This window comes from Eleginops maclovinus, chromosome 20 (assembly GCF_036324505.1).
Source record: "Eleginops maclovinus isolate JMC-PN-2008 ecotype Puerto Natales chromosome 20, JC_Emac_rtc_rv5, whole genome shotgun sequence".
NCBI lineage: Eukaryota > Metazoa > Chordata > Actinopteri > Perciformes > Eleginopidae > Eleginops > Eleginops maclovinus.
Genome location: NC_086368.1, coordinates 4,614,387 through 4,758,565, shown reverse-complemented (window position 1 = coordinate 4,758,565; position 144,179 = coordinate 4,614,387). Strand labels below are relative to the sequence as shown.

The following is a 144,179-nucleotide window of genomic DNA, read 5'->3' as shown; positions in this document are numbered from 1 at the left end:
CTATATAAGTAATAATACTATCATTACAGCTGACCTATTTGTAGAACATTGGAACTGAAAAGTTGAAATTTCAACTAAGAGAAGATTGGTAGCAAAAGTAAATTAATTTGCTATTCAGATAGCAGCCCTGACACCGGTTTAAAAGCGCCACACTGTGAATGATTTACTAGCCATATACTGCCGTCTGGTGGTTACAACACAGCAATACAACATTGAGTTACACGCATTACTTGACCATTTCCTTTTCTTGCTGCTTTATAATTATGTTTCACTATATTTCAGAAGAATATTTTAATTTTTACTCTATTTATAGGTAAAGGCAATTTGATTTGGGGAGTTTAACTGCTTCCAGCTGGAGAGGAGAGATCGAAGTGAAGGGCAAAGGGAAGATGCCCACCTATTGGCTCCTGGGAGAGGGCGACAGCCAATGAAAAAACAGCTTTCAGGGGACAGAGTGGAGGAGGGAGTAGAGGACGGAGGGACTCCTCTGCTCCTTTATTTCTGATGGATTCAGGCTGGAGGAAAATACTGCTGCACTGAGGACGTACCTGCACGAAAAAAAAAAGTGCAAAAGCTAGAGCCTACGAAGCAGCGACAGAGGAAAACCGTCTGAAACCTGTGCAAATACAACAATGATAACTTTATATCGTGTTCTGCAGGTCGCATGTGTTATTTGTTCAAATTATTACATACACATTAAATTGGGTTTACGGTTGATTTGAATTGTACGTCAACAGTTAAAGATAATCCCTCCTTTAGAGCTCCAGGATCAGGTGTGTTTTGCCCTCCCTTTAACATTTTTACGTGTTACATAGCTTGCTGTTTTGCGTCATCAAACAGCTTCATTTTTGGCAATAGTATCACTTTCTTTACACCCCCAAAGTCATCGCACTCTTCAGAAAGTGTTTGTGTTCCTAATTGAAGACTTCTTAACCCTATGGAGGAGGATATCCCCGCTTTTTTTCTACATATTTTACCATTTTACTTTTAATGTGCCCCTCTCTTTTTGCCTTTTAATAATACAAAACAAACAAAACTTGCGATTGCATGCCTAGGTTCCAAAATCCCAAATCTTACCCAGAAGCAGTGGCGGCTGGTGGAGTTTTCTCCAGGGGGGGCTATAACTCCAAAATGTATAAAAAATTTAAAAAAGCATGCATACATGTACTAAGGTATCAAACGAGTGTATTTACATAAATGAAAACAACAAAAACAACATTATAGATAGATAGATAGAAGTGCAAAGAGAAACAAGTGCGATATAGAGTATGTACAGTATATGCAGTTAAGAGTGATTATGTAAAGATAAGGGCAGTATAAAGAGGTGGGAATAATTGGCATAGTATAAACAGATGTAGTATGAACAAATATACAGATGTGCTATATTACTATACAGATGGCCAATATACATATATAATAAATATATATCTGTCTCTCTATCTATCTCTAGATATATCTCTCTATCTATCTCTAGATATATCTCTATCTCTAGATATTTAAATAATATATATCATATATAACATGGACAATACACGTACTTTATGACAGAAGGCTATGACGTCAGCCCCGCCGCCAAATCCAGCTGCATTCAGCTCGGGGCGCAGGAGAGGTGCGCCCCAACATCGTCCTATCTCTTGTATTGAAGAGGAGCTACTGAGCATGTACAACCTTTAACGAGAGTCTATGGGCAAAGATTCCTGCGCCCCAGGGCGGAAATACGTCACCAATCAGACAATGTCAACGAACGAAACAACTTTACTCATCATTAACTATGAAATATTTATCTTGCACATCTAAAAAAATATATACATATATTTCGAAATATTTATATTTTATTATTTCATTTTTATTTAATTTTTTTTATGTCTTATTCAAGGAAATGTGGTGAGAGGTGAGTGGTGGGGCGGCGCCCTAGCGCCAGGGTTGGGTCAGATTACTTTAAAATGTAATCGATTACTGATTTCAAATTACATGGTAATTTTTGTAATCAGTTACGTAATCAGTTGGATTACCAAAAACATGTAACGTAATCTGATTACTTTTAGATTACTTCCACAAGTATGCACCTTTAAAAGACACCGCCACAGAATTGACCAAAGAATTTTCATTTTATTTTTCACTTGATAATTTCATTACATCTATTTTGCTCTTAGTAAAGCTGTCAGTTTGTTAATTAACTACACATTTTATTAACTAAACATATCTTAAAACAGTCAACACATGTTCAACCCATCTGCAAATGAGGGTCAGCAATGAACTGAAGAACTCCCCTTCCCACCCCCTCCCTTCCCACCCCCTCTAGAAACTTTCTGACCTCGTCAGCAACACCACTTCTGACACTGGGATGTTCTGGTCCATAACTGAAGAAATCCTCATCTGACTGCGCAGAATTCCCACTTTCGTTCGCCTCAGGAATTTCATTTGGATCTAGGCGGCTTGCTTCTGATACCAACAGCTGGCGCACATCCTCTCTCTCAGGTTCTGCCAGCCACCACAAACGGAACTGTGGCATTGTTGCTGTTGCAATTTTTGCATCCTGACTGGTGAATGTCTGTGCAAAGCGTTTGTTTTTTTTGCTCTTAGTAAAGCTGTCAGTTTGTTAATTAACTACACATTTTATTAACTAAACATATCTTAAAACAGTCAACACATTTTCAACACATCTGCATATGAATCTTTTTTTTATGAGGGTCAGCACTGAACTGAAGAACTCCCCTTCCCACCTCCTCTCTGCCCCAATCCCCCCTTCCCCAGCCCTCTTCATCCTCCCCCAACCCAAGCCCTCCCATCCCTTACCTCTCACACACAGAATAGATGGAAGAGAGAGAAAAAAAACATCTGCTCATTAATCAAAGGCCACAGAAACAAGTTTCCTATTGTATCTCATCAGTAGCACTTGTTCAAAATGTTCATCTGTCAAGCGGTTCCTCTGGGGTGTAAGGATGTTGCCGCCATGGCTGAAGAGCCGCTCCACAGGTGCACTCGAGGGTAAGATGGTGTTATATTTCAGAAACAGCCTCTTCACCTTTGGAAACTCATTAAGGCAGTCAAGGCTCTTGCTTGTTCCTTCTAGAAACTTTCTGACCTCGTCAGCAACACCACTTCTGACACTGGGATGTTCTGGTCCATAACTGAAGAAATCCTCATCTGACTGTGCAGAATTCCCACTTTCGTTCGCCTCAGGAATTTCATTTGGATCTAGGCGGCTTGCCTCTGATACCAACAGCTGGCGCACATCCTCTCTCTCAGGTTCTGCCAGCCACCACAAACGGAACTGTGGCATTGTTGCTGTTGCAATTTTTGCATCCTGATTGGTGAATGTCTGTGCAAAGCGTTTGTCGATTGCTGCCAGGATGGTGTGAATGGCAGCATTGAAAAAGCGTGTTGAAATTCTCTGTTCACGTAGCTTCTTCTTCAGAGTAAGAAGTGTGGGTATCAGCAGTCCAAAGAAACATTTATGTTCTCCTTGCAGAAGGTCAAGGGCGAAAGAGAGAGGCCTCAGGACCTCTGCATATTCTTTCAAGAAGGCAATCTCATGGGGCAATAACCTGGTAACCTCCAGGCGGTCACAAATTTCCCCTAGCTGTACCTCACTGAAAGACACAACTTTTTGCACTGCATTATATTCGGAGTTCCAGCGTGTGACACATGGAACAATGAATTTCATCTTGCCTATCTCTTCAACTGCTTCAGCAGCCAGTGATGACCTGTGGGTCTTATTCCATAATGCAGAGCATTTGGCCATTGCACTGTTGTAGACTCTACGTGTTGACCCCTGTTTCAAAGCAGTTGTGAGATCCTTTGTTGCGATTAGGTTAAGTGTGTGCGAAGCACACCTTTGATGCGGCGGAAGAAAAAGGTGTACATGCTCATCGGTTTCCTCTGACAGAATGGTGTTAACATCTTCAAAAGTGACTTCTTCTTCTTCTTTATCATCATCATCATTTGCAGAAAATTCTGTGAAGGCTTTAACGAAATTGCTTCCGTTGTCTGTCACTGTTGCTGCTACTTTATGTTCGATGTTGTATGTGGTGTGGATTTCATTTATCTTTGCAGCAATGACATCAAATGTGTGTCTGCCTTTCATTCTGACACAGGCAAGAGCTGCAGATTTCCTGTCCAGCTCACCTTCCTCGATCCAATGGCATGTCATCCCAAAAAAGCTCCTATTAGAAGCTGTCCATATATCAGCAGTTGTGCAGACTGACTGCACTTGTTGTAATTTTGTTTTAAGTTTGTCTTTCATGTTCATGTATTCACTTTGAAGTTTAGCCATCAGTGTCTTTCTGGTCATCACAGTTTTCCCCCCACTTAATCCCTCAATAAGTCCTTTAAATGCTGGTTCTTCCAGTATGCTAAAGGACTGGACATCATCCACGATGAAGGTTAACATAAGTGAGTTAACCTTGGATTGTGAAATGTTGCTCTGAAATTGTGTGAGCCTCGCCTGCTTTTCTTTAGGTGGTCCAGTCTGTTGTTGATCTGTTGTGTCCAGCTCAGGCCTCTTCTCATACTTTCCAGCATGCTTTCTCTGAAATAATCACACAAGGGAAAAAATATTACTATTCTCTATTTATTATTATTATTTTGATCACACAATTATTTTCATTCTTTCATCATGACTCATTAATGTTTGATCAACTTCTGTTTTATCTGAAATACATGTTCTAGTGTGCTGTTTACACAGGCTGTAATGCAAAAGTTGCTGATATGAAACTTGGTGAAATTAATTATGAAACTGTCCCCACCGATTGCATTGACTTCGGGTCAGCCCGCGCATCAATGCTGGCTACCACGTATACCTCAACGTTAGGTTTATAAAAATGATTCGGGACGCCTCTGCGACCATTGTCTTTCCTCGCGGCTAGCACTAACATTAACCAAAACCAGGATACAATTCAATGGCAACCCTCTGCACGCAAATTTTTTTCAGCACGGCTAAATGAATGTTCAGTTTAGCTTGCTAGTTTACTTAGATGGGTTGGAAATCAAATGAGTGGTGGTCACACAGCAAATGACTGAAAATTACACAGCATAACACTGCTATAATATTATCGTACATATCTAACTTCGATACACACTTGCTTGCGTTTCTTCACAAATGCGCCGTCTTAGTTTGAAATAAATATTAAGTGACACATAAGACACATACACGTAAGAGGGTGATAATAGTGTCGTTCCAAGCTAATAACTAGCTGCTAGTGTTAATAATAACGTTCAACTTACCTCGAGGTGTTTCTTCAGATTTGAAGTGGATGTCAACGCCGTTGACAGAACTTGTACTTTTGGTCTACACAACTTGCAAAGTACATATACATTGTTGTTCTCCACGGTCTTTAATTCAAAATTGTTCCGATATTGCCACGTATTAAACACATTTTTCCCAACGGGGGGTCTGTCTACAGATGTCGACGGCTCCTCCATCTTGAGTTTTGATTTGAACCGTTTTTTTGTCAAGAAACTACATAGGCAAATGGATGATGGTGCCATCTAGTGGATAAACGAATGAACTGCTTGTCAAATTAATAGATAGTTTGGCTGTCATAAAAAGTTTCATTGTTTGCAAGATAAAATGTAATCAGGTTATCCCCAACAATGTAACTGTAATCTAATTACGCATTTTTGTATTGTAATCTGGGCTGAATACAGTTACTTGATTTTTGTAATCTGATTACGTAATCCAGATTACATGTAATCAGTTACTACCCAACCCTGCCTAGCGCCCTCTATTGGCCAGCCGCCACTGCCCAGAAGTCAGTAGCAATCGGAAAAAGACGAACAAGCCCTTATAATGTCTTTTTATTTTTGGCTTATATGCATAACGTATTTATTGTAATAACGTAAACAAGTAAAAAAGATAAAGCCAAAGAAGGGCCAACCCAGCTAACAGTTAAGTCACTGCTACGTAACTTTATGACCAAACATGCGTTGCCGCCACGTAAGTTCACGTTGCCGATACGTGCGGGTGAAAGACGCGATAACGTTGCCGCAACATATCTTGGCGACGTTGCTCGTCCGTAACCGCCACGTACTAGCGACATCGCGGCAACCAAAAGACATACTGGCGACATTGTAACAACCTCCTTGAGAAATGTTGCCATAACGTCACCATTAGGGCGGATCTGCATGGTGCAGTCCTCATTTGCCCTAGAACCCCGAAAATCTAGTGTCACATTCATATTTTACCTGCGCTTGGCTGGTTGCTGTAGCTAATGTTCACCCCAAGCCTATTCAAAAGAAAAGACAGCTGTACACTAACAAATATCAAGTTATTATAGTTTTATTTCAAAATAATTAGGAATTTCAATGTTGGGGATCTTCCACCGGCCGTTCCATCCGACCCTGTGAAGACCAAAGAGAAGAGAACAGGTGAATGCATTTATATTCATTTTACATTCAGTCAAATGTGATTTTGCAAACTTAACTAAGAGTATGCAAATAGCTGAAGTTACGCCAGACTTTGTGTCTGGCCCGACATTCAATGCTGAGACAGCTGACAGCCTGCCTATTGAGTGCATCCAGGCTTGTTCTTCACTGTGACTGGCTTGCATCTTATTTATTAGTTGTAACCTATTTCTTATTCTTAGCCCATGAATTAGTTAAGTTTAACTTTTTAACGTTTGGATAGTTTATCAATTTATTAACTCGGCAGTATTTTTTGGCCGGCTGTCAACTACCTCTAGAATAGGCTACTTAGTTGCCAAGTAGACCTGTTCGGGATTTAATTGTTAAGCGAACCAAACAAAAACAGTTAATGTGATGTTAATTTCATCGGCCAAAAAACACTAAACCTGGATTAAACCAAACATAAAGCTATTGTATTGCAACGGAGATTTGTTAGCGATAGCTCTTGGTCTTTAACCACAAGAGAACAATAAGAACAAATCAATGTATAGGTACAGAGGTGTGGGGCAGAAGAGGTTTAGGATCTTGTTCAAGTACATAGTTTCAATTACTAAGTTGCCTCATAAACACGAGTTAAAACTACTTTTATGCATGCCCGCCGAGATATGTGACCCACTCTATCGAAATCAGTCGGAAGTTGCAACGGCTCATTTCAAAATAAACGTGGATTTGCGTAAAAAACTCGTTTTTCGGGGTTCCGGTGTTTTGTTTGATTTGAAATAAACAAAGTCTTGGCTTTCAGAATATGTAAGATGACAGGCACCCTTACTCGCACTGGGCTCTTCCGCAGCGCCGCACTCCCTCCCTCCCTCCCGCTGAAATATGAACGTAAGGCGTATAGTAATCATAGATAACACGGCAGGGTCCGTGACAGTTTGTTTTCATCTGATTTCAAATAAACAAAGTCTTGGCTTTCAGAATATTAAACTTGTTTCCGTAAATTCCGATGATAAATATAACTTTGAAGCTTGTAAAGGCATACTTACAAGCTGAGAATGGAGTAACGTCACAGTGGGCATAACAACAGCCAGTGTTTCTTGTGAGGGTTTCCCCGGGAAACAAACACAATACACACAAATGCAAAATACACTCACACTCGCGAGCTTCCCCCAGACCAGTAATCCAAACGAAAATATTTTCCCTCCTTACTACTTTCATCATATTAGCCGCTATTAACCAATCAAATCGATGGATTCCACAGAAGAGGAAACTTTGAAGGCCTTTTTCTCAAAATGATGACTCGGTGACAGTCATTATATAATGTGACATGTTTTGCTTAATATGTGGAGTATGTAGGAAATGTTCTTTTATTCGAAGCCCAGGAGTCGATTTAAAAGAAACGAAGCAAAGCTCCTCTTGTAAGTTTTAAAAGGAGTATTTAATAATGGATGCAGCAGTAGGTTTTACAAAAGTTTCACAGCTGTGGCCCAGTAGCTCAGAACACACTTGAGCAGGCCCAAAACATGAATAGAGTTCACGAGGTGTTCACTGTCAGAGGGTCCGAGCAAAAGAGATGATTCCTTAGTAGGCTACGTGCACGTAACTAAGGAGTTCTACTTCCGGCGCCTTGAGTGTACACGTACCCATTTCCGGTTCACTGCAGTTTTTGGTTTTGATCGTGAAAAGATGGCATATTTCGACCCGGTGTCTACAAGGTCTCCCAAAGATTGACGTGAATGACGTCCACAGGATTGTCGACCACTGTTCACCTGCACCCGGTTGTAAGCGTGAAAAGGGATTTAAACAGTACATATCAAGTTACATCCACAACTTTGAAGGTAAGTCAAGCTGTTTGCATTACCTAACGTCTCAGCTGTCAGCTCAGCTGTTAACGTGAGCGAGCTACATTGAATATCTAGCAGCTAAATACTTCTAAATCAAATCGTGTAAATGTACAAAATACTTTAAGTGTTATTCAATACGTTGTTATGTTGATACGATTAGCAACTGGTTGTGTGTATTTTAATTTCGGTGTTGTATTTCCCTTCAGTGCCCAGGAAAGATCCAGTGACAGGAGGAGTGTGTGTGAGGGCGTTATGTCATCCGTCAATGGACAAGTCAAAACCACCTCACAGTTTGAGTGTAGGATGAATGTAGCGTTAAGATAGTTACCCATGTTAACCAATTCACGTTATAATCTACCAGTGTATGCTGACGTTACTACTGTGTTTTCACTGATAGCAACCAGTGGTGTAGTGTAGTTTGCTTTCCCATGTATGCTGAACATCCCAGCTAGGTAAAATACATAAGATATGTCTAAAAGTTTATTTGAACCTGTGGAGTCTAGCTAGGTATACTGCAATTTTTAAGTGGGGATAATATGTGTACCTGTAAATCAAATAGACTGTATCACTGACAATATCAACACAGAACAAATCTAAAGAAAAAGATTATTAATCCCTTTTTTTTTTACATCTTGCTACAGGTGGGGCTGAAGGATTCAATTCCTGTAGAGCTGGTCCATCACAGCTGTACATGTGTAGCTGGATCAGTGTTGTGTAACCATTGTGTGGCTCTACTTTTCCAGTCTGCACATTATTCACAGCTTGACATTCCAGTTGTTCCACCCAGAGGTTGCGCTAGACTTTTTCATTGTCCGTCATTTTGACGGGCAGGGTCGTAAAAAATCCGTCATTGTCCATTATTATCTGTCATTGTATTTTAACTTTTAAATGGTTATATTAGGCCTAAGCCATAATGCTTATATTTAATAGCCTCAATTGTTTTTATTGACTTATTGTCATAAAAAAAATAATTCACAGAACAAGCGTGTTTTAATAATAATTATTTATTATGCATTTCTTTTCTGACGATCAGAACTTTTTCAGCTGTGAAAACATAGCGGCTGTGCCTTAGAACGATGGGCTATTTTAGCCGAACGAAGTCAATTATAGTGAAAATACAAACAGCTCAAGCAGCTCAAACTTTCCTTCTTGGCCGCATGGATTTGAACAGTGCGCTTGCCTGCGTGTAATCAAAAGTGTCAATGGATTCTGCTGCCGAGGCGATTGACATTAAATGCTGCGCCTTTGCCTCCGACAGACGACTTCTCGTGGCGGTTTTTATTTTATTTTGAAGGCTGAACCCCCGCTCAGCTGCAACACTAGACACTGGGATAACCAGCGCCACCTCAGCCAACGCTCTAAAATCGGGAAACATTTCCCCTAGCGAAGTGATGAGCAGCCGACAGGAGCCCCTGAACGAGGGATTTCCCGACCCTGCCAGCACTCTCTTCATCGGGAGAAAATCCCTCTGCATGCGGTACAGGAGACAGCGAAGTGACACAAACGACTCAATGCATCTCTTTTAAATAGCAAAATTACGCCCACATGCTTTCTGCAGATGATTGAGAAGGGGAAACAGCCCACTGAAACAGGTAGATAGCCTACACTACTGCAGCCATAGGCTACATCTCAGACTGTGCTAATGGCACAGACCGCTAATGGTTTTAAATCGGAGCATGGCTTTGAGTGCGATGGAGCTGAACTTGCGCAGCTGGCTACAATGTATCGACCCACTGAACACCAGAACAGCCGTAACGTCGGCTCAGATTGAAAGTTGGTGTCGGCAATGAAGCTTATGCAGAGTAAGAAAACTGTCACAACTTGCCTGGTATTTCAATTGTGATTTTTATTGTTGTGTTTATTATTGGTAATGATCATTGTAAAAATCTGTCAAAATGACGGACGGCCTTCAGATTTTTCCGTCATAGCTAAAAAATATCCGTCAATGACGGACATTTGTCGGTTAACGCGACCTCTGGTTCCACCAGTGCTGAGCTGTACGGAGAGTGAACAACAGTGGCACAAGCCAAGAGCCATGGCAAGTCTCGGAATAATGTAACTATAATTACAATACTACATCTACCCACCGACATCATAAGCTCATCCCTGCTATTTGTGACCTATATTCACAGGGTATTAAACCAGGTCCCATCGAAAAGATGGCTGTGATGTCTGCCAAACCAAAGCAGAGGACCATGGCCGAGGGAGTAAGGTGAGAATTTGTTTTCTAGTTAGTAGCCTTTTAAGTAATTTGTTAGGCCTACTTTTCTCAACCAATCAAGAAAACTGTAGTTGTGTTATGTTTAGTTATTACATGATGTATCTTACTGATGTTTATCCAATTTTCATATAGGTCCACACTGTACAAAGCCACCAGTGGAGAGTTGCTGGACCTGTCTGTTCTCAAAGTGTCAGAGATCTACAAAGAGTTCACCCCTGTTTCTGCACCAACCATTTGTACAATGGGTATCACCTGTGAGGTGCCACTGGTGAACTGTGCACTGGGTTTGGTACAAGTAGGTAGTCCTCTTTCATATCAACAACCCATGGCAAGAAGTCGCTCTGTTGCTCACCCTGATGCTCCACCACGTCCAGATTTGCCATTGGCTGGCTGCAGACTGGAAACATTGTGCTTTATGTCTGTTTTCTCTGAGCATCAACAGCTGCACTTCAAGTCACTTGAGGTTACCTGGGAAATGGCTAAGAACATAGAGGGTGCAACTAGGGGCCAAAGTGCATCTACAGACTGGCATAGACTGAGAAAACCTAGACTCACCTCATCACATTTTGGGGAAATATGCCATGCAAAACCTTGCACCTTAGAAAAGATGGCTGACCGGTTGCTCAAAGGGGTCCGTCAGACAGCAGCAATGAAGAGGGGTCTCGAAATGGAAGATGATGCCATCGAGGAGTATTGCCAGCTCAAGAGGGTGAACCACTACCCTTGTGGTTTTGTTATACACCCTGACACACCCTGGTTAGGCACATCCCCAGATGGGGTTGTCTTTGACCCAACAGAGTGTTCTGAATTCGGCCTTGTGGAAATAAAATGTCCACACATTAAAAGCTATGTGGATTATCCACATCTGAAAATGAAAGACAGCAACCTGGAATTGAAGCCAGGTCATGGCTACTACTGGCAGGTGCAGGGTCAGCTGCTCCTAACGGGGATGGAGTGGTGCGATTTTGTGGTGTTTGCGGAGGAAGACACCCTGATTCAAAGAATATACAGGGACAGTGATGTGATACAAAAAATAAGAGAGAGAGCAGACTTCTTTTTTTTCTACACATACCTACATAAATATCTGTTGTATGATCAGTAAACAATGAATTCTTAGAAATGTCTTGTTCTGGTTGATTTCTCATTATAATGTGAGGCCTTCAAGTGGGTTGTTTTAAGTTTATTTATGGAGTTGTAAAATGTTTAGGATTGACCACTTCACTTAAAGTGTACACACCAATGTATTGCTAGATTTTAAACCAATATTCAATATGTGTGAGGACCACTTGAGGGAAATGAAGGGAAATAAAGTTGATATAGATTTCAAATAAATAATTTAAGTAAAATACAAGTCAGTATATGTAAGGCAAAACAAAATTGTGGTGTGAATCAGTATATTGTTTGTCAAATAAATAAAAGAGGAGCAGACAGCCATGAAGCAAACAGTCAAATTTCTACCTGGCAATTATGTTTTCTCCATTCTTTAACCAGAGGTCCATTTTGGTAATTGCACAAGATGCAAGCTACGGTGAAAAGCTGGTTAATGCTCCCACAAATCGACAAAGGGATTACAGTATCAAAAAGTTTGTTTTCTTTGACCCGCCTTATTAGCCTCTCGACGTGAACTCGCAGCCATGCGATTGACTGTGTCTCCAGGACGTCCTGTGCTGCCATTTGCTCCTTGTTGGAGCGGAAGGCAGGCCTGTGCAGTTTTCCTGCCACAAGATTGTCCACCCTGAAGCCCTAGTCCACCATTACAGCCATGTCAGGGGAGAGGAGAGGTATGATGCCTGACAGTCTAAAGAGCTCACGATCACTGATAGAGCCCCCATAGAGCGCAGAAACAAATGTCAGAGGACCATGTGGTGCCATGCCAATCATGGCCTTGAAGGTACAGTGCGATTTGTAATGTGAATACACCTCACTCTGTAGCATAAGTGAGGATGGAGTTTGGCACCGCAGCTCTGTGCAGTCAACAATGACCTGAGTGTCTGCATATTCCTTGAACTCAGGAGGTAAGTTGGCTTTTATCTCCTCAGGGGTCATCCAGATACACACAGCTCCCAGTATGCAGTATAGAAAGTTGGCCCAGGTTGTGATGATCCTGCTGGCTGTTGTTCGATGGATGTGAAATTGGTGGCCAAGCTCTCTCTGTGTGCATTCAGTTGATAAATAATTTAGAAAAAGAAATAGCTCATCTATTGGCAGCAACTTGGTTGATTTATGGGATGTTTTCTTCTCTGCCACACAGACCGATGTTTCTTTGGCACTTGTCACACGGATCATCCTTGATGTTGCTGGCTCGATGAGCCTCCAGAATGCCATCAGGTGGTCATAAGAATGGAATCTTTCAAACAAAATACAAAAAAATAACATTGTTAGTCATGGTGGACTAATTTAGTTACACAAGGTCAATTATCTTACTTTTTACTACTACTAATTTACATGAAGAGAAGACTTAACGAATGGCTGTGCCTAAACATCTGACTGAGTGCTGTAGGTAGTACATTTTCGGGCCTAATCATATCATTAAACATAAATGACAGTAATTTTACTTTTGATATTTGACACTTGAAGAAAAATACTCTTGTGGCACTGTGGTTAAATTAAAATACTCTTGTAAGGTGGTCTTTTACCGGAGACATATTTAACCATGTGTAGCCCATCTTTACTTTCACTGAAGTATAGGACTTGTGTGATTTTTAGTCTATCAATGTTAAAATGTAGGCTACCATCTAGTAGCATCTACCAGTTACATGATTCAAAGAGTCTGGTATTAGCAGGCTAGTTAATATGGTACAAGACATGTATTTAAGTGCTGTGTCATATGACAATATACGACTTACCTGGTATAAAATCGGATGTCCTCGTCTGACCCGGCATATCGCCTCAATCCGAAACAACTCCGCAGCTGGAGAGCCTCAATTTGCAGCTCCATCTCCTTCATTTTCTGGTGAAGACTTTCATTCTCCTCGGCCAACTGATCCGCGATCATAGCTGTTGTTTGAGTTAAACAATAATCATGATCCGGTGCGAGGGGAGCCACCTCCATCTCTTCTTCTGGGTCGACAAGAGGAGGGCTCTCAGCTCTGGGTCTCCGCTCCCAGACGCTCGCCCTCGGTGTTGGTACTTGAAAGTTATTCCAAGCAAAAAGAGCAGGGACGGTCCCTTTCTTCAACCTCCTCAATTTCCCCGGATTGACAACAAAATCGTCCTTTATGAAATGCCTGCTGCAAACACGAGTAACCTTGCTTGGTATGAAGTCGTCCCGCTGTACCTTCACCATCCATTCGGCTCGCACAGACACATCAACCGGAAAGCTATGGAAGCTAATAGTACTATTGTACCGAGACGAATTTGTACAAAGGGGTACACAACAATGTAGGGCCGACTTTTTGACTCGTTGATACGACATCCTTCTCTCTTTTATCCAAAATCCGCTCATTGTACTACATTTTACTCTATTACTCACCAACTTGAAACTAGCATCTCCGGGAAATCACCACAACAACACGACCTACCGGAAGTTGTCGAGCGTACACGCAACACACGGAAGTTAGCCGGAAGTTCCATTGTGCTCGTAGCCTGTTGCATAGCCTCGTTGCACGGTAACCGTAAATTCTACTTCCGCTGTTACTTGTATGCGCGTCTAAACTTCCGGTCGAACACTTCCGTGTTATGATAGCGTTTGACAGCTGGATACCGGTAACCGGCTTTTACTATTTAGAAGTGTACAATGAGTGTGTTCACAATAAAAGAAAGACGACTGACCTTTCAAAGGGTGGGGACATCGGCACTGCACTGTTGTGTACCTCAGTGTACGAATTCTTCGAGGTACAATAAGCTACTTTCCTTTCATCCATTTCCCGTTGACCCGGCGGTACGGGCCGAGTGGCTGAGGAGAATCCGAAGGGATAATTTCAGTCCGACGAAACATTCAAAGGTCTGCAGTAGGCACTTTAAAAGCACAGATTTTGTCGTGACAGCCGGGGGACTAAGAAAACTCCAAAAGGGATCAGTCCCTGTTCTGTTTTCTTGGAACGGGTTTGAGCTATCGGCACCTAGACCGAGTGTTTGGGAGAGGCGCCCGCGGCCAGATGTGGAGAGTCCCGATGTCTCTGACAACGAGATGGAAATCGCGGCTGTAGCTACTGACCACGACTACTCGGTGTTGCCACAAACGGTGATACGAGCAAGTGACTTGGTTGAGGACAACGAAGCCTTGCGTCGGAGGATTTTGGAGCTGGAACAGCAGATCGAGGGGCTACACCTGCGGCAGAGGTTTGGGTTACATCGTCTGACAGCGTCGGATGACAGCATTCGGTTCTACACCAGATTTGCGTCCTACCAGCATTTCCAGGCATTTTGGAGACTTGTGGAGCCTGCCGTGAACAGCAAAATGGTGAGGATTACCAGCTCGAAAACCGCCTCAAACAGCAGCAGCAGTTCCCCTCAAACGGTAAGTGCTTAGTCTTTCTAACATTGAAAAGTCGAGCAAAGACCACGTTAAATTATAAAAGTAAGTAAAGCTATTACCACAGTAATATCACTATGTAAGCGCTAATGTTAGCTATGTAGCTACAATAATATTGTGCCATAGTTACAACTTACCTTCATAATTGTCGATATAACTGGATAGGTACATTTTGTATCCCTTATCACGTTTGCTCTTCGGTGTAGAACTGCCCATCCGAACAAGTCGGTGGACATCTGAGATGGAAATGTTTGGGAGATCCTGCAGGCATCTAGTGTAGAAACTCGCCATGTTTGACGTTCACCGATATCACACCGGAAGTTTAGAAGCGCATACAGTAACAGCGGAAGTAGAATTTACGGTTACCGTGCAACGAGGCTATTGCGCTTTGTCCAGAGGTCGCCTCTTCCTATTGGTCGCCTCCAGTCGTAACAGTACTTCCGGTCAGTTTAGTGTATACGTGGCATAGGGTCGTCTCCCTCCTTAGGGTATTACAGCGTCAATAAGGAGAATTAAACATTGTGTGTTTAATGTATAACACCACAAGTAATTCCCCTATTCACTCTTTATCCAGATTCTGTCCGCTAAGGAAACCAACGCTCAAACCCACAGTTTTCTTCCGTCCGGCATCAAGTGTCATCAGTGTTGTATACATCCGGTTACAATAATAAACCATTTCAAAATAAGATTGCAATTTAAAAATAAAACAGTGTTGTGGTTACTCGGAATATTGATTATCATTTCTTACAATTACAAAAGCTATGCTGATATCATTAGAACGCTAGGAATCCCCTCTTTCCAACAGTGTATATAACTCAAAATGGGTCTTCGGGTCAATGTGACTGATTTTGATGTGCTAACGTCAGTTAAATGTGAACAACACAGACTGACTGAATCACTAATGCTAACGTTAGCTACATTTGAAAAGTCGGTTTAGCCAGTAAAGCTGGCATGTTTGGTAACTTAGAATAACGCAAAACGATGTTCAGCTGCAACAGCAACGTGATTTAAAAAATGTGAGTTAATTAACAACAATAAGCAGGTCTTACCTTTGGTAACTTGGCAGTCACGAAGTGAAGTTTGGCAGACGCAGATGATGAACTGCCCGCGCAAAATGCCGTAAGGCAGTAGAACTGACGACCTCCAAATGAGTAGAATTTATCAATATTTTTGCATTTTTTACGCTACTAAAAATATACCATTAATTTCCACTCAGTAATCCACAGCTGATTTTATTCAAACAAAATTAAGTAAAATTAATAAATCATTCAAAATGGTTTGAATTTAGCTTAATGTGATTCCAAACTACACAAACTATTGTGTATGATTTACTTTGTATAATTTATTTAATAGTAATTGACCCCAATCCCAGTTTTTACAGTGTACTGTGAAACTAAATAATTATAGGCCTACTGTGTTGGTTTTTTTTCTCCTATGACCCTCCAGCAATTTTACTATTTTTACTTTCCAATTCTATATTAACAAAATAATAATTTTAAACTCCATCTATTTGGGAAATCTCACAATTAACAGTGTCTGCATTGAATTTTCATTGAGCCTATTCTGAAGCTTGACGTCACGGTAAGTAAATGACCACACCACTACGACTCGCCGCAACATTACTTGCGTTACCAAGTGGCAACGTTAGCAAGTGACTACACCACTATGTCGCGGTAACGATATTAACAGCACCATAGGGCAACGTCAGCAAATTACCACACCACTACGTCGCGGCAATGTTACTCCCGGTACCAAGTGGCAACGTCAGCAAATGAACATATCACTATGTTGCAGCAACGTATTTATTTTACTTGATGGCAACTTCCTATAGGCAACGTTGTGGCAACGTCACTCACGCTACCGCAACGTTAGCAAAATGACCAAGCCACTACATTGCGGCAATGTAATGTGGTTACTTAATGGCAACTTCCTGTAGGCAACGTCGTGGCGATGTTGCCACAAAGTTGCCAGAAGGTAATGTCGCCATGACCAAATGGCGACTTGTAGGCAACGTTGCCGTCTGGTCTAAGTTAGCTGGGAACACGGGTAGCTGCTCTCAGGAGGGAGTCCAAGGGAAAATAGAGAGGAAAAGGGGCTTTTATTCACAGGGAACACATAAACCAGGTGCTCTGAATCTGTCACCTTCAGGGACAAAGGGAAATATTTACAGGTAACAAAAAAACAGGACTAGACTTCAACACACGCCACAAGGTTTTGCTTTAGCTTCAGCTCGAGTTAAGTTCTCTGTAAAGATATGGGTCCAGCTCACGGAGAGCAGTGATCAGAACCCTGCAGGCTGCAACTCCTTTTTTTCGCACCGCGTCCACCACCTCTCGGGCTTTTTCTTGTATTTGGGGTTTTGTTCTGGCTGAGGTCATTTCAGATTCACTGATCACTTCAGACTCAAAGAGTTTATCCAGAAGGTCGTTCAGGACAGGTGGAGTCACTCCCCTAATAAACTGTGTCCTGACTGAGGACAGCCACTGGTCTGCTGGGATTCTGTCCTCTGCACGGACATTTCTCTGGGACATTTCCTGACTTGGACCTTAAAGATGAACAGGGGAAATAATGTTGTTTTATTACCAATAATCTCATTGAATAGAGCTCTTTAAAAGGAACTCAGCATTCCCACAGGTTGGTTGTTGTTCACTCAAAGTTTTAGAATGTAACATTTCCTCATTAGAATGTCTAAAAAATACTACACCTATTATCCCACATGCAGAATAATGGCTTTGAATCCACTTAAGCATGACAAGCTGTAGACTACAATTCCCACGATGCCACGCTGTTTCACCGCCACACCACACTGTCATTTTTACTACAGTTTTCATGCAGAACCCTCTAGTGGTAGAACATTACAGGTTGTGTGATTAATGTAGTAATGATGCTCTGCCAGGGAGCCTTAATAGTGAAGGCTATGAGATGGAGCTTTAGAGCTAAACTTGTCGATTGTACATCCAGGCTATCAATGGGATCTGAAATTGACATCAGGGGGAGTCTGTACCTTCCAGTCGCACACTTCGTTCCCAGACTACATTTCCATCTTGGTCCTGGACCTTCAAAATCACAGTCTTTGTGCGCGTCGTCAGGAACACTTCAAACGTTGGATGGTAATTTGGTCCAAACCATGATTCAAATTCTTGTCGCTGGAAACAAGAAGCAGAAGTTGAAATGTTTATCTACATCCAGTGGCGGTGCGTCAATAGTGGGCGCTTGGGCGCCGCCCACCCTGACTTTTTGAGTTAAAAAACGTTATATATACAACATAATTGAAATAAGAAATGTACCGTGTTTATGGGTTAAATGTGTATGGGAGACCACTGTCAAGAACCGCTAAAATGTGTCCGGACATAATATATTGCCATTCGCCTTTTCTGAGAATAGGCAGGTCGGCTACCGTCCGTGGGCGCCGATAACATGGGAGTCTATAGGAGAGCTTATACTTTTCTCAGTCATTTTAGCAAGGATAGCTTTTCATTGGGGGATGAAACTTAGATCTGTGGGCGCAAAGATTTGCGCCCACAGCCAATGGCATTGTTTCTTAGTTCAATGTGACATTCTTAGATACGCGATTGGACTATTTCGGCGAATCAGCATCGTTATCATTCCCTAACCACAAGCGTAAAGAGCAGCACCGTAGCTAGCTGAAACTTAGATTGAGTGAATATGGCGACATCGATGGCTGAGAACTCCGTGCAAGCTCTACTTAAAACACAGTTTCATCGACTATCAGATGTCGAAAAGAAGAAATTGAAAGACTTGGGACCCGAGCGTCCGGATTTAAACATTCAACAGACGACCACTGATCGCGGGAGAACCTACACTCGGACTTTCTCCTCAAACTTGTATGCTAAGCGGAATTGGTTAGCTGGTTGTACAGTGAGCAATGCCTTTTTTTGTTTCCCTTGTCTGTTATTTCAAAGTCCTGGGACTGAAACACTTTGGACTACAACCGGGATGAAGGATCTAAAGCCCTTCACACAAAAATGTAAGAAGCACGAATGTGGCCGCAGCCACCTAACCAACTGTCTTAAGCTAAACCTCTAAAAAAGTGCTATTTAAACCGTGCCGCCCAACTGCGCCCCCCCCAAAAAAATGTTCACCAGCCGCCACTGTCTACATCTTTCCTGATTGTGAATCCACATGCAGCTATGTGTGTGTTAATGATCATTGTGTTACATTGGAGGAGTAGCAAGACTCACCTCAGGCTGTATAAAGAAGCCCTCAGGTTCACAGTGCACACTGTAAGTGTGAAAAATGTCCAGCTTACAGTCGGAGGAGATTGTGATGTTCTCAGCACGTCTTTGTTGTTTAGCAACCTTAAGTAACAAGATATTTGTATCACTTTAGAACACATTAAAAACAACCTATGTTGACAGACCTACTCTGCAGAGTGATGAGAATTGCTATAAATTAAGAATGCAATTATGAGGCCATATACGCAGTCAATGCATTATAGTGTAGGATAAATATTTTTGGATGCAATTCCACACCTCCAATACCTTTCTTTATATATGTATTAGGGCTGTCAACGTGTCATTTCTCGATTAATCTGGAAACGTTGAGGCATTAAAAAAATGAATGCAAATTCATCACATTAACAATTCCTGCGCAGATGTTTACCATGAATTGCATGGCAGTGAAAAGGCTATAATAGTAGAAGAATCGTTTGCTGTGTTAACTATTTATGCCGTCAGTATCAGCAGACAGAAGCACATGCTGAGAAAGAAAAAGATCCTTCTAAAGATCCAGTTCAGATAGATCTGGTTCGCCTCAGAACTAAGACATTCTGAGAAGAGTAACAGTGTGTGTGGACTGTGGAAACAGCTGTAGTTCAAAACAAATGCTCAGGCTGATGTTGAGCACAAATGCGACTGACTTCACCTCTTTCACAGGGATGTTTTTATGCAGCAGAAATACATCCAGTATTTGCTCCTCTCTGACCAAGGGTCGTAGGAACAGCAGAATTTGGCACTTCTTTCGCAGACGCAGAAGCCTCTTAACGATATCCGAGACCAGGCCAAAGAGAGAGAGGTGAGGCACCTTCACCACCACGTGAGTCTCTGTAACCTCCAGCGGCTCCAGGATGCTCATGCCTTCATCAGTGATGTGGACGACAGACAACAGGCCATCAAGGAGCAGCGCTGTGAAGCATAGAGTGGTTCGTCTTTTGCATTGCTGCTATAACAGGTTTATCTCTGCACATTTAATGTCGACCCATTTAGTTCAGAGTTAATATTAACCTAATGTCATTGACTTTAGAGCTTCACTAGGATGTACCAGTTTACATACTTCAGCTTTTATTTTCAATGTGTAATTATTGTTCTTTTTTAGAGCTTTTAGGTTGTTGAAATTCTTACTTCTGTCAAAATAAGAATGAATCAAAGCCTTGCATCAACATGTGTGCAACTTCTTGTTTTAATGTCAAGTGCACAATGTGTTTCTTTTATCAGAGCTTTTCCTCAAACTTCACAACAGTAACAGAAGGTGAGCCTCGAGTTAGCATTGTTAGTAGCTGAACGTGCAGATGATAAATCACAGTTTAAATCTCTTTAATATTACACTGAGGAGACTGCAGCGGGCCCAAATAAAATCTAACTCAGTATTTAGAGCAGCATAGAACCATATGCTCCAATAATGATCAATTAATATCACTTTTTAAATAGATTCATTCTTGTTCTTTTGGGGACAAAACTAGTTTGAATGTAAATAATATATTTGGTGTCTGATTTATACTGCTACTTCATAACTTTTGAACGGGAGTGGATAGTAGATGGTGCTACACATTATACAAGAATATTTTTGAACACTGCATTTGTCTTTACCATCCTCTGTTTCACTGTGTGGCAGGTGGAGCTGACAGACGGCAGCATCATCAGAACTTTTCAGGTCAAACAGCGGCCCAGCTGCCTTCTTGCCAGCTGATTGGAGGTGGCTCTCCTCCCAAGGGACCGTCCTGTACAGCAGCTCCGCCTCCTGAGCCATAACAAACATCAGGCCAGTCAAAGCACACTGGAACACACCTGGGCCAGGACACCTGAACCTGTAGACACAGAAGGGACAAGTTACTATTGCAATCATTCATGTGTAGAAAACAACAAACAACAAAAACAAAGAGACTTGGATTAACTCTATCTTATTTTCTATTTTTCGCCAGGACTGGACTGTAAACTCAGGGAAAAGTAAGGGAGGAGTGTCTGTGTGTGTGTCCCTCCCTGAGGAACATAACTCTTTTTCTGCAAGCTTTGAGAACAGCCAGGCTTGCCAAGAGCCCTGCCCTTTTGTTTTAAAAAGGGCAGATGTGTGCAGCTCCTTTAAAAGGGTTAATCCACACAAGGCCCCTGGACCTGACTGTGTTCTCAGAGTGTGTGCAGTTCGGCTGGCGGAGGTGTTAATGGACAGCTTCAACAGTTCACTCCTGCGGTTTGTAGTCCCTGCATGTTTCAAACACTCCACCATCGTTCCTGTCCACAAAAAGACTAGAACCACCTGCCTCAATGACTACCGCCCAGTGGCACTCACTTCATCATGAAGTGCTTTGAGCGGTTAGTCATAAAATTCATCACCTCCTCCCTCCCTGACTCTCTGGACCCCCTGCAGTTTGCCTACAAACCAAACAGGTCCACAGTCGACGCCATAGCCCTCACCCTCACCCTCCAAACTGTCCTTTCACACCTGAATCAGATGAACACATATGTGAGAATGCTGTGCATCGACTACAGTTCAGCTTTCAACACCATTGTGCCCTCCAAGCTCATCATCAAGCTCCGGGATCTCTGGATCAACAGCGCCCTCTGTGATTGGATCCTGAACTTCATGACGGGCAGACCCCAGGCAGTGCGGGTGAGAAACATCACATCTTCCAATCTGATCCTCAACACCAGTGCCCCTCAAGGCTGCATGCTTATCCCTCTCTCTACTCCCTGTTCCCACAGGACTGTTTGGCCACACACAGCTCCAACACCATTGTGAAGTTTGTGAGAAAAACCACAGCATTATCAAAGACCCCCAACACCCCAGCAACAAACTGTTCTGTCTGCTGCCGTCTGGCAGGCGTTACTGTAGCGTCAGGACTAAAACCACCAGACTCAGTGACAGTTTCATCCCACAAGCCATAAGATTATTGAATGCCTGAGCTTTCACCATTTTTATTTGTATTGTTGTTTTTTTTAATCTATTGTGAATTGCACTGTTGCAACCTGCAATCCAAGTTTTTCATACATTACAAGATTACACAATAGTTTGGCATATGTCATGACAATAAACCTTTGAATCTCAAATCTTGAGAACATGGTGAAAAGCATGAAATGAATTTAATAGGATTACCTGTATGAAGAATCCGCTGTTTGATCAGGTGAGAAGGAAACTGGAACCTGCAAGTATGAAAGACACAGAGTTAGTTATTTAAGATATACTTAATTTATCCCAAATCTGGAAATTGGTTTGATGCAGCATCATGTTAAACAAGTATTGCACATAATGAGAAATAAAATATAGTAGAAAACAAACAATTATGTAATACAAACATCTAAAAATAAAAAATACAACTGAACTTATTGAGTGAAAAAAGTTGACTGTGAGAAAAACTATGTCAACTATCTGAAAAATAAAACACTATTGACGGGCAAAATCACAGCTAACTATATAAAGTGGGATATTATTTAGATTTAGTATTTTTAATGGCATATTAAATAAAATATATTGATGTAAAATGTATACTTCTAGTTAACAAAAGAGAAGCTATGGAGCAGTGAGTTGTTGGCCAGCCAGAGGGGATTTGTTGTCCAGTTTAATGGCAGTAGGCAGGAATGTTCTCCTGTATCTGTCCTTGTGACAGCGGAGCTGGAGCAGTCTGTTGGAGAAGGAGCTCCACTACCTGTCCAGCTGCAAGTGAAGAGTGGTTATCCATGATTGATACAGTTTGTTCAGAGTTCTCTTCACCACGGCTACAAAATTGTCCAGTTTGACGCCAAGGACTGTCTCCGGTCATATTGTCTGCTAAAAATATCTCCCTGAAAGCACATTTTGTAGTTTATTAAAATAGGCTGAATATATGAGTCAGCACAAGCTGCTCTCATTAATGCCACAGACGTGCAACCGTGTCCATTATCTCCCACTCCTGTGCAACTTCAAGAAACTGATGCATGCTTCCAAGTTTGAAACACCTGAAGAAAACATTAACTTGACAACCCTATTAATTATATTTTATTCAGTGGTGAAGCCACAATAAATAAACTTCACTCTGTTCAACTGCTCGTCTCTCACCTTTTTGTCTGTTTTCACAACCTGTTCAACATCGGAGTCAACGGAGAGGAGAACTGTGAATGAGAATAATACTAATGAAACATGAACAAAGAGAAATATTAGCAGGCAAAAGACATGTTCCTTTTAAGATCAGCTTTTGTTGTACAATAGTTTGATGGAGGATATGGTTTCAATACTCACATTTGTTCTGTATCTTGGCTATGATCTTATCGCCATAGACCCTGTATAGGAACAAAATCCATAAGTTTGGGATTAACTTTTAAATAATGATTTGTTCTTTTGAATAATTCAAAGTCCTGACTTCCTTTGACCCTTTAAACAGTGCCAGATTAAATTAAAGAACGACTTCTCCAACTGTAAACTCTTCTCCAGAGTGCAGTGGTTCCTTGTTTACAAATGTGGTTCAGCGGCATTTACTGACCATCACATAAGCAGCTGATGCATATCCCCATCCCCATAATTGAATGTGTTTCATTCTGAATGGACACGTTGTTAAAGCTTCTATGGTATTTGACGGGTGATGTTAGCATAGCAACCAAAGCTAATCCGACTCTCTTGACTACTTGTTGCTATCATTTTGTGGCATGATTTTATTTGTGATAGTATGACATGGCAACCTGTGTAGCGCATGCGTTGATTCCACCCGATAGCTGCTATAATACAAAAACAACAGGAAAACGTATGAAGCAGTGTGGTGCGCTTCACAATGGGAAATAATAGCGTAAGGACGGATGGTCATTTAAGTCAAATCAAAACTAATAGCATCACACCTTGCCTGGTTAGTGTGGCCTGACTTTATATAAGGTTTATAAAAATAAGTTGATATGTATATTGAGACAAGCCAAAAAAAAAGCATTATAATAAGAAGTTAAAAGAAAATACAAATGATATCAAAGGCACTTGGAAAATTCTAAACAATGTAATAAGAAATAAACCGGTGTCCACAGGTCTGCCCAGTTATTTCATTAACGACAATAATAAGGAAACAAAAAACATGAATGAAATGGCAAATTCATTTAATTCTTTTTTTGTAAATGTTGGGCCTAATCTCGTAATTCTATAAAAAAAACATGAGGATGAGCAAATACAGAGTGGCTGGAATGTGAGACATAAAGTGTTGCAGTCCATGTTTCTCGGAGAAGTGAGTGAAATTGAAATGAGATCAATTGTAGCAAAATCCCACAATAAGACATCATCTGATAGTGATGGGATCGACATGATTATAGTGAAAAAGACTATTGACTGTATGACCAAACCACTAAGCTATAGTTTCAATCTTTCTTTTAATACAGGTACTTTTCCAGACAGAATGAAAATAGCAAAGGCAATTCCACTTTTTAAAATGGGAGATAAACACAGCTTTACTCACTACAGAGCTGTGTCTCTACTTTCACAATTTTCCAGTGCTTGAAAAACTGTTTGTACAAAAATTAAATACACTTATTGAAAGGAATAATTTGTTGGATGAGAGTCAGTATGGCTTTTGGGCAAATCGATCTACAGCTTTGGCATTAATGAAGATAACAGAAAAAATTACAACAGCAATAGAAAGTGAGAAATACACAATAGGCGTATTTATTGATTTAAAAAAAGCATTTGATACTATAGATCATACCATCTTCATTTCTAAATTACATACATATGGTGTGCGAGGAATAGTTCTGAACTGGTTAAGTAGCTCTTTAGATAACAGACAACAATACGTATAGTTTGCTGGTAAAACATCTGAGAGTATGAACATTGAATGTGGAGTTCCACAGGGCTCGGTCTTGGGGCCTAAACTTTTTCTTTTCTTTTGTATATGTGAGATATCAAAGACACTGCAGTTTGTGTTGTTTGCAGATGACACCAATTTCTTTAGTTCAGGAGATGATTTAAAGGTTTTAGCAAGAAAGCATTGTAAATTAAATGGCCAAACTTAAAATATGGTTTGATGAAAATAAGTTATCTTTAAAAAGTTTCACTGTCAATAGATGGAGTTTGTATTGAAAGAGTGTCTGAATTTAGGCTCTTGGGTGTGACAATGGATGACAAATTGACATGGAAATCACATATAGCACATGTAAAAAAAAAGGTGTCAAAGAATATTTCTGTTTTGAATAAAGCAAAGTGTTAGATTACAAGGCAATGAGAATTCTGTACTGCTCACGGGTTTTGGCATACTTTAGCTTTTGTGTGGAATTGTGGGGCAACATGTGAGTAATATAAATCCATTGTTTATGTTACAGAAAAGAGCAGTAAGAATTATTCATAAAGTGGACTTCAGAGAACACACAAATAGTCTGTTTATTAAGTCAGGACTTTTGAAACTTAAGGATTTAGTTGAGTTCCAGACACAACTACCGTAGTTATATTCAGGACAAAAAGCAAAGTATTACGAGAACATTTACAACAATGGTTTGTTTTTAGTTCAGAGGATGAGGACCGAAGAAGGACATTTCATTTTAAGCATCAGTATGCACGGACTACTTTAAAGCAGATGTGTATTTCAGTGGTTGGAGTCAAACTGTGGAATTGTCTACAGAATGATTTAAAGGGTTGTATAAATATTTTTCAGTTCAAGAAGATGTATAAAAAAAGAGTAACTAAACTTTATGAAGTGGCAGGTAATCTGTTTCCTTAGTTGATTGTGAATTAGTGTGTATGTCGCTTGTTTCTTTTCTCACGTTACTGTAAGTATTTGTTGCAAGTAACTATAATTGATAGACCATCTATTTTGATTGTTTATTGATGCTTTGAGTAAGGGGCAGGCAAAATAAGATTTATTCTTCTCCCTGCTCCTTCTCGCTCATGGAATGCGTAAATACAGTTGTGTTTTGAAAGTGAATTATTATTATTATTATTTTTTTCTTATGTTGTGCACCATCATGAGCGGAACAAATAAAATGAAATGAAATGAAAAAAGTGCACTTTTTGTATATGAACGGTAGCGTTGTAGTCACTTTGCTTAGCACTACTGCTTGTACCAACTTTATTCTCTTCACAGTACTCTGTTATCTGACCCAGCCTCCGACGTAAGCCTGATGTATTGGTTCTTGGTTCTTGACGGGCAGTTGAGTGGTGCCTGCTAAGAACCAGTTTTCGGGGCCAAGAGTCGGCCACGCAGCAGTGGAAACAGGAAGAACCGGTTCTAAATTGAGCACTAGTATCTGGAACTGCTTTGGTTGTAAAGGGGTATTACTGACCTGAGAGTCTGCAGTCTGCAGTGTGGATTCTCCAGAACATCCCTCAGCAGCTTCACCCCTGAATCCTGCACATTGTTGGCACTCAGCTCCAGCCCTCTCAGATGGGAGGGGTTGGACTTCAGAGCTGAGGCCAGAGAAACACAACTCGTCTCTGACAAACTGCAACGCCTCAGTCTGAATAAAGAATACAAGAAAACATATTTGGAAACCATCATGTGCAGCCAGATTAATAAAAACCAACAGACACTGATTGATCTGAATATGGCTTTTAGGAATAGTGGAGTCATCAAATCAAAGCATCTTCAGTTCAAACTATTCACTCAGTGTAAGCATCATGTACTGTAGCTTCATAGAAATGGTGGAAAAAGCAAGTACTGAATGTGTTGTTAGTGTTGATAGTTTTAGTGAAGTATCTATGTATTTTCTATATTGCTCATTTTTGAAAAGCATTATGAAGAATATAAGATGAATTTCAGGTGTTTATCTGAAGCTCAACATTGCTCTGCCACAGTCAACAAACTAAACCACAGAAGAAGAAAATATACTTTAGCATTAAGATGCAGTGCATCCAGAAAGTATAAATACCCCTTCACTTCTTTCACATTTTGTTATGTTACAGCCTTATTCCAAAATGGATTACTTTTTTTTTTCTCAACATTCTACACACAATACCCCATTATGACATTATACCCCATAGATTTTTTCAACATTGAGCTCAGGTGCATCTCATTTTCCCTGATCATCCTTGAGATGTTTCTACAACTTGATTGGAGTCCACATGTGGTAAATCCAATTGATTTGACATGATTTGGAAAGGCAAATACCTGTCTATATAAGATCCCAAAGTTGACAGCAATGTAGAGAGAGATCTTTGATAACAACCTGCTCCAGAGCGCTCTGGACCTCAGACTGGGGCGAAGGTTCCCCTTTCAAAGGACAACGACCCTAAGCACACAGCCAAGAAAACAAAGGAGTGACTTCGGGACAAGTCTTTGAATTTGCTTGAGTGGCCCAGCCAGAGCCTAGACCTGAACCCGATTTAACATCTCAGGAGATATCTGACGCTCCCCATCCAACCTGATGAAACTTGAGACGATCTGCAAAGAAGAATGGGAGGAACGGCCCAAAGATAGCTATGCCAAGCTATTAGCATGATCATACTGAAGGGGACTTGAGGCTGTAATTTCTGCCAAAGGTGCTTCAACAAAGTTTAGAGTAAAGGGTGTGAATACTTGTGATATTTGAGTGTGTTATTTTTAATACATTTGCAAACATTTAAAAAAAAACTTGTTTCACTTTGTCATAATGTGATAATTGTTGGCAGAATGTTGAGAGAGTCAACACATCTCTCACATATTAATCTCAGCACAGAAGTAAAAGATGGAGAACTGACCTGAGAGTCTTCAGTCTGTAGTCTGGACTCTCCAGAAAATCACTCCTCAGCTTAACTCCTGAATCCTGCAGAGGGTTGAAACTCAGCTTCAGCTCTCTCAGATGGGAGGGGTTGGACCTCAGAGCTGAGGCCAGAGAAGTACAGCTGATCTCTGACAACCAGCAGCCACTCAGTCTGAAAAAAGAATACAAGAGGAGGATCAAAATCCATTTACACTCTAATTAGATGTGTTCAGGTCTGACAGTTCAACATTAATGTGTTCCCATGTGAGGCACCACTCTACATCTCCATCTACCAAACTCATTTTGAGCAGCCAGAAAAAATAAAACTGCACAAAAACTGATCCAACTCGATGACAAAGTTAACAAAGATGACGAATATGTCAGGATGGATTTTGAAGAAATGTGAACAAAACATCCAGAATATTAATTTTAGGAACAGTGGAGTCATCAAATCAAGCATCTTTAGTTTAACTATACAGTCAGTATAAGCACAGTCAGTATAAGCATCATGTGGCTTCATAAAATGTTGGAAAAAGAAAAATGTATGTATTTAAATATAAATGATATAATTTTTACATTTGTCAAAAAAAAATATCAAGATGAATTTCAGGTGTTTAAGAGTTAAGAATGAATTATGCAGTGTAGGATTGTTTTTGTTATATTTGAACTTAACAGCCACAGTCAGTTAACTAAACCGCAGGTGAAGGAAATACACTTTAGCAATAAGGCCCATCTTGTGACCTGGTGCAGGGACAACAAGCCTGGAGTTCAACGCTCCAAAGACACTGGAGATGGTTCTGGACTTCAGGAAGTACGCAGCCCCACCCGCATCCGTCACTCTGTGTCACTCCCAAGTCACTGCTGTGGAGCCCTTCTACTTCCTAGGCACCATCAGCAGCCAGGACCTCAAGTGGGAGCAGAACATCAGCTCCCTCAACAAAAAAGCCAAGCAGAGGATGTTCTTCCTGAAGCCGCTGAATAAATTCAGCCTCCCAAAGCCGACAATAGTGAACTCCTACTCCTCCATTATTGAGTCTATCCTCACAAATGTATGAAAGCTGAAAAACTGCTCACTTTCTCTGCCTTTTTGTTATTCTTCTAAATGTTTTGCCATTTGGTGAAAACAGAAAAAGTGTGCAAACAATGATTAAACTTCTGACTACAGTCAGTGAACTGACCTGAGAGCCTCCAGTCTGAAGTTTGGACTCTTTAGTCCAGAACACAGCAGCTTCACAACTGAATCCTGCAGCTTGTTGCCACTCAGGTCCAGATCTCTCAGATGGGAGGTGTTGGACCTCAGAGCTGAGGCCACAACTTCACGTTCAGTCTCTGAGAGTCCACAGTTAGTTAGTCTGTGATGACACATTAAAACATGTGTTATTACAAAAATGAGAAAAGATTCAATTAACTTCATGTATTTGATGCAAAGCATTTGACTCATGTTGTGATCAGTGATGGGCAAGTTTCTTCCAAAATGTAATACAGTACATATGTACAGATAGTAATAAGTAATATTACTTATTACTATCTTTTTAAAGTAATAAGTTACATTACATTATTACTGTGTCTGAACTGTAATGCGTTACACTACTTTTGCGTAACTTTCCTATCTATATATCTATCAGTACATGCTGAACATCAGGAAAAAAGCTAGAGATTAAAATCATGCTCCGTTTAAGTGGGCTGAATAATATGTGATACCGGTAACATGACGTCTCTGTGTGTTATTATTTACATGTTAGTGGAGCCTCTGCACGGCCCTGTAACCTGCTGTATATGAACGAGTCTCCATGGCAACGTTAGCTCACCTTGTCATTGGCAGGGCCAGCCCGAGGCATAAGTGAACTAAGCGGCTGCTTGGGGCCACCAGGGCCCAAAATCAAATTCTGCTTAGGGCCCCCTGAAGGCTCGGGCTGGCACTGGTCATTGGTGTGTTAACGGGGATTTGACTGACAAGTTTTCTAAAAGCCGGAGATTCCACAGAGGACAGAGGCTGCAGATCTTCAACACTCTGCCACGAGTCTCTGAACTTCTCGGGGTTCAAGAGGCAGACCCAGATAAAGTGACCTTCTGTTGCTTTGGCCTGCGTGCACTCCTGTGTCTCTCTGTTCTTTTCTCCGAGCCTGCAGCTCTCAATCGTGAATCTGTTTCTGCAGCCCTCTTAACCAATAGTAAACAGTCTCACTGAGTTACTATTCTATCTGCACAATTATTTCTCTGGTGTTGGAATGTGTCGCGATGTTTGTGAATCCTTAGAAACAAGACACCACATCATTTCAGTTTAAAATGTGTTGTAACTGCGTTACTGAGAATTGTAACGGGTATTATATTACTGCGTTACAGCTAAAAGTAATAAATTACTTCAACTCCGTTACTTTTGTAATGCGTTACACACAACACTGGTTGTGATTATTGGCACTGTTAGTCAATTCGATAAATTAGTGGCTGTTATTAATATATTAACTGAATCTTCACCATGTAACCTCCATCACCTAAAGGAATAATAGAGAAGAAAAATGTGTAAAATGTAACAACATTATTAATACCTGGCAAACAGCGTTGCTGGCGTTGGAAAAACCTTCTCAGTGCAGAAGTTCCCTCTGGAATGGGCCAAGCGTTTGGAAAACCAAGATGTCAGTCTGGTGATCCAGCTTTCCTTCAGGCAGCTGAACCTGATCAAAGATGAGCAATCTGGCAAATTCTAGTTTTTTTATTTGAAAAAGTCTGTATCTCTAGATGATACTTCATCAGGGTATAGAGGGTTAGTTATTCATAAAATGATGAAACTAAACAACTCTGTGTCTGGATTAATAACATCAGCTGAACTAATCTGGTTTGCTTTAGCATTATGAACACATTTACATAGAATTGAATGTGAATTCAGTGCAATAAACATGGAACAAGATGCTGAAAAAACAACTGGTATGTAAAAAGCCTGAGTTAAGGCGAGACACTATTCTTGAATAGGGTTTTTTTTTTAATCTTAAAGATCATGAAACTTCTCCAGTTAATTACTTACATTAAGACAATGGTTTTTTGTATTACAAATTTTCTGAAAAAGCTTGTTTAAATATGTAAATTATACATGATCTAGTTAAATATGCACATATTTTAATACATTTCGGGAACACAATTCTGAATATTGGATAAAGTCAGGTTCAAAATTCTTGTTTCATTTTGTAGTCATATTTGAATCCGAAGTTTTTACAGAAGAGATTTTGGATATCTCTTTTTATTACTACATAAATCAGAAAATGCTGTCAATAGCCGTAAATATCCAATTTTGCCATGTTTTTAGGTATAAAATGATATATAATTCAGGCTATGAATGAGATATGAACACATCCTTCTGTAAAAACCTTCAGAATATTGATAGGAATAACACTGGAAAGTTTGGTGTATGTAAGTGCTACTGAAGTGGAAATGTCTTGCTCCCAACATGAGAAAAAACTCATTTTGAGAAAAAGACCTTTAAGGATATGTATTGTCAAATTCCATTGTTTTTAATTGAAGACACTATTTACAGACACAATATCTAATCTACTCCTTGGCAACAACAATATAGAATTTATAAAACACATAACTACTGAAAACTGAGTAACAGAGCATAGGACCTGAACACATCAACCCACTGAGCTGTTCATTCAACGCGCTACATGAGTTATCAGCCACTGCTTCGTGGCGCTATCTAAACCCTCCTGTTGTTTGGATGACAGCTTGCGCATCCACGCACTCCGTGAAGCTATCTCATGTTCGGGTTCATTTGTTTTTAGTTTTACTTTGCTTCGTGCAAGTGACTATTGTTGTCTCCTTCTCTGTGAAACTTATGTCGCTGTTCTTTTACCATTTTGAGATTGAAATGTCACACGGAAAGCTAAACCAGGAAGCGTCACAACACACCACGTGACGCATCTGTACGATTCACGTTGTCAGAAATTGACACCAGCCAATGGGATTTCGTTTTCTGGTCTAAAGCCCCCTTTGTACTTTCCCGATTGGTTGCTGATACAAAGAAAATGACCATATTTGGATCCGATGACATTGCGCAGGAGAGACGGAGTTTTATAACGATACCAGGGATTACATGGTGCAAACAGCGGTCGCGGTATATATGTTGCGTTAGAATGCTAACTTCTGCTGAATTTAGAAGAAATCTACAAACGCAAATAGACAAACTATAGTAAAATAAACACCTAAATGTGTATTTTGTACGGATTCCTTCCAAAACACTGAAAGAAAACATGTTATGGAATCAAAATAGCACAAAATTTCAAAATCGATCAGTGCATGAAAAACTATGTTTTTGCCTGCCGTGTCTCTCCTTAATGCTTTGTCAGGTCTGTCTGCAACACAACAAGCAAACACATTTAAAAATGTTACAAACCTTACGCTCAAGTTGAAATTGTTCAAGTTGTGTGAATACACGGGAGATATGAATTTCACATCTTCATGTGTGTTGCCAGGCACAAACACCTGTTAAATCTGCTAATGATAAACACAACCAGCTAAGTTATTACTATTATTAATCAACATCCTAAAAAAAGATGCTTAGGTAGTCAACTCATTTTGTTGAAAGATTTATATTGATTAAAGTATTATTGTAATTCTAAAACATGTTATTACGCTGACACATTGATAATATAATGGCATATAGATATAGGCCTACCCTCAAATAACGTTAAGTGTCCTCTGTGTCCTTGTTCACTGTACAGAAGAGCATTTATTTGTGGGTGCTTATAAAAAGTCATTTGTAAAATGTTGTCACTCTTTATATAGACAGCTGGAGACTCTTCTCTCTGTCTGTGGAAACAACTAATGTTTTACACATATCATTAGTCATAACTTAGATAATTATAGCATAAAAACAGTATTCTCTTCAGGAGCCTCCTTGCGTAGGATTCACGTGAAACGTTTGCGTAAGGATAACACCTGGAAAGAGTTACACTCAAAAATGTTTTGATTTATAACGCGGATGTTTCCCTGCAAAAATAACAATCAACTTAAAATTGTGGCGCAGCTTTGTTGCGCTTCATGTAGCGTAATTTCACACTGCGTATGTCTCAGTGTGGTCACAGAGTGTCCGTACAACCGCACATTCTCCGCTAGAGTTAGCTTTTCATCAATTCCAAACTCTGCTTAGAAATTGGCATAGGTCATCGTTGGCGCCAACACAATGTTTATAAATGTGGCCCTGGTCACTTTACTGTAGAAACAGACTCTTACTCTGTGTCTGAGGGTCCAGGTGCATTACTGAAGAGAGGTTCCTCCTCCTCCTCTTTTGAATCACTCATCTTCTGAGTCACCAGTCTGAGAGATAGACCATGGAAACACACACACACACACACACACACACACACACACACACACACACACACACACACACACACACACACACACACACACACACACACACACTATAGCTAATAACACAATTATTTCAATCAAAACCATCATGATGATACACTTTGGTTTCAAAACAATATCAATCAGACTTCAGACAGGCGGTGCTGGGCGTTACATGTTTTGTAACTCTGAAGGCTCAGAAACCCAGAAATGGAAAAAAGCTCACAACATTTGAGGATGTCACCTTCAGGAAATATGTTTTTATGAACAAATTATTTTCTGACATACAGTTAAACAGAGTTAATAATGAATGTCATAAATACCCAGCAGAGCCTGGCGTTAACACTCACCCTGGTTTCTCCCCCCTGCTCTTTTGAGGTGTAAAATGGCTTCTGGCAGTCTTACTTCCTACTTTCACTTCCAATGCCCTCCCCTCTCTGCAGCTCCCTTTGATCATAACCATCAGGTACACATAAAGCGTATGTTGCATTTTATTGCTGTAACTCCTTTATATACTGTTGGCTTGTTTAATCTCCAGCAATGCAGGGTCAATGAGATCATTATGTTTGTAGCTTTTTCCTGTGAGAAACACACATTTCTAAAACGTCAACTTTTCATGACTTACTCAAAACAGCCCTGTTTTCAGCTTTGTGACGATGCATTTTCCTGCCGATTGGATTTTGGATTATTAAAAAATAATTTCTGTGGCAAACATTCCATAATGATACTTACAAGGTTTGTTCAGCAAGATAATCTACATATTGACACCACTTTATTATAATACCAACATACCAGCAGATTAATGGCATTTTCTTTATTTATACACTTATTCCTATACACAAATATATTTTTTGAAATATCATGATTTTATTTGAATAAAGGACTGTCATCAAATATATATATAATGACATACCACTTGAAATAGTATGCTATTGTTTCAACTAAATTACCGACGTTGGAATTGAAATAAAAGTGGAACATATGACATGAATCCCAATAGGAATGATTTTATGAAAATACAATGCAATGCATGCATCACTATATGACCATTCAGAAGTGTTTTTAAAACTTTCAGAAAACCCCACACAGCTCAGTGAACAATATGACCTTTTGACTGTATTTGATCACGCGCAAGATAAAAGACAATACAAATGGACATGGCCTACGGATGTTAACATGAAGTCACCCGATATGTTTTTTACTTAGGATCATACACCAGTGTCTAGTTTAGAAAAAGGTAGACTCATTTGATTGTAGAGTGTTGTATATTTGCATGGACTGTTGCAAAAACCACTTAGCTCATAAACATCAGATTTCAAAACATAGTATGTTTTATCTTAGTCATTATTTCTTTGTCCGAGAGGGTGATTTGTAACCGTTGTCACGGAAATGATCAACATAGTATTTGTAGTATCTACATTTGGTTCACGTTGTCAAATTACAATGCTTAAATGCTCTGACACTTATAAAAATAGGTCAGCCATACATTCTGACCCCTGACAGGTGAAGTGAAGAAGTGGTTATCTAGTTAGAATGTGCAATAAAGACACTTTTCTTGAAATACTGTTCAATAATCACCATCATCAATCATCATTTTTGTAATGTCTCCACACATTACATTACATGTCCTGAAGATGCTGATCATCAATTCATTTGCCATGTATGTGTACCTACTTATTTACTTTATTCTAGTGAAACTAATTTGTGCTTTTCTTCTTCTATAAGTTAACATGCTAGCTTATTCTGTATTATTGCATGCCTTTTTTTTTTTTACCAGCTATGCCACTTCTGCTGTAAATAATGTAAATGTCCCTGCTGTGGGACTAAAAAAGGATTTGTGATTCTGATTGTGAATGGCACCTGTCAGTGTCCACCCTGAAAGCGCCTACAATGGGCACGTCAGCATCAGAACTGGACCACGGAGCATTGCAAGAAGGTGGCCTGGTTTGATGGATCATGTTTTGTTTCACATAATGTGGATGGCCAGGCGTGTGTGCGTCGCTGACCTGGGGAAGACATGGCATCAGGACGCACTATGGGAAGAAGGCAAGCTTGCGGAGGCAGTGTGATGCTCTGGGTAATATTCTGCTGGGATACCTTCGGTCCTGCCATGAGGATGTTACTTTGACATGTACCACCTACCTATACGTGTCGCAGACCAAGTACACCCTTCATGGAGATGGTATTCCCTAATGGCAGTGGCCTCTTTCAGTAGGATAATGTGCCCTGCTACACAGCAGACGTGATTCAGGCATGGTTTGAGGAACACGACGAGTTCAAGGTTTTGACTTTGCCTCCAAATTCCCCAGATCTCAATCCATCGAGCATCTGTGGGATGAGCTGGATAAACAAATCCCTTGAGGCCCCACCTCGCAACTTACAGGTCTTAAAGGATCTGCAGCTAACGTCCTGGTGCCAGACACCCCAGCACACCTTCAGAGGTCTAGTGGAGTCCATGCCTCTACAGGTCAGGGCTGTTTTGTCCGCAAAAGAGGGAGCTACACAACATGAGGCAGGTGGTCGGAAAGTTGTTGCTGATTGGTGTAATAACGTTATAATACTGTGAAAACATCCATTCTGGATAAAGAATACTTTTACTTTTGATATTTGAAGTACATTTAGGTAGAAATGTGTGCTAATGAGTACTTCAACTTAAGTAAAGGATCTGATTGCTTCATCCTATGCTGAATAAATATAGAATACCTTGATATATTTCATCATTTATAGTTGAATGACTTTAGCAATTATTTAATTTAAGCTATGCAAGCAGTTTACCAGCTTTTCTTTGCTAATAAATTACAAAATTGGCTCCATACAATAAGACATTCTTTACCAGAACAAAACTGTATTTTAACAAAAGAAAACAATTCAGGTATTGCATAAATGATCACACCAAAAAGGTAACATTATTTTAACTAAACTGCAGAAAACTGCCTTAAATTGTTCAAAATAGTTCAGTCTGCATCATTGTGTTGACAAACAATAGACACCACCAGTCACGTCCAGAGGGGCAGATGCAGGACTGGGGGGAGGGACTAACACCGGCCTGCAGACCCTTGGTTACATTTTAAAGTGGTAAAAATAAAAAAAAATACAAAATTTGAAAGACATTTATTTTTTCAAATGACCTTTTTTATTAAAGTTACCAAAACCAAATGAAAACAAATGTTTACACATCTGAGCATGATGTCCTCTCAAGTCCCACAAACACTACAAAAATATATATAAAAAAATCATAAAATAAAACCGTCCCAGAGGAACGCAAACTTCCCAAATATTCACAGATAATGGGTTCGGGGTAACTTCACAAGAATTCTGCTGAGAACAAACAAAAAAGGTTCACTTGAGAAATGTAAAAAGTTACATAAAACCCCTCTGCTCAGTCTGCTGTGTGGCAATACTTTTTAAATACCCCCTACAAACACAAGTTAACACACACACGCACGTGAAGCAGTTCAAATTCCAAAAACCATGATGTTTGCAACCTAATATGGCACTTGTAGAGAATGGTAAAGGGGAACAACTCAAGGTGACAGAATATTGTATTTTTTCTGGCTTAACTAAAAACTGTTGGGATTGATTCATTTAAAATCAAATGACATATCCTGAGAATAAGAACTCAAATTGTGGCCTGAAATCAACTATAATCCCATAATAATTTGTCCAAATAAAAAACTAAATAGGCCCGAAGTCCTCTTTCTTTAAAATATTTGTTTTAATCATTGCGACCCCACAAACTAAAGTTGAGATTTTCTTATTAGAAATGATGATATCTTGTATTTTACTATTTGCTGAAATAATCCCCAAATCAATTTAATAATGATTTGCCCAAAAACCTCATTAATAAGCCCTCTTTGTCCAAGCCAAAATCACCTTTCTTTCTTTCTTAGTGAAAAGTGTTTTGAATCCTTGCAGCCCCACATAATAGTGTAGAGAGTTTGTGGTAGTATCTGATGATGGCTAAAGAAGGGGGTGGGGGGTACAGTAGAGTCTGACCAGAGGGGCGTGGATGTGTTTGAACGCAGCCATGTTTCAGCCTTTAATGACAGCACCACCCTCTCCTGCAGGTATAAGCTTCCCAGCTGCCTCAAACACTCCCTCACAAGCAGGAAGTGGTTAGGGTTAGCCCACCCTGAGGGGCGGAGCCACGAGGACAACACCGTCTCCTCTGACAAACAGCATGGGGATGTTCCTCTTGGTTGACTAAAAAAGACAGAAAAGGGAAATCATCTTTACATTGTTCTGATTATAACGAGTATTCTGCCCTCAAAGCGTCCGGCACAAACCCTTTTAAACCGTGCAATTCAGAATTAGTATTTTATTAATACTAACAATACATTTAAATATGCTCCATATTGTTGTACAATTTTACTTCAACAAATTAAGCTTTGTATAAATATTTGTATTCTTCTTTTATTGGACATTTTACTTTCACTTCTTACATTTACATACAAGATCCCATACTTTGAATTTCTTGCTCAACAAAATGCACTTGATGACCAGGCTCAGCTCTGAAGGAAGTCTGAGGGGTTTTCAGGCCGAGGCGTCAAAGCACACGCAGTGCACACCATTTTTTTTGTTCCTTTCCTTCGATTAATAGACTAATGAAAAATTAGTCGAAATACTTTTTTTCGCGGACTAACATTTCAAGCCTGAGAACAAAGAAACTGCGATCTCCACATTCCCATTGTTACAACAACAACAACAAAAAAACATGAATAAAAAGGAAAAGCATTCAAACACTAGCAAGACTTAAGTCAATCTTGTAGTATTATGGAAGTATATGTTGGCCACAGACACAGATTGCTAGCCATCCCTCATCACTCTTAAGAGAGACAGTTCAACTATGAACATGATTTTATATACAACCACTGAAAGTGCAAATACTGTTCTTCACAATCTTGGAGAGAACATCTTGTTTGCATTAGATTCTATCTTCAAATGTCAATGAAGTGAAATATTACCATTGTAGGGAATAACTATTTGAATATGCATTTTAAATGTTTCTATTGATATCGAATGTTTGAGTATAATAGCAGCATTGTTCTAGTGCTTCAGTAAGGCCCAGTATGTACGGACAGTTTTAGAAACCAGGACCAGCACAACAGTAGTTGTTCAGTAAGAGGACATGAGGATGTAACAAGGAGAAAGCTGTACCTTGTATAGTTCTTCATAGGTCTCCTCGTCGATCTCCACTGTCGTCACCGTCTCCTCCACATCTCCAAGGATCATGTTCAGGTGCTGATCGTAGGCCTGGGACAAACAAACATCAAGAAGCATGAAGTTAGGACACAAATATATCCGACCTGCGAGTTTTTAAAACATAGAAACCCACAACACACACTTGCAGGTATTTCATTGTTTTTTGAAGCAGATACTGGGTGTGTATCTTACATGCAGTCGACCGCGGAGCTCACGGTCATTCTCATCTTCACGTAGATCCTCTCATCTAGACTGAGTCTGATCAGATCCAGAGGCTCCTCTACCGTGTTGGTAGATGGGGGCTGCAGCACAAAAGTAAAGGACATTAATAACAAATATTACTTATATAGGCTTCAACAACTTTAGAAATAAATGCCAGTTCAGAGGATGCCCTCAGGACTTTTGTCAACCACATTCATAAATTTGTTCTTTAAAGAAATATAAAAACAAATAAATGTATGAGAAATGACAAATTAAGTAACAATAATATTAACAAACAACGCCTATAATTAGGATGGGGGTGTCATTTCTGACTACTGCCTTTTCGTATTAGGAAATAGGAGTGTCAAGGCATACTTTTTATTGTAATGAATCCAAGTGGTTGCAACAGGCATTGGAGATTTTAAAATGTCTTCTGGGTGTTTTTCAAGAGAGGGGCTGCAGAAAATGTGCACTGAGAAAACTGTTTGCTTTTTTGTTTTTGTGCTATTAGAATGCACACAAAGCTAGGTGAACACAGGTTATGGCGTGAACATCAACCTTCTACAAAACAAAGTCAAGAAATCTATGAATGGCAAATATAGGTTTGCAATTTCAGTGACTTTACAATGAAAGCATCTCAATTCTAGGGGAGCTACATCAGACCTAACTAATATCAACTAACACTTGGAAGATAGATTGAGAAGAAATGTAGCTGTGGAGAATATTAACCAAATTAAATCTATTTATTGGCTAAAAGTCCCACCATATGTTAAAGCATTTAGTTACACTTCTGTCCGGTTAAAGGCACAGCCCTAACATTTCCAAGATGTTTTTGAAGATAACAAGTCAGACACGTTTGAACTAGTGTATGCATTAGGTGTAATGCTACAAAATGAACACACAATGACAACTGATAGCGTTGTCCTGTAATATTTTTTATCCATTTTAGCTCTATCTGTTCAAACCAAACCGACATTGAAACACGTTTTGTCATTTTGAAGTTAGCATCAACGTGACGTGCTAACAGGGCTAATTTAGCTAGCTTGTTTAACAGGCCTCTCTGCGCTGTTAGAGGAGGAAAAATAAACGAATTGACACAATAACCCCACTGCAAGAACAGCACAAGTAAACACACCTTACAGCTTTCTTTTTTGATAATTATATACATGCAGTGTGAAAGAAAAACAACATAATTTGCCGCGGCTACACCAACCTGCTCAACTTCGTCCGCCATTGGTTTTGAGTGTGCGTGGTGTAGTTTGACCGGTACGGGTGTTGCCAGGTCTGTAAAAAAACGCGTTTGCAGTTAACGAGACAGGGGAAAGACGTGCAGTTTGGTACAGTTGGTCCAACACCTGGGTACATGTATAGAAAGGATTATGCAAAAGAATATTATACAGTGTGGAGAAAAGTATTGCAAATGATTTACTCAAAGAAACGTATCAATACCACAATGCAAACATATCCCATTACAATTGAAAATATTGCATTCAAAATGTTACTTAAGTGAACGTTCGGTAATTGGCAAGGTGTAGTTAAACTATGAAAAATAACTATGCAAAGTAAGCCTTGTCAGTAGATATCTAATTAATTGCGTCATGACATATTCAACCATACTTGCCATTTATCTGCTGAACAAGCACCTTAACGTTGACGAAATGTAGCAGATAAAACTGATTTACTTTTTCCTTCGTACATTTAGAACACAACTTTTACGTGTCCTCATAAATGGTACTCAAGGATCTGTGTTCCACTGATACGCACTTCAGATGCAGGATAGACGGCAAACCTGGCAACCCGCCACGTACAGCTAAGCAGTACCACTATCCTCTCTTTCCCTTTCCAGACCTTTCCATCCTCCATTGTCTCCTTGCTGCGACAAGAACAGCACCACTGTGCATTGGTAAGTTATAATTCAACCATCAATGTTAGTATATGTTACTTATTAGGACAAAGCTTCATCCATTTTTGACCTTATTTTCGGTTATTTATTGTGTTATTCAAGCTACTGTAAAACAAATACTGTCAAGTTCGCAGCGTCCATTTACAGACTATAGTGTTGCAAGATCGTTTTGAGTGCAGGTTAAAGTAGATGTTAGACCCTAAAATAAAACATTAAGGGTAATAAAACAACTAATAGGTAGGTTAGTTTGCTTTACACAACCCCTCTAATGGGGGGTTGCAAACTAACGTACCGATTAAACGCTAGCTTGTACATTTGAAAAGAAAAGTACATCGTTACAACATGTAAGTTATCATTTTTGTATTTTTGCTTTTATTGTTTTAACGTTATATCCATACATAATTACATAAAATCATACATTTATTAGTAGGTTTAGCTATAAGTCAAGTTACATTACTCCCACTGTGTGTATGCCACGTATGCATCACCACGTTGACAGGATGCACAGTAATATATTTTTTTTGCAGGTTTTCATTAACAAAACATTACAAGGATTTAATATCCTGTGGATATTTAATAACTTAGAATATGACTGTATAACAAATAACGAAAGGATTCATTTTTACTTATTGAATCATCATGTCATCATTTCGAATTATTTGGTTGTATGACCAGTTGTCAAAAAGCCAAAGTTGTTAGTGTCAGTGTAAGGTGAGACAGGTGATATCCACACGTTAGAAACAGTAACCCTCAAATATTTGGCATTTTCTGTTTGAAAATTGACTTAAAAGCTGATTAAGTTTTACATCTTTGCAGCTTTTTTGTGTTTACGTCATGTACTATACTTATTTGCATGTGTATTACATTCCTTTGTGTTTCTTTCTTTCTGTTTATATATGAATGTTTGTGCGCCTCATCTCCCAATTCAGCCCAGTGTTTCATACTGGGTGTGTGTGCAGGCTGAGAGGCAGAGCAGAGCAGTGTGTACCCATTCCACCCTCAGCTGCAGTATGGCTCCGTGGTGGAAGAGATCGCTGCTACAAAATGAACCAAACAGCTAACATGTGGCATAAAGATGCATTTGCTTACTTAAAATAAAAACTGTCATGAATCTTTGGTTGTAATAGAGTGGTGCAGGAATGAGTCCTTAAACCGTAAATGGAATAGCATTAGTAGTGTTCACATTTGGAGATTGTCCTGCTGAAGTAAACCTGTAAGTGTCATAATGTAGTGTTTGCATCAAATCTGATATCTGCAATATGAGGAAATCTCATTGCTTTTTGACGAGAAACCCCTTTCAGGCTAACTTAAGGGTCAGTTTCATAAAATACGTCATCACTGCACCACTCTACTCTCGACAGCAGATACTTTGCCCTTCTTTGCATGCTTGTTCTGCTACGAGGTGTTTTCGAAAACTGTGTACAGAGGTAGGGAAAGAGTCATTCCCCATTAATCATTAACTCACACAGTAGGGGTTGGTGTCCTAGAAACGAGAGATGATGCAATATTACTACAACTGAATGATTAATAACATTTATTTATTCTATTTTCCTATGTCTATCTCTCTCTGCTCCATCATCACATCCTGCAGAATCTGACGTGGGACAAACCAGCAACAAGATGGATCCCGACACAGGAAGACAAAAAAGCACATGTAGTAATAAAATACTTACTTTATACTAAACTATACTATTATACTAAACTGACTTCAATTCTATTGTACAACATTTTAAATACAGTGTATTTTGTATAGTATTATATTGTTAAGATATGCATCAAATATATGAATAGTGTATTGTGTATAAACTGTATTTCTTTAACACTTAAATTACAAGAAGCAAGAATATAAAGATATTCAAATGCACCCCATTATGCTAATTGAATGTGTTTGAACTGAGTATAATCACATTTGGATGTGACAGATATTATCTTGGATATAACTTAGCATTCAATTAATTTGTGTTTTACTTAACTAAACCTTGAAAACATTTTTTAAGGGACTCCTGTTCTAGATAACTGTCAACTCCTTGATATTGAAATGTCTTTGAATGTGATGAGACTGTAAACTTCATCTAATAAAGTCATATTGTATAACTTAAACGTATTGTCTGTTGAATGTGTCAGGGAATCATAGTGAAGTCACTTTGTTTCCAAGCAAGAATACTTGAAAAAACAACGCTTAAAAGAGAAAAGTACTAAACCCTAACTAAAGCTTGATTGTTATGTGTTGTAGGTGCTTTACAAGAATAAAGACAGACTTATTTTAAGCCTAAAACGTTATCCGCACTAGCTTCACAGTTACTAAGAACCATCCCTCCATAGAAACGCACCTGCCATCAGTGTTTCCATTCATTCATTCAGTTACAACAATCAGTTGTAAAATGGTTTTCACAAGTTGTTTACAAAATCATGCCAGCAATAAGGAAGTACATTTTTTACACAACATAGATAACGCTCATATAACACACTCTCTCTCTCTCTCTCTCTCCCTCCTCTCTCTCTCTCTCTCTCTTCTCTCTCTCTCTCTCTATAATTTTTTTCCAATCCTGAGAGCTTAATTTTCTCTTGAATTGCTACATTTTTCCAAAAGGCTAATATTTGTTTTTCTTTTTAAACAATTAAACATGGATATTAATTTCCATGCATTAGACAAGACTTAAACATATGCTATAAATTTAAAGTACCATATGCAGAAAACGATAAGGCAACAACGCCAACAAAACAATATCTGAAACACAAAAAACATTAGCATCCACAGTGTGTATAAGGACAAACCACCTGTGGTATGATTTCATACCTAAAGGCTAACTAGACTATTTACAGCGTACAGCTACAGTTTATTAGAAGGTGCCAGATTCAAAACAATCTTAGTGGAGCACATGAGAGTGCATCTAATGTTTCCAGCTTGATGTTTATCACATTTTTACCCAAAAGATTTGAAAATGAACGATCAGCCAAGCATTCATTTGAAATGCTGTATCTGTGAGGCTGATTTCCTGTAAAGATCAGGCTGCAGTGACATGCACGTCCACAGCAGGGCAGTGTTGGACTAAAGAAAACACACAGTTCCTCTAACTGATTTATAGATTCAGCTGACGGTAGATTTAGCTGGAAAATGTACTATAATAGGAAAAGAAAATCAGTGAAAAAGAAAACAAGTCATCATGGATTTACATTTGCTACTGCCAAGCCCCTAAAATTGACTCATAAAAGCCAATCAAAATGTTGAATTATTTTCCACAATGAATTACTACTGACTCAGCTCTGCATAACTGTGATCGTTTGTTTTTAAGTGCTTTTTTCATTAATCTACTTGGAAAAGGATGATCTATGAAGCTGCAGGACTCGCAGACTGACTCTGCATCAATGCTTCATCATGCACACGTGGGCGTGGTCAAATCTAAATTTGGTTGGGAAAACCATAAGAGGCATTCAGGCTGGTCATCCTGCTGCTGACACACAGTCACACAGTCACACACAGTCTCACACACACACACACACACACACACACACACACACACACACACACACACACACACACACACACACACACACACACACACACACACACAGGAGATTAACACCTCGTCAGCAGCAACCCTGTTAATCTGCATTGTTCCATGAAGTTTACTCATACTGATGCAATCCATGAATAACATCTTCTCCATCTGCAAGAGGACAGATGCAGAAGCAGGAAAATGCCACTAATCTGTCTGATTGGCTTTATATCTGTTCTATTTTTCATAGTCGATACTGCATTTCACCTTATTTCTGTAGAAGTCATTCTGAAGTGATCTGTAAGGTGTTCGACAGGTGCAAACACGCCGCTACCAATGTAAACACTTTCGGTAGGAGAAACACACTGCAGTTTCAGAATCGATGGGAATAATAAACACAGTGGCTTCAACACATCCAAATGAAGAAACAGCTTCACCAACTTGGCAACACATACGCAGCAACATTCACAAAGTCCTTGAAACATGTGCGGGGTGTACTAAAATAGCTGCATAAACACAGACACACACAGCTGGGACAGGAGCGCATGTTGACCCTCTGGGTTCATAAAGTTGGTGAATATTTTCAAAATGATGCACATATGTTGTCAATTTTGTGTATTTGTTTATTTATTTACATGGGTTTTGGCATTTCTGTGGTTTTTAACATTTTTGAAACAGCAGCGTTTAATATGTTCGATGCATTCCACCTAGAGTTTAAGGCCTTTGTAGCACGTTTTCACTTGTCGGCTACCATAGATCAGGCCTTTTTTTGAGTCAAATATTTCATGATACACCCAGTGAAAGAGTATTTACCCTTACTCAGTCAACTTAAATTCTTATTTTGATGTTCCTGGTTAATAAGTTTGACTGTGAAACTCTAAACTAAGGGGAGTGTGTCACTTTCCGTCATACTGCTGAGAGGTGGTATGAAAGCTTTTCTTCTGTAATGACATGCACACATTTATAAAAGGCACCTCATCTGACAAAATGATTTATGGGACCTAATTAAATATTATGACTTCTTTTTCAAAGGACATCAGGTCACATGCAGCTGCACTAGGCAACTTCTCCTCTTGGCAACTCAGAGGTGGAAATGATTAAATGCGATGTCAGTAAAGTGCACACTCATGTTCAGAAATGCGTTCAGTCTGTGAGGTCTTTCTTGCCAAGAAAAAACACAAAAAGACATTGTAAAGACAAAAAGTTGTGCAGCTTTCTTTGGAGTAACCGTTCACTACTGAGACAGCTGAGATTCAGCACTTCCTGTGAGTGAAGCTCTTCAATGCCAATGACATACTTAAATAGATCTGATCGGCCAAATCAACAGCGCCGCCAATAGTCGTGATGGATTTGTCCTCTTTACACTTTTTTTATTTAGCTTACAGACGGGTATTCATGTTTTAAATAAAATATCCATTGATGCCAAGTTAATAGCGTATATACAAAATCATACAATAGTGATGAAAAACTATTAGAACAAAATATAATAAAAACAACAGTAAAATAACATTATATACTATATGTATACAAACACGTTAATTTGTACCTCATCTACCCTTGTTATGTAAGTTTTACTTGATCTTACCTGACCAATAATTATGTTATTCTATAAACTACTGGCAACATTTCTCTGTGTTGAAATTCAACAGACACTGGAATGGAATGGCTGCCATACATGTAGAGATTGAGATTCAAGAAAAGTCTGGAATGGTCTCTCATTTTTTCAAAAGCTATATATTAAAAAATGTGTATCTTGGACCCTATTTTAAAGCTTTAAACATTGAATCAGTGTGTCCTGTTTTAACATTAAATTGCATTACATTTCATTTAGCTGACATACATTGAGCCCATAAACCATGAAGATACAAACTTAAGGTGTTGATACAGTATATTCACTTCAAATAAGCCAACACGGAAGAATAAAGAAGAGTGAAGTGCACATGCTGGAGTGTATGGTTCAACCAAATCCTGGATGTAGGAAAGATTGGATCCCTCTACAGCACGGTAGGCCAGCACCAGTGTCTTGAGGGAGATTCGGGCAGTCAATGGGAGCCAGTGAAGAGAGCGGAGGAGCATTGTGTTGTGGAAGAAAACCAGCAGAGCTGCTGCACTCTGAATTAGCGGCAGAGGTCTGATAGCACTTGCAGACTCACCAGCCAGGAAGGAAGTTGCTGTTTCAAGGCGTGAGATCACCAGAGCCTGGCCCAGAACCTTTGTCGTCTTCTGTTTCTTTAAAAAGTCTCCATTATGTCTTACAATTGTACTTGTATTTTAAACTTGTTGTTGATACAATTAATGAAATGTAATAACATGTGTGGAAAAGTAAAATGAAGTCTGTTCCCTTTTGCCTTTGTTGCATTTCTATTAACAAGCTCTGCAACACAGTTCACTTTCCTGCCCTGCCTGGATACTGAGGATGTTAAAGGACTGAAACGTTTTTCCACCAGGGGGCAGATCAGGGCTGAATTATCCCTGTGCCACACTTTGTACACCATTCCATTTAGCTTACACTCTTATCTAAAGCGACCAAGAGGAAACACATTCAGAACAGCGAGAGTCCTGCAAGTACACTAAGCTCAAACCATAAAAACACATTTTATGCACCATTTAAGTAAACAAGTTTGTGCTGACAAAACAAAGCGAAAGCAGGATACAAGGCAATATAGCAACAGGAAGACAAACCGAAGCGAGATAACAAATGAAGGTAAAATCAACCCATGAGGACAAATGACAGTGAGGACATAGTTAAAAGAAGACAAATGATGATAATAAATCAAACAGCACAAACATAAAATAAGGATATAAACAACAAAAGGCAACATTTGGATCACAGCACCAGCTCATAATGTCAGAAAGGGAGGCTGGTTTCAACGTTTTTGATACGTTTCAAAACAGATATGCACACTTCACATAGCTAGGTTTGGAAAATTGTAGGATTTGGACTACAGCCACGGAAACAATTAAGAGACCACTTCAGCATTGTCATTTTCTCTTGTTTGATTAATTATAGGTATTTCTTTGAGTTTACTGATACTTTTTTTTTTTGTATTCTATGAAATACTGAAAATGTTTCTCTCTGTTGGATTTCAACAGACACTGGAATGGCTGCCATACATGTAAAGATACAGATTTAAGAAAAATTTGGAGTGGTCTCTTAATTTTTTCGGGGGTTTTTTTATATCCAATCTTCCATCCTTTTTTGTCATTTGTCAATTTTCGCTAACAGATCGCTGCTAAGGAGAACAGACCTTTGCTATGGAGGATATAGGGACTGCAGTTACATCTATCCGAAGAGCCCAGTCCGGTCAGTTTAATTTCATCTGTGGGCAACAAACGTTAGTTTTCTCTATTTGTAAACAATGTGAAAAAAGCAGGATCTTCAGGGTAGCCATAATGTGAGATGCTTTGGATAAAAGAATAACACGTGATAATGTAATAATGTTCAGGCAAGCACATATTTAAATAATTAATGTCTTCACGTATTTATTCATATTGGGCAGCCCTCAGAACAGATGACTAACTACTGTATGTGAGAATAAAGTTAGGCATTTCTGAATAACACATTTTAATGTTGATCTATCTATCCACTGGTTCAGTATTCACAGAGCATCAGAGCCTGAATATCTTAGTCGTTGAGCACATGGTGGCTTTCAACCCATCATCCTGTTGGCAGGGTCCGGCTAATCTAAAAATACAGAGCCATAATGTCCATAATACACCAATCTACTACCACAAAAAACACAAATATATAGGATAATGTGATCATTATAAAAGTGTGAAGTGTAAAATGTGCACAGTGTTTCCTTTTTTATTTAAATGTAAATGCAGTGAGTTCGTGTGAATACAATATATGCAAATTGCTCAAAATAATTGAAAGGGAATGGTCATTTTAACTATTACAGTTCAGTGTTCAGCGTTTATGTCATCATCTGCTACATGAGAAAAGTCTCTGGATATATTATATTGATAATGACATGCGATCCACAGGATTTTGGCATTAAAAAGTATTTTCATAACTTCCATTGTGACTACATTTTCATGCACTCTTAATATGCAAATAAGATGTGTGATAAAAGACTTAAAGAGGCCCTATTATGCTTTTGGGGTTTCCCCTTTCCTGTAGTGTATTATATTGTTTTTTTTTGCTATGGCTAAAATCCCAAAGTCCATAACATAGTTACATCACTATGTAACATGACCACTTCTATTGGCAAGCGCTCCAACAAATATGTGATAGGCTAAGGTCCGGGACATGTTTAAGCGGTTGACCAATCGCAACAGAGCCGGCCAGCTAACCAATCAGAGCAGACTTGGCTCTGGTTTCAGACAGAGGGTGGAAAGAGGTGCGGCAGCACAGGCAGTATGAGAAAAATAGAGAGCTTTTTGAACATTAAAGCATGGAGACATGTCCCAGAAAAGACAATACATACTAATATGAACCTGAAAATTAGCATAGGGCTCCTTTAAAAACCAAACACACTGTGAAACTAGCAGAAAGCAGTGGAGCTAGGTGACCATTCGACTGGCTTGTAACTTGTCTGATATGTTGATAAAAGAAATGTGCCAATTCAAAGTTACTTCTTTAAATCAATTTATAGCTGCATTGATGTCATTCACCCTTGTGGCCTTCTTTGTGTCTGTGACACAGAAACATGACCTCCCCTATTTATAATCTCCCCCACAGAGCTCTGATTGGCTCACTTGTTTTTCCATCACTTGTTTTTCCATCAACAGAACTATTTTATGTGTTGAAGAAATAGGAAGAGGTTGGCAGTGATTCAGGAACAAGGGAAAAATGTAAGATACAAAGTGTTTTGGCTTTTAAAAAAAACACACTCTGTTCAACCAATTTCTATTTGAGGTACATATACAGAATTAATCATTTTATTCAGAAACGTATACAATACATACATCTTCATTTTAAATATTTCAATATACAGTTGTTTATTAGGCCATAATCACTTTAATGTGCAATACATGTGTTTTATAATATCTGAAGACCTTTCTATTTTCACCAAGCTTTTAAAATGCTGTTTTTGGAGAACATGGTTGTGTATTATTTGTCTTTATTTTTTTATTTCTAAGCTAATATGTGCTTGTCTCTATATTTAATATGACAACAGGGACTAATAATGATTCCGATTTTCTACTTTTTATTTATTTATTTTACACTTTATTTTATTGTCATTTTAAGAGGATGAACATGCAGAACATCCAAAAGTTAATGTATACATGTTTGGAGATTTATAGTAATTGCACAAACACAAATTGACACAATATACATGTTTACACCATTAATGACTTCCATATATTGAGTTCCCTTGTAAAATATCTCCCCATTTAACATGCAACAGTCTAAAAATACACTTTGACAGGAGTGGGGAGGGGGGGGCCTAGAAATAAAAGTAGAAAATGCAGTGAGAATAGAAGGAGAATAATGAATGGCTGAGTGTGAGTGATGAATACCTGTGCGGTCGGCCTGACCCCAGAATAGCCCTGAGGTCGTTAAAATGCCATCCAGCCCTTCACATTACAGCATGACTGACACACTGATTCATATGCATTTAATTATGGATGAAGCAGTCAATGGAGCAGGCCGAGACACAGATGAATTTACACATGCACATACTATTATGTATGGAAACACAAAAATACAGTCACACACACACACACACACACACACACACACACACACACACACACACACACACACACACACACACACACACACACACACACACACACACACACACACACACACACTTTGAGAGAGCTCATTTAAAGGAGTGTGCTATTTCTTCAGGATCTATTTAAAACAGGCGGAGGAGGAGATGAGGACTGCAGGGAAAACACGATCCATTAACATCTACTTATCATTATTCATTTCAAAATGGGGGGAAAAAAGCAATAAATAACCACGCCCTTTGATAATGAGCACCCAATACATGATGTATACAGAGGATTTAAGCTTCCCAAAGCGGCATGTTTGACATTTCTATAAATCATTTTTATTTATTGATTCATTCATTTCATATCTTATTTATTGCTCTGCTTTCCTTTCAAGAAGAGATTCCCAGTCTCATTTCAAGTGTCTTACAGCCAGATAAAATCACATGCACGTCAAAGTCTATGGAGCTACTGTATATCAGGGTCATGAGTTTTGATCATTCAAAAAAATACAATTTATTTGAGAGTTCAAGTTTTTTTCCTGAGCTTTGAAAAATACAATGATGTATTCAATCTCAAAATAAGTATTTTAAACATGTCATGTTGAATATTATTTTGATTCAATTCAGCTTTTTCTTTGAATAAAATATTTTCACTTTTATACATATTTGAATCCTTTTTTTTTTCCAGTTGCAGATTTTACGTTTCAGATTCAAAACAACTATTTTTTCAATTTCACATTTGTTTTGACACCTGGAAACAGGACTCACTTATGGATGTAGCTCCACAAAAGTCAATCCTTTACACTGCAGAATGTGCTGGTGATTCAACTAAAAACCCATAAATGGGCATTATCAGTTGCATCTATCCAAAAACCTGTCCTAATCCTAATCCATCTATACTGTTCTATGTGACCAGTTGAATTTTAAAAAGTGACAATGAAAATGAATAGAAAGTCCTAACACAATGTAAAACTGAATAAAACATAAAGTTTTAAACACAAACATAATAGTATATGTACTGTATGTTAAGGGGACAACACTTCTTGTTTAGGTTTAGAAAAAGATTGTGGTTTGGTTTGATATACCTATGTTTTAGAGTAACATTTATTTTTTCAGCTTGAAGTTTAGGTGACAAAACTACTTGGTTATGTTTAGGAAAATAAGTCGATGTTTGCTTAATATTCATAAAGTTTAGATGAAACTTGTAAAAAATAAAAAAAGCAAAAACTTCTTCGGGTTTAGGGAAAAATAATACTTGGAAAAGATTTTGTGCGGGTTATGTCACTGACGGTTTTACAGAAAACGTTGTAAAATTAAAGGTGACAACACGTTCTTGGTTTCCAATGGGAGATGAACACTGGTCTCCTGTTGAGGCTTTTGTTCTGTGTCCCATCCATCATCTCTGACCTCCAGCTTTTATGGTTTGTTTTTCTCTCTTTGTACTGTCAGCTGACCACCGCTTTCGCTCCAGATATTATTACCTTGGTTTTCTGTTTCGACTCCTTCTAAAGCATCGACAGTGTGAATGGATGATAAACCTATACTAGTTGGTGCAGCAGGCCCCTTCTGACTCACATCTATGAGGCTAATGACCACTGATAACACCTTTGGGCAGACAACATTTCACTGGGTGACCGGAAGATGTCCACTAACACCGTGACACAAGTCTGCTCTAAGTTGTTAGCATTAGCATTTTGTCTTGCCGTGTTATGCATAGTTTTCTGTGAGTTTGTATAGTTTGTCTAACTGAAGGTCAGAAATATTGAACAAAGTCATCATGAATTACAAGTGCACTATGAGCAATACAAACGTTTTGTTCATTCCTCCTAGGCCTCAATAGCTCATGTACTGATAAAGGATCAGATACCCTCTAACCCAGTGTTGGAATGTAACAAGTACAATTACTCAAGTACTGTTCACCTGATTATTTTTATTTTATATGACTTACGTTTGTCTATACATTTTGAACCCAATATTGTACATTTAACTCCACACAGTTTTAGTGAAACCTTGAAACCTTGAAACCTTGAAACCACACAGTTTTAGTTGCTTTAGTTATAATTGTTGGCTAAGACAACATATTATTTCATGAATAAATAAACCTTTATTTTTTTAAAAATATATCTGAAAATATTAAATGGTAGCCACAAATACACACACATTATCTTCCCCTTCATTAGCTGTGCTGAACACATTAATAGAGCATATCATAATTCAGATATTATATACATTATTTGAAATGGGAAATTATGGCACTAAGTATAAGTTGATGCCCTACTTCTGTACTTGTACTTAAGTAATATTGTAAAATACAGGACTTTTTACATTTAGTTTTGATTCTCTTAAGTAAAAGTGTACTTCATCCACTGATCTATACCATCTTTTTTAACCTACTACTGCTATCAACACATTTTTCTGTTTTTCTATACTTTGACACGCAGGATGACTTTACAGAATGATTAAAAAGATCAAATTTAGCTTAATATTTGTCTGATCCAAGCAAAACACATGAAGTTGTGTAGTGTAAACAGTTATATTTCTCCTTGAGAACTTTGATTGACTCCCTTTTATCTAGAGATTGAGTGAAAAGTTAAACTGAACAAACCTAATGTTCAGTCTTACTTTCTTTTATCCTATCTTTCAGTTTCTACAACTTTCATTTCTCCTAGACATTTCAGCAAAGTGATTTAGGCTGTGACCTACTGCTGGCTATTTGGAGCAATCTGAATTAGGGCAGACAGAAATGATAGCTATCTGTCATGGGGAGTCATCTCCTGTACTGCTGAGGATAGGGGAACGGAGAGGAAGATGAGAGGAGAGGGGGAAAGGGGAAATTTGTTAAACAGGACAAGCCAGGAAAGCTGAGGAAAATTAAGTTTATATTAGGTAAAAGGAAGAGAAGCCAGCATAGGAGACTATTTGGAAATGCAAGATGAGAACATGATTTATGTCTGGTGTCAGATATAATGTGTGTTGGTAAAAATTGAAATCTATTTATCAAGTTATATTTCTTCCAGACATGTGAAAGATGCTGATTAAACTCAAATACATTTTTTTGTTTTCTTTCCAAACTCAGTAGGCTTTTCCTCTTCTTTTCCCAAATGTATTATCAGATTCATTCTCCCATTTTCCCCAGGTGTCCAAAAACACCACTTCAAATGCTGGCTATGTAAATAAGCAACTGACAAACCAAAAATCAAAAGTGGTGGCACATCAGTCATTCAGTTTTGTAATAGTAACATGTAACAACTTATCTTTCTTTTCTCTCAGGCATTCAAATGTTATGCGTGAATACCAAAATGGTGAGAGTGCTTTCCTGAAGGGACTGTGTGGGAGTAAAAAGTTAAGTGTTACCTCCCAACACTGCAGGGTAATATAATGTGTGTGTTTGTGTGTGTGTGTGTGTGTGGAGGACTTGTCAGTGGGTCAGCAGCTCGTCTCTGAGCAGCAGCAGGACACTCTGACATTAAGTGGCTCTTTGTGATGCTAATGTGGTCGAGCAATGTCAAACCAAACATTTAGAGGTTTGAGCAGTTAATAACAGACAGAAAATTAAAACAGTCAGGAGGTCGTAACGAATAAAAATCAATATTGTGTGTAACTGCAACACTGTCTTATTTTGAAAACCGTCTTATTTTTAAACTGTTTATTTTTGTAACCGGATACTACACTTTTAGTGTTGGTTTCCTTAGCGGACAGAATGTAGAGAAAGAGTAAATAGGGGTGGTGACTTGTGGTGTTATACATAAAACACACAATGTCTGATTCTCCTTATTGACACTGTAATACCCTAAGGAGGGAGACAACCCAATGCCTTGTGATCACTAAACTCACCGGAAGTTCTGATTTGTGTCGAGGCGACCAATAGGAAAAAGGCGATTGCAGAATAAACGGATTATTGAACTGAAGAATCGATCTCTTTGTTCACTGACAGCCAGACAGATAATTGCTTTGAGTCTCTACTCTTACGTGGCCTGTGGAAGCGTGTTCCGAACTATTGAACCACAGCTGTGAAACTTCTGTAAAACCTACTAACGCATCATTTTATTAAATACTCCTTTTAAAACTTATATGAGGAGCTTCACTTTGTTTTCTTTTAAACTTACTCCTGGACTTCAAATAAAATAACACTTCTACAAGGTCAATACATTTTTAGAGAATGCACACACAGTTAGATAATTTTGCTAAGCAGGACCTTCCTTTACAGACTGATTCATTCATCAGAGTATTGGCCTCTGACGCTCTTCATAGCAGATACACAGTAGCCTATTTCCGTTTGGCTAGAAGGATGTCAAAGTGAAAACTAAAGGCACTAGCCTATTTGTCCAAGGGGAAAACATTTGCAAACCACAAAACCATAACTCAAACTACAATAATTAAACATTTCCAGTTGATGCTGCTTTTAAGGGTGTGAGAACAAATCAATAAATTGAAACGATTGTTTAAGTTATATAATTCACTGTTTCCGGACGGACCAGATTTTTGTTCTTCCGGTAGTACCGGATGTTATTGTTTTTAGCCTCACTTAGCATGTAGCTAATAGTATATCGTATATATGAGTGGAGGGAGAATGGCGCGTGGAGTTACATAATAAACACACCGCCTCTACCTCTCACTCATTGACTCTGCATTAATACTATTACTTGTTTAATAAAAAGATAAACCTCACAAGAATTGTACAATAGAATATCATAGGTGGAAGCGTCATGTCTACCCTAACAGATGGCGACGGTGACTTCATAAGACGGCTAAGCAGAACGTGCCATGGACCCGCCTCTGTCGACGTCAGCAATAGAAGAGACGGGGATATGCCCATCTGACGACAAGGGGCCAACAGAATCCGGCCCCCGCTGCCAACCAATGAGAGAAGACAAGACCGGAAGAACAGAGAGTAGAAATTTGTGTCGTAAACAGAAGATTGAGGCCTCTTCCATGCAGCTGTAGACAGATTTACTAGTATGGCAGTTGCACCGCCCTCAACCGTAAGACTCTACAGAGGGTGGTGAAAACTGCTCAGCACATCACCAGGACGGAGCTGCCATCCATGGAGGACCTCTACACCCAGCGGTGTAAGAAGAAGGCCGGTAGGATATTAAAGGACCCCCATCACCCCAGCAACAATCTGTTCTGTCTGCTGCCGTCTGGCAGACGGTACCGCAGCATCCGGACCAAGACCACCAGACTCAGAGACAGTTTTATACCACAGGCTATAAGACTACTGAACTCCTGAGCTGTGTGAATGTCTACTCACATCTGTTTATAGTACACACATACATATATATTATACACATCTGCCATACATATCTGTTTATAGTACACATATCTATATATTGTACACATATCTGCCATATACATCTGCTATACATAATATATGCATCTGTCCATACCTCCTCATTCAACAGTGTAAAGTATTTAAATACTTTCAATGTATTCCACATATGTATATATTTCACATCCTCAAATCTGTATTGTTAATATTGTAAATATTCTTCTCTCTTTTTGCACTATTTTATTTATCTTTTGCACCATGCATGTTGAGTTGTTGGAGGAGCACGCGACATAAGATTTTCATTGCCAACATATACGCTGTATCTGCTGTGCATATGACAAATAAAACCTTGAAACCTTGAAACCTTGAAACCTTGAAACCCTAGTTCAATGTGGACTGTGGTCAGTGACATGGGGAAGGACCACAGCTGTGTTTCCTTTGTAGACTTATCATATCCTTGTATTAATAAATGCTGTTAAATTTAGATGAGAAGCTTCTTGGATTATTTTTCGCATATTTCTACTATAGAATTTAGAACCCTACAAGTGCAAGTACAGTTTTATAATTATGCAAAAAGTAATAGGCTATAATAAAAATGTGCATGCAGCATCTTCAGGGTCCTAATTGAAGCATGTTTGTCATCTAGTGCATTTGTTTTGCTCTACCTTATTGTAGGAGTCAAAATGCTTGTTCTGACATTGCTTATCATTTCTATTATTATCTCCATTTCAGTTTACACCACGTTTAATTCTTATTGGTTATCACTCCCTGCAATTGTCTCATGGGTGTGGTTTATTGGTATTTAGGTTACCTGTTGGATGCCGGTTTTGGGTATGACAAAGAAGAGTGGGTGAATTTCTCTGACACACTCTGTTGATCGTGTGGTCCGAATGAGATCTTATCTTGGAATGCTTCATAGCGAAGAGCAAGTTTTGAGCCTCACAGTGGCATAACTGATAGGGAGTTTTGACGCTTCACTCATCATCCTGTTGCGATGGACCCTCATCCTACAGGGATAACGCTGTACAGTATCTTGATAAAAATGTTCTTGTATGCATTAAGTCCGTATCATGACCCCTGAGCATGACATTTTGGAATGTATTCATGCAGAGCCTTGAGCTAAATGCTAACACATGCTCACAATGACAATCTGACATTTAGCTGGGATAATTTTTACCATGTTAACCAGCTTTAGTTTAGTATGTGAGATTGGCAAAGCCCACCTCATGCCGATGAGAATTCATTACTTTTGCAAAACCAAAGTCCTGTGCAAAGTGACTATTTGGCTTGATTATGGTGCTCGATGATGGTTATTTTGTCACCAAAGATACAACAAGTTATCCTGACTGGTATATTTCCTGGTACTCCATCCAGAAACCGTTATATAACTCTAACCAAATTATGTTGAACTCATGGTGGCGCTGGTGAAAACGCCATCAAAGTCTTTAGGATTCATTATCTGGGATCCATGAATGTATGAACAGATTTTGCTGTGTCACGATCCATCCAATAGAGCGGCGCATTGATTACGTATTTTTTGTAGGCTCACCAGGAAGTTAGGATCACCAGGGCTCTCTGGACAAAATCCAATGTGATTTCCTCATTGGATTTTGGGATATGGCAAAAAAAGAACTTTGTGGACAACAAAGTTTAAGATTCTTAACAGGTTTTGATCAGCAGGATAAAATCCAGAAATGAAATCAGCAGTCATCAAGCAAAGGTAATCTGATAAACAAACTACATCACAGTCGCATGGCTGCGCATCACTACTGTGAAGCTAAATGTGGATTTTTTTCAGTGTTATTAAATCTCTTCAGCTTGTGTTCACAGACCTTAATTTAGGCTTCTAACCACAAAGACATTCAAAGAAACATTGACTTCAAGACCCAGGAACAACACTATAGTTGTTGACCAAATCCTGTGCACCGCCATTGCCATCCATAATGCCAAAGCTGTCTAGAACACACCTTTCCTTCTCATCTGACAGCGGCAATTTATCAAACAACCTATGATAGAAACAATACTTTTCTATTCATGTTTTTAAAAAAAGCATATTTTATCTCAGAGCTTGTTAAATGTAACACATTTTGCAACCAAACAATGAGGAGCCCTGATCCAGAAGACCTCATTTCTGACATGAGCTCCTCATTAAAACTGAGAGATGGGAACCAATAAGCGCCAACGAAGAAGAGGCGGCACATCACCGAGGTGGCTGCATATGATGAATATTAAAAACAGATTTGACAGCAGCAATATTTTTTTGCGCAGTGGAGCTTGTTGCATAATGAAGGGATAATTTATTACACAGTTGAGCAGTTTCTACTCTCTGCCATGCGTGTAATTTGCATATTTCTGGCAAAAGTTTTGTGTACTGTGAGCCCACTGCACACATTTTCCAGTGTTCAAATGTCCTGCATTATAGGCCAACACTTTTCAAATCAAGAGAAAGGTAGGACGCAGCTGTGGGAAGACGATGAGTCATCATTCTTTCTTGCTTTTTACTAATTTCTGTCAGCTTTTCAAAGAAAATGCAATGGTAAGATGTTTTGAAATGTACTAACGTTGAAATATAGTAAATGCTTTTGTGGTGCAGTGCCAGGGAAATGTATTCAATCCATATGTTCTACATTTTGTAAAGGAAGTGGAGCTAAGGAGGGCATTATCTGCTCCATCACCATATTAGCTCCATTATCTAATGGATCGGATATGACTGCACTGCTGCCATAACACTGTTTGTCATCAAAAATCTTCCACCATTACACACTCACTTATTGGGTTGATTATCGCAACGGAAGAAGGGAAGAAATAATAGGGAAGAGACTGGGGGGATGCTGAAAAATGATGAAAGTTGGCAACACTGTTTGTAATATCACTTATTAATCTCCATTATGAGAATGCAGACTCATTTAACTGTTTTGTACAAAAGCAACATGGGAAAAAAGTGGAGAGAGAAATGGACTGAAGAAGACAACAGAGGAAATTAAACGAAACATATTGTTTGGGTTTTTCTGTGTTTTCCTACCAGAATATGTTGAAACTGGGCTCTAAACTGTCAAAAGTTTCTTTGAACAAGGGAAGACTCGGTTGAAGAGCAGGAAGTGTTTCCTTTCTTTTACTGTTTCCATATTGTTTTGAATTTCACTATACTGACGAAATGATGCGACATCACACAGTGCAGTTGTCTTATTGTCCTGTGTTTGTTTGGGTGGGAAACACATTCACCAGACAAAAAGTTGAAGTCGGGCGATTCTATCTGTATGAAGTTAGATAGTCTACCACTTTGGTCCCGTAGGAGACATCCCCAAGGATCGAGAAGTTTGGCGAGCGTTAGATACATTGCTGTAGTGGCCAACAGTCAAGCTGTGATATCATTGGTTCCAAACATTTTTTCTCATTGACATTGGGAAAGAGACATCTTTAAATCAGCCTCATCACTCACCATTGAGCATCTTTTAAAGGAATAATTTGGCCCCACCTCCAACACTGTATCCAGTTGTGTTTATACATCAAATAACTATCATTTTCATCACCATAGTTATCCCTTGATTTTTCATTTAATGCCGACAAAGAATTATGCTTTTTAATATGTCATGTAAAATACATCAGCGTACATTTCTATAGCTAGCAAAAATGATAATTTACGACTGAAGTACATCCTGTCTGCAAAATGATGATTCCAAAAGCAACATGATCTCATTTCTTATGTGATATTTTTCCATGTGGGCAGAAACGCCACGCAGAAGGTTCACACCTCGTTAACATTTTCTTCAAGTTGTAACGTGTTCATCAGAGAATAGCATCACATGACATAATGTCGTTGTAACAGCTGGTTGGTGATGTGAACGGTCCGGCTCAGTTTAGGCCACCAAAAACTTGCCTGGGTTTAGAAGAGAAACTAGTTTGGGTTTCAGTTACTGCCTTTGTTACATAATTTAACATAATACACTTATCATAGATCATGAGAGGAGCAGGGGGGGAACCAAATGCAGGAGACTGTAGGCATCAGAAGCTATAACAGGGAAAACTTTAAGCCGACGGATAATTCACACAAACTTAAGACAAGACAAGACAAACAGAACAGAATTTCACATTTCACTACAGCGTCATATTTAAAGGTCATTGAAGAAGTTCTTGCTATTTTTAGAGTTGGGAGTGGGCTGCCATAGAAACCTCTGCAAAACTTCTTGGAACACTTGCTGCCCAACTAAACTTTGAGGGCAATACCAACGAGAACTATCTTATGCATCCAGTCAAGGTTTCAAGGTTTCAAGGTTTTATTTGTCATATGCACAGCAGATACAGCGTATATGTTGGCAATGAAAATCTTATGTCCCATGCTCCTCCAACAACTCAACATGCATAGTGCAAAAGATAAATAAAGTAGTGCAAAAAGAGAGAAGAATATTTACAATATTAACAATAAAGATTTGAGGATGTGAAATATATACATATGTGGAATACATTGAAAGTATTCAAATACTTTACACTGTTGAATGAGGAGGTATGGACAGATGCATATATTATGTATAGCAGATGTATATGGCAGATATGTACAATATATAGATATGTGTACTATAAACAGATATGTATGGCAGATGTGTATAATATATATGTATGTGTGTACTATAAACAGATGTGAGTAGACATTCACACAGCTCAGGAGTTCAGTAGTCTTATAGCCTGTGGTATAAAACTGTCTCTGAGTCTGGTGGTCTTGGTCCGGATGCTGCGGTACCGTCTGCCAGACGGCAGCAGACAGAACAGATTGTTGCTGGGGTGATGGGGGTCCTTTAATATCCTACCGGCCTTCTTCCTACACCGCTGGGTGTAGAGGTCCTCCATGGATGGCAGCTCCGTCCTGGTGATGTGCTGAGCAGTTTTCACCACCCTCTGTAGAGTCTTACGGTTGAGGGCGGTGCAACTGCCATACCAGGCGGTGATGCAGCCAGTCAGGATACTCTCGATGGTGCACCTGTAGAAGTTGCAGAGTATCCTGGAGTCCATGTTGAACTTCCGCAGCCTGCGGAGGAAGAAGAGCCGCTGTCGAGCCGTCTTGGATATGACCCTGGTGTGATGTGTCCATGTCAGGTCCTCACTGATGTTTACCCCGAGGAACCTGAAGCTGCTGACTCTCTCCACAGGAGTCCCGTCGATGGTGATGGGTGTGTGTGCCTCTCTCTGCCTCTTCCTGTAGTCCACAATCAGCTCCTTTGTTTTGCTGACGTTGAGATGGAGGTTGTTGTCCTGGCACCAAGATGTCAGGGCTCTGACCTCCTCTCTGTACGCCGTCTCATCGCCGTCTGTGATCAGGCCGATGACGGTCGTGTCGTCAGCAAACTTGATGATGGTGTTGGAGCTGTGTGTGGCCACGCAGTCGTGCGTGAACAGGGAGTAGAGGAGAGGGCTGAGCACACAACCCTGAGGGGCTCCGGTGTTGAGGGTCAAGGTGGAGGATGTGATGTTCCCCATCCGCACTGCCTGGGATCTGCCCGTCAGGAAGCTCATGATCCAATCCCAGTCAAGGGGAATGGTTCGTGTATCATATGCACGCAAAGTCCGACTTCTGCGTATCAATGCGTATCAATTGCACGATTTCCAAAGTGTACAGTCCTGGTATTTTTACGCAGACTTAAGAAAAGGTTGATCTTATGAGAGATTTAAAAAACAAGTGCAACCATTTAGATAATACATATGAGACAGGAGGGAAAGAGAAAGATTGGGAAACATTTCAACAGCTGGAAGTTTTGCGACTGCAGTACAAATAAATGGGCCGGATCATGGAGGTCCACTGGAGAGCAAACTGTGCAGAAATACTATAACATGTATATAGACAGCCCTGACAGTTTGAATTGTTTCACGTTGATAAGGGAACAGTTCTCTTTTAATATGTTGATCTATAAAAGAAAGATGTGAAGTTAATGAAAACATGTAAAAAAGGTATAAGTATGCTGTGCTGAAGCTGTGAGTGTAATGGAATACTCTGACAACATGTGAATAAACATCGAATTAAAGATGACAATGGATGAAGCGCTAAACCGCTTTAATCCGCTTTACTTAGCCAAGACAACCTGCTGGGTTTCAGATGCGCGCGCGCGCACACACACACACACACACACACACACACACACACACACACACACACACACACACACACACACACACACACACACACACACACACACACTTCAAAGAGAAGATGTATCTAGGTGGGTTGCTGTATTTTCGAGACGTAAGATTTAAGATTAATCCTTAAAGGTTATTCCGTTGATACACACGCGTGACACACACCTGAAAGACATTCACACACACAGTATCTTACCCTCTGCCACGAACACACCCGTCCCTCTGTGACTCAGCTGTGTCACATTCACAGTTGAGGGGGAACAGAGCGAGGAGTGCAGAACAGCACGGCTGTCAGGTTTATTTCTGTCTCAGACTCTCGCCCGGGCCACGCTGCAGCTTCATGCTCTGATCTGCTGCTGTCCCACTTCCTCTGGAAAACCTGCATAATGGCAAAAATAGAAATACAAAAAAAGTAAAAAACAACCCGCTGACAGCTGCAGTTTGTAGGTTAATCCACCAAACCCCTACAAAATGTAAAATAATACAAACAGTATTAACTATGTCAATCAATGAATCGAAAATGTATCCATGCTGCAACATACAATACAAACCCTGCAGAATCCATAGATAGAGCAACACATGATTAGGTTATAAAAATATGCATAATGAGCAGCTGGGCGGTCATAAATGAAAAAAAGACCACCGATGGTGATAAGGATCCTGATGCAAAGCTTATTACAAGACTAAATACTAAATAAACCAACAACTTGACGAACAATATTGATTTACATGAGTTTATTGATAAAACAATCGTATTGCTAACACTAAGAAAAAAGTACATTCCTCTGTGTACAAAGAGCTGGAACTGTGATAACGGCAGCGTAACTTCAAATAACACAGCACTGATCAAAGTTTTTTGTAACTGTCCAAGTCTGTTCACATTATCTGTTCCATGAACCAGTCTTTAAACACTGCCAGAGCCCATACCGTGTTCCTGTTAGTGTTTACTCCCTCTCTGTCTTCTTCTGCTGATTTCTCTGACATCCAGCGCTTAGTCTTTTAACCTCTTTCTTCTTTTTCTTTTCTTGATAGGGGACAGTTTAGCCATCATGAATCCAAATTGTTGTGCTCTCCGCAAATATAAAAATGAATATTGTTTTTTGATGGAGAAAACAAACGTTTTTGGTTCACAGCTGACTTTAAATTGACCGGACTTCTTTTTGCGGATTGATATGACTTTCCCTTGATCCTCCTTAGCAACGCTCTGTTCTCTTAGCAGCAGTCAGTTAGCACATTATAACAGACCTCTAGAATGTCTAAAGAATTATTATTAGAATTGAGTTTTCAACTAAGCCTTGTAACAATAATAAAAAGAGGCCTCACTATGGGACTTAACTTTTTTACTTTAGGCATAATGTAAAATGCCAGTATCAGAATAACTGAGGGTTTTTGAGAGTTCATAAATTAAATGCAAATCTGATAAATAGTTAGGATCATCAGGATCTTAAAACAATAAAAAGTATTTTACTTGTGTCACTGTGCATTGATAGACAAGAAGTCTTTTGCTTTTTGCACTGTTTTCATAAGTATATTTAGTCACTACTGAAACACTCAACAGACCTTGGAAATGACACCCACTCAGGAGTCCTTGTGGTGGGTGCATTAGGATTTCTCGTTGGCACGATGCAATGGCTGTTCCAGACTGATCTCACTTGGTCCACGTCTGGAGGAACTGCATCATTATTTTATCCCTTTAATGTGTTTTGGGAGCCAACAGGAAGTGGGCCAGCCACAGTCTGGGGTGTGTGTCGTTGAGGACTCTGCTCATGTGCCATTGTCCCTAAAACAAGAAGCCCGCAGAGGTTTCTTAGTCAAATTCACCTGAACACAGCCTGGTCTCCAAAGCATTACATTCCATAAAACAAAACTGAAAATTGTGCACATCATTTTTTTGTTTAACTTTTAGTCAAATATATAATGTATTTTGCTGTATTTCCATAGTACTTAGTACTTTTTTATGTATGTTCTTTTTGTAATAGATAATCTTTTGCTCCTTTCCTTACAACTCATTCTCTCATACTGTGTATACGTATGTACCACTATACAACACAGCAAAGTCCTTGTATGTGTAAACCTATTTCGCAATAACATTTAAAAAAAGGAGAAGAAACACACTCAAAATCCAAAAATCCTTCAAGCCCATTGGCTTTTAAGGTAATAAGCCAAACCATAGTGCTACGTACAGAAAAGAGAAGTGCTTTTTTTGTTTTTTATCAGTTAAGGTCCAATGGAAACTTGGGTTTTAAGTCTGAAACAAACAATGTGTAAACTTTCTGCTATCGTGACATTAATGGTTTTCTCATTTCAGCATTTTGGAGCTAGGAATAATTCGGATTCCATTTGTTTTTGACATTTATTTTTTATAATATGCTCAAATAACTTCAAATATAAAATAAGTTTTAGGTGTGTTTTTAACTGACTGTCACTGTGAGAGTTTCCTTTTCTGAGCTGAGCACATCAGATCTTTCACAGAGACGAATCATAACATGTTGCTCATCAGCACTGCAGCACGATGATGTCATCGTCATCATAGGCTGCCATCACAACGTTCTCCTCTCACACTGACTGCAATCTGTCTCCTCACAGTGTGTGTGTGTATGTGTGTGTGTGTATGTGTGTGTGTGTGTGTGTGTGTGTGTGTTTGTGTTTGAGCAGTGGTGTAATGTAACAAAGTATATTTACTCAGCTATGGTTCTTAAGAAATATTTTGTCATGCTTGTACTAGTATTTCCATTTTATGCTACCTCAACTTCTATATTTCAGAGGCAGAAATTGATAATAATATTTTACGGTACATGGCCCCCTCCATCATCCCCTCGATGCGGTGAACCGCCCTGTCCTCTTACCAGAGAAACCCCCAAAAGCATCATGTTTCCACCTCCATGCTTGACTCTGGGGATGGTGTTCTTGGGGTCATAGGCAGCATTTCTCTTCCTCCAAACTCAACATGTCGAGTTGATGCCAAAGATCTTGATGTTGGTCTCATCTGACCACAGCACCTTCTCATAAGCCTTCTCTGAATCATTCAGAGGATCACTGGCAGACTTCAGACGGCCTGTACATGTGCCTTCTTGAGCAGGAACGCTGCAGGATTTATTAGATCATTAACAAGTCCCTCCTGTGTAGTTTTTGGCTGATCCCTCACCTTTCTCATGATCATTGATGCCCCAAGAGGCGAGATCTTAGATGGTGGAGCCCCAGACCGAGGGCGATTGATGGTCATTTTGTGCTTCTTCCATCTTCTAATAATCAAACCAGTTGTCTCTTTCTCACCAAGCTGCTTGCTGGTGGTCTTGTTTTCTATTCCAGTCTTGTGCAGGTCAACAATCTTGTCCCTGATGTCCTTAGACATTAGTTCCACCATGATCACAAGACCTGTCTATGGTCTGGCCCTCGGTGGAGAGGTTGTTATCTGATGTATTGACTAATACAGGACAAGACAGGAGTCTTTTATCCAGGTAACATCAGAAGGACTTTAAAGCGAGAGGACTTATTTAACTGGTCCGTGGGAGCCAGAATTCTTGTTGGTTGCAAGGGGATCACATACTTATTTCCTCTACTGTATATATAATGCAGAGGGGGAAGAAGTACTCAGATCTTGTACTTGAGTAAAAGTAGAACAGTATTAGCATCAAAAGGTCCTTAAAGTACCAAAAGTAGTCATTATGCAGATTGGCCCATTTCAGAATAATAAATGATATATTTTGATTCTAATTATTGATGTATTGTTGTTTTTATCAAGCTGGTAAAACTAGAACTAATTTCAATGGCTTGATTTTCTGCTGGGTAGAATGTATTTACAGATCTTTAAAGTGTTGATCTTATCGTTTATTGTTAAGCTATATCTCAATCAAAGTTTATTTATATAGCCCAATATCACAACTTTTACATTTGTGTCAGTGGACTTTACAGTTTGTCTATAAAATGAATATGAATACGACACCCTCTGTCCTTGGACTCTCACATCGGACAAGGAAAAACTTCCTAAGAGAGTGACGTAAAGTATCTAGAGGTATAAATAAATGTAGTAGAGTAAAAGTACAATATTGACCTCTACAGTAAATTGTAGTGGAGTAGAAGTATAGTAAGTAACATAAAATGGAAATAAGCCAAGTAAAATTGCAGGTATAAGTACCTGTAACTCAGCTTGTATTAATCTCTCTCTCTCTCTCTCTCTCTCTCTCTCTCTCTCTCTCTCTCTCTCACACACACACACACACGCACGCGCACACACACGCGTCCTAAACCAATATTAAAAGTAAGAGAGTAGACAGAACAATTTGATATTTTAAAATAAACACTTTAAGAAAAAAACAATATAGAAAACAAAGAAAGAAGGTAAATAACAATAAAATAATATCAGTTGGATCTGGATATGAGGCTGTTGTGTTTAGCAGACCACCTTCTGTCCTTCTGCATGGACAGTTTTCCTTCAGATAAAAGAAGATTAAAGTTGACTTTGCTAATTAAAAATCAACAAAAGGCCACATTAGAGGAACACATAGGCTTGTGGAGTATTGGATAATATGTAACGGCACAACGTATTCAGGATACATTACACTTACATTAAAACAATAAGTAATCAGATTAGAGTTACATTTATAAAAAATAGAAATGACTAGAAGAATTACAGTGTTTCAATACATTTATAAAAAAGATTGAAATGTTGCATGTAGTGATGAGTGAAGAGTTTTCCATGGAGCTAAAGTTATACCATAAAAACAAGTCTATTTTTGAGATTCCAAATACAGCCTACATCTGATCCGCAGGATGAAAAATGTCAGATGTTTCATTATTTGAGAAAGATGCTCTTTTTCTTTGCTAATTAAGATATTGATACTGTGCAATTCTCCGTCATAGGCTTGTTTCCTGACTCCACAGTAACATGTAAAAAGGGTTATTTTTTCAGATGTATAATCACATTTTGGAATTGGAAACATTTCTTAAACATGAAACCAATGTCTGCACAGAGAGATTGCAGAGGGCTTCCACGTGCTTTTCAACAGCTCAAGTTTCTTAGTCCAGCTCATAAATCCTCTTTCTTCCTGATTCAATATTGATTACTTTACGTAGAGAAAGCTAATTAAATCTAATCAATCAATCAATCTCTTAAAACATCAAATCCAGTTTTCTTTGCAATAAATGTTGTTTTGTTTCTCCTTCATGTTCCTTCAGAGGCCTTACTCTGTGAGATTAGATCAACAGAAACACTTTGAATTCAACACAGATTTTAAATATTTATATATATTTTTTTTACCAAACCAACTATAATGTGATTTAATTTCTACAGACGGGAGCTCTGCAGACTGTGCATAAAGATGAACATGAAATAAAATGATGAATGAAAACAGAGGGAGAAATTGTGCTCAATTTTATTTTCTATATATATATTTCAGTAAGTATGTAGTAATATGTATCCTGTGACATATTATTTCAGATTTGTTTGTTTAACTTTATTACCAAAATGTAAAATTAATATAAAAAAGTGTTAATTTCGGTATGCTTACAATAGCAGGAATCCGCATTAGGATCCAGCCAGCAGCTCATGGCTTGCAAACCTAAAGTATAAGAAGTATTTCCTCTGATGAACTCAAGTATAAATACTTGTATCATTACTCACTGATCTGCGTACACCTTTATCACAGCTTTCAAGTGCCGCCAGTCTATTTCTGTGCAAGCCTGCCGTGCACAGCAAACTGTGGGAGCGTGCACGGCAGGCACCTGCTGGCATGAGGTCGGGAAACTTAAGCGCACACACACACACACACACACACACACACACACACACACACACACACACACACACACACACACACACACACACACACACACACACACACACACACACACACACACACACACACACACACACACAAACACCAGAAACTTGAGCTATGACTGCTTTGCCCCCAGCCGGTTATTTCAGTCCTCAGACAAGCAGAACACTCATTGGGCTTTGTCTATCTGCGACACAGATACAAATGTTTAAGGAAGGCTGGTAATTTCTTCTCATGAAGAGCATCATAAGCACCATTTTTTGTAATTATGCTTTGCTTTTTCAGATAAACCTAGAGGAACAGAAAGGATATTCTTTAGGTTGTATTTTGTTTCAGATGGTGATGCAAAACGGTCCAACTATGTCATAAGCAACACCAAACACTTTATGTTACTATCTTTTATTGTATGCTTTTATATTTGAATATGGCTTGAAACTCCTCAGTAGCATTGTACATGCAAGACTGAAGATTAAGTGTTATAACTATAACAAAATAAGTTCTCACATTGGGTGAAAGCATAAGTTTGACTACTTCTACCTTTTCTATTTGTATTGTCTTTAAAGTGGTTCTATTGTATAATCTTATGACTGTTGAAAATAAAAAGCATTTAAAAAAAGTTTGTTATGTGATTTGGCTTTTCATGAATATCAAAGTGTTTCAGCTTTATTTACTTTTAAGGAGGATGTGGAAGTATTACTTAGTATAATATCAAATTTTACTTAAGTAAAAGTTAAATTAGTATTGGTTATACAACATATCCAAAGTGGTACGATCATTCATTATGCACAATGAACCATTACCAAATAATATACATTACATGATTGTATTATAATTATTGGTGAATTATTGGGTTCATCACATGCATTTGCCAGAGAAAGACTTTATTTATTTGACAATATATCTCTTCATATAATGCATAGTTTTTTAATTTCACTAATGTGGCAGTAGTTGTATCTTACCTATGAAATACAAAATAAACTATGTGTTGAATTATATTTTGTATACATGAATGCGAATATTGAAATAAACTACAGCTGTCAGACAAATAGAGTAAGAGTACAACATTTGTGTGTGGTTGTAGTGAAGTATTTCAGGGTTTGGCAAGAAGTTGGACTCAAGTGCAAAAATAAATTAAATGGCAAACAGATTTAACAAAAAGCAAGCTTTAATTTACAAAAAAAAAGCTGATAAACAAAAAAATAACATGGAAACAAATAAGGACAAAATAAGGAACACAGGGAAAACTGACAGGGACGTTGAAGGGAAGGACGAACCGACAGAGAACGAAGGGAAGACAAGATTAAATACATACAGGACTAGTCAGGAGACAAGACACAGCTGGGGAGGGGAGATGAACCACATGGGCAGCAGGTGAACACAATGAGACAATCAGACAGGAGGGAAAACATAGGAAGTAAAAACAGGACAAGACACAAGGAGAAAATACATTTCAAAATAAAACTGGAAACTATAAAAACAAAAACTCATGACAAGTATAAAAGTGCATAACACATCTTAATTGTAAATGCACTTACTAACGTCCACCACTTAATATATGCATAATGAATACAGCAGAAATAACAAAGGCTTAAAGAGATCACAGCAAAGACACAACATAATACAATGAGATATAATGAACACTAATAACTGCATGCAGCTTATAAATCATTCATTTGTCGGTCAATCTGTCACTCAATCCGTATTAATGTTGCTGTTTTTAACACACATTCCCCAGTGGTCATTATAATGACTGCCACTAATGAGTTTTTCCAAGGAGAAACTTAGATCACAATTTACATACTATTTAACAAGCGGTGTGAGAGTGAATCTCTGGGGTATGTGCTGAAAAATAAAGCATGAGTTTATTAATTAGTAGTAAAATATAGCTTCTTTATTCATTACAAACGTAAACAAACTAATTTCACATTAACATAGAGATGCAGTCAGTATATTAAAATAACAGTAGAGATGTGTCATACTGATTATGTACTGTAAATAGACGTGCAATTGTTTTGAGATAGCTTGAACAAACATTACAAACTCTTTGTTGAACATGTGGAAAAATCTAAATATTCAGTTAATTAAAAAACTTCATTATTAAGAATAAACTGTCATTTTTTCAATTCGCCACATTCATGATTTAGATAATGGCGCTCAGAAAGTGTATTGTAAATATGGATGATGTAAAAAGTCTTGATTACTATTATTATAAGAAACATTTCATTTATCTAGTTCTTTAAACCTTTATGAGGATAAACTTAAGGCTGACAGCAGTCCTGTTTTTCCCCTGCTATTCATTGTACATATTTTTACCGTACAGTGGCCTACAATGGCCCAAAAACATTTCCATTACCGGAAACGCGTTGCAGTTTAAAAAACAATGCAAATATAAAAACACAAATGTGCCAAAACACATGCAAAAAAGGAAACATTTTCCTAACCTCCGAAACAAAAGCGCTGCACAAACAAAACGCTGCAAGAAGCTCAAAACACAACGGAAACGGGGACACTAAAAAGTGATGCATACAGCTGGTACTTGAGTGCTTGGTGATGCTCGGAGAATATGAAGTGGGCTAACTGTCGGTGATTGCAGAGTTAGGCTGTGTTGTATTATATTCATAGTATTCTTTCAGTTTATTTGAAATGACTAGGTTAGCTTTGTTACGTGTTTTAGGTCAATGCAACGCGTTTGCCTGTGAAGGCTACCATCATTATTTGATCTTAAGTTAAAAGTTACCATCAGATGCTTGTACCAAGACCCAAGCAAAAACTATATTCAGTGAAACCAGCAACAAAAACTAAATTCCTAAAAATAAATAAACTACGTCATATATATATCAGATAAGGGCTGAGAACTAATTAGTCATTTTGCATTTTAAGCCAAAATTGAGTCACTTTTTAATTGCGTCCATCACAGAGACGATACATGAGTCATGATCCATGTCTCACTCACATACTGACAGATAAACACAGCATGAACGCTTCACATGCACAGACACTGACACAGACACAGACACACACACACACACACACACACACACACACACACACACACACACACACACGCACACACACGCACAAACACACGCTCAGATGCTTTTCATCTGACCCGCAGTCTAGAAAGTCACACTGACACTGCCATCAACTTGATCAAAGTATAATGTGTCATACCATAAAGGAAAATTGCATATTTGGATGAAAACATCGCTATATATACACACAATGAACACACACACACACATACACACACACACACACACACTGACTCAGAGCAAAATCCTGTTTGTGTTTCAACCTATTTTGTGTGTGACAGAAACCCCAGTCGCTAAAAACACTACCACCTGTTCCCTGGGAGAAATTCCACTCCTCAGTGTGTGTGTTTGTGTGTGTGTGTGTGTGTGTGTGTGTGTGTGTGTGTGTGTGTGTGTGTGTGTGTGTGTGTGTGTGTGTGTGTGTGTGTGTGTGTGTGTGTGTGTGTGTGTGTGTGTGTGAACTTGTGTCAGTAACAAGAATGTTGACACTGGACTTTCCTGTCTCACGTGGCCACGGTGCAGCATCACTTCCTTTACGACCCTCACCCTATTTAAAGGCCGGTGTTGGGCTTCAGCGGGGATTAAAGTCAAAGTCTTCGCACTCTTCACACCAGCAACTCACCCACTGACCGATTGACGATCTGGAAAGGGTCCTGGAGCTTCAGTGAACCTCCACAACGGCTATAAAGGTTACGTTTTTTGTATGTGATCACCTGGAAGTTTCAAGCGTCGAGTTTCGAATATTCAAGTCTTAATTGGGAACCAATAACAACTGAGTATTTGCTCAGAGAAAACAAGATTTGCTTTTTTTCTTTGAACCCAAAAGAGATTCTAAAAGTTTAAGACAACTCCAGGAATTGCTACAACACTGCAATAATCTTCCAATCAGAAAAATACAAGGCAAGAGAAATACCAATTTCTGGAAGCTCTTTTGGTATCCTGTTACCATGAGCAGCGGTGGGACCAGCACAGTTTCTCCACAGGAGCCCCCGGCTTTCAAACGGGCGGTACGGAAGATAAAATGTGCTGCTATGGTGGCCAATTTGGCTAAGAGTTGGCAGGGCTGGGCCACCGAACACTCCGACACGCAGGACGCCATCCCCAGCGGCTGGATGCCTGACTCTGTGGAAGAGGTAGATGGAAAAGTGCGCAGCCGAGAGGTCAAACTCACCAACCCTCCACGAGTATTCACAGCCGATGCCGGCGACAGCAGCGGGATCAGGACCGGTTCTGTAGCCAAGTCTGTGCAACCAAAACGTAGCGAGTGTTCTAGCAGCTCCGTGGTCAACGCCATCCGGGGAAAGATGGAAGCAGGACCTGAAGAAAGCAAGCCTTTCCTGGGTAATGAGTCGCCGACAAGGAGGCGCCAGATGAGGGCACTACAGACCGCCGCTAACGGAGCGATCCAAGAGAAGAAGCTTCTGCAGCAGGACAAGAAGCTGGGGTCGAGGAGCAACAGTTTGGACACGGAGGACAGCGGTCTGGGAGAAGAGGCGGCGCTCAGCGACAACAGCGAATCAAAAACTGAGCGTGGCGACATCCTAAACAAGAAACAGACCAACAAGCCCAAGGTAGAGTGCTTAATCACAAAGATGGAAAGTGGATGTGAACAAATTTTAAAGCTAGCACATATATAGCTACCAAAATAATTCAACATTACGATGTAAAACTACACCAAGCATTGTTTTTTATGTTAACCATGGATCGTCTAATGTGAAGGGGACAAACCTCAAATAACTCACCTTCTACAGATCATTTGAGCCTCTATTATCGTATTGTTTTAGGTAAACAATCTCTGTAGTTTAAACCAAGTCTTCAGCAAGCCTTATACAAATGTTCCTGCCCAGTAAAAAGTTAGCCGAACATAATGAAAAGTTTAGCCACTAAAACCCAGGCATCAGTGCATAGTTCTTGTCCTCCTAAAAACATAAGAACAAATGTTATACTAAAATGTGTCAGGTAACAAAAACCCCAACTCCAAATAAATATTAATGTATGGTAGGTTCTTGGCAAAATAGGAAGTGGTTGGCCTACACATTACCAACTTTAAAGTGATGAATCATAAAATATATAAATATGGTTTTGTCAAAGCTGCTAGAAGGCCCTTTTTGAGGTTTGTATAGAACAATAATGATTGTGGAAAAGACCACACACTTCCACTTGGCCAACTCCTAAACCTATAATATTCTGATAGAGGTTGTGAGAGAATTGATCATTTGCACATTTTAGTGTTGTCTGTGACAGGCTTATACAAGGACAGATTACAGTTGTATTGCCCTTTAATGACTTGTTTTAAAGCTTAGGTCAGACCCTTATGAGTTTCTCCTCCCTGCTCTCTCTACAACAACAATAAAATGTTTCTCCTGTCCCTGAATAAAATACGCAGTGGAGGACCAATACCCTAAATTAGAGTGTAAATGTTCCCACACAAGTCCCACAGCGTGAATAAACAAGTTTAAGCAGAGATCCCATTGATGTCACCTCAAGAAATCCAACTCCCTCATGGACACCAAACTGAAAAACATTGCATAACTCTGATGCTAAAAATCTTTCCTATAAAGGGCAAAGGAGGCGGCCAGAGGCCCCCTCGACTTGTTGAGGGGGTCACCAGACAGCCCGGGCAACCCATAAAAACACAAGCTGGAACACTGCGCAGTGGAATATAGGAAAATAATTATAGTCATGCTCTGAAACGTGCTACCTGACCTTCAGGTCTGTAGAGCCGGGGAGGGGGGAATGAGGTGAAGGGACATGGAGAGAAATGAGAGGCACACAGTTAGAAAAACATCTAGAGAAAAAAAAGAAACTTTTGAAAGGAATGACAGAGCGAAAAGATTGGATTTCAATAACTTTATTGATCTTTATTTGGATTAGTTGGCAATCGTCATGTATGTAAATTGCATCTGAATTAAACTAGCTTGATATTTATTTTTATTTTTAATTACAGGAAAACTGATATGTTGGTTGAATGTTATGGCAGATGTACACTGAAAAAGCTGAAACATTGACTTTAATTCAATGTATTATGTGAACATCAGGTTAGTTGAAAGCAATAATATTAAGTTGAAATGTATATATTTTTTAAAACTTAATGCTATTGCTTTCAACTAACCTGATACAGTGTTGTGAAATCTTTTGACATAAAACAAAGTCAACGTTTTCAGTTTTTTTCAGTGTATTATTAATCTGGAGAACAGCCCCCAGATATATTGATCAAAAGCAGCAGAAAAAAATGTAGTGAATAAGGTGTTGATGTTTGTAAGTAGTACGTAAGCCATGAAAACATTTGATTTCCCCCGAAATACAATCAGGTTTACCCCTGACAAAAGAGATTATGACAGATTTTTCATTACCTTGAAATAAGAATGTTGCTTTTTTAAGAGGCCCATATCTCGTTATCTCTGGAGAGCAACAGTTACTGTTCTGAGATCGTGACTTTGTCATCAGGAGAACAGATTAAATCTACCTTTAAAAAAAAATAAAACAAAGGAAATACAATGTTAAAATTATGTGTTGCTTTTAAACTTCTGGTCAGATTAAAGTAGCATCCGTAGTAATTTGGTGGGGTAAAAAATAATAGAGAAAATAACTGTAATTTTATCAGGAGTATTATCACTTTAAGGGTTCACAGAGTTTTTTTAAAGGTCCCTGCGTGACACCTCTTCACTTTTCATAGTGCGAATACCAAAGAGATATGGTGACACTGATCTGAAGGCCTGGCAGGCTGAGAAAAATACCCAGGGAGGAGGAGGAGGGAGAATACTGGAGAAAGGAAAAGGGAAGTTGGGGAGGACAACAGATTAAAGAGTAGGGAAAAGATATGTTGATGACGAAAGGAAGAAAGTATAGAGAAGAAAAAGTATGACAACAGCAACAATTGATGTTATTTGTTAATAACATCAATTCTGTTCCACAAAAAAATATATCTTTATGCCCAAAATATTGCATATATTATACCATACCATGAAAAACCAGGATGTGTACCATAGAAGTAGTGAAAATGCAGGAAGAACACCTGGTGAACCTTTAATTTCCAAGAGAATAGGTGTTTAGAACCTTCACTTGATCCTCGTGGTTGTAAAATAAAATGTTTATGCATACCGGTTTATATGAGCATACACACAGTATTTCAATCAGTGCATATTTCTGGATGTCTAGCAAAGGCCAAGCAGCGGATCAATTACACCTTCTAGAGAAGAAGTTATTTAAAGACTAAGGGGCATTCGTTAACATTTATATATAGACACAGATGGGGTGTGATGAAAACATTTTAAGCAGGTCTAAAAGACAGGAAATGAAAAAAAATGAATTCAAAAGCTTAAGCACTAGCAACATTTATAAAAAAGATGGGAATAGCACAGCAGACTGAGATATCCTGACTGGAAGTCTCCAATATGGGTCAATGTTGGATCGTATTTCCCATAGTGTAGCTCAATAGCATCTTGCATTAGACCTGCCTGCCTTGTAAAAGCCTTTTTGTCCAACTCCACATATTTTATATTTAAGTCTTGGGGTTTAAGGCTGATTACATTTTCAAGTCATCAGGGTTTTTTTCCTGTCAGAAGAAGAGTTTACCTATAAAGAATATAAATCATAAATAAATAATGTGTAGTACTCTTCTCCCTAGGATTTTAATGGTCCGAGAAAAGAAAAAAAAATCCATAGAGAGGCGAGCAGAACAACGGAAAAATGTTAGAATATCAGTGTGAACAGACTTAAATGGAGGCTGACCAAGGCCTTGACCTAGTCTTAGACCTGGTCTTGACTTGTGATTATGCAAATCCTCAGAGGATAACACATACAAATAAAACTGTTTACAATGTGGTACTCCCATTCCTAAGCTTTCTAAGTGTATCAGTTAAAATAAATAAAAGTCTGCAGAAAATGCAGTAAAATGTGTCAAAACTTAAATTTCCTGATCCATTAACCAAGTGTTGCCTTCGATCATGCTTTTGGAAAACCAAACACTACTATTTTCGCTACCTTTGCTAGCTTTGTGAATGCACCAACACGCTTTCTTATTAGGATGATCCACTCTCCTAAAAAACATTTTGATAGAAAACTTTGTTTCTGGAACCATAGTGACGTTTAGAGACGTCCCAATCCAGAGACCTGTGTCAGGATCAATTTAACTGGTATTCTGATGGGTTGCTTCATTGAGATGTTGAGCCTGATCAATCTGGTGTTGTACATCAGCTGTAGTACATGTGTTTTTATTGTAATCCAGTTGGACTAACTTCGATTAGGAAACTTTTAAATTATTGACGTGCCTTTTTAATGGACAACCTCATTTATATAGAAGTTCTCTTGGTAGGAGTCTAAAGTTAACCTACCTGCCATCTTTCATCTCCAGATTAAAATCACTACTACAAATGACATCAAGAACCGCTGGCAGCAGTGGTCTCAGCAGCACATCGTGGGCCAGAAGCTCAACCCCTTCAGTGAGGAGTTCGACCCAGAGTACGCCATGGCTCAGCGAGTCCGCAAGGGCGAGTCCGGATACGGTCGACCCAAAGACGGATCCAAGACAGCGGAGAGGGGCGACCGGGCCCAGAAACACGTCCACAGGGAGATGGAGGAGATGGTGTGGATTATTAAAGACATGGGCATTAAGGACAAGGAGGGAAGGACCGTCATTACCTTTGGCCGCCTCTTTGACCGCTACGTGAAGATCTCAGATAAAGTGGTTGGCATCGCACTGCGCTGCCGCAAACACAAGATGCTAGACTTTGAAGGGGAGATGCTGTGGAAAGGACAGGACGATAATGTCATTATAACAGTGAGAGAATGAGGACAGACCCAGTGTTTTACAAACTTTCACACATATGCTAACACACCTACAAATGTCACAGCTCATCTAGAGAAATAGCGCTATCCATGCTAATGGCAGTGCTACATCATCGTCACAAAAGAAATTGAGGAACTTTTGGAACAGACCAAAGAGTACGATAATTTAGTGTGTGAATATTTCTGTATCTCACATTTTAATTTGATTTTGATATATAGGGTTACGATTCAATTAGATTTTTTTTTTGATTCAGGGTAAGGACTTAGGATTCAGTATAAAGAGGTGCACATTGTAGGTTTAGGAACTAATTAAGGAAGTGTATAAACACTTTTAACTAAAAAGTTTCAGCAATTTCTCAATCCAAAGTGACTTCAAGACTGACAAGTTCAAAGTAGTCAAACAATTGAATTACCTCCTGTTACATAAATATAATTTTTAAGCTTATGTTAGCTGTCTTTTTATTATCAGAAACTTGCCTGTTCCCAAATTAACAAAACAACATGGAAAATGTTTAATTTGCCTATTATTATTGCCTGGCAAAAGTTTGACTCCATGTGTTGGAAAACTATCCTTTTGTAGCATTATCTAGAAACGGTTGTAGTAAAAAAAACTTTTTTAAAAGAGAAACCCTTAACAGTTGTCATGTAAAAATGTTACACATGCACATTGGAATAAAATTATAGTTTCCGTGATCAGCAAAATAAATGAAAAGAGACAAAACTTTGAAACAAAGTCACATTTCTATTTTTGTATATGCTTACATAAATGATTAAAAGGTATCATTGTAAATGGAGGCCACACAGACACAGACACACACACACAGACACACACACACGCACACACACACACACACACACACACACACACACACACACACACACACACACACACACACACACACACACACACACACACACACACACACCAGACTCATGAGTTCTTCTCAGATACCTGACAGGTCGTCCGGTGAAGGGAAGCTATCTTTAGCCTGCTAACCATGCTCGCCTTGCTAACTATGCTGTTGCTACATACTGAGCAATCCAGCCATCGTCCACAATGCCAGGAAAACTAAAAAAACTACTGAAAGAAAAATAAACTTTGATTGATTTTAATTACCTACCCAAAGTCTTTGTTTTATCCTCCTCCGCCTCTTTAGTTTATTCGGTCAAAACAAAACATAATAAGGAAGACTAAAGTTAGCATTGTTGTAGAATATTTCTGACTGTTAGGTATATCATTGGAGACAAGAGTTACAAAGAAATCTTAACAAACATGTATTTTGTCTTATTCCTCTCTTGCTTTCAGGGGCTCAAAGTCAATGAAAAAATGGTGCTAAAATCTTTATTTTAGCACAGCAAAAGAAATGATTGGTGTGATAAACAAAAACTCAGTTAACATTAGATTTTTTTACCATGTCATTATTATTATACAATGTGGATTTTGTATGGTATTTAAATGTACAAGTTTACCAAGATTTAAAGATTTCACCTTTTACTGAAGGATTTTGTAAATGAATGTGGAGGAACCTTGAATTTTCTTGACCACACTTAATATCTGTGAACTGTAAACTGACAAACAGAAAATGTCCTTCATAATATTGAGATAGGCACTCACATGAACACAGAACACTCTTGATCCATTTCAGAACTCTTAACTTTTAATTTCTGTTTGAAAATCTATTTGACTGTACGTATGTTGAGTGTGTACGTAAAAATATTGTAAAATGAAATGTGTTTTACCTCATTTTAAAATTTAGTTGGAATTGTGTTTATAATCAGACGTCTTTGAAAATGTTGACCGTTTTCTTATTTCAAAGTGAAATCCTGTGAATCTTCTTTCAGAAGTACAACGACTGTGCAGTGTGGTGTATCACGGTCTTATTAAGAATATTGTAAATATACATACACCTTACATTAGAACACCAATTTAGTATTCAGACTGTGAAATGTTGAATGTTTGAAGTTGAGTTAGTTTAGGCCACATTGAAGTCAATAATGATTAAAATGTGAAAGCTGATTCCCCTCTTCCTATAATATACAGGATACTGTGCAATGAAATACCAGTCAGCTCTTTTTGAAGGATTCAGATTTATACTTTTCCAAAATTGAAGCTTAGGACAAAACTGCAATCTACTGACTGTTTACTTTAAGTGTAACAAAAACTACAGTTACACAAACTCCCCCATAAGGGTATAAAACATAACAGAAATGTGGCAGGATATATTTGGCAGCGGACGCCAATACATATGCAATGTCATTTTAAGTTATTTTCAGGTAAGAATATTACCTCGTCAAATAATCCTGCAGACAACGCCAGTTTGTGAAAGCCAATGAAATGGATGGATGAAGTTTTTCAAAGTTAATTTTAGAGTAAAACATTACCCCATCAAATAATCCACTATCCAGACAACGCCACCTTGGGAGTTTCACCAGAGGGGAAGTATTAAGGCACCCTGGTTCGTCATAGAGGCACAAGACATGGTTTCAATTAATGCAAATATTATATTTTATTACTAAATTTCAATAAAACAAAACTTTCACACAGGGCTTTGACAACGAAAGGCGGGCCTAAATCATGAGCTGAGGCTTATCAGTGCTGAATGGGTCGATAAAGGGGAGATCCCAAATCAAAAATAAGCCCCAGTCAGACGTGACCAACATGCACACAAACATACTTGGGAAGAAAATCAAGACCTGGGGGAGCACAGCACACTAAAAGAGGGAGAACACCCCCAGGACACCAGCACCACCATATTCAGCTATCAGTGACTGAAGGAGGACAAACAGGGAAATACCATTAGTGGGGTTCAATCCAAAAATAATCAACTAATGTTCAAATAATTTCAAGGAAAACAGAATCAGCCGCAGCGATTAACCATGCAGTGAAAACAACAAAAGTGCATTTATAAACTAACATAATGGAGGGAAATCCACCAAAACAGGCTTCAATTAACAAAACACAAATGTATCAATTACAAAAATACAAAAACACCTAATGTAACTGAACCAAAATAAACAAGAAAAGAATCACAAAAGATATCAATTCATTAAAATAAATACTAAAGAAAAACCAAATGAATTACTTAATGTGTTTTATTACATTTAAATCAATGGGTTTAAAACTGTCCAAGACCAAAAATATATATATATATATTTATGAAATAGATAAACAGTACATATTCAGTTGAAAAGACATCATTAGAGTATCTAAATATAACACAATATAGGAGATTAGGATACCCAAAGGGAGTTAACCCCACCCCGCTTCATCTAAGATTTGGCCCAAGCAAAAAAAAAGGGGCGGGGGAATGTCAGCTCTATCCAGTTTTATATGTATACCGGGTAGTCCTGATGTGCTCACATTTCTTGGAAACTTCCCCAGTTTTCTCATTTACAGATGACACTGTTGCTATGAATTATGGGCTATTCACTCTAAAAAGTCTACGGGGTTACAGACTTGCTAAAAATCCTTGGGGAAGTCTCCAGAAGTTCATGCCAGAGCCATTAAGCCCTTGCTGATACTGCAGTGAGACAGTCCTACGCCTTTGTGGACTGAGTCCAGGCCCTGTTAACAAGTCGCAGGGCTTTTATTCATCTTCCTCACCTTCCCCCATCCCTCCCTCTGCTGCTATAGCAGGGTGTCCTTTGGATGAGGCAATATAAGAAAATAAGTCCAGTAAAGGAGAGGTAGGGGAGAGGCCTTTTAAAGACAAGACACCTGGGTCTCACTTCAAGGCCGTCAAATACAGTCGCTTGGACATTTTGCATTTCTGTCTTGGGATCAACAAAACGTCCAATAAATACATTTTAAAAATCAAACTTTTGCTTGTCTTATATTGTACTTCTCAAATATATTCCCAATTTCAAATAAATTCAGTCATTTCAAATTTAAAACATTTTCTAATAAATCTTAGTTGATCAAAAAAACCCAATAAATTATTTCCATCACAAGCTTGAAATGTAACCTTCATATTTACTGTTAATATAATCAATCTGAGGCTTCTGTTTTAAGGAATGAGCTGCCAACACAATAAATGAAACCCTAAAGAGAGATGGGATGTAGGCTGTTCTTTTTTCTGAAAGTGCTTTCAAGTATTGCGCATTATTCACCTACATTTGATTTGTTTGCTAACTTATAACTTATGAGGCAATATCACCTCTATAAGTGGCCCAGCTCTCCGTGTATTTTTCTGTATGTGGCCCTCGGTGAAAAAAGTTTGGATCCCCCTGCTCTGGTCCATAGCAAGAAATAAGGCAAATTGATTGTTACCGAGTCGCGGAGTCACACTATAGTAAATAGGCTATAGTTCCGGAAAAAATTAAAAGACCGCTTCAGGATTATAACTTTCTCCGGTTTTACTATTTATAGGTTTGTCTTTGAGTTAAATGTTTTTGTTTTTTTATTATTGTATTCCATAAACTACTGACAACATTTCTCTGTGTTTGAATTCAACAGTGTGGTATCTTAAATTTTTCCGGAGCTGTACATGTTATTCTAAAATCCTGCCATTCGTACCTTGAGTTCATCCTTTCTTTCTGTAAACAAACCTCAAAATGTCACTCTAAAAAGCATCAGCACAGCAGGGGGCGCTACAGGGATAGGGTCAGAGTAAACTCCTCCCTACTGAACATGGTGTTTTATTGAGATGAAAAATGATGTATGTCTCAATATGCCTTTGAAACACTTAAGGACTTCCTGCTGGTTCAACCAATTTTCGTGGGCAAATGTATTCCTTTCTTTGTGCATGAGAGTCACGCTATGTCACTTGTGCGTGTGTGTGTGTGTGTGTGTGTGGGGGGGTGTGTGTGTGTGTGTGTGGGGGGGGGGGGTGTGCGTGTGCATGTGTGTGTGTGTGGGGGGGGTGCGTGTGCGTGTGTGTGTGTGTATGTGTGTGTGTGTGAGTGTGTGATGTGGTGTGGTGTATTCCCTGTCTGTCAGTCTGCGCATGTGCATGCAAGTCATGCCTTTGCCTCCCTGTGGTTGTGTGTGTGTGTGTGTGTGTGTGTGTGTGTGTGTGTGTGTGTGTGTGTGTGTGTGTGTGTGTGTGTGTGTGTGTGTGTGTGTGTGTGTCTGTGTCTGTGTGTGTGTGTGTGCGTGTTAGTCTGCCTAGTGTGACCTGCCTTGCTGTCACGCAATTGCGTTTTGTGTGTGTGTGTGTGTGTGAGAGAGAGAGAGAGAGAGAGAGAGAGAGAGAGAGAGAGAGAGAGAGAGAGAGAGAGAGAGCTTAATACAAGCTGATTGGTTTGTCAGCAGGCAGTCTGGACGTCTGCCAGATAGAGAGAGAGGGAGGGAGAAACAGTGAGTGATGTTGGGGGAAAGATTGAGAGGAGCACTGGAGATACTAAAAGAGAACATTGGCGATAGACAAACAGGTAGAACGGAGCGTAGTGTTGTGGAGAGTATTCCGTCTTCACAGGAAGGGTAAAGCTTTATCGTTGGCTGTCAGACAGAATGAATCCCTCGTCTTCACCGCTGCTCTCTCAGCTCCACATCTCGTTCTTATTCTTATTATAGTCTTATTATTGTTTTTTCCCTTCTCCTCCCCTATGTCTTTGTTTGCTCTCATCGGTTTGCACGAGAGGTTAGCAGGTTATTGAAGGTCAGGAATGTTTATGGGAAATGTAGCAATTTGTGAGCTCAAGTCTTCATTTGTGAAGTCGGACAGCTGATACTTGCTTTCCACTACACATTTGACAACAGAATGATAACAAAATTACTAGAGAGTTTGGAAAAATCCCCCAAAAAGCTATAATAATTTGATTAGTTGTAGCTTCAAAACATCTGCAGCTTTATGGATAATATACGAAACACACAGTATATTACATTGATAGTTAGTTTGAGCATTATAACATTACATTATATGCACATGACTCCACAATGTACATCAGCTCCCTCAGATTTATACAAAACAGGTCTCTGAAGTATTTTGTTCAAAATACCAAACAGATAATGACTTATAGCATCCCATAAACCCTCTGTTTCACCCTGTTCCAAAAGTGGTGATTCTGTGTCTGTAGCTTTAAATGCTAATGAGCTGCTGCTGGCCACGCTCCTTTGCAGTTGTGTTTTCTTCTGTGTATCTTCGTAGGGTCCCAACGGTGGAACTATAAATTCTGTTTCCAAAAATAATTGTTCCCATAGACGTTGGGAAGTGCGGTCGTAAATCAGCGGATACTGTTTTTTACTTACCTTCCCAGTATAAACACTTTTATAGACCTTATTTAAAGCTAGGGCAGCGGTTCCCAAACTTTTTTTGCGACGCACCCCCTTCTACGTCCCAACCGGGGTGAACGCACCCCCCAAAAAAACGCAAAAAACAACAAACGCAACAAAGCTTTGTTTTATCACCATATAAACAACTTTGTCATGAGACGTTCCACTTGACAGTTTCCCTGATTTCAGACAGTTAATCATATTTGAAAGAATGAATGAAACGAGTTGGCCCGCATATATCCTAGGCTACAGTGAAACGTAGAAGAAGACAGCGGCTGTCTTCTTCTACGTTTCTATCAAAAACTAATAAATTATAGTTTTTTTATTTAAAATAAAAGGGATTACAAAGGAAATGTTTATTGTTCCTGTTTTTTTATTGTAGCCTATGGAAAAATCCCAGTTAAAAAACAACACTGTGTAATATTTTTACACCAGACCACCATTACATGTTTCATCTCGCGCACCCCCTGGCGGCAGCTTGCTCGCACCACACTTTGGGAATCCCTGAGCTAGAGTGTCTAAAAGTTGTAAAATGCGCCAAAAGCCGAATCCAGAGTCATTTTGCCTCTCTATTCGTTTCGCTGAGCGTATGCCAGCTGAAAAAGTGCTGAGCTCTATTGGCACTAATACTATACTCTCGCTCTCAATTTTCATAAGAATTAATGGGGCCCGCCTTCTGCTGTATCCAGTTGTTTAAAGATCCCCTATTATGCAAAATGCACTTTTGCTGTCTTTTATACATAAATATGTCCCCGGTGTGTAAGTAGACTCACAAAGTGTCAGAAAATACACCCCTCTCTCTTTTTTCTTCCTTACCCACATCTCTAAAAATGCGGGTACAAACGAGCTGATCCAGATTTGCTTCAGCTATGACATCATATTGGAAATGTGGAATGGCTTTACATTGAACTCCTGACAACGTCCCGCCCACGTGTTACGTCTCAACTTATTGTCCGCAATATACAGTCGCGAGTTGAATCCCCTCCGCAGCACCTCTGTGTGTCTGTGTGTTCAGCAGGATGTCTGCAGGAGGGACTTAGAGTTGTTGTTTATATAATACATATAATGTCTCTGTTCTAGTGGTAAACACTGAGAAGTGTTTCAGAAATAATGCTGGATGTGGTTTGGAACATAATATGGGGTTTAATCACAGCAGCGTTTAGAAACGTCTCTCTTCAGACAGAGATCATGATGCTGCAAAGTGGCGTTGCCAGCTTCAGCTCAGCTCAAATTTAAAGCTACAGTTACAGAATCAGCACTTCAGGAACAGGGCTGAAATAGAGGGGGAAGAGGCATGCTACAATGAGTGATCTGTTTGCTATTTTGAGCAAAACACTTCACGTACATGTTTTGTATATTGCCCTACAATATATTGTTCAAATATAGCAGAATAGGAGACCTTCAAAACATCTTTCCCCTATGAGGACTTTATCTCTCTTGATTCTACATGACCTGCCATCCTTTTTGCTTCTGTCATAATGAATACAGCAATTTCATGTTGAAGCGTAACAATAGCCTAAATGTTAATTTTGGTCATAAATAGCTGTTTGTACAAACGTGTTTTTGGGGGGGTGGAAGACAGTGTTAGTTGCCTAATAGAAGATGTGGTCTCTGTTGTCTCTTGAATTAAACAAATACATGAATAAAGACAGATGAAACACCAATGATGGAGTTAGACTATTTTATTGACAGTTGGAATAGAATAACAATACACCGAATTGTGCATTTACTCAACAATATAACAGTTTGCCAAAGAATCTGCAAATATACGTTGTATGTGTGTGTTTAATATGACAGTGCGGTGAAATGAAATAAATTACACCCACTTTGTCTCTTTCAATAACATTCAGGTCCTCAAGGCAGTAAAACATGAGCAACGAAAGCAAAGCAACACAGATTTGCTTAACGCTTTGCCAAGATAAGCTTATGCTAGCATTTGGTGAAGTTATGGGATCAATGGTACTTAACAATTAAAAATATTACGGTAAACTTGTACAATAAATGGCATTTTGCAATCCTTTAATGGCTTTGTAATGAAGTCTCTCCAATAAAGAAACTGAATAATTGATAATTGTGTTTAACAACAGGAAGGTTTGTATTTTTTGGAAATAATATACAATAGATTCTTGAAAAAGCTTCCCTGGAAAAACAGGTTTTCCATCAGCATTGCTTCCAAAAGTTGCCCATATCACATGCTGACAGCATGAGAAGGCCTGTAAAGCCTTCCTATCTGGTATCCCAGAACCAAACATTACCCTTTTAGTATTTTAGGAGCCTTTCAGATGGCTTATAGAAGTTAAGGCTGTGAATGCTGTAGATAAAATGATCATCAAGACAGAAAAGGAAGATTTGTTTTTGAAAGATTTTGTGATAAAGACCAAAATGAGACGATGCCATAATGACCAGCAACGCATATGTGAGAGGTAATTTAACCTGGACAGGTGTTGGGAAACACAAGTTACAAAACCCCATGTCACTTCAACTCACACCGGGGTCGCTCAACCTGAAAATGTATTCACTGGAGGAAATGTGGGACACTTTGAATGAAGGCAACTACCAGATGGTGGGTTGGGTTGAGGACAGCCTCTGAGGGGTAAAGCATGGGAGCAGACTGGAGAAGGTGTATTGCTCTTGGGATCCAGCAATCACCATTTCCTAACCTGCTTCTTCCCCCCGGAGAGAACATGATATGATATGTATGTCTAGAAATGTACACACTGCCACTCTAAAAGAAAAGGACACAAAGAGTGCTCTTTCTTTCTTGTAAGTACAACCGTTGTACTTAAAGGGAAAAGACATAGAGAAATTAACTCACGCAACATGGTTTTTTTAAGAAACTTGAGGACTTCTAATTGATTTTTAGGTTGATCTTCTGCAAAAATCTTCAGAATAAAAAGAGCCTTTGGGAAAAATTTGGAAGGATCTAACAAAGCCTATCAGTTAATTATACGCGAGCCAATTGGTGGAAGCCAGAGAAAATCTCAACCGTCATTTTCAGTGATACAGCAACTCTCATTGGAAAAATTGGGATGCCATCTTAAAATATTGTTGAAATTAGACGGCAATCTCAGTTTTACTGCTTCTTTTACACATCCCAAGTTTCTTTTGTGTTTTTTTGTCTCGATAAAAGTGAACTAAATATAGATAAATGATTTTAAACCAAAAGCGCTGCAAAGCAAACATCCTGTAACTCAAAGTTCTAAGATGAAGAACATTTTTTACTTCATAAATCCATTTGCTCAACATATATGCTGTTTGACATATGTGACACAACTGTATTTCCCTTAACATTTTGGACAATTGGCGCTGTCTGGTTTCGCAGAAAATCAGCAAAAAAAGGTGGGATGGAAAAGCCCCCATTTGGAAACCAGATGGTGAAAATGGCTAGATTGCAAATTGTCTTACATTTTTATGATATTTTTTTTATTTTACTCCACTTGATTGAAACCAGCAAGTACGACAGTACAGTATGTGCGACAGTGTTCATTTTAGAAAATAATTCTTGTTAGGAAAGGTCAGAATCTTTGAGTATCTATTTCTTTTTTGCTTACTTTATTCTATTAAGCCCACACCAAGGAGTGGGAATTATACACAAATACTGACTAAAAATATTAGTGTCAAAAATGCATTTGAACCATACATAAATATATTTCCATGCAGTTGAGGGAACTTAAATAACTTTAAGTAATGTGTTGAAATGGTGACTGTTTTTGCGTTGCTTAGTTTACTTTTAGTGACATTTCGTAGTCCTTAGCCCTGAAGAAAAAAAAAGTAAAATGTATATTGGTGTGTTTAAGGCCTCTACTTACATTACAATTGATAGTAGTACATAATTAACCTGTGGCAGACACATTTAAAACATGGGTGAATGCAAAGACTTACATTTTTGGTGATGAATATGTCAATTATATATCAACTATTAGCTCATTCGTTTGCCTTGAAAGATACAAAATGTCACACACAGATAGAGACAGGTGAACAGAAGAGCAGAATTACACATTGAATATTTTAAACACACATGAGTTACTCTTAATTCTGCTGACAATGTGGGCATATTGATTCTCTATCCCCAACAATCAGGGAAGAACCTTTTCTTTCAAGGTCAGCTGTAACCATCAAAGAAAACCCATCATTCACTGTGTGCATGCTGTATCACAGTCACTTTTTTATGGTTAAAATGAACAATCAGCCTTTTAATAGAATGCTTCAGAAAGTATGTGTTCACTTGGTTGCAGCAGCTGCAGGTTGGATGTAGATTGATGGGGATTTTCTATGATGTTATCAGTCAAAGTTTACATATCTAACTCTTTGTGATCTATGTATGCTAAATCTAAATCATTATCATGCAATATATTATGTTATTTGAAGAGTCATTTCTTTCGAACAGAATGTACTCTGCTTGTGTAAAATGTAAGTGTAAACTTTCTTCTATCATTGGTCCTCAATTCGGAATTCAGCCCTCAATACATGTTCACATTTTGGCACATAAAACACATTCCTTGGGTCACATAAAGAGGAGTTAATCTTAAACATATTTATATAATATTATGTATGTATATATGTATTGATGTATACACCCTTTTGTTTTATATCATCTCATTTTAAATACAGTCCCATCTTGATCAGACTACCAGGCAGTCCATGCTACTTAATGTCATTAACTTAGACCGTGAAAAATGATCCCGCATTTTTCAAACCATAAATTGAAATGTTACATAGGTTATTATAATTCAGTTCTTTCTCAATTTCAAAGAGATTATTTAGAGACCATATGAAACTCCTGGAATAAGTAATGAACATCTTGAACGGGTTTAAATGACACACTAACAAGTGATGTTTTCTATCTGCGTTCAGTTTCTTCAAGCTATTTTCAAGGTTTTAAAATCATAGAAATACTGTGTCCTTAAAGTTTGAACAGCAGGAAATAACGACTTTAGCGGTAACAGTTTTTGGAATCACAAAAGTCCTGATACATACAAAACATAGTATGAAACAGGATAACCTACACAGTGTTGTAAAACATTTTACTTGATGAGTTCGACTGAACCGAGCACTGTGCAACAGAAAATACAGCAATGACTGGATGCTTTTGATTATTGCTTTACAGAATGTAGCTGATTTGGTTGGAAATGAATACAGTATTAATATCCCTGCAACACTGCTACTGGAAAATGAGGCCACTTCTGCACAAAAAAGGTAAAATTACTCCAAATTGTGTGTTTTAATTCAAATTTGTGTTGATAAGCATTAGAGAAATAACATTTTGTTCAGAATTTCTGCGTCACAGTTTAAAAAAGAACAACTTTTTTTCCTATGATTACATATACAGCATCAGTAAAAAGCCCAAAATGAAATTTAGTGAACTTTTAATCTCAAATAAGTTGCTACATATGAATGTTTTCCTTGATTCATGTTGGGTCTCAACCTAACATACTGTATTTTGTTTCACCTCTTTCTGAGTAGTGTGTAGCTCATGCTTAATCTTATCAAGTAGTCTGCTAATTATTTATTAGTTTTAATCAGTCATGCGGATGCTACCAGCTAATGCTACAATCTTACGGTAACAAGCAAGATATCCCTTCCCTCCCTCAAAGATTTAACATTATTAACAAAGTGATTATAGATAAACTTTGGCTCACCTCAAAAGACACTAACAACCATAATATATACACATAAAAAAGACATAAGGAATCATAAAGTGCCCAAAATGAAATACACATACTTTGTTAAGTTTCTCTACAGTGTGCACATTGTGTTCCCTTTAAATTCATCCTATGTTTGTGTCCTTTTTTGAAATCTGTAAAGCCTGACGTCAGTCCAGACAGATCTTTTGTTTGGATGATGCAAAGTACATTTCATGCTTCCTTCCTCTCTCTTTCCTCCCCTCTCTTCCTCTATCCACAGTCATTGCATGGCTAATCACTTGTTGCCTTGTGGATAAGGCCTGTAATTTAGAATAAAAGGGATGCTTCTCGGCGCAGCCTGAACACTGCTGTCAGATCTTGTGAGGACTTGTTTCTGTTCCTCCCTCACAATAGCACATGCTTCAAGGTAATTAAGGAAGAGGAAGGAGAAGACACTTGCTGGTGGAAATTGGCACAGTAGATACTGTTATTAGCCAAAGCTAAAAAAAAAAAAAAAAAAGAGAGGAGGAGGAATTTTAATAATCTACTTCTACACATTAGTTTAAGAGTATTCAGAACTACATTTATATTGGGATGGACAACAAGTTTCCAGCCACAAAGGTACAATACCTCCCCCTGCCTTTGATGTGTCCTGCATTACCAGGTGGATGTGAACATTAAGAACAAAGAACATATTAGAACAAAATGAGGACAAAGCACCTTCAATATGTCAGACCCCATTTGTCTGTTTCATGCCAGTTGTTTCCAGATTGTATCCAGATAAGGATCTACCACATTGCATTTGGATGTAAGAGTCACTTGCATCTTCATCTAATACAATATTTTGCATGCATATCTGCCATTTTATCCGCTTTGAGGTATGGCAAGGTACGTTAGCATAACTTTATGTACTAAGAAGGGTTCTGGGTGACAGGAAACAAATACTTCTTTTACGGTTTCCTTAAGATGCATTATCTCTATGAGTTCAAATTTCAAACTGTTTGTGATAAACTGGACATTTCTGTAAGCAAGCAATCATTCAGATTCAAGAAACAACCAATAAAATGGGGTTGTTAATCAACTTTTCTCAAAACCCACAAAGCTGCATGTTCTCATCCCTACCAAACACAGCACTGGCTGATTTATCTAAAACGCACCTTCAATAAGAGATGACAAAATAGTCAGTAAAATCAGCTAATGTCGCAATTGATTGTAAATGTACAAGCATCACGATATTTGACAACTTAGAACGTGCTAATGTTGTTTAAAACCATTTAAATCCACTCAGGGACAAATTTAGACCTGGCACTAAAGGTAACTGAATTTGTCTGAAGTCCTAACTAACTGGTAAAGAAAGAAACACAGCAGTAATCTGGATCCCTAAGATCCTTCCAGAAGATGCCACCATTCACAAACACATAGTACTGCATGAAGTGAACATTGAAGGGCCAAATGTGTGACACAATAAACGAAAAACAGCTCAACTGAGTGTTCGAAACCAAGACATCTTGGGGTTACAACAACTAAGTTATCTATAGCTATAAAGCTATATATGTTATACTTTTTTAAAGTCCTTTGTAGTCCTGATACATGCCCCTAGATTCTCCTGCAAAATAAGCGGCTGGTGTCTCCATCAGTCTGAGGGCAGTCTCCGGACTTGTGGATGGACATATAGCCAGCTCCTTAGCAGAGAAGCAAAAAGACAACAAGCAGTCCTGGGATTAAGAATCCATCGTAGGCTGTGAAGGCGCGTAGCTGAAGCAAAGCTGAGCCTGCAGTGCATTGTGGTCCCAATAGGATGTGATCGATGTCGGAATACCGAGCCCTCCTTTGAAGTATTCTCATTAAGAAGGTTTTTGTTTTCTCATCAAAGACATTTTCCTGTGAGTCTGAGAGGCGGTCGGTTTCAACAGCACAAGAGATGTGCTTCCCGTGAGTCCCAGGAAACCCTGATACCATATCAAAAGAATTACACCGCCAATGAGTGCCAAAATGACTTACTAGTTAGTAGTCAGTTCCATATCAGGGGATAGGTTCATCCCATGTGTGGTTGTACCTGTCATATTGCCCTTAATAAGATACTTTACACCTATCTGCTCCAGCGGCAGTATCACCTGGCTGACCCAGGCGCAGGGCTACAGGCTATAAAAAGGGTGTTTTGGGATTTGGGAGTCGCAACAACCAAACTTGATATTTTTCTCGAGTCTTAGGATCGCTCACAACAGGGCCCAATGGTGCTCTCTAGGGACATCTGGGAGGAGTGGCGTATCAGTGGTGCCATCGTTGGGTCCACCATGGAGGACGTAGGGAAGAGCTTGTACCAGCCAATCACCATCGTGCTGAGATCCAGCTCCTCCAATAGGATTCGAGCAACGCCCATGAAGCATTTGCGGTCCATACGTCCATAGTTGCCCCAAACGATCACCTACAGAAGAGGGTGGAAAGATAAAATTAGTGATGAGTTTAGGCAATATCACCAAAATATAACATTTTCACATTAGCAGTGGTTTTTACCCTCTCTGTTTACGATGCAATCATTTGCTAGTTAGCTAGCAAGCTGTAAATGCAAAGTACAACTGAGGCTAATGGGAATATTATGAGTTTTGCAAGTATTTGGTCTTAAACCAAAGTTTTGGGCGTGTTAATATTAGGTTTTATTGACACAATTATGAGAAAATCCTTGAATAAAAGGTATCCAACATCAAAGTGTTGTCTACTAGATAAATCTACTGGGGTTTCCCCTTTCCTGTAGTGTGATAAATAGGTTATTTTGCATTTAAATTGTGTTTGTTGCAGTAAGACAAGAACGTGATGGTGGTATGTGCTTAGGGACCTGTGTGTGTGCGATGTGTACGTTTGGTGTCCTCTGTCTCCTGACACCCTGATAACATCAGGGCACATCTCAGCAGCAGACAAAAAAATCCATATCCGTTTGTGTGTCCTCTTGTGTGTCTGAGCATGCCTGCATAACAATTCGTTTGGTATAAGTTTGTCTGCATGTGATTTCCACAGAGATTTAGAGACCGAGTCTGCCTCAATCTCTTCCCTGAATCTTTAAAAAAGGAGAACCTTTACCTTATTTTCTGTCTGACTGCCATCAGCTCCCCAAACTAGACCTTGACTCAAACCATTACAACAGGAGAGAGAGACATCTTATACAAGAAACATGGAAGAACATGAAAGACTGACTGTGGCTTTTGCGCAAGCAATGAAAAATATGGTGTCTTACATCTGCTTTTGGTCCACTTTCTAAAAAATGGAACAAAAAGGGACTGAACAACAGACAAAGTAAACCCAGCATTTTGCTGTGGGGGATAAACTGGAATTGGATGGAAGGGTTTACCAGAAAGTGGGACAACAAATTTCCATTGTGCTAATGTTGGTTTTTCTCAGCAATTTTTCTTGAATTCTTCTTCAGTTCTCCTTTATATTTATCCTGTTTTAATTTAGTTATTTTACTTTGATCGACTGAGACTGAAATATATACAAATAAGTAAGCAGTCCTTTACTGTTTGATAAACAGTATGGGTATAGTCTTTGCTGAAAAAGGCTAACACTATATTACCATTTTACAAAACTGATCATTTGGACATTTTAGTGTTATGTATTTGAAGATTTTATATTATTTTTGGAGGAAAACACATTAAGTACGTAATCATTTCAAAAATATTTGTCAGTTACTCTACTGTAAATTCCTTAAAGGGCACATATTAAATAGTTTTCAGGTTGAAAATTCTATATTGTTCCTCTACTCTGACATGTTCACATGCATAAATGATCACAAAGGTCTTTATTTTTCTCATACTGCAGCACCTTCTTTCTGAAACCAGAGCCCAGTCTGCTTTGATTGGTCAACCACTTAAAGATGTCCCGCCCCTTAGCCAATCACGTGCAATATGTTGGAACGCAAGCCAATGAAAGCTCAACTGTCACAAAGTTATGTCACTTTGTTCCTGAAGTGAAAGAGACTCCAATAGATGCTTTTCAGGTAGGGGAGTCGGAGGGGGAGGAATGCGTGGGAGAGAAACTCCCTCCAGAGGGAACACAAGGATTTTAGCCCTTGCAATCCATTTACATGCACATAAACCTAGATAACACACTACAGGGAAGGGAAAACCAAAATAAGCATAATAGGACCTCTTTAGTTCTGGTTTTGGCAGTTCAGAACTTCAGGCGTCAAAATTCACAAAAACTAATCTACTGTACAGATTACCCGCGCCTTGTGGATCGAATATTCAGATTGTATTAATATGGATTGATTTCAGACATACATTTTGCTGTTATATCGTAAAGGCTGGTGTAGCTGAGCCTTAAATATGGAATCAATAGAGAGACTACTTCGTATTCTCTGCATGTCTCTCTCGGAGCCACTCAGTTTTGAAACCAGAAACTCCCTCAGGTTAGAACAGACAGAATAATATAGAATGATGGGAAAGAGATGTAACAGTGACAGATTAAAAAAAAAAAAAAAACCCGGGATTGTAACTTTTCCCAGCACTGAAAACACATATATACTTATGTGGACAAAGAAATGTGCATTAGCTAAATAATGTCAACTGCTGTCAGATGGAAACATTCAATTATTACACAGCTTAATGGAATACTTGATTCTGATTGGTCAATTTTCCATCAAAGCCCATGTGAACATTGAACAATGTTAACAGCGAATATATAAATGACAACCTGTTTGACATATTTTGCATCCTAATACCCTCAGATATCAGGAGCAAACCTAACCGCTAACCTCAGAAACACAAACCAAACACAAACAAATATTAAATAATGAATAAATACCAAAGATGACCTTACTGTCTGTTTTCAGAGAGGACGAGATATGAGAGAAAATGAGATGATGAGGGGATGGTGGCAGAGAGTGCAGAGCGGAGGATAAAGACGGACAGCCGATAATTAGAAAGAAGGCATTCAGTGACTAATTACGCAATGACAGCAGCTTCAGGCCTGACAGTGAACACACAGAGCTTCAAACATGAAACCTTCAAAACCCACTGTCCTGACCTCTGTTTACCACACACACGCACAGCAATTGCATGTGTTAGTTGTTCATTATAGACAAAAATTCCAGAAATAGGACTTTAACCCAATTTGACAAAAGTCACACTGACCCGAATGCAAATTACTGTTCCCGCCTGCAACCCAGTGTTGGGTAGTTCCAATTTCTGATATATCCACTTCACAGATTAGATTACACACATATCAAATCAACATATTTAACCATCAAACCGTACAGCAATAAGGTAAAGGAAATAGGTAAGAACAGAGAACTTTTAATGTAACTAGTATTCAACTTTATACATGATCTTCCATTGCACCACTGCAAAAAGTACTATTTTAGGATGTCCCAATACACTGTGTGTAATGATACCTATGAAAAGTAATGCACTGTAATTATGTAATGTAAAGAGGACATATTCTGCTCATGTTCAGGTTCATATCAGTATTTAGTGTCTCTACTGGGACATGTCTCCATGCTTTACTGTTCAAAAAAGTCTTTATTCTTCTCATACTGCCTACGATGCGGCACCTCTTTTCACCCTCTTTTTAAAACCAGAGCCCAGTCTGCTCTGATTGGTTAGCTGGCCAGCTCTGGAGAGAACACAGGTATATTAGCCTTTGCAGACCATTTACATGCACACAAATCTAAATAACACACTACAGGAAAGGGGAAAACCCCAAAACATAATAGGGCCTTTTCAAAAGCAAAACCAGTAAGTATAAAGAGTGAAGAAGTCAACTGAAGGAGAAGTTTGGTTGGACAGGTGTCTGTGTCCAGTGAAACCAATTTTATGTTATTATATTATTTACTTTTAACCCCAAATGGTAAGTTATTCCTCATCTAACTTTGCTACTTCTCTATTTATAATCATGACTCTTTGCAGAGAGTTTTTCTCCATGATTCTGGATACCGATTGCATTAAAATAACTAATAACTTTTGTTAGATGTCTCAGGATATACTGTCTATTTGTACAGGGGATAATGAATGTATGCAGGTTCAATACCATAAAGTCATGTCAAACATTCAACGTGATTTCATGTTAGTAAATACTAATATGAAGTAGGAACGCTGGTATAACAAAGAAACAGATTTTAAGTAAATGTGTGAATCAAATCATGTTCTTTGAATGGGCATGTTGTTTTCTCACATGGAAGGATTCTGAATGAATGCTATGTGTGTACTTAGGCAGCACTCTGCTGTGCTAAATCAGGAAGTGACAAATTGAAAAGCGCTGCTGATTTCAGCGGTTTTCATTATCCAGCGTGAATGAGTTTGATGAAACTCGGAGGACAGCAACACAGACAGCAAATAATTAAAAGGGAGGCGTTTAGGGGCTAATTACACAGCGCAGGAGCAGAGCTGCAGGCCTCCACTGAAAACAGGCACACCACTGTTTCCACCTGCAGAGCACTGAGAAAACCCGCCATACTGTATGCACCGTTTACAATATATGTCCATGTTGGTTATCTTGTTTAGTAATCTTGAGTCAGAAAGTAAAAATGAAAGGTGAAAGACTATCAAGATAAAGAATGGAAGAGGTACATATTGAGCACAAATTAAAGGATGCAAGGTGCTACATAATGAAAGAGAGTTAACAAACAGGGATGTAAAGTACAATCTGTTCTCTACCAAAATAAGCATGTGCGGGTGTTTTTGACCGGATAAAAATGCTTTAGTGGAGCAGTGACTTTTGAAACAGAGAAAAGATTTTTTGTTCCTGTCGAGTTTAAATAGAGTGAGTATTACCCTGTTTTTGCCAATAGAGTCGGGTGGCTTAGTGAGCAAATAATATTTGTATATCTTGTGCTCTAATAAATTACGATGGTCCATCATTTATGACATATTCCCCTCAAAGCAAGTCATAGCATGGCAAATTTGGGAAATGGAAAATTTGGTGAAATTTGGTGTTTTACCCTGGATGTTATGTTTCTATTGCTGCACATTGGAGCTTAGGCCGATCATGAGCCGATAATACAAATGTCAGCAGAGTTATTTGTTCTAGGAATAAATGCTGATTGTAACATTTCCCAATAAAGATAAAAGCCAAATGTTAGCGGCTCTTGTTAGTGGGTTTGTCTTTTGGGAAAGGAGTTTAAGAGAGCAAAGTAAAAAAGAAGCAATGAAAAAGCATCATAACAGATGGAATAAAAAGGGGATTTAGAAAAAGGACTGCCAGGGAAATAATAGAAAGTAGAAAAGGAGAGGAAAGAAGTTAAAGAGCTCAGAATCGGCTGTAATGTTCAGTCTCTCAGTGACCTTTTTTGATCCTGAGAGTAGCTGAAGCTCAAACAGCTGAAAGAAGAAAATCTGCTCAAACAGCCCCCTGGTCCCTCAGGTCAGATTCTCACTGTAAATGTCAAACTCCTCTTCTGCTGTGACTCGTCTACACCTCTTGAACTTTTTCTGCTGTCACACGAAGACAGCCAGGAGCAATTTCTAACATTCATTATTCAGCATTATTGTGATGAAAGTCTTCCTTTTGTTATTTCATCGTGATGATCCGGGGAGATTGGTTAAAGATAGCTTTATAAAACATTTGCATCTAACTATGGATGGCAATGTTACCCTGTTGGTCCATCCAGTTTGATAGACTCCACAACTCTTTGATGTATTGCCATGTTCCCCAGAAGATAGTGATTATGAAGTTCTCGCTCCTGTACTAACATTTTTAAACAGTTTGAGATTTACATTTTGGTCAAAATCTTTAAACAACTATTGGATTGACAGTTAACGGTGCACACATTCACACATTTTTGCATGTATGGCAAACATTTTGTGACTGACGTTACATCCTGCTCCACCATGAGTGCAAAAGTTAATTCACCCCACACGTATCTGCTTTCTGGTTCGTCTTTGGTGTGAATCAGTATCTCACCTGCACCACTTTCCCCTGTGGGCTCTCAGAGAAGACCAGGGCCTGGTTGTAGAGAGGATCCAGAGACTTCCTCACTGACTTGGTCTTCTTCTTGGCCACACAGTTCCCCTTCTCCAGGAGGTAAACTTTGATGTAGGCCGCTGAAAAGACAGCAGTCAGAAAGGTTAAACCCTAACTGGCCTTGCAAATTGGAGTGAAGTTTATTCTGACAAGGTTTAGAGCTGGTTTGTTTGAGGTTATAGTAGAGTAGACCACGGTTCAGTTCAGTACAAACAAGTAAAATGCACAAGGTCAGTAGAAGACTAGAATAGAGAGGAAACTCCAGAGGGAGTGATTCAACCTGCAAGGTGAGGGACAGAGGCTGCTTTGTAGTACCCTTGCTTGTTGGTCTGCAGGCTAAAGATGGTTGCGGTACAAACCTTGTAGCTTGCACAAAGTTAAGTGAAGAGGTACAATACAAAAGTGACCTTTAAAAAAAGGGTACACAATGCATATAACTTTCCTAATCACCCAAAACATTTTCGGTACAAACACTCAATATAAGCCAAATCTAGCTGGGAGGTATGCGGTCATCTTTCAATTGAAAGTTTGACAGATCGATGTTTTCTTGGGCAAAATACTTAACCCAAATTTCTCCCGATGGCCGATGTGTGTAAATGATACCTTCCTTGAGCAGGTGGACACTTCTTCGTGAATGGGTGTGAATGTGTGATAGCCGGCTGGCATTGAGGGGTCGTAAAGAGTGGATAAAGTGTTATATAAATACAGTACATTTACCAGAACTACCATAAGAAAGATGATTCAGTTTGGTTGCAGAGTCATTTTGATAGTGTAACTGCTAGCTCATTGGCCTACTAGCTTGGTTTTTGACATTCCTTGCAATTTGTTGTGGTTGTCTCTTAAGAACTTCAATTAGAGTGGACAAAGACAGAGGTTTCGGTCGAAATTGTCCAAAAATCAGCTCCTATCTTGTTTTCCTATCCACTATTCCTTGACCTCTGTGTAAAACATTACGGTGTTAAGGAATAATGGATAGGAGAATTCAAAAGGACCTAATGTGTGTCTGCTGCGGGGAAACTACAGATTTCTGTACAGCTGACTACTGCAAGCGACAGTGAAAAATATACCTTTTATTTGCAAAGTTGGAAATGAAATAAAAAAGTAAAGTGAACTTATGGTTGCTCGCACTCGCCCTGCAGTCAACACGTATGAATCCACATGAATCCCAACACGTATGATTTTATGATAATATTTTAAAATAAATGCTATTGTATTCAACTTGTTAGGCCTTAATCTATCAGTGTTTGTATCAACATTAGAAATGTTTTTAAAACATTTAACACGAAAACTGCCAACGGGTAAATTTTACCCTGCAGCTGTTTCTTGATTGCCTGTAACTTTGTTTCAATAAAATATTCAAGTCTCCCAGTCCGTGACTATTCCTGATGTGTGATATGTAACACCCTCTGCTGTTAAAAGTTGTCAATATGAAGTCAGATTGAAAAAAATGACCATTTATACCTATCACCGCCAGCAGGTAATATTTACCCCTATATAAAATGCAGTGATTTTCGCGCTATTTATTTCGCCTGTAAAGATAAACATGACGTGTTGCTATAGCAACGCCTATTGTGTACTGCTGTTTCTTATAGAGCCGGTCATATTTTGTAGAGAGACTTTTAAAATGGACAAAAGAAGGAGACTCGTGAATGTACAAGAGGCATTAGCGCTGCTAAACCGTCTGAGTGAAGAAGAGTCTGATGATGGGGAGGCGTCCGGACTGAGTGATGTGTCCTGAGTTTGTTCTACCGCTGACGGGTCATCTGACAGCGATCGAGAAAAGGAAAGTGAAGCCGTCCCATCATTTTATTAAAGACTAGAACCCTGTACCTTGAAAATCCGTGCATTCTAGTAGCGGGTACATTTTACCCATTGGTGGTTTTAGGTATACAGCGACCCCTGGCGGTTCTAGTGTTAAGAAACCCACATGGCTCAGTAAACACTGAGAAATATTGAGTTTATTTAGTAATTTCAGTAAAAAAGTAATGTTCATATTTCTCCTTTTGATTAATACAGTGTTTAACGTTCAAAACAAAGCACTATGGCAAGTTACGGCATACGTTTTAAACTGATTAATGAGCACCGTAACTTTCATGAAACGCATTTCTCATCGCGATCGGTTGTTTCCGTGAACGGCCGAATGTTGTGTCACGGTAAATGTTGCAGCGCAAGGCATTGTGGGACAGCATTTTCTCCATTCCTTTAGTAAAGGAAGGTCCAGTGTTTCCTAAACTAAAGGAGGTTCTAAAGGAAGTTTCAAACAGCTCTTATCATGGCTGCCATCTGAGGTACTTCCGGTTCATTTCACTCTAAGCTAAACTGACAATTCGATCGCAACCAGAGAGTCGAGGGAGCTGTGGTGTACTATGGAAAAATAAAATGAAACAAAGCTGATTTGAAACCAATCGTTTCTCTCGTTATGTGTGCAGAAAAACCCTCAAGCCTCAAAGAAAAATCAGACTAGGTAAAAATGAATAACTCACTTTATGTAAACACATGCAAACAATTGCTGTCAGCATGAGAACAACAGGAGAACATCTCTCTCTAAAGATACAAAGGCTTTCTAGATTGTTTGATTCACAATACATTTAGGATTACATGTCCCAGTATGAAACTTTGTTGCTAGGTTACACAAGCCAAAACTATATTAGAGGCCAGACTTCTGACTTTGACTGACTCACACACACAAACACACGCACGCACGCACGCACGCACGCACGCACGCACGCACGCACGCACGCACGCACGCACGCACACACACACACACACACACACACACACACTCCAAAGCTTTTTGTCCCTTCTTTCAGATTACAATATGACAGATAAGACCAAAACGAATATGGAGCAAGGTAGTGCTTTGTTTTTATAAACATATGAATTTCCTTCCTTCTCTTTGTATCTCTCCGACTTTTGTTTATGCTTTGCTCTGTTTATCATTCTCTTATCTTTTATCTCTCTCATAGTTTTCCCAGATGTTTTTTGATGTCCCTTATTTGCTGACACTGTTTATGTTCTTATGTAATTAGGATCAATGGCTGGTTTAATATTATGCAAGGACAGAGTGGAGCTATAATCTGATTAATAGTTTGTTGTTACACAATACAACTTGCAAAAAAGCACAACCATTATGCCTTCATTCTTCTATGTTTTATGACCATTACCTATAGAGTAGAAAGAGATAAAGGTTAACTGAATATTTAATCAACTTGCTTATTGCTCCCTAGATAGAGTGCCAGGGTGATTTATTGCTGGGCGGACCACCCATATTAACAGCTCAAGTAGAATCTGATTATGATATATTTCAGGCGTACTGATGCATAAAGCTGAGAGTTAGGTGTAGATGGAAGGGCCAGTGTCCACATAAGGCCTTTATTTCTGAGCGACAGTATCTCTTTGTCCAATGAGAGAAGGCGCAGGAAGGCACCGTGCCATTTAAGTTGAAATATATCAACTTTCCCAAAAATGCTTTCCCAATGCCGTGACGTCACTGGAGAAATTGCATGAAAAGCTTATTTTGGGCGTTGTCGGTCCAGTGAAAAAAAAGACCAAACGTTTTTGGGAGTAAATCGACCAGATGGACACCGGATGTTGCTGCCGGTGAGTGTGAGACTTTTATCGTCCTCTTCCCTCGCTATATGACTGTCAGACCAAACGACGACAAACTCATATTATACATGATGAAAAACAAGTATGATGGAAAATAAAATATATAGCACAAACAGACAAATCCATGCTAGACCGTCTTACAACGGCGTTGATATGATGGCGTTATATTGTTTTCATAGTAACAATAAAAGAGCACTGGGTTCTTTTCCCCAGCGCCCTGCCAATGCCTTTCTGCCGGAAAAAGAGGCTATGAGGAGACAGGCAGAAAATGTGTGTTATTATTGCACCTCTCCAATAACTCCACAAAGTACTTTTGAATGTGAGAACAAAAGTTCCTATTCTTGTACATTCTGTTTTCCATGTACGTGTATGTAGACTTCTTCTTGCAGTATTTGTATTTTATTTGCATGTACTTACACATTTTGCACAAACTCTTGTAGCATTTTATTTCTATTCTGTTATTTCTTTCACCTTTTTGTTTTGTTTTATGTCCTATATATCATCATGTTCCATTGTTGAAGGAGCCTTGGACTTAAGTTTTTCATTGCCCTATCTACACTGTAGCTACTGTGCTTATGACAATAAAGCCTTTTTAATTGAATTTTGAATTATTGTTGGCTTTTAAACCTTTCAGATTTTTTGGATTCATGAGTAAAGAGTATTCTGTCTGTGATTTCTTTTGGTCGTACATGGATTTATAGCTAACCAACTATTTCCTGGTTGTTATACAATCAATGTCAAAGCATTTTTAAAACACACCACTGACAATATTTAAGCTTGCAGATATGACTTTCTTTAAGATACATATACTACAGAGCAGCATATAAAAATCAGAGCAACATGCTGCGTGTTCCACTGCAGTAATGTAGACCTTACTTATTCATCAGATCACCTCGTTCTGCTCGCTGTGTTAACTCCCTGAGCACTGGAAACACAATTTCCTCCTTTTGGCTCATGCATCTTTCATATCATAACTGTGTTTTTGTAGGATATATCCCAATAGGTTTTAAATGTCAGCTGCCGGCAGTTCTGTTTGTCAGCAGCTGATGCTATTTGCTGTCTTCTGGTGCATTCATGTTCTGTGGAAACCTTGATTACCTAAGACATGTCTGACACTGGATGAACAATAGGGTAAGACACCAAATTTGATTTGGTGCTTTGAGCATCTGACGTTCTGAGAAAAAGTGACATCCTGTAGAAAACAATGCTTTTGATTGACCTGAAAACACCATTACAGTTTATTACAGCAGGTGTGACATTTTTTTTACAAGGTATTGTTGTTATTACTGGCTGCTACTTAACCTCTTTTTTGTGCTTAATTATTTTGGCTAATAATTGTATTTATCCACGGATGTGTTATTAACTGCATTATATCTGCACTGTGACAATGAACATTTCCAAGATTTGGGACAGATAAAGGATTTTCTGATTGTGATTTAGATCTTGGTAAGTTACCTGGAGGTCCCTTTGAACCTGGTTTCATGGTGAGTCCTCTGGCCTGGATGACCTCCACCTCCAGACTTCCATTCCTCTCCAGCAGACCGATCTCCACGTCACCTGGATGGATGAAACACAGGTGCACTTTAAAAATGATGTTTTATGGAGGTGTTTATCATTAGAATGATACAAAATTTGGACCTCAAGTTCTGTTGGAATGTTACATAAATAAAAAGTGAGGAAAAATAGTGAAATACAGTAGTACATATGGTGGCATTGTAAACCAATAACCCATTTCTGTACATGCGTAGGAGCGTCGTAAATCCAGAGCACAAGCAAATATGCAACTTCAACAAATTCCAAGAGGAATTCTGGATTTTGTGGAAAAACATTTGAATGGATTTCTATGAGCCCACAAGTGGATACAGGAATCTGAAGAAAGGTTTGAGAATAAGAAAGAAGTGTTCATGTGATGCTCATTAAATGAACGTTCAACGTCCATTGGAACAAGAGCTAGATTTCATTCAAACATGTAATAAACACTAAATATGTATATCCACCTGGGGTTTGTGAACACTTTACAATGATTGTAATAATGAGTGACAGTATTTGAACTTATAAATACATTAATCAGAAGTGAAGTCCTTCAAGTTGTTTATTGCAGACTGCAGAGACTTTTCTGAGATGGACAGGAAAAGAGCAAATGCTGACAAGGAGAGTAGTCACAGTACTGTCTAGAGAGCACACGGCACTTAGTTGTTGTTTTTTCATCTGTTATGCAACCTTGAAGTACTTCGATGTCTGTCTATGTAGTTTTGGAATTAAAAAGACAAAATTGATAATCAAAAATAACCTTTGGTTTTTGCACGCCTTTGCATTGATACATTAACATCAGGTGAGTCTTGGCTTCCAATCCAATTAGTATTTTAGCCTGTTTTAGTTCATTGTTTTTATTTCATCTTCACTGTGGAGAGTAGAAAGGACATTGAACTCTTTGCCATTTCAAGTAGTTCAAAAGAAAATGACAATTGCTCGGTGACGACCCGTAAAAGTTGTAACACTTCTTTGCAATGGCAGCTAATTATAAAATGGTGGCCACTTCAAAAATCCTCCTTTGTTGAGATAGGAATAATACTCTAATTCTATTTCTGTGGTCTCAACACTCACTTTGTCTCAACACACAAACATTTTTGAAAATGTTGACTTTACACACGTTGAAGGACCTGAGCCTCCTCAGGAAGAACAGCTTGCTCAGGACGGAACAGAGCAAGCTGTTCTTCCTGAGGGGGCTCAGGTCCTTCAACGTGTGCATGAGGCTGCTGCAGACGCTCTACCAGTCTGTGGGGGCCAGTGTGCTCTTCTTTGCCGTGGTGTGCTGGGGGGGGGAAACACCAACAAAAGGGATGCTGACAGGCTGAACAAGCTGGTGAGGAAGGCTAGCTCTGTTGTTGGAGTTAAACTGGACAATCTGAAAGAGGTGGCTGAGGGGAGGACGAGGAGGAAACTGGACAGTATCCTGGATAACCCCTCCCAACCCCTCCATGCAGAGCTAGTGAAGATGAGGAGTACGTTCAGCCTCAGACTCATCCCACCTCGGCACAGCACTAAGCGCCTGGGAAACAGCCATCAGGCTGCACAACAAGGGGTTAACCATGTGACTCACTGACAATAACCCGGACTGCAAATAAAACCTGCAATTTTGCACAATAACTTTCACCCGTATGAATCAATGTAAATATATACAAATTGTGCATATGTTCATTGAAGTCCTTGATTCTGTTTTTTTGTTTTAACGGATACTTAGCTGTACATCATTTTAATTATTTATTTTTGTTTTATTAGGCACGTCCAGCTGGGAAGAGACCGAGGGGTAGACCTAGGACCAGGTGGAGGGATTATATCTCTTCGCTGGCCTGGGAGCGCCTTGGAATCCCCCAGTCAGAGCTGGTTGATGTGGCCAGGGAAAGGAAAGTTTGGGGCTCTCTGCTGGAGCTTCTACCTCCGCGACCCTGACGGATAAGCGGGAGAAGATGGATGGATGGATGTTTTATTATCCTGTGTGAACCACACTGTCCTGTTTTTCACTCTTATTCTGTTACTGCTTAAACCACTGAATAAAGGTACATCTTATCTTATCTTAACTTATCTTATCTTTAATTAAATGTACTGTGTCAACAGATTCCACCTAATTGTATTGTATTATGATAGTTGAAAGCAATAATATTTAGTTGAACCATTATATTTTTTCTAAATGTAATACTATTGCTTTCATCTAACCTAACACAGTTATGTGTCATTTTTTGACACAATACATTTAATTAAAGTCAACCTTTCAACGTTTTTTTGTGCACTCTTGTTTTCACCTGCATAAACTGCTGTTATTTAAACCATGATAAAATAATTGCACCAGAAAACAAAGTTAAAAGGTTGCAGGTAAAGAGGGTAGTGTCCCATTTTCCACTCACTGGAAGTCACATTGGAAAGTTTTCAGCAAAATATCCCCAGAATGACGAATGCATTCCTTTGAAAGTGACAGATGACGGCCAAATTATTCTTGGTCCTCTGACATCAGATAATGTTGGCCTGGACAGCAGGTTTGGAGAGGAAGGGGTCCAGTCAGTGCCACTGTTGTCGGGCCAAGGACACTCTCTGGCTGCCAGCGAGGAAACTGACCCACTTACAGTAGATCACTGCTTTGGAGGATGGGCTGCATACAATAAATCCACTATACGGCCTGGATATGAATAAGTGCATGGGTCGATGAGAAACACCCTGAGGTGGAAAATAGCTCTGATTTACGAGGCACTTTTTTTGCCAGTGTGCAATGATTTCAGCAGTTTTATGAGGAAATAAGCTGTTTTTATTTTCAATTTAAAAATGTGTTTTTATGGGTAGAGTTTGAGAGGCTTTTACAAAATAGAGGTTATAGTTGTGACACTCAAATGTGAGTAATTTCCTTCCTTACTTAGAGATAAGAAAATGAAGACGGATGGATTACGTTTTTAGTCTTGCGGAAGCCATCTGTTATACCAGAGATGAACTGGTGAGAGGCCTTCGTTGCTGTAAGGGGAAAGGGCTTTGCAAAATGTTTGTAATTAAAATTACTTTTCTAGAAAACACAACATTTGCCGGATGTAATGTGACTTCCAGTGTAAACTGCCACTTACGGTCTTCTATCTGAGTATGGATACTGAATTAATGATTTGTTAGACAGTTAATGACATCTCTGTAAATCTCTTTTCTCACCCATGGATGTTGTCGCCAGCGTCTGTCGGCCAACAAACTGAGCTGGTCCCATCCCATCCAGGAAGTCGCTGAACTGTGCATCCGACGCCAAACACATACCACTATAGTTCAGGCTGCAGGGAGAGAAAGAAGGGGAGACAGGTGGTTAAACATGACCAGGCTACTGACTTCCGTTAGCTAGAGAAGGTGAAAAGCCAATAAAAAAAACAGTCTGGATGAATAAGAAGATAAAAACAGGAAGTGATAACTCCTAGTACAGTTTTGGTAAACCCCGAAAATTCTAATTGGCTCTCTGAACTCAGACTGTTGGCTCTAGAGTTTGACCCCCCCTGTGTCCTTGTTTTGTCTGTGTTTGTGTGTGTAAGCATAGAAATCAGCACTGAGTGCTTTGGTGGACGAGTGCCAGGGATACTACAACTGTGTGTGTGTGTGTGTGTGTGTGTGTGTGTGTGTGTGTGTGTGTGTGTGTGTGTGTGTGTGTGTGTGTGTGTGTGTGTGTGTGTGTGTGTGTGTGTTCAACGGAAGGACAAATCCACCCTGACATGTTCTGATGCTGATGTACAGTGGGGCAAAAAAGTATTTAGTCAGCCACCACTACTGCAAGTTCTCCCATTTAAAAAGATGAGAGAGGCCTGTAATTTTCATCATAGGTACACCTCAACTATGAGAGACAGAATGAGAAAAAACAATCCAGGAAATCACATTGTAGGATTTTTAATGAATTAATTGGTAAATTCCTCGGTAAAATAAGTATTTGGTCACCTACAAACAAGCAAGATTTCTGGCTCTCACAGACCTGTAACTTCTTTAAGAGGCTCCTCTGTCCTCCACTCGTTACCTGTATTAATGGCACCTTTTTGAACTCGTTATCAGTATAAAAGACACCTGTCCACAACCTCAAACAGTCATACTCCAAACTCCACTATGGCCAAGACCAAAGAGCTGTCAAATGAGACCAGAGACAAAATTGTAGACCTGCACCAGGCTGGGAAAACTGAATCTGCAATAGGTAAGCAGCTTGGTGTGAGGAAATCAACTGTTGGAGCAATTATTAGAAAATGGAAGACATACAAGACCACTGCTAATCTCCCTCCATCTGGGGCTCCACGCAAGATCTCACCCCGTGGGGTCAAAATGATCACAAGAACGGTGAGCAAAAATCCCAGAACCACACGGGGGGACCTAGTGAATGACCTGCAGAGAGCTGGGACCAAAGTAACAGAGGCTACCATCAGTAACACACTATGCCGCCAGGGACTTAAATCCTGCAGTTCCAGACGTGTCCCCCTGCTTAAGCCAGTACATGTCCAGGCCCGTCTGAAGTTTGCTGGATGATCCAGAAGAGGATTGGGAGAATGTCATATGGTCAGATGAAACCAAAATAGAACTTTTTGGTAAAAACTCAACTCGTCGTGTTTGGAGGAGAAAGAATGCAGAGTTGCATCCAAAGAACACCATACCTACTGTGAAGCATGGGAGTGGAAACATCATGCTTTGGGGCTGTTTTTCTGCAAAGGGACCAGGACGACTGATCCGTGTAAAGGAAAGAATGAATGGGGCCATGTATCGTGAGATTTTGAGTGAAAACCTCCTTCCATAAGCAAGGGCACTGAAGATGAAGCGTGGCTGGGTCTTTCAGCATGACAATGATCCCAAACACACCGCCAGGGCAACGAAGGAGTGGCTTCGTAAGAAGCATTTCAAGGTCCTGGAGTGGCCTAGCCAGTCTCCAGATCTCAACCCCATAGAAAATCTTTGGAGGGAGTTGAAAGTCCGTGTTGCCCAGCGACAGCCCCAAAACATCACTGCTTTAGAGGAGATCTGCATGGAGGAATGGGCCAAAATACCAGCAACAGTGTGTGAAAACCTTGTGAAGACTTACAGAAAACGTTTGACCTCTGTCATTGCCAACAAAGGGTATATAACAAAGTATTGAGATGAACTTTTGTTATTGACCAAATACTTATTTTCCACAATCATTTGAAAATAAATTCATTAAAAATCCTACAATGTGATTTCCTGGATTTCTTTTTCTCATTCTGTCTCTCATAGTTGAGGTATACCTATGATAAAAATTACAGGCCTCTCTCATCTTTTTAAATGGGAGAACTTGCACAATTGGTGACTGACTAAATACTTTTTTGCCCCACTGTATATCATCAATCTGTGATGCTCAACATGTACTGTATCTGAACCAAGATGGCACCCACTCACTGTAGATTGCTGTTTGTATTAGGAGCATCGGTTCCTGTGAGCGGCTTTCCGTAGGTACTGCAAACAAGGCTTACATTAGTTCAGCTCCTTAGACTTCCTTTCGGGGTGTGTGTGACGGCGATGGATTAATTGACATACACTACATCATATTTATACATACAGTATACCTCACTTGTTAATTTCACACTTAGACACTATCGTGAACAAACGTTGTGATTCGGTCTGTTATTGAAAGAAAGGGGGCAGGGACAGGCAAAAATGATTGCCACGTTGAGGAGGCTGCTACTGAAGTTGCCAACTCTGCCTATCATTTCACATTTATTTTGCAAGTTTTGTATGCACCTCCTGTGCCTTAAAATGAACATGTCTCATCTAATGCCAAGAAAAGAGGAAACGGGTTAATGTGGAGTTGGATAACACGTAAAATCCAACAGCCAATGCCAATGCATTGTGTTCAAGTTTGGCCCCAAGCAATGGAGAACACAAGGCTAATCAGCCTAAGTGTTCTCCATTGCTTGGGGTGTCTGTTTTTTGTGACTATTGGATGTATAAAAATAACTTTATACAGCATTGTAGGTGGGGCCCTGTTTATTCCAGTAAACACTGCTCAGCAGCGCATGGTTCCAAAAAGAGTATACAATTACCCAGATCTTTTGGTGATAGTCTGCAGCCATGGGGTCGATAGAGAATGGGCACTCGTGTTTTCCTTTAACAACAGCTTCTTAAGATGCTTTGTCAGCCCTCATTCACAGGTACGTAGGACAGAGAATTACCCTGATGACCTAGTATTGGATTTTATCACTTTCGGACTCACTGGTGGAATTAAAGCCATTTGAGTGTTCGTAATCGGAAAATTGATTACCTTAAGCATTTTTTTGGCTGATATACAGACAGAGATTCCAACTAATGACATGAGGTAACCCACACTACAAAAAAATGATTCAAAGCCATTTGGGCTTGATTGGGACATCTGTTCCACCAAAAATGCATAGTGGTTTTAAATTGTTAGACAAAAGTCAATAATACAAATCGCTCCTATATACTGTTAACTTATTTAGCAATCTAGCTTCTTATGTCACTAACTGCCAGCTATAGCTAATGGGCAGTTAGATAAGCCTGCTAGCTTGGTCAAATGTTGCTACTCGCTAGCACATGCATTCTTTGTAGCTAGCTATAGTGGTTTCCCAACTAATAAGCTAACCAACAAACCTTTCAAGTTGTCAATCCATCGCCAAACATCCACCAGCAACTCACTTGTACCACTTCCAATGATGACCAGGCAATTAGCAAGTTACATTCATGCTAACATTCTACACAAATAGTTTTTACTCTGGTGAGGATATATTGTAATCATTATCTTCTTCTTTCCTTCCTTTGACCTTCAGCTCTGTCCTTGTCTCTTCTTTCATATTTCATTCTTGTTTACAGAGATAATTGAACTGGAAAAGGTATTCAAATATTTACTGGGTTGTTCCAACAAGGTCACACAAAGGCACAATGGCTCACATCACAACAACAGTCCTTACAAAATTATTAACAAGGCGGTCTCTCTCCAATAAAATAAAGACACAAATTCGCTTAGCCTAGATGAGTCATTTATGCAGATGTTAGTAAACATTCAATAATTATCAATTTATTCTCCTGATATTTAGTTGTGTGTTCTTTTGTTGACGTGTGTTTCTGACTCTTTTTGTATTGTTGGTTTCCAGGGTTTCCAGTCCTGTTGTTGCAAGTGCTGCAATATATAAATTATATTGATGTAATAAATCAACAAAACTGAGATTGAAAGACATTATAATGAGGTAAACTCATGTGTGTGTGTGTGTGTGTGTGTGTGTGTGTGTGTGTGTGTGTGTGTGTGTGTGTGTGTGTGTGTGTGTGTGTGTGTGTGTGTGTGTGTGTGTGTGTGTGTGTGTGTGTGTGTGTGTGTGTGTGTGTGTGTGTGTGTGAGTGCTGATATGCTATAAATCAAGCAACATTAGCCGAGTGGGTATTACTGGGTGATAAAATCCAGAGCTTTAGATTATAATATTGGTGTGTGAGGCACATCTGAGGATTACCCAGCAGTTTCACAGAAATATGATGCGCTATGTAAACTGCAGGCAGATCACTAACAGGAAATACTCTGTTTCCTATAACCTTTTGTATGTACATTATCAATCATGTTTTGTATATGATTAAGTCAAAGAATGCTTTGAAATAGTTTACGTGAATAAAGATACAAAATACTTCCTTTACCTTAACTGGACCAATGATGACAACTGTACTGTCCTCTGGATTGTTGTTGTAGTAAACATCCAAAGTAAGAGCTCTTAAAAGTCTTATCTCATGCTTATTTTTCTTGATATAAGGCCTATAAAATATGTTTATAACAGCTATTTTTCTTCATATTTGTATTTTTTGTCTCTACTGAGACATGTCTCCATGCTTTAATGTTCAAAAGGTTTTTATATTTCTCATACTGCCGGTGCTGTAGCACCTCTTTTCACCCTCTGTCTGAAACCAGAGCCCAGCCTGCTCTGATTGGTTAGCTGGCCTCTTCTGTGTGTGTCAGAAAGGTCCCGCCCTTCGCCTATCATGTACATTATATTGGAATGCTAGCCAATAGAAGCGTGAGTGTGAAGTAATGATGTCATTATGTTCCTGAAGCAAACAAGGGACTCCAATGGAGCGTTTCAGGCAGTGTGGGAGAGAAACTGACTCCACCAATTACATTAAAAACCTTTAGAACACACTACAGGAAAGGGAAAAACTAATTCAAGCTAATAAAATAAAAGTGTCACATACCGATACAGCATTACATTTTCTAACAAAACATCTTTTGCCATTGCAATATATAAGTACATACAAAAGAGATTTATGAGACCATGTTGCAAAATGCCAGCATTTCAAGAAGGCTACCTAAAAATAATAACAACTCAAACCCAATGAAATGTCCACGCTGTCTTTACAGAAAATATGCATATTGTGAAGTCACATGACCTCTCCAGAGAGAATGATGTGAAATGCAAAATTCCCTTCACTCCACTTCACAGCCATAGCCAACCATTCCTGCCCCATCACTTCCGCAAGCACAAACACAAACACACGGGTCCTAAATTAACCAATAAATCAATAAGCTCATAAGTGTGATTGGATGGTGGTAGTGCTTATTCATGGTCGTGCATATGCAGGCACAGCGCTCTTCAATCAGCAGCCCGAGCCAAACAGCTGACGAGAGGGAGGAATGCTGCTGATGATTTAAATAATGTTGTGGTGGAGCTTTCTTTAATGATTTAACTGTTATTTTTCTAATGTAATGCTGCTTGTCGCTGAGAGCAAATGAACAGGCTTACATTTTGAGCACTCAACTTCTCTGGCAGGATCAAAAGATACAAATTGACTATATAACAAAAGTATGACTATAGTCATTTCCTAACTTTACCAAGACTTTGGTTAAGGCCATCTGGTGTTTACCCGAAAAACTAAAGTGGTTTAGGAACAACTTTTCCCTGAAATGTTTATCCATCAATAATGCTTTACCCGCTTATACTTTGCAGGGTCACTACTGCAAGTTAAGCTTGTAGACAAACGACAGTTGTTAAACAGTTTATATAAAAGTTGAAAGATTTAGGAACAAGCATGGGGAATATATAATTTGACCTCCTCAATGAGCATTTCAATAGCCAGATGTCCATCAAAACAAAAAGCATATATTTCAAATTCCAAGACAATAGGCAAAAGGAATGAATGGTAATGAACATTATTCCCTTAGGGAAATACTGGGAGATGTGTTATAGAGATAAGCAGTGGGTCATTCATCAGACAGAAAACCTTTATAACATTGCAGTAGTCACAATTACATTATTTAAAAAGCACTGCTTTTATGGCCATTTGTTTTATAATGTTTGAGTCACATTCTTTATGTAGGTCATATATTGTTTTTTTGCATTATTTAAATAATAATAAAATTGCAAGTCTCCCCATCAAACACTTTTATGAAGCGTTCAAGGATGCTTCTTGCTTCTTTTGCACTAATATAACAATATATAATTTAAAGGTTTCAAAGGCAGTTATTAAGATTCTTCAATATGAAAATAGTAACAATAATGAATTATGTTTTCATTCGAACACTTCTCTTTTTGTCTGAAAAAAGATTCTAAAATCAAGTGTCCTTGCAACTTAATTTATTGGCAAAATTATACAGTATTTTTACCAAAGACCTAAAACCTCTGCTTAACTAGTTGCAGGTTTTAGCATGCTTTAGTTTTCACAAGCAGATACTGCAGGAAAACTAATGAATTACATTCAGTGAACACTTGACAGTTATGTTAATTAACAACATTTTTTCATTATGGTAATGAAAAACATAATCCGAATTTCATTATGTTTCTTTCAAAGCATATTTGAAATAGCAAATTAGAAGGATATAAATATAATGCCTGAGAGAGAGGGTTGCAACTGTGACGGGACGGAACAAACAATGTGGGGTCTGAGTAACATAGAACACACTTTTCCTTCCTACTGCACTGACTCTCTGACACTTCCTCATTATTTAACACAACTTTTCTACAACTATTCTATATTAACATACTGCATTTTAACCTTATCTGTTTAAGGCCCATAACATCTCTTTTTAGCACACAGCTGCATATGGTATGGTATGACTCTAATACATACTTTATTTCTTGATTTAACACAACATCAAACCGTTTGTAGAGTTTTGGTTAGAACACGCTAGCATTATTATAATTCAGCTGAAATACAGGGGTTGGGAGGATCACTTGTACTTGAAAAACTATTCCGTTAAAACTATTAGTTACTAGCAAAATAAAATATATCAAAATATAAAAGTAATGTAACCAGATTTCTTTTGACTGCTTTTCGATTACTTCAATATCACAGAAAATGCTCCGCTCACACTAAAAGTATATTAGCCTACAGATCAGAAGAAATGCTGCTTAAACCACTGAATTTCCCCACAGGGATTAATAAAGGTACATCTTATCTTAAATAACATCTGATTCTTTAACAACAAACACTAAATGCACTTTTTTAGGTTTTATTAACAATTTTTAGACCTGTAACAGTATTCTGATTACTTCCTTTCTTATGTAACTGCAAGGGAATACAGTAACCTTTTTTAATTTAACCCTGCTAATGTAATCCCTGTTACATGTTATCTGTTACTCCCCAAGCATACTGACACTATTTTGGGATACGAGTTAGACAATATGTCCATGCCTGACTTTTTATTACCACAACGACAATGTAGCAATTGTGCATTACAATAAAGCCTTCCAAGTATGAATGAAAATAAATATGTTTCTTAATGCGCTTAATAATGCTCTCTCTGAGTTTCTCCTCCGGGTATCTTTAAACCTTTCTGCTTCAATCAGTCTGTCGGTCGGCCTCGTCCTGTTTATGTAACTTCAGATATTGAAGCTAGCTGGCACTGATCTGCTGTGTGTGTGTATGTGTGTGTGTGTGTGTGTGTGTGTGTGTGTGTGTGTGTGTGTGTGTGTGTGTGTGTGTGTGTGTGTGTGTGTGTGTGTGTGTGTGTGTGTGTGTGTGTGTGTGTGTCTTCAGTAGTACTACACTGGCATAGCTGATGCCATTTTCCACTGGGCTTTACAGTATACTCTCTTTCTGTTTGTGCCATCACCCCTGCTATAGTTCATATTACATGTGAAGCAAAAATATACGACCAGGAGACATTTAAAGAGAAAGATCTAATAGATTTCCCAGTGTGGAACGTCTTATCATTCCTCAATGCTGCAAAGTGAATGGGAATGTTTTCTTTAATTGTAAAGAAAAAAGAAAAAGAAGATAGCTAAGAGAAGCAAAAAAAAGCTGGAGAAACACACAAGAAGAAGAAAAAATCACACCACCTTGTTTATTCTCCCTGAGCCTTATTCATTTTTTACTGGGTTGTTCCAACAAAGTCACACAAAGGCAAAGACATCAGCTCTCATCACAACAACAGTCCTTAGAAAATCTTTACACGGCAGTAACTCTGCAATATAATGAACACACAAAATCACTCAGCCCAGTCATATGCAGACGCAAGCAAACATTCAATCATTGCGGGTCATTTTGTATATTAAATAGGCCTTTTATTTGGTTCAGCTAGCAAAACCCTCAAATAAAATTGTGTTTATGAATGTAATGCCTTTTTCCCCAAGAATAAACCCATAAACTTCAAGCCTTATTGTAACCTACATCAGAATTAAAAATGAATGTATTACATAATTGATTGTCCTGCTGGCATGACTGCAACGACGACTAGACTGACGAAACTGCTTAAATATATATGGACATGTACATTGATTAAGTAATGTCCAACAGAAAATACTCAAACAGAGGGGGAAATGTATTGTGAATCCAGCCTGACAGTAATAGTGAGAAAATGTAGGTAAACTATAATTAATCGATTGAATGCAACAAATGAACCAGTGGCGCGCCAGGGGAGCGCTAGGGGGTGCTGCAGCTCCCCCTAGCATAGCCATAGCACCCCTTAAGCACCCCCAAGAAATGTATGTATTTGATGGTTGAGGCAAACATTCGGACTGTTTATAGTTATTTCTTTGTGATGCTCATTCATATAACATTAGGTCTAAGGAACAGAATACTGCAGATTCATTAGTCGGCGTGTTTGTAACTGCCAGCATGAGTTTGTGATCTTAGAATCTGAGTTTGAAATGTGAGCGATCCTGTCCATGACATGCGGCCAACTTGTGTTTACTTTTATGTTCAGAGCCAGAGGTGTGTTAGCCTTGTGAACCTTACACATATATGTCATGATCTGATCATCAAGCCTTCATTGTAACTGTCGCTGATATACTGTGTATGTGCATGTGCGAAATGTTGCAGTACAAAATTCTACTATGGGAAACCCTGAATGTTTGAGCACCCGATATGAAACGTCAAGCTACCCCACAGCACCCCCAAAAGAAAATCTCGCCACTGAAATGAACAGATCTTACAATGTAAGCATGTTTATTTTATATGTAGGTGGTTTGTGAATGTGTGCTTAAGTGTGCACTGCTATGTCGTCCAAACCACACCTATCCACATTTTAGAGGGAGAGAGTGGTCACTTTGCTCATGGTTGGATTCTAGCAGCAGACCTTTGCAGCATGTCATACCTCTCGCTGTTCCTTTGTTTCCTCTCTGCCAGCATGCCAGCTTCTCAATGTCTAGTTAAACTAACTACATTGTACTTTACATTAGACTCAGGGTTGTGATTGATTCCGTGTCTTATTTCAGACACTTTCTGTTAGTACACTGCCATGCGCTCACAATATCTTGTGTGAGCGCATGATTTTCCACCGTGTCAAAGGGCACACGGCTACTTTTACCCTCGTTGGAAGTGAAGTTTGCCACTGTTAGCTAGTTAGCTAGCTAGCAATGTTACTGTTGTGGTAGCAAATTAGTACGGACTTCTCATGTAAACCAAATACTTTGTTCACCGGAAAACCACTACAACTGCAGTCAAGGTGGGTCCTGCAACTTTGTCACCTAGCCATTATGTCAGTCATTGAGGGGGAGAAATGTCCAGCGTTTTACACATGCCTGTTGAACAGTTATGAATGCACTCATAGTGACTTTGGTCATACTTTACATTGGGATGCACTTATGCACTCAAAACAGCTTACGTGAGCAAAATTACGCAAATTGAGACACAGCATGTGTATACGAACCGGATCCGGATGAGTTACTTACTTTCCCTCGGAGCCGTAGCTGTTCATGCTGTCCTCTATGGACTCGTGGCTGGCCTGTCGGACTGTCCGGCTCGGCATCTCTACAGCCAGACCCGTCTCTGTGCTCCTCTGGATGCCTCCCTTCAACTTCCTGCCCTCTGTATCCACTGCAGGGAAACACATAGAAAAGCACATTAATTCAGCTGCTTTACACAAGTATGTGGAACTGATTTTTTTTACCCAAGCATCTGCAATGGCAGATCAGTTTGCTACGGGACCTTTGGACCCACCAACAAAAACCCACTGGTTTATTTCTTAGCTCAAAAATGGATGGCACTAGCTCCCTATTGATATCAGAGCTGCAGAAAGATAAAAAATATTCTGTCACAGAGTGAAATCCCAGCGGTTTGGAGTGCAACTTGGCCAATTAAATCTGGAAAAAAACATTTGTGTTTGTAGCACTTAACATTTTCTAATGCAGATTTAATGTCATTAAATCTGCATTAAAAAAGTCATTTTTAATAAAAGTGGCAGCTAAATGTAATGTAGAAAGTAAATCAAATTTAAAAGAGAAAACTTTTTTGCCGAGGCGAGTGTAGAGCCAGTTGAGGATGGTAACCAATTAAAATAAACTAAATCAAGTTTTTATGCTCTGAATTATTCAGTTATTGAATCCCCAGGTTTCTGTCAGTTCAAGCTGTTTATGTGTTTGTCCTGCTTTGACTTCATTAGTGTCAGAGTAAGGACAACCTCAGTGATTGGGAATCACTTTAACGAGGCCAAGGACAAAAGCACTCGATTTCACCTGAGAGCACAGACATACATCTTGTTACAAAATAGACCACAAAATCAATGCACCACACACTTTATGCGACCTGTCTCCGGCAGCAAGGTGTCGTGTGTGTGTGTGTGTGTTTGTGTGTGTGTGTGTGTGTGTGTGTGTGTGTGTGTGTGTGTGTGTGTGTGTGTGTGTGTGTGTGTGTGTGTGTGTGTGTGTGTGTGTGTGTGTGTGTGTGTGTGTGTGTGTGTGTGTGTGTGTGTGTGTGTGTGTGTGTTTGTGTTTGGAGGTGAAGTTTATAATGAAGCTCTCTAGTACGAGGTCTTTGACCTTGTTTTCAGGACAGGACGGGAAAGTAGTTTTCTTTTAATAGTGAGGACACACACAGGGACAGACATTATTTGTGTAAAATGGTAATGCAATCATTTTTATAATGGTGTTTTGTTGTACGTTTGACTGCATGTCTTCTGCCAAAAATGATTGCTAAAACCCACCAAATGAATGGATTAAAAGTAAATTCAATCAAATAGTATACATGTATTTCTGCCCTTCCCCCGCCACAGCCACCGATCAAATCCTGACGATGTTGTTCTCTGTCTTTCTCTGCAGACTGTTTCAATTTCCTTAATGGAAATAAAAATGATTTAGGGAACATTGCACACACATACAAACACACAGCATGAAGTTAGTGCTGCAGTTATTAAAGAGTGCCCTAGAACCATGCTATTTCTATCGTTCACATGGGACGTTGTCAGATTTGGGTTACTGCTTCTGTTTCCGACTGGATCCATACGATCAGTTTTCTCTGGTGTTAGCCTCTGAGCAGACACAGCAGCACTTTCACACAACCAGAAGTGGGAGGAGATCATTAACTTAAACCCAATTACAAATGCAATGGTGCTAAAATACCTTATTACAAGTAAAAGTCCTGAATTCAAAATGCAGAAAAAGTAAGAGTACATAGAATGCATGATTGCTTCATTCACAGTATTATCTTATCATATAATATGATTGTATCCTGTTTTTATCAGTAACAATTACATGTAAGAGCATTAAAGGATGTGTTTTGTCAATGGGGAGTATCATAGTATTGCTTTATATCATATAAACATATCATGTTTTTATATATAAAAAGTAACTAGCAACTGTGTTAAACTATTTAAAAGGTGTGGTCTTAAAGGTAGGAGAAATGTGGAAATGTAAGGATAGAATGGAAATACTGTAAAGTACAACTACTGTTAGTCAAATTGTGATAAAGTATGGTACTTGAGTATACTGTATATGCATTCCAACAATGCATACATCAACAGTAATGTCAGAGCAGAAAGTAAAACTGGATGCTTCCTGGGATACTGATGTGTAAATAGTATACACCTGAAATATCGTTTTCATTTCAAACATTTACCTGACGCTGTCATTCAGATTAAGTTACTATGATACTTCGAGTGACAAGCAGAAAACTCCTCGGATTACAAGCAAAAAAGATTAGGTCAGGAGGCACTTTTAATACTAGTGAGATCCGGTCAGGAGCCCGAACAGCCATGAAAAAAGGTTTGTAGTTGTATAACAAATTTCATAAACCTTGATCTTGCCCTGTGTCTGGATTTACAAGCAACCAAATCTGCTCTATCTTATTCCAGCAGTCCAATGTACGATATTGAGGTAAGAACAGTCACAAGTCACTACATTTTTAGATTTACACAAAGACACAGACATTACAATGTTCGGCAAAACTCTGCCAAGCTACCAAAACACACCAAGGTATATATTTTTTGATATAGGGATTCAAATACAACGGGTTGCGTTCCGAATATCAAAAGCTCACTATATGCGCCTCCTCATACTGGTAGATAATACCGATATAGGTGAGTACCGTTACCCAAGAGGAAGAAGAGGGATCTCAAGGTACAATACATTTAGAAGCCAATATTAATACTAATGAAATTCCTGGATTTGATACACGCATTGATACCAAGGTAAAAAAAGCAAAATGTTTAAATGGCATGTACTTCAACGTACAATTGGTTACTACTGTTAGCTTACTGGTATTGGTTCGGAAGATAAACACCTCAAAATTCCATTTCTTATATCTATTTTGTATTGCTATTGCCCATCTATTTTTTCCCAGTGTCAGATAAAACAAAAAAACTTGAACCGGCAACCCTTGGGTTCAAAGACCAAGCCCCTACAGACTGCACGACTGCCCCGGAGTGCATTATACTGTACTGTACTGAACACCATTTTTCTTTATTTCCAAATAGTGTTTGAAACGTGTACATCATTTTTTGCACCAAAAATTCTAAAACGAAAATGAAACAAAGATACAGTTACATGTTATCTTCAAAATTAGCATGTGGGTGTGAGATGGTTGGTATTTGATACTTGTTGGGGACATCATTGTTTACACACTCACGTCATTGGGACCTCTGAATGTTTAGGGACATATAATCAGGTCCCCAAAAGAAATCTATTTATTTTTTAATGCTGGGGGGACTCTAAAGGTGTCTCTGAAGGGTTTAGCTTTGGGCCAATCAGCATGTTTTTGCGGTTTGCATATTTGTGAAAGCAGTGGCGCCACCTAAGGAATGACCATGCCAGTGCAGTTGTTGGTGTTTGTTTCTGTGTTTCTGTGTGTGTAACCTGCTGTCACCTCTCGTCTCTGGTGTTGTATTGAGGCAGAGTAGAGTTACACAACTAATAGAAAGCGGATAATGGCTGGAGACACATCAGCCTCTCTGCTTGGCGGTGACCCTTTCACGGCGCTGATGGGATATTATCTCACTACAGCTCAATACAGCTCAACATGCTTTATGTGTAGTGAAGGGACAGACAATCTCACCATGTAATCAGCATAAAAGATAGCAATTTAAAAGTTTGACAGTTTTCCTTATTTACAACATTTCTGTCTGCCCAGATTCCACATACAATTAGACCCAATGCTTTCTGTTTTTCCTGCCTCTTTCTATTTCTGTGTTGCATTCAGAATCCAGTATATGCTGTGCTACCAGTCTGTTAACAAAACATGTTTGTAGCACTTTTTTTCTTTTGGAAAGCAGTTATTATCTCTCAGTCAGAGGTGGTACAAACTCAAAATCTGATACAATGAAAGGTCTTCACTCATGGAACAAAAGACTAAAAACATTGCAGCCCCAGGCCAACTTTAATATCTCCTCATTGAAGATGGTTGTGGATAATCAGGTTACACACCTTTCTGCCTTAATACACTCATTTCTTTCCGTCTCAATGTTCCTCCCAATGCCGTTCTGCTCTTGAAATTGTACTCAAACGCAAAGATTTGAATGAGAAAAATAAATGTCACAAAACTCAAACTGCACAAATCTGAGTTTGTAATTACTCTCAAATAGTAATCATCAAGAAACTTCCTCCGACAAATAAAAAAAATATTAGTCCACAGTAATGTTTTCTGAATATGGTAATTGTTAACTTGTTAACATCATGTCAATTAGCAAATAACACATATATATATCAATATATGCAAACATAAACCATCATATAAAGTATGTATGGACCTTACAATATGTTATGTATTACATTTTATAAATAACTTAAAATCCAACGCTTTTTAATAATACTATCTTATTATTGATGACGTGCATTTTGTTTGTAGAGAAATTAGTTAAAGGCAGGCTATATTGTTTTGAAAGTTGAGCAGTCACAGGTAAGTGACCCAGAAACCCCAATGATTACAGGTGTAAGACAATAGATGTGGCTGTATTTGCTTGGAAAGTCAAGCTGGTCAACTTTTTCCCACTTTCACCAGCTGTTTTACATTATTTGTGTCTGGTTGTTTGGTATCTTTAGCCATATAAACATCTCGTAGCTCAATGTGTCAGAGTAATTTCCAAGTTGGATTTTGTCCATTCTGTCAACCTGATTTCACCTCTTTCTTTCACCACTGCCACAACTCTGATCCAAGCTATGTCAGTTGTCCTATTAAGGCCACACATCTTTGAGGAATAAATTAATTTAGATATTTTAATATGGTTGTGAAAAGGTGAGTACAAATTTAAGCTACATCCAGGGACTGCAAAGCTAGCTTGGTCTTTCCACAATAATTTCCCACTGCTTTGCAGCAATAGTTTTTCACCCTAGGAGACTAAAATGTGTCAAGTGGTTATGAGGTGGAATGTGTACATGCGTGTTTGTGTGTCTACTGTATATGCATGAACATGTGGGTGCATGTAAATATGTGGATGCAGCTATTGCCAATTGTGTTTGAATATGAACAATAGCATTTCTCCCAATGTGTTTTCTGGGCACTGAAAAAGTAAAACGCCCACTGCGTTTTTGGCGGATGTAGTTCACAGTGATGTAGCACAATGTGACGCATAAAAGTTGTGATGTAGCAATCAGCGAGCCAGAACTCATTAGATTGTCTCCCAGCAGAGAGATATTAATGAAAGCAGCACAGACACAAAAATAGCTGCTCCCCATTCAGCCAATTTATCCAGCCAACACACTTACTGACAGACAGAGAGGCTGATAGACTGATGGGATGCAGCATATGGCCTACATGACTCAAAACACAGATACAGCCTCAAGAAGAACACGCATGTTCTAGTAGCTTTGCTATAAATGTTCTCATTAGAGTATTCAAATAATCTAAATGTAAAAATACTACACCAGATACACCCATGTTAAAGCTGGTGGTGCTCCATCCACTATAAATGAAGAGTAAGATGACATTTTAAATAGGTCATTGTGACACAGTGGAGAGTATTTTATAGTTGTTATCTCTATTATCTACACTCTCACGGGCAAGGATCGATTGGGGCCGCTGAAAGCAACATGATTTGTTCATCACTTGCAACAACTAACAGCCTATGACTCTAAATCACAAAATATATTGCACTAATGATATTTCAAAATGAACACATCCATAAAATGTTACATCTGAGTAGAATTTTTCCATTTTTGCATTGGGACACGGAAGAAAACAACCTGTTTTTACATTTATACAATAACCTTTTTATTCGATGTTTTTCTACTTGGTTTTTTTATTTTATTTTTTAAACCACGTATTTAAATGTATTTTTCATGACGAAACGTTCATTGCATTCCAATATAAATGAGTCTGAGGGGACTACTCATCATAAATGGGCTTCATCAACCACCAACAAAAATGATAATAATTTCACTTTAAATGCATTTGGCAATTAGCACTGATCTTTGTGAATTGTACTTCTCATTTGCATACAAAGTGGTACATTTAACTCAAAATGTATTGTTGTCTTTCTTTTTTATGTACCTCTGTAAAGCGACTTTGAGCACCTAAAAAAGCGCTTATAAAATACATGTATTATTATTATTATTATTATTATTTTATTATGTATTATTATTAATATTATTATTATTATTATTATTATTATTATTATTATTTGTATTATTATTATTATTATTATTATTATTATTATTATTATTATTAATAATAATAATAATAATAATAATAATAATAATCATAATCATAATAATACATGTATTTATATTACCTTCATGAAATATGTGCTAATATCACAGGAGCATGTGATGCTATTGATAGGATATTTATGGTCTCCATAAGGACGTTAATACAATGTTTCTTCCCTTTTTACTTCAGTGCTGACGATTTCGCATACGAGCTGTATAATTCATGAATTTGTACACAATGAAACACTCAGCTAGCATAAATCATGTGCTGTGGTAGTTCACACACTCTCCCCTTGTACAGTCCTCATTGTAACATGCGTGACTTGCATCATTTTTTGGTTTTGGTGCCATTTTTATTGTTTTTTGTCAATTCACCAGATTTTGAATTTAGACAGTAGGAACACATATCCCATAAACCTTTGACATCCCTGACCATGAACACATCCTGATTTATGTGCTGTCTGGACTATTCAACCAATCATTGACACTTGCGGCAATCAACCCATGACTCTCACCTCAGTCACATTAACTCACAGCCGCAGATAAACCATCCTTGCTGAGATAGAGAGACTGAGAGGAGAAAAAGAAGGAAAGACAATGAAGAATTTAAATGAGTTGACTCTCAGTGTTGAGGAAGATGGGCAGATTTTGCTGTGGGATAGCTGTTTTCCACACAAGATCAGAAAATGTATATTTTTCTAATTCTATTTTTCATTCTGGATGATTTTGCTGGTATTTCACCCATAGAGATGTCTGCAGTACCACCGTGCAATAATGTGCTTCTTGTCATTGTTAGAGAGAATGATTTTAACACTAATGGTGTCCTCTTCAGCTGAGTAGATGAAAGCTTTCCTTTTGAATTGGGATACCGTAGAAAGGAAGTAGTTCAACTCCTCAAAACAAGTCTTGAGGATTATCTTTTCTGGAAAGTGACATTAATGTTGAGAGTTTCTTTTGGCCTTTAGGGATGTACAATCTAGATCTATGTTGTTCTATTGAAGGCAGACATTTCTATGGCCAATATCCACACCACTCACAAAAATCAATCTAGATTAGTAGCTAGAATAGCAGGTTAAAAGACAAATTAGTATTTTGTATTTTGGGGTGATATTTTAAATGTGGTTATTCTATATTTATTCCACCTCTCTACATAAACAACAACCCTTAACTTAACATGTTTTCATCAGAACCTCCTGACAGCACTGCAAACACATCCACTTCCAGCACAGTGGGGGGGTTACATAGAGGCAATCAAACAAGTCCCAGCCCTGTCAGTGTTAGTGCTGCACTCTATACCATGCACTGCAGCACTGTAGGCTCCCTACTGTTTCCTTCAGGATGCCTTTTCCTTTTTTTCTTCCTGTTAAACCTTTAATAAAGTTTCAAAACTCTCAACTTGATGCACAACTGAGGCTCTATTTGTCTCTACTGCCATGGTGGGAGCTTGTGATGTATCCCCTTCAACAACCAACCCTCATGGACCTCCACCCTGAGTCTGTCATAAAAGTTAAGGTACATATTCTTCTCTGGATGGCGTAAGACATTTTAAAAAACATCATGTTGCAATTTCAATTGATCTAATATCACATGCCCGGTCTATGGGAGAAAAAGGTTTGCGGGCAAATTGTCGATCGTCTTCGCCTAACCACTATTCCTTCAAACCTGTGGGAAACGTCAAAGGGTTAAGGGAAGAGGACAGGATGAATGATGAGGAATCAGGAAAACAGACTGCGATGCTTTTTCGAGACTACAAATACAATTTGCCGAACAGTGGACTACTACTGTATAAAGTTCACCTAGATACTTTATCTTGTGCACTCGTATGATGTTGTTTTATTCAGGTTTTATGAACGTGGACAACAGTGAAAAATATATTCATTACCATGGTTGCACTTGAAATAAAAGTGAATCTTTTGGTTGCTCGCACTCACCCACACCAATACGTTTGATTGTATGAAAACATTTTGAATGAACAATTTAATGCAATACGCGCATAACTTGGGCCTTCACATCTATCACTGTGCATATTTCCAATCAAATTTGTTACAAAAGTTTCAGAAATCCCAGACAACTCAGTGAACAGTACTGTTGACTTTATTCTAGAGTAACAAACGTAACGTTCAAATTTCACCTGTTGATTTAAAATAGCATTGAAAGTTTAACTAAGTAAAATGCTGAATAAGCCCGGTAACATACATGATAAGCATTTCTCGTCACGGTTGTTTCCATGAATCGCCGAATGTTGTGTCACGGTTGTCGCTGCAAGGTATTGTGGGACAGCTTTTTCTCCTTTACTCCCTTAAAGGAAGGGCCAGTGTTTCCTAAACCAGAGGAGTTAATAAAGAAGGTGTTGAATCTCCTTAACTATAATCTGGAGAGTCTGAACAGCCCTTATCATGGCTGACACTTAGGTACTTCTGTATCATTTCTCACCGGTATGAACCTCTCTATGCAAAATTGACAATTTGACTGAAACAAAGTGTAAAATGCCTCAAAGGATGAGATACTATTTTGTAGGATTGCCACAAATCAATAAAGAGAACACCTGCCAGCATTGCCCCTGCTTCTATCTGTTCGTTCTCCAAACAAGATTTTTATCCACAACCTTTTGTATCCATCATGTCTCCAAGCTGCAAGTCATTCCTGAGTAAAAATGAAGTGACACTGTGCCGGTAAATGGCAAGGTAATACTGCACATCCTAACCGCCATGGATGAATAAATGGTTAAATAAAATTAAATGGATGTACTGCAATATCCAGTGGTTGAAATTGCTCTGTCACCGTCAGCCCATTCATTACAGAAGGAGAGAGAATCTGGCATGGGGTGCTTGTCGGAGCAAAATAGAGGAGAAAGAGTATCCTGGGAGGCACATATTTGAAAAATGACTTTCCCGTGGAGGTTCTCCAGCCGATGAAGGAGTGATAACTAAAACTGAAGATGATTAAGAAGCTCCTTTTTAAAACCTCTTGGCACCACAAACGGCAGGCAAAGCAAAATGGGGAGGGCCGAAGACAGAGTCAGAGCTAATTACTTTATTGGTAGATAAGCATTTTTTTAACCTTTTCCAAATGTAGGGTTTTGCTGAGTACAACAAACTATTTTTAAACACCTGGGAGCTCCTGGGCCAATTATAGATGCAGACACGCAGAGGAAAGCCATGGGTTAGATGCCTTGCTCAAAGATGTATGATGAAGTTAGATTAGAGATAGATAAAATACATAAAGGTGGCATACATGTCTGACACGGGAAAGTAGTTCAAGTTTATGTACTCTGTAATCCCAAATGTCTGTATGATAGTTATGATCATTATAGATCACTACCATCCTGAAATTGAAAAAAAATTGCCAATCTAGACTTCCATAACAGAATCTCATATTTGTGCAGACACCAGAAGAAAAATGTAGGTGCATAAACCGTAGACTTTCTATAGTAAAAATAATATTATTTACTGCTGCGTTAATGCTTGAATTACCTTATTTTGAGTTTTAATTCAACAGCTAGATTGGTAGCTTAAATTAACCCTAATCAAATACATCTAAATGATTCTGAAAACACACATTTTAAAACTGTTTTGCTTTTTGTGGGTAGAACTGATAAGTCAGTTCATTTTGGGTTCAACCAATTTTATTCAGCTCAGTTAATGTTTGGTTTTCCCTTTTATCTAGCACTTTGATGCCATTTACAAAGCAGATTCACTGATATTGATAAAAGGTTTTATCTATACTGAGGTATATAACAAGCCAGAAATATGCTTGGTGATTGTGGTGAGCACGGCATTAGTTTTCATTGTATCTTCCAGTACACAGCTATATAGCAGGCATGTATGTAGAACAGTTATACAGCATTATATTTGACATCCAGCAGCAGTATATCCCAGTAACAAATCATCATGAACCGTTGTGGGAGTGGAAGAGGATTAACCTCCCATGCTGGTCAAGCAGCAGCAATATGGCACTAATCAAAGAGACATACCACAATAATCGACAAAGGACACTTAAATAAACCAAATGACCCCAAAAAATCTATATGTATCTGTTTGAGGCGAGCGTTTTTCTTCGCAATCAGTGTGTTGGTGTTTCTGTGGGCATTACTGCATGATGGATTGCCTTCCCTTCATCACTTACAGCCACAGAACATTTCACTGGTAAATTTTTGTTTTCTCCACTCAGGGTAAATTAAGTTTTCCTGGTGATGTGAGAGGCTTATTGATTGGGCCTGGAGCTGCCAATACTTTACTTAAACCTATGTATTGATTTGACATTTGTGTCATAAAAATGTCCGTTTATCAATGGTTCATTAATGGCCTTCTAACCTTCTACACCTAGCTCGACCTTTCGTGTGCTTTGAACACACTCATGGTACTGATTTTCTTTTTCGTCTGTGATGATGAGTTTAGGGCTCTCATGTTATATACAACATACATTTGCTCAGATAAACCATTAAATACATGCACTGAAATGAAAATGTCAAACTGGATTAGATCTAATAGGATCAACATAATCTGTTTAGCAGATTTAATCTTCAAATTATTGACTACTGCAATATTCAACGCTAACATGCTGATGTGTAGAAGCTTTAATGTCCCCCATTTTCTCCATTAACATATAGTGACTTATTGTATAGGAATTGTAGATATCTGAATCCAATTGAGTGCAAACCCATCTGACAACTCTGACCTGGTAAAAGCATTATATAAAAAGCCAGAAGATCACCAAATGCACTCTGGATCCATCCTCTGTGCCCTATGAAAATATGCACCATGTTGCAATAATTGCTTTAGAATGATTAGGGCACTCTGATCGTAATATACCATAGACTGTTTTAAAGGTGCCGACGTAGTCATAATGATGTCATCTATTGGTCTGTTGACTACCGTTTTTTTGAAGCCTCAAGTTGGAGGTTTTGTTTGTCGCCATCTTGTTTTTTTACATCCATAAATGGGGTGAAGCCTGCGAGCTAGTTCAGTCAACTCGAGCACCAATGATGCATTCGCACATAACGCCCCTCGTCGCTTTTGCAACCAACCAAACAAATAGTCTCCTAATCTGGCGCTCTATTTAACCTGTTGGATCCCCCTACCTCTGACTCGCTAATGCAGCTGCTACTACTACTGCTGTTTCCACGCTGCTAATGCGTTCACCTGACTGCTGCTGCGTTCACGTTGGTGATGCTCGCCTGCCCCACCACCACCCGAGCTTCCACCCCAGCTTCCATCTGTAGGCTTTGGGGATAGTTATCTAATCATCCCTCAATGTTCTAATATATGGAGTGATGAGGCCCGAGCCTAGACGCCAAACTTAAACTATATACTGCTTCTAATAAACATATTAATAAAACACGTGAGTTGTCTGACTGAACTGACACACGACCAGAGTTAAGTACAACCAATTTTAGGGGATCAAAATATTATAATTTGCATTCATGAGTTAAAAACATACTGTTAAAGACAACCAATGGAGTTGTCCTGTGAGTAACAAGGTAGCCCCGCCTTAAAGCATACGTTGCTTTATTGTCTATTGTTACTCTAAATGGGACCATCAGTGATGAAATGCACATCATACTTTATTGAAAAACATTTGAAAATAGAATTAAGACCATAAAATTGTCAGGAAAATCTGTACTCAGGCTGATAATTGAAAAGCCAGATCATTTTCTCATAGACTTCTTTACAACCTGACCAGTGGAGTCGACCGTTTGCAGGTTTTATGCACTTTACTTCACTTTGAGGCCCGTAAGTGCTCCTATCTACTTAAAGGGTAAAAGATTAAAAGTAACCACAGATTGTGAGCCAGTCATACATTTGTGACAGTGTGAGGAGGCTGATGGGACATTAGCTGAGTCCATTGGGGACGTGTTCTGTGCGGTGGCAGCAGGATATGAGGACGCTGACGTCTGGATTTACATTATTCACTTACACAGGCTTACATATCTGCAGTGAATATGATTTCCATACAAATTGGTGTGTCATAGTAAACATTTTTTTAAATACAACAAGAGATTGTGGTCTGATATATAATGTTGTAGCATGTTTGTAAAACACACTTTTATTCATTTAAAGAAAGGATGGTGAGGTGCTGATGTAAGGACAAGAAAATACAGGCAGAGAGAAGATGGAAAGAAAAAGGGAGGGAGGGACTCCTTATAGAAATCTGTCAAGACACAAAAGACAAAGCGGCAGAAAAAAAATTACGAGACAGCATGAGTGACACAAACAGGAGGTAGAACGAAAAGATAAAGATAAAATAACAGACTGACAGCATCCCCAAAGTGCCATAATAAACAGGAGGAAAGAAAGATCAAATATTCTGCTGCTTCAAACATTAAGTACTACAAAAAACTACTCTCAAGAGAATTACAATGCCGATATTCATCTTTCTGATGATACAGATCAGACCAGATAAAATAAACTGTTCATTTTTTGTTGTAAACCAAAGACGTCTTGAATTGGCAATTTTTTGCAAAGTTGTTGATCACACTCAGCATTCAAAGAAATTCTCAAGAGATGCTCTCAATGAGCATGGTGATGAAGTGGGAGTGAGGAAACACAAAGTAGTTTGAAGCAGATTATTTGAGTATCAGAGCGTTTTATAGCTTTTAGTTAAAGTTATTTGGGTACTTAGGTAATAAGATGTGTCCTGTTTTGTTACCAAGTTGACAGCTTTGATACTTTCCTCTTGCAGTTAACACACATTAAGATACACTGAAGAATTGTGGCTCAATCTAATGCTTGATATTTCACATAACGACGCTAACACATGCCATAGTCTAACTGATTAGTCTGAATCAGGGTAAAGTAGATACTTTTGCTATTGTTTCTATTTTCTTGGTTCATTTTCACACTTACAAAATTAAAGGGGCCAACATTTGAAAAAATATGTTGCTGAAGGGCTTGTACGTCAGAGACTTTTGTCTCAAGAGCCGCTATGCAGGAAATATGATATGTACTATATAGCATATGTGTGTTTTTTCTCTCAACTCTACAGATATTTGTATTGTAATTCTTACATTTTCAGAGACTTAACCCACATGACACAATAAGAACATTTTGTATTAACTCATTATTTGGATACAAAGTTTTTCAATATTTCTTCTTTGTTGTCCTCATTCACTCTTCTCTACTGAAGCAATGACTGGACAATTTTCCCATGTTGCTAAAGAGAGAGCAAATCACTTTATGGGGAACTTCTATTGGCGCTTCCAGAAAAAATACATGAAACACACCAAAACACACAGACACACACACACACAACAAAGATCTCTAGCCTCTATTATAGCTGGCACTGTGGTGATTGGTTCCCGCCAAGATGTGTATTCAGACTGAAGGCAGCGAGGAGGAGTAACTGTTCTAAAATGGAAGAAGAAGCTCCAACAACGACTTTTTTAAATCAGGACAATGTCTGAAGACAAGACTCTGAAGTTTGTTTGTCCTTAACAAGCAAGAAGGTTTTGAGGGATGTAAGCATATGAGATAAACTTGAATGTAATATAAATCAAAAGAACGGTTGTTTTTTGTATATCCAGCAGTCCCCAAAACAACTCCTTTTGTCATTCTGAGTCCAGAGAAATTACATTGCATCAACGAAAAAAAACGCAATATCACCTGAACTTTACTTTAGGAATAATCTTATCAACTTTGCAAAACCAAATTTTGAATAAAATAGAGTCTTATTGGAGTTAACATACAAATGATCAAAATCAACACTTTTTGGAATGAATCGTTTCTGCTAAAAACACAGAGACAATACACTTCCTAATTCCTCAAACTAAACTGTGGACTGTTTAAAAGTTGGAATTATCTGTAATTCTGGAGATATTACCACTGCAGCTCTTTTGAATTTGGATATATTGCACATATTTATCACATAATAATTTCATTGTGTTTCCTTGTTTGCATCTCATTTCCTCAGTTTTAAGTTTGTCTAATATGTATTTCTTTGCTCTTTTTGTTACCTTTTAACTTGCCTGTGTTTGATCCCTTTTGTATGTTTAAAGCTACTTGGCAACAAACCTGATTCAGGGAGTGTATCCTTAAACGAAGCAACAATGGTAAATCGTTTGCTCTTGAACGCTCCCCAAACACTCATAAGCAGCACTAGAGAGGCAGCAGTTGGCTATAAAGAGCTGCATGTTGAAGGAAGTGTCTCTTTTACTGCTGGCCCCTTTTTTCGGTCAGTGCAGCTTTATGCCTCAACATAAACACAGCTAACAGCCATTCTGTCCCCACATTCACTTCAATAACATACTGAAGTGCTGAAAGGCTATCTGAAGCGTGCTGTAGAGATTGTTTAACTCCATTGAAAGCACTTTTCTACATGATAATTACATCAAGAAATTACACCGGATATTAAATTAGAGCTAATGTGCACCTTCACACTCAATTATTAAGCTACACTGCAGGAAATACAAGAAACATCTGATGCTTCTCCAACTGCAGGCTCATCACGAGATAATAGAAGTGTAATGGAAGCAGAATTAGATTTGTTAATAGGACACCAGATGTTTACACAAATGGAATTACATTAACACTTCACTGTATGTTCATTCTAATGTAATTAGAAGTATGAAACATACGTGTGGAAAACGTGTTTTAGTATTGCTAAATAGCACACTTTTCATGCGAAACTATTTTTCATTGATAGATCATGAAATATCAGCATGAGAAAAATCCTTTAAAGACACAGAATTGCTCTCTTTGATTTGCAGCAATGCAAAGGGGGAACAAAAAGCCGGGGAAAGGTGTGGATTTGAAACCTTTATGCAGGTCTGTGATGCCGTCACAGCTTTTTGCCTCAAAAAGTGCATCCATATGATAAAACCTCTGATTTCACACCAATAACTTTGGTCAGAGTGTCTGGAATGCAACCCTATCCCTTACAAATTACATTTATACACTGTGTGACATTGGTAAATCACATGTGTGTAATTGGAGGACTGTTGATGATCGGTCATACAGAGCGAAGGACACTAGGCTATAAAAACATTGGTTTAAAGGTCAACATGATAGAAAGTACTTGTTTTCTGAAGGATAATTAAATGTGAAGATAAAACCATTTCAATAGCTGTTCATTAAATAGCAGCGTACAGCCTAAACTTAGTTAAAAGCAAGCATGGTGCTTGCCAAAGGTAATACAATTTGACGACCAGCACCGTGCAATCTGATTTTCATGAGGAAATGAAGGACACTGGAAAAACATCACCATCATTAATATTTTTTGGTCCACCTGTGCTTTTCAAAATCAAATCATATCACAATGTCTGCTGTATAAAAAATCCAAGTCCAGAGAAAAATATCAGTAATAAAAGAACAATGAATTTCCTATGGCTTTCCTTGTGGCTTGAATCACCCAAGTAAAAAAAAGCACGTGTCTACTAGTGCTATACCCCACCACCACCTGTCTCCAATATATACAGTTACACCAGGTACCTTAATCAGCCAGTGCCCAAACATGCCTTCAAAATAAAAGCATAAAAACTACTTTAACTCACTTCAATAACGACACTATACACAATAACAACAAGAAAATAAGTGTCTAACTATTAGCTCCAACACATACAGTAGCTCCAACAGCTCTTGTTGTTAAAAAAACATATCCAGAAATATTTTAACAAGATTTTTAAAAAAATCACATTCAAGGAGATACATTTTGCTGCATTCCCAGATCTGTGCTAACTTTTTTATCATTACGTTAACGTAACAAATAATGCCAAAAAAAAATGCAAATAAAACCCAAGATGCTGAGAACCCTATTTTTCTATAACTCAGAAAGCACATCGGGGAGAAGCAGAAGAAGATAAAATCAAGACAATGTAAGAGAGGGATCAGAAGGAGAGAAAAACACAAGACAGCGCAGGAGGACAAGGCAGAAAAATAAGAGGCGATAAGAGGTGAACAGGAGAGGCTGATAAACAGATAAATGACTAGAGACAAAAAAGAGGACTGTAGAGAACAAGAAAGAAAAATGACAGGGAAAAGAGAAAAATAAACTACTGTGTGAAGAAGAGAAAAGGAAGATGGGAGCAAATGGAAAAAGAGACAGAGGTCAAAGGGAAGTAAAATGTCTAAGTGAAACAATGATATAAAAAAGGGTAAAACTGGACTTCTTTTCCTCCTCCACCTAACTTAAACTTCAATTTCATTTCTAGCAGACATTCATATCAGAATGATTTTCACGCTGCCCGAGCAGGAAGGGAGGATTTAACCTGTCATCACGGACAATGGGAAATCACAGCTCGGCGGATCAACACATTCAAATTGCCTCTGAGTGATTTTTTGTCATTACCGCACAAAGCACGGCTGTTAACCGGCTGCGACATTAACAATGAAATCACACTATCCGTCGTTGTGTAATGCTATGTTTGTAGAGGCGTCGCAGAACTCATCTCCACGTGACAACTTGACTTCCTGCTCTCAGTCTGGCACAAAGCAGCCTGTCAAGACAGTCCGGCTGCTACAATTGTTCAAACTTTCCTGTCCTGTCTTCTGGCTATTCTCAGTTTCCACAGCCTCTCAGCTTTCTCTTCATTCTACATCCTTGTCGTAGTAGAGTCTTTATATTCAGCTCTCCATGTGTGTTTACCACCTCTGGAGAAACATTTGTTTTTTGTTTGAGAGCAGTAAAGTGGATGAAAACCTCACGCTTTGCCTGTTCTTTGTTTTTTTTTATAATGCCTTATTTTGTGTCCAAACATACAGTGTTTAATAATAATTATACTTTAAACTACAAGAGCCACCAATTTGGCGATAGCTAGCTAAATAGCTTTCCTACGCTAGCTATCTAGCTAGTTAATTGGGAAGCTAATGTAAGCTAATTAGGCAGATAGATAACAAACATACCTAGCTAGCTTGTTAGATAGGTAGCTAATGTAAGCCAGCTAACTAACTAGGTAGATAGACCTCGAATGTTAGCCAGCTTGTTAAGTAGGTAGCTAACTTTCGCTAGCTTGTTTAGTAGACAGTTAATGTATTATATATATAAAGTGCTAAACAACAAGAACTCACACATATGCCTTTGGACAGGAAGTGGGAAAAGTGACTTAGCAACATAAGGGGGATATTGCAGCTTGCAGCTACGGACATAACATTACATGAAATACCTCAATCAAAAGTTACTCAGCACGGTGCTCACGGGACACAAACCCAAGGGTGCTTTGTCTTCATTCTGAACACCCAGGGTTTGTTCAGTAACATTTAACCTTGACAGACAAAGTCTTGACAGAGCTCTTTTGGATCTTCATTTGGCAAAGATGAACAGTCTGTCTGACGTCATTAAACATTATAAACGCTTGGTAATGAAATGCTAATTTATCATAGCTTTCGCTAACAACTGCTGCTTATATGCAGCTTTTTCTCCTCCTGGTGAGAAACAACTACCACAGCAAATGTAAGGGCATACTGAACACTCAAGAACACCTTCCCTGCTGCCGTACTGCTCAGTTCAACAAATGATCACCTGCACATTCTCCTCCTTCCCATCCTCCTCTTGCTCCCTATAGAATAGACCTCCTTTTTCAAGCAGTCCATTTTGTTCTCCTGACTTTTCTGGGTCATCTCTCCAACTCAGAGGCACACCAGAGACTTCTCCCCTCCTCCTTTTCTCCTCTATAACTCAAATCTTTGACATGGACTCCATGCATCTTTCTGCTCCTCATTATCTGCTTCTCTGTATTATTATAGCCACTTTTGCATTTACTCAAGTATGATACTAAAAGTGTATATCTGAGGTACAGAATCAGAATACTTTATTTATCCCAGGGAAAGTTGGGTTTCCGGCAAGTTATAATGAAATATATAAATGAAAACATATATACAAATTAAGAAAAAAATAACATATAAGAAGTAAGGGTAAGAATGTATGATAGCATTTTTTATAAAGATCTTGATTAAAAACAAATAGAAAAAAGAAAAATGCATGATAAAAGACACAATAAAAATGATTCTATAAAAATAGAAAGGCAAAGTAAAAATAAGCACATTTTCTACAGTATTTGACATGTGTGTTGCAGCAAGTTCAGTAATAAATTAAAGAAGACATTTTATCAATTTACAAGAACAGCTTAGTTGGTTAATCAAGTAGCCGATTGGGAGATAATTAATACGCATCTATAATAATACCTTACTGATTTTCCAATTGATATTGTGTATTATTTGAATTTATTTTATAAATGCAGAACTTTTTCCTGTAACAGAGTATTTGAACATTGTGATAAAAACTAAAAACTCAAACACCAATGCCTGCAGGTAGAAATGTTGACTTAAGATTTACTTTGACTTCTCTTTTATCCTTATTTTGAACAGACAGCATAAATAAAGATGAAGGGATGAAATAAGGGAAAGCAGATGAAGGATGAAATAAGGGGAAAATATAAAAAAGAGAGGGGTAATGAGCATGGAGGGAAAAAGAGACGTGTTAATTCTCAATTCTCACCTCCTCCCTCCCCTTCCTGTCGTTTAACCTCAATTACTCCCCCCAGCTCCCTTTCTCCCCCCTCCATGCATGTGTCCCCTGATTGATATATGGGTGAAGCTGCTTTCTTCCCTTCATATCCTACCTTCCTCTCTCCATCCCTTCTTCATCCTCCTTTCTTTCTTTGCTCCTTCCACCTCTGCTCCTACATCCATCAGTCCCAACTCTATTAGCTTTTCTCTCATCACTCTTTCCTTCCCTTTCGCTCTTTTTTCATCCGTCCTCTGATTCGTTGAAGGCTAATGTTCCAGATACTCCCACAATGAGTGACATCTCATTACCTTAGCTGCTATAATATCTGATGCATGCTCGTACATGACTCAAATCAGGCTCTCTCATTCAGAAGTTCAGTCAAAAGAGCCAAGACTCTCTCTAATAATGCACGAATCAAAACTTTAAACTCTCTAAACCAAGGAAAAAAACAAAACACAAACCTAGAAGTCAGAGGAAAAGGACCATGGAGGAAACCTCTAAAAAAGAGTGGTGTAGGAATGGGTCCTACTGTGAAACCCGGAAATTAGCATTTTACCACTTTCAGTTCCCTCATCTTAAAGTCAGCATTTGTTTTTCTTGTGTTCGGTAAGAAGCCTGAAACAAGATCTATGGTTAACACAAGCTGAATAGATGTTGATGTTTTGGTTCTTATTCCAAAATACGTCCAATACACCAAACTTGTGAACGTCTGAAACGTCGATGTGTTTTAAAAACTAAAAACAGCGGTAGCTAACAAGTTAATAAATGAGTCTATAAACATCATCATGCCAAACATTAGCCGCCTTTAGCTTAGCGGTGGTTATGTGAGGTAATGCAAGCTTGACATAGTTTGTTTTTTAGCCTAAGGTTAGCTTTTTAACTCTACCAAAAGCAGTGTTAAAATCTGGCGATTATCCTAGTGAACAAAAGGTATCCTAATTGTGTGTTTGCCAAAAAGCTTTTTATGCAATCTATATCCAAATCCAATGGAAAAATCAGATTGGGTTTTTGTTGCGGGAGCGCCTGTGATGCCACGTTCCGGGTCGGCCTACAAAATAAGTCATCACTGCACCAGTCGATACACGAACTTGAAATCAGATGTATATATACATTATTGTCTTTTCTTGTGCATTACCATGAATGGAACAAATACCAATTAAGAAAATGAATTATACATTAACATTTAACTTCAATTTTCCGAGTTCTAATCATCACCATAGACACACAATTTTGTCCTAAATAAGCTGCTTATGGAAGGGGATGGCTGAGAAAATGTTCTATATTTTGTCTTCTCCTTAGATCACTTGGTTCGTACAGGCAGGGAATTAAAGCCAAACACATTCTCACACGAAGAAATATAGACTCAATTAGTCTCCCTAAGGAGCAGCGGATGATTCTGTTCGGTTTCTATATTAGAGATTTCTTTTTTCTTCAACTGATTAATGGGAAGATCAGAATGAACAAGCCGGAGAGGAAAAATAAATCCTCCCTAAAACACTTGCACTATTACTTCTTTAGAAACAGCTTTGGGCAGTGTACCTTTGCTTTTTAGTGCACAGAAGTTATTTGTGTTTTATTATCAATAACATTTTTGAAATTGGATTGTCGAATAAAGTGATTTACAAAGGTTTTCCGTTCTGTTACCACAACCATAGTGTATATCAAATGTATATAAATAGGATATAGTTCAAATGTTCTGTGTCGCAACTGTACTTATTCCACCTTGATAATGCAAAACAGATAATTGTTTTAAGAGTTGACATTTTGCAGCAACGTTTAGCAACCATACATTGCTTTTGAGTAAAATCATGGACTTTACAAGGGATGGGGACACAGTCACTTTACTTTTGAGACCTGGAGGATGAGTTCAAAGCGCAGAACATATTGCTGACTTCTGTCACTTTTATTCAAATACCTTTCTCTACTTTCATGAAAAAAAAGATTTCTGGAACACAATGTAGAAATGATTTAGGGGGATTTGTCCTTGTTGCCGGATGTTGTTTTCTCAGTTGATGAGACTGATGGATAATTAAACATTTGATTTTTCATGTTTTCCATTTAATAACGCAGGAGAATACCTCAGCGCTCAGTCTGTCACTAAGAGCAGTGAAATCTGACTCCTTGGCTGCTAAAGGAAAACCGAGGAAACATTTAGGATTAAAATTACATTACTTGCCTTTTAATTTCAAGGTTACTGACTTTTAAAGGTGGGCCTAAACCTCTACAAAGTGATTCCATTGCTATTCCCTCACTGAAAACAATCACAATTATGAATGAATTTGATCGATTATTACTTTGACTAACCTAATAATAATCTACTTATGTTCTCATATATTTTCAAGAGGACTTGTGTTTATCTAACTCATTTATTCATAACATAGTCACAGTGAAGTAAGGTTCATTGTGTAACTAAACGGGTGTTAATTGAGTGTACAGACGACTATTACCCCCTATAATACTGCTTACAAATGATCTGTCACTTAAAATTTGCATCAATTTATGGCGTTAACCATGTGTTTAAAACCTTTCCCTGGTTTAGGAATGCAGTTGAGTTGTGTTAGAGCAACATTTTTAAGAGGGTTTCATGAGGACATAGTGTGAAATTCACTTCCACATAAACAACAGCTCCGAAAAAGTGCTCTAGCGTCTATTTTTAATATTTCCCTTGATGCTCTGTTGCCGTGACTTCCTTCCTGTCCTGTCACTGAAACATATTCAGATTAAATTGAAGAGAGAGAGAGAGAGAGAGAGAGAGAGAGAGAGAGAGAGAGAGAGAGAGAGAGAGAGAGAGAGAGAGAGAGAGAGAGAGAGGGGAGCGGAGCGGAACAAAAATGAGAGGGAAAAAAAACGATTAAAAGACCATTAAAGGTGGAAGGACAGAGTTAACCCGCACCAGGGTTTTTAAACTGCAGAGTTAAAGGGGGGAGAGACATAGAGAAAAAGAAAGGAGAGAGAGGGAGAATTAACCTGCAATCAGGCCTCTATTTAGCTGCAGTCAGCCACAATCAACAGCCATATTAGCATTTAATTACACAGAGAGACACAAACCACGGCCTGCGCTCCGCTCTGATTACCCTCCTGTGCGTGTATGTGTCTATGTGTTTCTAGAGACTTGTTTGTTTGTGTGAAGCCACAATCCTCAAGTGTGTAAGTGTCTTTATTATAGGAATGTGTGTTATAATAGCGAGACGTATTTCTGTGATGCATGAGCGCTCATAAAGGTGTGTGTTTGTGTTTTTCAGTGTAATGATCACACTGCTGTAGTATAGAATGTGTGAATAGTATGTATGTGGTAGGATATCATGTGCATAAAGTGTTGTTTTTAAATGTACTCTGTCAACAAGTTCCACATCATTATATAAGGGGTACTTGAAGCTATAGTATAAAGTTGAATCTATGGTTTTTTATTGAATCTCAATATTATTATTTTCAACTAACCTAATACAATACTGTTTAAATAATACATTTATTTAAGTCAATGTTTCAAATTCATTTGAGTGCACTGTTCTTTAGGGGACAAGTGCCAGGTCATGAGTCGATTAAATCCAATGTGACCGATTATGACCGATTTCTAACCCCATGATCACCCACATAAATATTGCGCCATTTTCAATGGTTATGGCTATTCCAAGGTTATTTTTGTTCCCTTATCATATACTCTCAGTAGAGAGGAAGTAAGACAGATTCTGGATTGCAGAAAGCCCAACATGTATAAAGGCCCTTACATGCCAAGCCAACATCAAATAATTAGTTTGGACGTGGACAACAGATGTGTTGCCTCATTTTGCCTGTTTCTTGGTAAAAGGATGCACCTGAACACAACGCAAAGACTCACAGCCTACTGTCATGTAAGTTTTTCGCCTGTGTGAGAGGAAATAACTGTCCCTAACCTCGTTATTCGTCATTAACTGTATAGTATGTATTCAGCTTTTCCGTGTTTAAACTACTGTTGTTGTTGTTGTTATTCATACTGTTACTTACATGTTCACTGATTTGTATTCTTATACTTCCCTTATCTGTACTGTTTTGTGTTCCACTCTTTTTCGGTTGCTGCTATGACACTTGAATTTCCCCAGGGGGATCAATAAAGATCGATATACGATAGATATACATGCTTTTGTTTCACATTAAAAAAAATGTTGTTGCCGATCATTTACAAACCACTCTCACTCGTCACTTACGCACATGATGTTGTAAAAATATCCCAGATGAAAAATGATAAGAATCTCCTTGTGTGCCTCTTGGTTTCACTGTTATACTCACAATAACTACAGTTATCACTATCCTAAGCTCCTAACACAATGCAGCATACAGTATAATTCAGACATTATTGAAACAGATATGAAACAGTGTTTTTGTTTTGTTTTTGTTGCATCTGTTTCTCTTGCTATGCTCTAATTAGCTTAAGCTGAACAGCCAATCAAAGTGATTTACTTGGCCCAATCCTCCACCACCAATTTAAAATGCCCAATCGGTAATGGATGCTGGCAGCAGAGCCAGAAAGTGCTGATGTCTTGCGGGACACATTGCGACAAATGGTCAATAGAAGCTCATTGACGGTGCCTACTCAATATCCGATAATCAGCTTGGTGTGTCAAGGCCTTAAAACTCATTGCTGTTGACCCTGAGGACATTAAGTCAATGTTTGGAGGGATTATCTCTGACACAGGTAACTAATTGACTACAAACAAGGTGATTAAATTTGATTTTAGTCGTTTTCAAAGCAGAGCTATCTCTGATGATTACAGGCCACAAAACCCTGGGAGAGTAGAAAGATGTGTCAAAGCCACTGTGTGAAGAACAGATTCAATGTTTTATTCTCCTAAATGTCTTCACCTTGCTCTTTGTCTCACTGGAAATCAAAGTGAACAAAGCAACTGTGGGAGAAGCAGCATGTGTTAATGGTATGCAAGATATTTTTAAAATGAGATGCCCTGCCAGCGCTCTGGGTGAATGGTTTGGTTACTGCGAGTCTTGGATAAAAAATGGCCGTGATTTGCTGTGTAAATAATTACCACGAGCGCTCTCAGCCAAGCAGACTATTTGGTCGTGTCCCAGCTGTTCCAACAAGTAAAGATACTGCTGACCATGCTGCGGCCTTTTCTTCTCTCAAGTGCTTTCATACTGCTATTATGGAAATGTTGGGGATGCAACAGCAGCACTCCAGATCTTAAAATCACAGTAAATAATGTCCTTATGGATGAATATTTCCTTTACTGCTCTGGTAAACACTTGGTGTCGTGCCAGCCTCCCACCCACCGCTCTCTGTGCTGGGTGTTTGTCCATGCTGTCTCTCAGTTCCTGTTACAGTACAAGCAGCACTTCTTTGCTGGAATAATACATTGTGTTATTTGATTTAACACAATTAACAATAACAATGGAAAAGATATCTCTCTAATCTTGACCAAGACCATCAGACTTAGGAAACGTTTCTTGCCACAGGCTTTAAGACCTTTATGAAGTTGTTCATTAGAGTCTACAGTATTTAGTGTGGTTATGATGTGTAGTGTATTCATTTATTGCAGTAGTTATCACATTTTATTTGATTTATTTGTATGTAAAATGTACAGAGTATTGCATTGTTGGAGCAGCCTTAAAGGGGCCCCATTCAGCTTTTAGGGTTTTCCCTTTCCTGTAGTGTGTTATATAGGTTTTTCTGCATGTAAATGGTCCTAAAAGGCTTACATTCCTTAGTCCAGAGGGAGTTTCTCTCCCAAACGAGATACTAAATACTAATATGAGACTGAAGATTTGCAGAATATGTCAGATTTTAGATCGTCATTTCCAAAACTACACTTTAGCTGTTGTGAATATGACCGTAAAACCTTTGACTCCTTTTGAAAAGCTATATTTTGACACCAAATGTCTCAGTATGACCACAAGCTAATGCAAAACAAGCCTTTGTTTATATTAGTGACAGAAAAACACTTGTAACGAAAAATGCAAAAAAATAATTGACATTTAGTGAATGCTTTCCCTGGGGAAATTGCCTGAATTCCCCTGTGTGTTATACACCCTTGGCGGCCTTAAGATGGTTTATTGTTTTTATAATAATAGGATGACCTACTTACTGTTAAATCAAACCTGCACACACACACATTCTGATCAAAACCCGTGTTCTTCTTTCCAGAGATCCTTTATTAATACAGCATACCTTTATCCTCCTCTTAGATCTGTATGGGGCAGACGCTTCAGTGCTGCCGTTTTCAGAAAGGATTAGTGTGACAGAAAATCAGAGGTAATGTAACGGAGCAATAATACCAGTGTACAGCAGAATGAATTACATCATCTGATGCTCCTGATTCTAGGAAATACTTCATACTACAGACAATCTCATCACAGTGACCCTGACATAACAACGCATGTGTACACACACACAGACAAACACACACACACCTACAAAAACGCATGTGAATGTACACACCTAAACAACAGATGTCAATCTTAGATTTTTTTCTTTAATTTACTTGAGTTATCTGTTGACAGGACTGAGTTAAACAGATGAATGAGTGTTTTTTTTTATTTTTATATTAGTTGCATGTAGGTCTTTTTGCCTTTAATGGAAATATGCGAACAAATTTAACAAAACCCAACAGAACGGACCAAATTTGGGTCAAGACATGAAAGTCTGCATAGGTCTATTTTTGTAAGAAGACATACTGTTTCATACTTCATCTCTTTAGAAACTGACTTTATAGCCGCTACAGGTTGTTGTTAAAATAATAAATTTGACCGAGATGAACGCTGGCATTTAATTAAGAATCTGAATTGTAAAGAGCATTTGTTATTCAGTGGGCATGTGACATTTCAGAACACAAAATTACTTTTGTGAAAGCACGCAACAAATACAGCATGGATTGGTCTCACTCACACCCCCCCAACACACACACACACACACACACACACACACACACACACACACACACACACACACACACACACACACACACACACACACACACACACACACACACACACACACATGCGGCATTATTGTTTAAATGGCACATGATCGACTAAAATGACACTTGCCATTCAACCAGCAGTGGTATCTGTATCGTAAATGTTAGCAGGGCTATGAATAGGTTTTAGTTGAACTATAATTTCTGATATGTACATCATCTTTTCAAATCTTACACTAATTTTGTAATTTATGAAATGTCTGAACAGAGAAAAATGGCTACCACAGCTTCCCAGACTCCAACATGGCATCATTTAATTATTGGTTTTGTCCCATATGTTTATTTGACCATTTTACCATTATGGCAGTCTTATAACTGTTGGTGAAAATAAAATAATGTTTTTCTGTCAGCCAGACCTTGTTTCATCCCTAAATGTCAGTGTCATTTTAACAAATGTTGTAAACAAAACACAGAATGTGTCTTAGTCAACTTAGTCACACTGGATCGATCATTTACCAATTACAAAACCACCAACCAACATACAACATGAATAAAAATGCACATTTTGGGTAATGGAAAAAGCAGCAAACATAAATACACAAGCAAACATAAAAAGGTTCACAATTATAACACAACTTTTTGATAATTACGATCCTATTAGCTCATTATGCTTCATTTTGCTTCGAATGTAAAAATAGCTTTGGTACATTTAGTCAGCTTGTGTGCTCGTTCCCTAAGAATATAACTCTTGGTTTTCAGTTCAAGGCGACTGAATATTTGGGATGAATTGACATTCATCTCATATCATTTTTGTCTTGGGTTAGACTTAAAATATAAACGTACATTTTTAAAATCGCTTTCTATGCTTCACTCTTCACAATATTAGAAAAATGGGAGGATGGTGAACCCCCTGATATTTATCAGGGTTTGTTTGTTTTGTTTCGATGTCTAGATTAGATCAGATATACTTTATTCATCCCAAATTGGGAATCTTTTGTCAAAGCAGCATGAAATCAGGCACTACACATGAGTTAAAAATAATAAAATAGATAGAATCCAATTAAATGTTTTGTCTTAATAAGTATTTGTAGTGAGGCGTTTTATGTAAATCTTAAAAATAAAAAAAGGTGAGACCTTGAGTCCAGGTAGGATGCATGCAGTTAAACAAGCCTTTGATTGCAGCCCAAAAAACTATTGTAAAAAACGAGTGTATTCTGTACAACAGCCCCAATAGCTTTCTATAACAAAAAACAAACAAACTTAAGTGTTTTGTTTAAAAAAAAAAAAAAGGGTTATAAACTAACAGTTGCGTGCCATCTAAAAACTGTATGGGGCTCACCTGGGCACTGGACTCACGCCCTATAGGAACATGGGAAAAAGGGTGGTAGCCCAAAGCATGGCTCCATATTGGTCTTCAATGACAAAATGTTCTCATGAATCACTTAACCCCAAGCACTAAAAGCTAACAAACTGAATACATAATGGTGCCAAAATACATACAAATAAACTCCATTATGCAAGTTGGAAAGTGATTGTTTTGAATGACAAGTGTCGTCTGGTTCAGGACAGATTTGACATGCAATGCCTAAAGTGCATGGAAACATCAGTTTTCCAGCAGGCAGGTGACATATTACATGTCTTGGGTCCTATGTTTTATGTATTGCTCCATCAATCTCTGTGCATGTGCATGAGTCACTACTCACCCCCATCGTCCTCGTCGAAGGAGTTCATGCAGGGGAAGTAGATGGCGAGGGCCTCGAAGGACGCTGACAGGCTGATGCGGCTCTGCGATCTCTCCATGTAGAGCCCCGGCGTCGGGCCCGGGTCGGCCGGCTTGGCCAAGCGGGGCTGGGCATTCTTCACGCGGAGTACGGCTCGCGGCGTCTTGGATGGCTGTCAGCTGCCCCCCACGGCAGATCCACCTCAGCCTGGAAAAGTAAGAGTCGAGCAAGAACCCCAGAACTTGCACCGGAACAAATCGGTGCAGAAACGTCTTCTGAACGTTAGGCGAAATGCAAGCTCCAGTGTTGCAAGTACATCCTTCTGAAGTCAGATATCTTTGTGTTCGTCGCCCACTTTTGATGATTGGTAAATTTGTTTATGGCTTCTTTAAGTTATCTATCTCTGGTTTGCGTAGCAGAGTCAAATCTCTTTCTGTCATTTCTGCTCCAGTTCTAGGATTCTCGGTTTGCTTCTGTTCTCTGGTAGATGCTGGCGTACATACTCCTCTCCCTCCTTTGTTGTCCTCAGAAGTCCAGGTGATAGTCTGATGGACTTATTGTTGCCTGTCCTGCTTCTTCACGCTGACAAAATCCAATCTCGCTTGTTATGTTCCACAGAAAAACTCCTCTAAACTCTGCTCTGTGCATGTCGATCTCACATCCTCCTGCTGTTTGTGCATTCACAGCTCGGATGCCTGGTCCTCTTCAGCGAATGGAAGGATGATGGGAGGAGACGCTGGCGGTGGAGGTGATGTTGACGCCCAGCTTGTTGCTTTCAGTCTGATTCAAAGCTTTCCTTTTCTGTTGCTCAGTGTTGTTGTCATTTCCAAAACTGACTCTCAGAGCCCAGGAGACGTCAGCTGCAGAATCTGCTCCATTTCCAAACCCCAGAGAGCATCAGCTGCATCTACCAATGCAAATGGGGGCAATCTGTTGCTCCTGCTTTGATCTAAACTGCATTACAGGTGATGTTTTGATGTAAATGTTGCCAATCCTCAGTCCTGTCTCGGTCCTGAAGTCGATGCTCCACTGACTGTGTCTGCTCCTGAGACGGGAAAAGGACAGAAAAAGAGAGCAAGAGCTGATGAGAGAGAAAGAGTGTGCACTGTTAAACAGCTTGTGTCTGACTGGATTCATTCACTGGCAAGATGCATGGAGAGCGAGAGAGCGAGAGAGCGAGAGAGCGAGAGAGCGAGGGAGCGAGGGAGCGAGAGGGAGTGAGAGAGAACGAGATAGGGTGGAGGGGAAAGGGGGGAAACGGAGAAAGAGGGGAGGGGGAAACAGAGGGGATGGAGAGCAGACTGTTGCTGGCAACACGGCCAATCAAAACGTGGAAGAGGGAATATGGGAGTGGTTTGGGGACATTGGAGGCAATGCAGGGCAGGACAAGTTTACACTCTCTCTCTTTATTCGCATGACCATAATAACATGCAGTGTTACCATAGCTTTGTACAACATCTAGACATGTATACATTTGGAATGTTTTGTTATGTTCATTAACAGTTTGAACAAAAGCAGAATAACATTTATTTTTGAACATGAATGAGCAAACGCAACAAAAAATTCACCCCCCATCGCTGTTCCCTTTATTAAACCAGAAGAGTGACAACAGATAATTATGTAATAAGATAATTACTGATTATTTTGCAGGATAATGCTAGTAATATATCCATGATACATCAATAGGAAAAAAAGCCAGGGACCAATCAAGCATTTATTTCATTTCCCCAAGTACGATTTTTAGTTTCTTATTTTCTGATTCAAATAATTGTAGGTGCCTGTTATAGAATTTTGAGGAATATTTTTTCTGAACAGGTTTGAATTTTGGGCACAGTAATGTATGAGGAAGTGCTGCTCTGTTCGCATAATCCTTCCTCTTTCGGCAGCCATGTTTTCTTATGCCAGCCTGTTTCTATGGACAGACTATGAGCACTCAATCTGTACTTTTTCAAAGTATTTCTGTGTTTAACATCTGTTTTCAGGTAGATAAACCTTTCCACACCAGAGATGTCAGAAATTCATGAATCAAAGCCCAGAGAGGGAACAAGGTGTTACAGTTATTTATCTCTATTATAATATATTCAACCACAGAAGTGACGACTAAAGCAACTAAGGCCCCCTTTCTCTGCAGTCTTGACATCAATGAGGGGTTTGTTCCACTACTTTAGAGCCCTGATATCAAACAGCCGGGGGGGGGTTTTGGAGTACCTACGTCACACTTAATATGAGAAGTATGAAAAAAGAAGCACTGCAGGCGAGTCCATTAAAAATCCCCAGTTCTTGTTCCTTCTGCACAGCAGGCAGAAAAACAGTCTTAATCATCTCTGTATGATCGCAGCAAACGCAGATATCTCTGATCAATCATTACAGATTTAGTTCATGAGTTCACAAACAGCTGGAGGTGTGTGTGATTTGAAACTTGCCTGGGGTTTTACATCTCACAAGGGAAACAAAAACTCTGTGGAGCATTAACAAACATGTGGCTCTCCAAGTCAGTCATCCTTACTCAATTTAATCCGTCTATGAAAACTATAGACTTCCACAAATTGTTGATTTATTCAAATCTGAAGGATTAATTATGGTGTCACCTTTTAGGAGGCAACATATACAATTTCAAAATGCATTGTGACAAATAAATCTGTAAACAGATTTCCTCCCCTTGAACAGAAATGTGGACCCTGAAAATATGTACATGTTGTTGTGAAGAGTCACACCAGTGTTTTTGGAGGGATGGGGTGGGGGGGTGGGGGGGTGGAGCGAATTCAATACATTTGATCTAATATTGCTGTTCCACAATAAATGCCTACCTGTGATTCACCAATGGGGAGCTTTTATTGTGATAGAAGAGCATCAGAAAATGAGATGTGAATTAACAATAAAAAATATCTGAAATAATCAACGGGCAAGCAGTCCATTCTGATACTTGAATATGTCATTTTTTTTAAATACACCCTGACTAGTGAAAAACATTTTTGCAAAAAAAGTTGATAAGAGGTCAAGAGAGTACTGCGCCATCAGTGTCTGAAACAACCACCTTGTGACAAAAAAAACGGAAATGCTGCCCCGTAAAAGGTGATATGCATCACTTAACACATGGCATACCATTTTTGTCATTGCACAGCATTGTAGGTTTATTTAATTGTGCTTTTGATGGGCTGCCCTGGCAAATTCAATGACACACAGTTTTCTTTTTCAATTTAGTTCTTCCTGTTTTCAGTGGCTATTGCAGCTGTGTTTCAAACTCACAAATCTATATTGACTTTCATCTGATGTTCAATATCGAAAATGTAGCTTCCTGGTTGAACTAAAATAACATTTTTGATTATGTTGCAAGTAAAGAGTAAACAGTTGCCTTGAAAACGGGGGGATTGTATATAAAATGGCAGTTTTATTAAGGTGATAAAGA

The 144,179-nt window shown here is 38.8% G+C and overlaps 5 protein-coding genes across 7 annotated transcripts; 1 reads left to right on the top strand and 4 right to left on the bottom strand.

Moving 5' to 3' along the window:
• Nucleotides 1–9,177: 9,177 nt before the first annotated feature.
• LOC134883163 (uncharacterized) lies at nucleotides 9,178–14,245 on the bottom strand. The gene is made up of 2 exons (XM_063911378.1): nucleotides 13,257–14,245; nucleotides 9,178–12,757 (listed from the first exon to the last, which is right to left on the bottom strand). Exons 1-2 carry the CDS (start codon nucleotides 13,853–13,855, stop codon nucleotides 12,154–12,156), a joined length of 1,203 nt encoding a protein of 400 aa, XP_063767448.1. The 5' UTR covers nucleotides 13,856–14,245; the 3' UTR covers nucleotides 9,178–12,153.
• Nucleotides 14,246–16,963: 2,718 nt separating this feature from the next.
• On the bottom strand, nucleotides 16,964–33,445 carry LOC134883160 (NACHT, LRR and PYD domains-containing protein 1a allele 5-like). Of its 2 annotated transcripts, XM_063911371.1 has the most exons (14): nucleotides 33,423–33,445; nucleotides 32,953–33,036; nucleotides 30,276–30,401; nucleotides 28,908–29,081; nucleotides 27,728–27,901; nucleotides 26,335–26,508; nucleotides 23,330–23,370; nucleotides 23,150–23,202; nucleotides 22,211–22,257; nucleotides 20,710–20,927; nucleotides 19,769–20,028; nucleotides 19,087–19,203; nucleotides 17,889–18,030; nucleotides 16,964–17,429 (listed from the first exon to the last, which is right to left on the bottom strand). In XM_063911371.1, the coding sequence occupies exons 2-14, from the start codon at nucleotides 33,018–33,020 to the stop codon at nucleotides 17,110–17,112; spliced, it is 1,914 nt and encodes a 637-aa protein (XP_063767441.1). In that variant the 5' UTR covers nucleotides 33,021–33,036; nucleotides 33,423–33,445; the 3' UTR covers nucleotides 16,964–17,109. The 2 variants fall into 2 exon arrangements, with proteins under 2 accessions (XP_063767441.1, XP_063767442.1); XM_063911372.1 differs by lacking the exon at nucleotides 33,423–33,445 and having other exon boundaries at nucleotides 19,829–20,028; nucleotides 32,953–33,109.
• A 2,737-nt stretch (nucleotides 33,446–36,182) lies between these two features.
• Nucleotides 36,183–39,826, bottom strand: lsm3 (LSM3 homolog, U6 small nuclear RNA and mRNA degradation associated). Its single transcript, XM_063911392.1, is given in 5 exon segments — nucleotides 36,183–37,275; nucleotides 38,230–38,325; nucleotides 38,467–38,498; nucleotides 38,501–38,576; nucleotides 39,689–39,826. Coding segments are annotated over 5 exon segments (306 nt in total). The 5' UTR covers nucleotides 39,710–39,826; the 3' UTR covers nucleotides 36,183–37,194.
• A 30,511-nt stretch (nucleotides 39,827–70,337) lies between these two features.
• abraa (actin binding Rho activating protein a) lies at nucleotides 70,338–77,549 on the top strand. Its single transcript, XM_063911379.1, has 2 exons — nucleotides 70,338–71,316; nucleotides 75,099–77,549. Exons 1-2 carry the CDS (start codon nucleotides 70,693–70,695, stop codon nucleotides 75,534–75,536), a joined length of 1,062 nt encoding a protein of 353 aa, XP_063767449.1. The 5' UTR covers nucleotides 70,338–70,692; the 3' UTR covers nucleotides 75,537–77,549.
• Nucleotides 77,550–83,413: 5,864 nt separating this feature from the next.
• rims4 (regulating synaptic membrane exocytosis 4) lies at nucleotides 83,414–141,883 on the bottom strand. 2 transcript variants are annotated; one of them, XM_063911383.1, is made up of 6 exons: nucleotides 140,756–141,883; nucleotides 113,530–113,674; nucleotides 103,613–103,725; nucleotides 100,385–100,486; nucleotides 95,261–95,400; nucleotides 83,414–89,795 (listed from the first exon to the last, which is right to left on the bottom strand). In XM_063911383.1, exons 1-6 carry the CDS (start codon nucleotides 140,850–140,852, stop codon nucleotides 89,577–89,579), a joined length of 816 nt encoding a protein of 271 aa, XP_063767453.1. In that variant the 5' UTR covers nucleotides 140,853–141,883; the 3' UTR covers nucleotides 83,414–89,576. The 2 variants fall into 2 exon arrangements, with proteins under 2 accessions (XP_063767453.1, XP_063767454.1); XM_063911384.1 differs by lacking the exon at nucleotides 140,756–141,883 and adding an exon at nucleotides 132,263–132,326.
• Between the last annotated feature and the right edge of the window lie 2,296 nt (nucleotides 141,884–144,179).

Bases quoted from the DNA above. Each gene is read 5' to 3' on its own strand.
- LOC134883163 (XM_063911378.1), bottom strand. From the start codon at position 13,855: ATGAGCGGATTTTGGATAAAAGAGAGAAGGATGTCGTATCAACGAGTC. The intron at 12,758-13,256 runs GTAAGTCGTATA...TTTGTTTGAAAG, and splicing joins GACATCCGATTTTATACCAG to ATTCCATTCTTATGACCACC.
- LOC134883160 (XM_063911371.1), bottom strand. From the start codon at position 33,020: ATGAGTGATTCAAAAGAGGAGGAGGAGGAACCTCTCTTCAGTAATGCA. The intron at 30,402-32,952 runs GTAAGAGTCTGT...ATCTTTGATCAG, and splicing joins CCTGGACCCTCAGACACAGA to GTTCAGCTGCCTGAAGGAAA. The intron at 17,430-17,888 runs GTACAGACTCCC...TTCATCTTTAAG, and splicing joins ACGAAGTGTGCGACTGGAAG to GTCCAAGTCAGGAAATGTCC.
- abraa (XM_063911379.1), top strand. From the start codon at position 70,693: ATGAGCAGCGGTGGGACCAGCACAGTTTCTCCACAGGAGCCCCCGGCT. The intron at 71,317-75,098 runs GTAGAGTGCTTA...TTTCATCTCCAG, and splicing joins AACAGACCAACAAGCCCAAG to ATTAAAATCACTACTACAAA.
- rims4 (XM_063911383.1), bottom strand. From the start codon at position 140,852: ATGGAGAGATCGCAGAGCCGCATCAGCCTGTCAGCGTCCTTCGAGGCC. The intron at 113,675-140,755 runs GTGAGTAGTGAC...GTTTCCCTGCAG, and splicing joins CTTCGACGAGGACGATGGGG to TGGATACAGAGGGCAGGAAG. The intron at 100,487-103,612 runs GTGAGAAAAGAG...TCATCCATCCAG, and splicing joins GCTGGCGACAACATCCATGG to GTGACGTGGAGATCGGTCTG.